This window comes from Rhineura floridana, chromosome 1, assembly GCF_030035675.1.
Source record: "Rhineura floridana isolate rRhiFlo1 chromosome 1, rRhiFlo1.hap2, whole genome shotgun sequence".
NCBI lineage: Eukaryota > Metazoa > Chordata > Lepidosauria > Squamata > Rhineuridae > Rhineura > Rhineura floridana.
Genome location: NC_084480.1, coordinates 73666641 through 73810819, shown reverse-complemented (window position 1 = coordinate 73810819; position 144179 = coordinate 73666641). Strand labels below are relative to the sequence as shown.

Sequence of the window (144179 nt, the reverse complement as noted above, 5' to 3'; positions counted from 1 at the left end):
CACACAAGGAGGTACTACAGTGGCTGGGTAAACTCCCCTTAGCTTTTCCTGCTTCTTGACCTGAGGCAAAGTGCATGTGTAACAAAGCCCTGGTAACATAGTTGCTACTGCAGCGCCGGGTGCTTGGTAACCGGGTGCTACCCCTTTAAGCCGCCAGAGGGCAGGACGGAGGCGAAGAAATCCCTTCCACCCCACCCTCCTGCAGACTCTGTGCTTCTTTCCGCCACTCAGGCTGGTTGCTGGGTCCTGGAGTGCCTCGCCGAGGGTGAGCGAGCAGCCAGGGGGAGGGCAAGCTAGCGAGGGGTGGCAGGTCACGGTGGACCACCGGCCAGGTGGTCATCAGCCTCAGCACTAGTCACTGGGCTGCCCAGGCAGATGGAAGCCAGGGGCAGTAGCCGCAATAAAAGGCTGGGGGGGGGTGTGCCGGCCGCCTCACAGCTGATCGGTTCACTGCACTGCCCCGGCAGCAAGCGGCAGTTACCACAAGAAAGCCTCCTCATGCCTTGCCCTTTGCTTCATGCTGCCTCTTGGGTGCTCCTCCCTCTGCCTGAAACGTCACTCTCCTCTCCTCTCTGGGCTACTTGCTTAACTTTTGGGAGGAAGGGAGGGAGACAAAACAAGCAGAAGCAAACTGAGGTCCCATTCCCCCTGCCCACAAACAGGAGAGGGAAGTAAGCTCCCTGCACCTGCTCCTTCTCTGGCCAGCGAACGATGCATGCCCCTACTGCTACTCATGTGCGAAATGGAGATGGCTCGTGAGCTCAAGGCTGCCTGGGAACTTTCCCCAAATCCCCAACTTGCAAGAATCTGCTTGGTTCCGCAGTAGTAACTGCAAGGCACATTGCAGCCTCTGGTCTTGGTGGCCTTAAATGTAGGGGTGGTTAGCAGGGAAGGGGAAGGAAGGGCACCCTGCCTGCTTCACACTTGCCCTTGGCTCAGAGCACTCACAAATGTCCAGGGCGAAGGAGATCGGCACAGACCTGGCCCTGGACTCCATGCTCTACCTGGCTTTTAAGAGCAGTTAGGTTTTTTCACCCTTTTCTCTCTCCCCTCCTTCTTCCCTTTTATTTTGCCCCTCTTAAGGATGAAAGAAGGAGTGTTTTTTGCTCGCTGCAGAGCTGCTGCTAATGCCTGCTGCCAGTGCTTGTTAATTTCACACTTAAGTGGAAATTGTTTCAAGGTGAGCAGATACATTGTATCCAAAACAAAATAGTTGCAAAGCATAATAATCGGATCCCTTTATGTCCATTTTTCAGAGCTGCTGCTGCTGCTGGTATCTCCTGCTTGTTAATTTCACATTTAGGGGGAAATTGTTTCGGAGTGAGCTGATACATTGCTCACTCACCCTCAACTTAAATTCAAATTTCCCGCTCTTGCGTCCAAGCGCCTGCGCGGTGCAGGGAGCACATGTCATATTCTGTGGATCAATTGGCTCATAGAGGCGGAGTTAGAGGTTGGACTTTGGGAAAATCCGGAAAGAATGTTTGATGTGCGGCAGAAAAAACAGCTGTTTTCTGGACATTTTAAAAAGTAAAAAAACAGGCAAAAAAGCGGGAAAAAACAGAAGTGGGGACTATCCAAGCACAATGCGAACAGGTAAAATGTGGATTATCCAGGTGAGTTTGGATGAGCCCTTAGTTCTATTACAATCAAAATGTAAAGGAATTACCCACTTGTTCCTCAAAAAGGTAATGAATTACAAGTAATGCATTACTTGTAACGAATTACTTCCAAGTTCTGAATAATATGGAGCTCTATCTCTCCTTTACACTTGCAGCTGAGGTAGTGGATATGCTAGATCGATGTCTAGTCTCAGTAGTGGACTGGATGAGAGCCAACAAATTGAAAATCCAGATGAGACTGAGGCAATGTTATTGGGTGGTTCTCTGGACTGGATGAGTGGGGCATAGCTTGCTCTGGATGGAGTTACACTCCCTCTGAAGGAGCAGATGTGTAGCATGGAGGTACTTCTGGATTCACTACTGTCGCTTGTGGCCCAGGTGGTTTGGTGGCACGAAGTGCCTTCCACCAGCTTTGGCTGGTGGCCCAAACTATATCCCCATCTGGACAGGGATAGCCTAACTTCTGTTGTCTATTCTCTGGTAAAGTCTAGGTTAGATTACTGCAATGCATTATACGTAGGACTGCTTTTGAAGATGGTTTGGAAACTGCAGTTGGTGCAGAATTCAGCAGCCAGATTGTTAACCAGGGCAAGACAGCCAGAAGAACACGTAACATGGCTGCATTGGGTAGTTTCTGGGCCAAATTCAAATTCAAAGTGCTGGTTTTGACCTATAATGCAGCTCAAGACCTCAAGGATTGCCTCTCTCCATATGAACCAACCCTGACTCTGTGTTCATCATCTGAGGCCCTTCTCTATGTGCCCTCTCTGAGGGAGGTGCAGAGGAAGGCGACAAGAGAATGGGCCTTCTTGAGTCTGGTCCTTTTGGCTGTGCCAGTCATTCTTCTGCTGTGTCGCCCTGTGTGTTTTCCTGGAAAAAGGCTGTTTGCAGGTTTGTCAGAATTTTCTGCTACTGGAGGATTCCTGAATCCGCATCTGTAGGAAGCTGAGATAATACCAGGCAGGTTGAGGGGGAGGAAGTGAAAAGAGTGAGAGCAAGTGAGTAGGACACAGTCACCCAGAAAGAGTCTGAAAAGGCATGGCAGGCTAATCCTTCCCCACCCTTCCAGGAAATACTCATGGCAGCTCCAAGTAGGGCACTAAAGTTGGACAGCTCCTTGAAAGTTCAGATTAAAATCTGGAGTGAATTCCACTGTCCCACTGACATGAAGCTACCAGCCACCACTGGTCTGGAATGAAGAAACTCTGGAACCTTGAACCAAGCAGGGTTTAGTTTTCTTTTCTAGACAAGAGGGAGTGTTGTTTTTTTGTTGTCCTGCTTTTGTCATCAGGACCGGCACTAAAGGGTGGCCAGGTCAGGCTCTGGCTGAGGGCCCATGGCCCACAGCCCACAGGGGCCTCTGAAGGGACCCTCATTAGGCTGGGGGAGTAGTGCTCCTCTTCTGCGATCTGCGGCAGGCTTCCTGCTGCAGATCGCAGGGAGGGAGCCTAAAGGCCATCCGCCACTTCACTCACTCCACCTACCTCTTTCTCTTGTCTTCTGAGGCTGGGCGTGCTGCGCCTGCAGGGTTGCCATCAACCAAGATGGTGGTAGAAGTTTTTTTAAGGGGCTGATGCTCCTACCACCATCTTGGTTGATGGCAGGTGTATGTGTGCACGTGTATAGCGTACTGTGCATGTGTGCCATCAACCAAGATGGCAGTGGGGACATCAGCCCCTTAGAGAAGCCTCTGCTGCCATCTTGGTTGATTGCAGCCCTGAGTGTGCAGCAACAGGAAACAAGAGAGAGGTAGGTGGAACAGGCAGAAGCCATGCACCCAGGCCAAGCTGGTGCCCAAGGGCCCAGTCATGCCTGGCACTGGCCCTTTTTGTCATAGCTTCTTTGCTTATTAGGACCATCAAGCAAAGTGTACTGACATGTCTGGTGACAAAGATTGATAGTCCAATATTCCAGCTCCAGCGAGGTTAGGGATAGGGGAGAAATTTGATTCAGGTCACATTTAACCCACTTAATTCACACTTTCTGAAATAATACACAAACTGAAACACAGCCATCCTTCCAAATATGCTTTTCACTGAATTTTGCAATGCAGTTCTCAAGCCAAGTAATGTGTACAAAAATGCATATACTAAAGTGTGCATATAAATGCATATATTAGAGAAAATAGCATACAAAATTCATTCTGTCAGGGAAATTGCTTTATTAAAATGTATTATTTATTTATTTATTTATTATTTGATTTATATCCCGCCCTTCCTCCCAGCAGGAGCAATATTAGGCAAAATTGCATGCAAAAATATGTATATTTGAAGAAATTTGCACTAAAATTGTGGTGAATTTTCATGAGGATTTTTTTAAAATTGCAAACTGGTTTGGAAATGTGGTGAACTAAACTTAAGTTTGGAAAAATAGAAACTGAGAGAAACCAAAAGTGACAGATTTGCCCATCTCTAAGTGAGGCTGCATAGAGTCATACTCATATAGAGAGCCAACAGAGGCCCACGAACACATATTCCATCTAGCCTCAGTAGATCAAGCTACATAGATTCCCCCCTCGTTGCTATTAACAACTTATGATCCCCATGCATTTTTCTTCTTAATTTCTTTTATGGCCTTGTGGGGTGCATCTTGTCCCCAGACCTTGAGATGCCTACATGTTGTTTTTATGCTGCTTTCAAAGTTCCTTCCAGCAACACACTTTGTTACAGGTCACCATGACACACCATTGCCTCTCTTATCCTCTCTTGACCATAGGTTGCAAAGTCCTTAACACGATGGGAGCCACTATCAGTTTAATTGTTATCAAGAGACTATAGAATGTGCCGACTTGCAGAGCAGGGGTTGGCTGGGGACCTTGTTAGCAGGCTCCACTTGACAAGGATTAGGGTGTGTGAGGGAGAAGAGCATCAGAACCACCGCATGACTGTGATGCTAGTAGTCTGGCAAACAGTGTGTTCAGCTGGCAAAGCTCACAATGATATACCTGATCCATGATTCTTAAAAGCAATTCTTCCACCAAGAGTATAGTGGCAAATTCAAAAGTGCATGTTAGTCACAGCCACACCTTCCCTTATTTTGCCCCGGGTTGAGAATGAGATCCTTGTTAATGCCTTCTCCCACAACAACAGATATCCCTAGGAGCCAATCAGTATGAAAGGGGAGAGTGTTAGCTGCTGAGAAGTGTCTTCTCAATGGCTGATTCACCTCCTTTCACTCTGATTGGCTCCAATCAGCAGGAAAGGACAAGGAAGCATGTCAGAAGACTCTTCTCAGTGGCTAACACACTCCCCTTTTATGATGATTGTCTCTTAGGATGCTGGAGACATAGGAACCCTGCTGGGGCTCTGCTCTCCAAAAACCAAAGGGTCTAAGACTCCCCGAGACCCTGGATGACTACACCCATGCTTTCCACCTTCTTTCCCCTCTTCAAAAGGTTCTGATAATTCCAGACAAAAACAGTGAGCTAGGAGGAATTTAAATGCAGAGAGATGCCACTGTAAGAGGGTTTTTTAATGAATCCCCAAGCTAGCCAATGAATGCAGAGCTTGGAAAAGTTACTTTTTTGAACTACAACTCCCATCAGCCCAATCCAGTGGCCATGCTGGCTGGGACTGATGGGAGCTGTAATTTAAAAAAGTAACTTTTCCAAGCTCTGAATGAATGCAATGAGCTAAAAGAATCTCTAGTGTTACTCAGTATTTTATGTAACTGTGACTGTTGTGAAACTCCTCTAAAGACGGTACAGATAGCACAAATGTGAGATATATGTCTCATGGCCAGATTTAAGCTTCAGGTCTCTGGGGAGGTGATTCTATCTGTGGCAGCATGAAACTGGCTGAGCAGTCTTTACTTAGGAAGTTCTGCGAAGCACTCTGAATGGGTCCTATGGTAATTATGATTAAAATCATCTATGTCTCTCAGTGTGATGTCTTCCAGTTGTGCTGTTTCCTTTTTTTTTTCTGAGCTGAAGATTGTCCAGATGACAACCTCAGTATAAAGTAGGGTTGCCAGGTTCTTGGCCTGAGACTGATCCTGTATCTTTAGGAGAAGCGAAGGTCAGCCAAGTGCAGGTGTTCTTGCAACTCTGTAATGAGAAAAACCACAAGGTGAAATTCTCCCTTCCCCCTGCACAACTTTTAAAGATACAGAAGACCTCTTGGTTGCCAGGCCTGGCCTCCAAGAGGTCTTCTGTATCTTCAAAAGTTGTGCAGGGGGAAGGGAGAATTCCACCTTGTGGTTTTTCCCATTACAGTGTTGCAAGAACACCTGCACTTGGCTGACTTCCTCTTCTCCTAAAGATACAGGATCAGTCTCAGACCATGGACCTGGCAACCCTAGTATAAAGTGTTATTTTATCTGTAACTCCTAAAGCTTTTATTGCTGTCAGGTAACTCTGGACAAGAGAAGGGGGTGAAGGTAGAAACTGCTTGCTCTTCTGCCTCATTTTTACTACCTTGGCTTAGAAATGTTCATAGGAGACATCGGGTATTCTCTTTTTTCTTTTGGGACCAAAATCTGCAAGGAAGACAAAACAAATCGTTGTCCCAAATGTGCGAATACAAGCAGTACCTAACTATCTTAAAGCCTTATAAGAGTCACAACCCCACAATAAAATTAAAACAAGAGAGAGAACAAAATGGTAATAGGAATTCATTGCAGGAACCATGCATACCTGTGCATGTATTGGGAGGTGGGTGGATAGGTAGAGAGATTCAGTGCAACCTATGACCCTGGGCTGGTGTAACATCTCTGCAAATGTCACAAGATGTTATATTGTGCAATGTAATAATCCTTGCATTTGACTCTACTAGGGTTGCCAGGTTCCTGGCCTGAGACTGATCCTGTATCTTTAGGAGAAGAGAAAGTCAGCCAACTGCAGGTGTTCTTGCAACTCTGTAATGGGAGAAACCACAAGGTGGAATTCTCCCTTTCCCTTGCACAACTTTTAAAGATACAGAAGACTTCTTGGTTGCCAGGCCCAGCCTCCAAGTGGTCTTCTGTATCTTGAAAAGTTGTGCAGGGGGAAGGGAGAATCCCACCTTGTAGTTTTTCATATTACAATGTTGCAAGAACGCTGCACTTGGCTGACTTCCTCTTCTCCTAAAGATACAGGATCAGTCACAGGCCAGGAACCTGGCAACCCTAGACTCTACCCAGTTAGTTGGGTAGGATCAGTTCTTGATATGAGAGAGTATACCACAGAGTAACTTCAGTAGAAAGACTCCAATCATTACTATAGGAGGGAGTGTAGCTCAGTGGTAGCAGAGTACATGTTTTGCATGCAAAAGGTCACAGGTTCAGTCCCTGCTTAACATCTCTACTTTGCAGGGCTATGAAAGGCCTTTGCTGAGTCCATGGAAAGCCACTGCCAGCCAGAGTAGGCCAATGGTCTGATTTGGTATAATGCAGATTCATGTTTGCTATCAAATTCCTAAAATTTTTGCTCATTTGCTTTAAGCAAGAGCATGACCTAATTTGAGCCAAGATTCAGCTTTGTTTCCATTTCAGTATTCAGCCCTTCCCAATCCCCAAAACCCTGATATAATGAAACAGATGGGAGTGTTTTTGAAGATGTCCACAATCCGGTTACTTCACTGAATAACTCCAATCATTTTCCAGCTATGTGTAGTGGTGGTGGTGGTGGTGGTGAGTAGGAGGAACAGAAGCTTTCAGGCTATAAGGTGAGCCTGACCCCTGGCACCATTCAGTTTAGACATTAGAGCCACTTCAGACATTCAGGGAGAGGAACATGGTACATTTCAAAATGGATATTGTTACACGCATCCAAATCTTTTGAGTGGTGAGAAATTTTAGGGGTGCCAGCACATACCTTGGGTTTGGTTCCCTTAGAATGAAGGTCACCAGAGACTCTTTGTGATATATGGTTTTATGTATACATATGTACACAGACTGACCATAAGATGTAAAGGCTCACTGCATCAACACTCCAACAGATTTTGCTTCCCATTAGGTTTCCAGGGGGACTCTCAAAACCATTGCTTTGGATTCAGCACAGAGAGCAATTCCCAGCCCAGTCCAAAACAAACAGTGGCCCCCTGGCCTATTGTTCTCTTACATTCACTGATAGGATTGCCAGGTCTCTGGTGTTCAGCTGGAATCTCCAGATTTTGGGGGTCCTCTCTGGGTCTCTGGGTGAGTCACCTTAATCTCTGGACTCCCAGCTTTCATTAAAAAAAAACAATTAAGTTTCTAAGTGGTCTGGTCCACGAGATATACACCAAAACAGCACCCCCACCTTCTGTTAAATGAGCTTGTAGCTGGCTGCTCTAACCCTGCCCTTTCAGGTATGTAGCCAATAAGTGAAGTCAGGGTTGTGATTGACAAGGGATTTGTTGGCCTCCAGGCAATAGCTAGACCCCACTGCAAGGCCAGAAAATGGTTGTTTTTTCCTGTATATCTGAAAATCTCATAAACAGAGTAAGTATATATATAGCTTTCAGCAGTACCAAAAGTTTTTTTCTCTCTTGTGTGCAGGAGTTGACTGGCCTGGCCTGAGGGCACTTAAACCTTTTGCCAGAAGCAAGTAGGCTAGATTAAATGTTCCTTATCCAGGCTTTCTTAGCAGATGAGAATGAATTGATCCTGTCACTTCAGGTGGACCTGGAAACACCCTAATTTAGCTAAGATTTCTATCTTCATTTCCAATCACAGATTGTTTTTTGTTTGAGTGATATGCTCCAATCAACTGTGGTTGATGCTTAATGTATCATGTTTAATGAAATCACTAGGGCATGCCCCCATGATGTCACTAGGGCCTGCCCCTGAAATCTCAGGGTTTGGGATGCTTTTGATTTGGAAAATGTAGTGGAGGTGGGGGGGGGTTGCTTTAAAATCTTAAGAACCTAAGAAGAAAAGATCTGCTGGATCAGGTCCATCTGCTGTAGCATTCTGTTCTCAAAGTGGCCAACCAGATGCCTGTGGGAAGCCTGCAAGCAGGACATGAGTACAATTGTATTTTCCCCACTTGTTCCCGCCAGCAACTGCCACTCAGAGGCATACCATCTCCTCTATACTGGTGGTAGTACTACCTCCTTCATGAGTAGTAGCTACTGATAGCCTCATCCTCCTTGAATTTGTCTATACTCATTTTAAACCCATCCTAGTTGGTGGCCATTACTGCACCTTATGGTAGCAGATTCCATAGTTTAACTTTACACTGTGTGGAGAAACTATAGCAACAATTCATTTATACTCTTCCAACTCTTTAGTTATGCAAAGAAGCCCAGTCTTCTGACAAGCCAATGGAATGTGTCCGGCTATCTACTTACCAAAATAAACTGGTTTGCTTGTTTCTTTGCAGTCCCCCTTTTCTACAGACTCAAATCTTCCAGCGATACAATCACAGGGTCGGAAGGGATCCTGAGAGGATAACCAGTCCTACCCCAATCCTATAGCAATATCTCCTATATTGAAGCAGGTAACATTTTTGGCTGAATTGGTATTATATTTTAACACACTGTTCAACACAAACTTAGAAATGTATTGACAAGGTGAAGAAACCAGCTATGATGAATGTCCTGAAAGGGATATAGCAGGTGAACCTCTGTGAAGAGTGTGTCCCTATAAGGAATTGTGCTTGGCACTATATGGTTTTTGGCAAATGCTAAAAACACACCTCTTTACCCTGGCCTTCAGCTCCTGTTGTTTTGACTGAAATGTGTTTTAATTTGTTTTAATATTGTATTTTAGATTTTGTAATCCACCCTGGAACCGATTGGTGAACGACAAGGAAATAGTAATAGTAATGGTACATCTGAGGCCCAAATAGCTAGTTCAATTCTTGTGGGTGGGGACGTCTCCTCTGTAGAATTGCTTGGTTTAAAAGACTGACCTTTCCTTCTGGTTATCTTTTCACACTAATGTATTATGCATACCAGTGTTTTATTGACTAAAATATAATCATGCCAAGTATTTTGTGCTGTCTCCAACTGTCTGCTTTGAATGCCCTTTTAACGTGCAGCTCGTATCCAAACGGTTCCATGTATGCAATGCAGTCCAGTCCAGTCCAGTTTTTATTAACGGGGACATACAATGCTGTAGAATAAACTTACTTAAGGATATAGATGGAAGGATCTGTCAATTTCCATTCTTTCATTTTCTCATTTTTCCAGTCCTAAATTCACTTCACATATTTTCTGCAATCTTCTTTTCTTTTCTTTTTTAAAAAAATCCTCATTAAAGTTCTTCAGCATTTTGGTGCGAATTTCTACTAATAAACACATTTTTGTATGCAGCTTTGACTAATGGACACATTTTCTCATAATATGATGTATTTTTGTATGTTATTTCCATGAATATTTTCATTTTTATGCACATTTTCCCCTGAAATATGCATTTTTGTAAATATTGGTTGGTTGGAGAATTGCACTGCCAAATATGGATAAGTGCAAATTTTGAAGGATTCTCATATTGTTTGGTTCTTGTATTGCTTCAGAAAGTCTGAATGTGATCAATTCAACTTTAAATGCAAACTGAATCAAATTTCTCCTCCATCCCTATTTATGGGTCCTGTATTTATTTATTTTATATACTGCCCTTCACCAAAAGGCCACATTTTACAACCTAAAACAACATAATAACCACACAAAGGTTAAAAACAATCATTAAAAAGGCAATCATTAAAAAGGCAATAGTGTCAAACTATTAATAAATTAATTAAATAAATCACAGTCACCTTCATCCAAAACCCTGCCACATATGCTGCCTTTATATGAGCAAAAGCAGGTTTGAACAGAAAGTGTAACAGGAAGTACCTGCTACAGAGGAGCTTCTTGCTGCAGGTTCTAGAGCTTTTGTTTTTAGTATGGTGTTAGGTCTGTCAACCATTATGACTCTTGTTCGTTATGACCTGGACTGTTTGATCACAATCAAACATTATAGTTAGTAGGTGATTTGTGTTCTGATTCAGGGTGCTGAGATCACCCACAAATATACTTGTGGGAAAGCACCTAAGACAACACAAAATGATCTAGCAAATCAGTCTAGTCATTAGTGCAAGGAAAAAAATCAGTATGTGAGGATCTATATTTGTAGCTATTTGGGGCTAGGGCTAGATCAGCGTTACCCAACCTTTTTCGACCCAATGTCCCTTTGCAAAATCTTTTTGTGCCCAACGCCCCCCTCAGATTAAGTATATGCCAATGCTTCCTATTCTTCCCTTAAAATATGAGTAATGCATAAAAGTTATTTTCAATTATTATTACTGATCATTTGTATCATGCCTTTTTATTGCACTTAGATTATACATTGAATTCTTAGTATGATTTATTAATATACATACATAGTTACACACAAGAAACAAATTGCAGATATAGGAGTTGTTTCTTATTTCACAAATCCTAAAAACATAAGCAAAAACGAATTAAGTCCACACAGTATGAACCAATAGAATACACTGTGTTACTTAACAACAAACTCATTCAGTTTACCGGCATTGTTTTGTTAAACAAGTTCATTTAAACATCACAGAAACAACAGCTAGCGAGTGTGTCCCTTTCCTGAAGAAATAACTGACTGTCTGCATCACCTGTTTGCACACGGCACTCATCCGTTGGACGAATGCGCCCTCCACCAATACACCCAGCTTATCAAACACTCTCTTGTGATTGGTTCCTTTTTTATCATTAATTTTTATTCAAATTTTCAAAAACAAAACAAAACAAACAAAACAAATTAATAACTATTACAATAAAAACTATTGACTTCCGATTTGTCGTAGATTAGCTATAAGTCTATAATATATAACAAACCTGTCTCTTAATAAAATTATACAATCACCTTCCTCCAGTGGTTATCTTAATTGGTATCAAATCTCATTAACATCATTTTATTCTTTCCACAAAAAGTCAAAGAGAAGTTTCTAATCCTTGAGATATATATCCATCAATTTTTCTCCAAATAGACATGTCAATTAATCCATCTCTTCAGGTCTACTAAGTCCAGTAATTTCAATAGCTCTCCTCCCATTCTCCCATTATCAGTATTGATTCCATCTTCCATCTTCCATCTTTACACACCCAATAATCTTGGTCTTGCTGCCATAGTCATATAATAAGAGTCTGATAGGGATTTCTTTCATCACAGATATTTTCTTGCCATCAATTCTGAATGTATTACTGAAATGTTGTTGTAAAGTTGTATCTCTGTTCCTCTTTTTTACAGAATGCACTAACACATCTCTTGAGAGTTTTTCCATTGTCACATATCTGGAATTTATTCTATAAACTTTCTCTATTTCAAGTTCCATCAAATCCTTCCAATCCAGGAATTTTTTCGAGTCGTTGATATCTTTACCTCTAATCTCTTCACCAATTCCTTCAGGGGCAGCGCTGAATTCCAAACAGTAATATTTGTCTTTAGGATCCATCACAACCATAAAATCCAAATCTTTTTCCAGGTCCATATTTGATAAATCTATTCCAATCTCCAGGGCTTGAACCTTCCCTTTGATCTTTCTTTCATCTTCTTTTTCTTGTCCAGTTATAGAATCCTGAATTTCTTTCAGCTCCTGTCTCATTTTGCCAAATCCAATTTTCATCTCTTGTCTGTTCTGTCCCAGCTCTTGTTTCGTTAGCTTAATCTCATTCATTATTTTCTGAAACATATTTAGAGAGAGAACCCCTTCCTGAACATCCAGGGTCTCAGCCACCTTCTTGATTGTCATTCTTAAAACCAAAAGAACAAAACCCCTTCAATTCCAATATAGTCACTATTCTCAAGCAAAGAACAGTTTATTTCTTTTTCCAGTCACAAATGAGTTAATCTTCCAAGCCAGATGACATCACCCTCTAGACAGCACGAACTGCCTTATCTCTTATATGTCCAAAACAAATTTAGTTCACAGCGTCCAAATGATTAGTGGCATAAGGAATAAGCAGATTCGCCAAAAAAAAAAGTATACCAGAAAAAATAGTCCCAGACATATAATACTCAAATATCAGATAAAGCAAATTTTCTCTTCAAATCAGATGCCTCTCATCCGTTTATATCTTTAAAATGCTCAATTCCATGCCAGCTCTTTGCAATAAAAAAACAAAGATAGGCTATTTCGATTTTCTTCCTCCTTAATTCCGTATGTAAAAGAGAAAGTTATAATCACCCAGGGCTTCTTTGTTGCTGACTCTTTGACAAATCTCTTTTGCAGTAACGATAACAAAATGATGATAATAGACAGGAGGATGCTTGCCTGTTAATTTCCTTTTTTCTTTGAAGAAAAAAAAACATCTCGCTTAATCAGTTAGAGCCTGTTTGTAATTCCTGGCTCCGTCCGACGCTGTTGGCTACCTTCCTTCATAGGCGATTCCAATGAATTCCAGTCCAACAAACACCACAGAACTTCTGTGGGTAATCTCTAAGTTTCTCCCTTGCCTCGGAGAAAAATTTCCCAGTCAAAAAAACTCTTCTGACTGGTTTTAAAACTGAAAAGCTTCCTCTGAGACGAGAGCTCGTCTAGAGGCAAGCACAGGCGGAGCGATCCTCCTGGGAAGTCCAATGACCAACTGACTTGTGATTGGTTCCAACATCCCTCAACACAGCATCGGAACATTACCTAGTGCCGGGGCGTGGCTAATATCCCCATTCCTTGATATGACACTGGCCGCTATTCAGAATTTCTTTACTAAAGAGCTCACACTATTTATAGTGTTATTTCCATGAATTGAGACTATTAAATACATTCTAACTGGGGACAAAACAGTTTAAAAATTAATGATTTGTGTATTAAATAAAATTAAACTTAAATGCTTCAACTGTCGCATCAGACCGCCAAATGTCAATGCCCCCCTAATGAACTCAAATGCCCCCCTAAAGTTTGTAGTGATGCCAACGCCCCCCTGAAAGGCTGTAACACCCCCCAGGGGGGCACTACCACCCACACTGGGAATCGCTGGGCTAGATGATCCCTTCTCCCTCTGCCAACACTGTGCTTCTAATACCCAAAACATCTACGTGCAGGCATAATCTTTCAATAGCATGCAATAGGTCCCAGGCTATGGTCTGAAGGCACATGAGGCCAGTAGCCTGCTGAAGCTACGCAGGGTCGAGTTGGGTCGGTGCCTGGATGGGAGACCACCTGGGAACCATATGTAAGCTGCCTTGGGTTTCTATCATGGAAAGAAAGGTGGGGTATAAATAAATAAATAAATAATCTAACATCCACACTGCAGCCACATCCACACAATTTATTTATTTATTTAATTTATATCCCGCCTTTCCTCCTAGAAGCAGCCCAGGGCAGCAAACAAAAACACTAAAAGCACTCTAAAACATCTTAAAAACAAGAGACTTTAAAACACATTAAAACAAAGCATTTTTTAAAACATATTTAAACTGTGCTTGAATCCTGGGAACAATCCTCTTTGGGTAGGTGGTTCCCATGTCTGGGAAATAGGTAGGCTACCTGTTCTGGATGGGGTTGCACTCCCTCTGAAGGACCAGGTCTGTAGCCTAGAGGTACTCCTGGATTCATCTTTATCACTAGAGGCCCAAGTGTCCTCTGTACCTAGGATTGCCTTTTTCCAGCTTTGTCTGGTTCGTCAGCTATGGCCGTTCTTGGACACTGATAGCCTGACCTCTGTAGTCAATGTGTTGGTAACTTCGAGGCTCAATTACTGCAATGCACTCTATGTGAGGCTGGTCTTGGCCCTGGTTTGGAAGCTCCAACTGGTGGAAAATGTGGTAGCCAGATTGCTGATGGGGAGCATATAGCCCATAACATGTGACAACACTTTTAGAACATCTGCACTGACTATCCATCCACTACTGAGCCAGGTTCAAGGTCCTGGTATTAATTTACAAAGCCCTGAACAACTTAGGTCCAGGATATCTTAGGGACCACCTGAACCCTTATATCCCATCTCGATCATCTGCAGGAGCAGCTTTGATTGTTCCCTGAGTTGGTGAGGCTCATTTAACGTCAACACGTAATTCAGCCTCCAGTGTCATTGGCCCAGTTCTCTGGAATGTTCTGCCAACAGAGATTCAGCAAGCGCCTTCTGTTTTAGTTTTTAAGTGCCTGCTGAAAACATTTCTGTTCCACCAGGCTTGTGCAGGCAATTAAGAAAATGCTTTTTTTTTTTTTTGCAACAGTTGACCTTCGTTTTTATTGTATTTTTAATGTTTTTCTTCTATGGTGGTGGGCTTTTTAATGTGTTGTAAACCACCTTCATGTGTTTAACGAAACAGCAGCATACAAATATTTTTTATAAATAAATAAAATAAATAAAAACATATTGTTTAAAAAGCTTTAAAACATCTAAAAAAAGTAATTCTAACAGATGCACACTGGGATAAGGTCTCTGCTTAAAAGGTTTGTTGAAAGAGGAAGGTCTTTCTTTCTTTCTTTCTTTCTTATTTGATTTATATCCCACCCTTCCTCCCAGCAGGAGCCTTAAGTAGGTCTTCAGCAGGCGCTAAAAGATCAGAGATGGTGCATGTCTATATTTAAAAGGAGGGAATTCCAAAGGGTAGAACTAAAGGTCCACTTCCTATGTTGTGCAGAATGGACCACCTGATGAGACAGTATCTGCTGGAGACCCTCACCTGCAGAGCACAGTGATCGACTGGATATATAAAGGGTAAGATGATATTTCAGGTATCCTGGTCCCAAGCTGCATAGGGCTTTGTACACCAAAACCAGAACCTTAAACATGGCCCAGTAGCTAATGGGCAGCCAATGCAATTCTTTCAGCAGCGGGGTGACATGATGGCGATACACTGCCCCAGTGAGCAGTCATGCTGCTGTATTTTGCACCTGATGCAGCTTCTGGACCAACCTCAAGGGCAGCCCCACATAGAGCGCATTACAGTAATCCAACATGGAGTTTACCAGGGCATGGACAACAGTAGTCACACTATCCTGGTCCAGAAACAGCTGTAGCTGTCTTACCAGCCAAAGCTGGTAAAAGGCATTCCTAGCCACTGAGGTCACCTGGATCTAGGAGCACCCCTAGATTATGAACCTGCTCTTTCAGACAGAGTACAACCCCATCCAAGGCAGGCAACCGACCAATTATATGAACTTGGGAACCACTAACCCACAGTGCCTCCATCTTGCTAAGATTCAGAGTCAGTTTATTGGCCCTCATCCAGCCCACCATTGAGTTTAGGCACCAGTCCAGGGCTTGCATGGCCTCTCCCAATTCAGATATTACAGAGAAATAGAGGTGGGTATCATCAGTGTACTGCTGACACCTCACTCCAAATCTCCTGATGACTGTTCCCAAGGCCTTCACATAGATGTTAAACAGCATTGGAGATATGATGGTACCCTGTGGCACAGCTTCCGGGAGGCTGAAAGACAATCACCCAATGATATTCTCTGAAAACGAACCTGGAGGGAGGATCGAAACCATAGTAAAACAGTGCCTCCGAAACCCATCTCACCAAGTTGGCTCAGAAGGATACCATGATCAATGGTATCAAAAGCCACTGAGAGATCAAGTAAAAGTAACAGGGTCACACTTCCCCTGTCCTTCTCCCGATAAAGGTCATTTATCAGGACGACCAAGGCCTATTCAGTTCCATAACTAGGCCTGAACCCAGATTGAAATGAGCAAAATAATCTATTTCATCCAAGAGTGCTTGCAATTGATGCACCACAACCCTCTCAGTCACTTTCCCTAAAAAGGGGATATTTGCGACTGGGCGGTAGTTGTCACAAACCAATGGATCCAGGGTGGGCTTTTTCAGGAACAAAGACGTGTTGACCACACCTAAAGTTGAAACTGTGTGTTGTTTCTTTAAGGGGAATGGTTTGCGTGTAACACAGGGAGAGGCCTAAAGGAAAATCTTTTTATGTAACTCCTATTTATTATGAGAAGTGAAAGCAACTAGATTTTCCTGCTCTTTTTTCTTACCTCTTTTTCCTTACAGTTTGTAGAAGCAGAGTTCAGTTTGTTGTAAGCCAGTTTTGTCAATTAATAAATGTAATCAGTGTTAAGAACATAAGGACATAAGAAGAGCCTGCTGGATCAGGCCAGTGGCCCATCTAGTCCAGCATCCTGTTCTCACAGTGGCCAACCAGGTGCCTGGGGGAAGCCCGCAAGCCTCAAAGAACCATTATTCCTGTCAAAAAGACCTTAGCTGTTGCAATACCCTGGACCCACTCTATCATACCTCCTCAGCAAGCTTTAATAAGTCAAGAAGGGCAAGGGTCAAGAGAATATGTTGCTGGGCACATCATTGCAAGCACCTTGTCTACATTATCAGGCTGCATGAACTCAAACTGATCCCAAGAAGGTGCTGCAGACGTTGCACTAAACCCCTCACATTACGTTTAAAGCAGGATTATTCAACTTTAAACAGTCATGGCTTCCCCCACAGAATCCTTAGAACTGTCATTTGTTAAACATGCTGAGAGGACACACCTATTTGCTTCCGAGAGCTACAATTTTCAGAGTGGTTTAAGAATCAATCCCTTTTCCCAAGGAACTGTGGCAATTGTACCTCTGTGAGGAGAATGGTGGTCTTCTAACAACTCTCAACATGTAAAAAATGACAATTTCCAGGATTTGGGGGGGGGGGAGCCATGCCTGTTAAAGTTGTATAATACTGCTTTAACTATGTTGTGTGGATGTGGCCTGGGTGACTGATTCAGTCTGAGTTATCTACTGCACTGTTTGAGCATAGGTATGTTGGATTTTATGAACATATGCTGTACATGGACGTCTGAGGCATTGGAGGTAGGGCAGATGCACCAGATAAGCTCTTAGTCTACCAGAACACAACTAAAGAGAAAGAGTGTTGTCTGATCAGCTTTTTGACATAATCATATGAGACTTTCTCTACCAACTGCTTGTTATATAAAACCAAACCCAATCTGGAAAGCTTAAATCTAGTATATTCATTCTTGTCTTAATCAAGTTTCCATTACCATGCATTTAGATGCTACTGAGATAATAAATCTTACTGGATGTCTGATTGTTTGTTTATTATTTGATTATATCCTGCCCTTCCTCCCAGCAGGAGCCCAGGGCGGCAAACAGAAGCGCTAAAAACACTTTAAAACATCATAAAAACAGACCTTAAAATACATTAAAACAAAACAACTTTAAAAACATTTTTAAAAATAAAGCTTTAAAAACATCCTTTAAAAAAGGGTTAAAAACATTATTTAAAAAAAATATATTAACAAGCAATTCTAACACAGACGCAAACTGGGATAGCTCTCAACTTAAAAGGCTTGTTGAAAGAGGAAAGTCTTCAAAATGCGCCGAAAAGATAGCAGATATGACACCTGCCTAATATTCAAGGGGAGGGAATTCCACAGGGTAGGTGCTGCCACACTAAAGGTCCGTTTCCTATATTGTGCAGAACAAACCTCCTGATAAGATGGTATCTGCAGGAGGCCCTCACCTGCAGAGCGCAGTGATCGACTGGGTATATAAGGACTAAGACAGTCTTTCAGGTATCCTGGTCCCGAGCTGTATAGGGCTTTGTACACCAAAACTGGAACCTTGAACTTGGCCCGGTAGCAAATGGGCAGCCAGTGCAATTCTTTCAGCAGCGGAGTGACATGTTGGCGATACCCTACCCCAGTGAGCAGTCTCACCACCACATTTTGCACCAGCTGCAGCTTCCACATTAACCTCAAGGGCAGCCCCACATAGAGCACATTACAATAATCCAGCCTGGAGGTTACCAGTGTGTGGACAACAGTGGTCAGGCTATCCCAGTCCAGAAACGGCCGCAGCTGTCTCACCAGCCGAAGCTGATAAAAGGCACTCCTAGCCAAGGAGGTCACCTGGGCCTCTAGCGACAAAGATAGATCCAAGAGTACCCCAGACTATGAACCTGCTCTTTCAGAAGGAATACGACCCCATCCAAAGCAGGCAACTGACCAATTATCTGAACTCAGGAACCACCAACCCACAGCGCCTCCATCTTGCTAGGATTCAGACTCAGTTTATTGGCCCTCATCCAGCCCACCAGAGTCCAGGCACCAGTCCAGGGTTTGCACGGCCTTTCCTGATTCAGATGTTACGGAGAAATAGAGCTGGGTATTGTCAGCATACTTCTGACACCTCGCCCCAAATCTTCTGATGACAGATCCCAAGGGCTTCATATAGATGTTAAACGGCATAGGGGACAAGATGGTACCCTGCAGCACCCCACAGCAAACTGCCAGGGGGCCGAAAGACAGTCACCCAATTCTATTCTCTGAGATGGACCTTGGAGATAGGACCGGAACCACCGTAAAACAGTGCCTCCAATACCCATCTCACCAAGTCAGCCCAGAAGCATACCATGGTCAATGGTATGAAAAGCCGCTGAGAGATCAAGTAAGAATAACAGGGTCACACTCCTTGATGTAGCATTTCCTGTGCTGGCTACACTGAGAATAATTAAATACCATAATTAGATTGAAAAGACAGGAGGCTTTCCCCTCATTAAACAAAGGGAGTTGAGGATAAAAACAAATTGAATGTATGAAACCTTGAACTTCATAGCTTATATATTGTACTGCTGCTGTCACAATATACATCAACAGATTCTTGCTATGACAGTTTTCATTGTTCAGCACATTGTTGAAAATTTCAAAGGAGCTTGGTACAAGGACCAGGAGACACCTGCACAGAAGAATTATGTTTAATGTTACAAAGACCCCAGTTTGTTAAAATATTTTGAAGCATATTTCACTTTATAGAGGTCCTGAACTACATACGGTTGTTGTTTAGGTTGTTTTTACCTGTTTTTAATTATATGTTTAAAATTGTTGTAACTTTCTTAATAATAAGGCTTTATAGATCAAAACAAGCACTTTGAACTGAGTCTGAAAATTAATTGGTAGCCAGTGCAGCCGTGTCAGAATTGGCAACATATGTACCATCTGACTTACACTGGTCAGCAATTTGGCTGCTGAATTATGCACTAGCTGAAGTTTCTGAACTGTCTTCAAAGGCAGCCCCATGTATAATACATTGCAGTAGTTTAACCTAGAGGTTACCAGAGCATAGACAACTAAAGATAGGCTATCCTTGTCCAGATAGGGGCATAGCTGGGCTACAGGTCGAAGCTGATGGAAGGCACTTCATGCATCTGACGCCACTTGAGCCTCAAACAACAGTAATGGATCCAGCAGTACCCCCAAGCTATGTACCTGTTCCTTCAGAGGGAGTGTAATCTCATCCATAGCAGACCACAACCCATACATCCAGTCTCGAGTACCACCCACTAACAGGGCCTCGGTCTTGTCTGGATTAAGCTTTAGTTTACTGGCTCTCATCCTGCCCATTACCAAGACAAGCTACCGATTTAGCAGATCCACCACCACACCTGCAGATGTAAAGGAGAAATAGGTGGGTAAAGAAAGAAAATGTGGCCTCAAACTGATTTTACCTCATCAAAATAAATGGAATGGTTTAAACTTATTGCCTGCAATCTTATGCAGACTTATGAGGGAGTAAATCCCATTGGACTCAGTGGATCAATTTGCACATAACACTAAGCTAGACCATGGCCTAGCACAAATGCACCAGCATGTGGGTTCCCAGAGATGAGATTGCTGCTGCTTAGCTCCTCCTCCAGTCCTGCTGCTACTGCACTGCTGCATTTCTCGGAACAATCACAACACATCTTGGTTAACATACAAGCATAAGAGCCTCCTGGATCAGGCCAATGGCCTATCTAGTCCAGCATTCTGTTCTCACAGTGGCCAACCAGATGCCTATGGAAAGCCCTGAAGCAGGACCTGAGTGCAAGAGTGCTCTCCCCTCCTGTGGTTTCTAGCAGCTGGTATTCAGAAGCATACTGCGTCTGACTGTGGAGGCAGAGCATAGCCATCATGGTGAGAAGCCGCTAATAGGCTTATCCTCCGTGAATCTGTCTAAATGTAAATGTACTGCCTTCAAGTCGATTCCGACTTATGGGTGACCCTATAAATAGGGTTTTCATGAGGCTGAGAGGCAGTGACTGGCCCAAGGTCACCCAGTGAGTTTCATGGCTATGTGGGGATTCAAACCCTGGTCTCCCAGGTCGTAGTTGAGGTGGATTTCGATCAATACTGAACAAGTCTGACTGCCATTTTCCCTAGACAGGGGGTCACGTAGACAATAGAGAATAGTGCTGTTGTAGTGAAAATGTGCCAAGGACACTGATATTGCAGGAATGAAGGGAGGACGGATGGAACAGGGGGCAGAGCATCATTGTGGCATTGTAACATAGAATAAAGCAATGTAACTGTTGCCATGATTGTGACAGAGGTAAAGGTATATAACTGTCTGTAACTAACCACCATTTTGAGGAAGAGAGTTGAGTCCTGTACTCTACTCTGGCTAAGCGCTTAGCTAAATAAACAACCTTAAAACAGGCTTTGGCTTCATTATTAAGTCTCCTCAAAAAGAACTCAGTCGTAAATTCCACGACAATCTTGGTGGTAGAAGTGGGATGTAAGGATCTTCTGTCTGGGTCAACCCGAAGGGGGAAGATCGGAGAGGCGGTTTGTGCACATTCTGAGAGGTAAGAGGACCTCGTTTTGATCAAATCCTCCCGCTTAGCTCCCACCTCCAACCCCGGGACTCCTGGACAGGCGGTAAGAATTTCCCATAGTTTATCGAAGCCCCTGTGTTAAGGTCCCTCCCTGGTTACATCCACACTCACAACAAAGGGTAAACAGTGCCACAGTCTCTGGTTTGAGTGTTAGGATTGGATTTTTCCCCGGTTACACCAACACTCACGACTAAAGGGTAAGCAGTCCCACAGTCTCTGGTTTGGGCGTTAGGATAGGTTTGGAGGACGTCCTAATGAGCCATGAATGAAAATGATACTGTTCCAACTTTTTCTCTCTGTCTGCTGGGGACGCCTGGCCTTTCTAAACTGCCCTTCTCCACCGCTTGATCAGTTTCAGCTCCGGATGAAACATGGGTGGAGGTGTGTCTTGTCCTGATGAAAAAACCCCGTTGGGGTACATGTGCCAAAATTATAGTACCCATTTGGGTCCAAAAACTGCTCAAAAGCTGGTGAAGCTGACTCACTGGTGGAGTGAGTGCACCTCCAACCGGCCTGAGCTTCAGTTCCCAGAAACAGCACGTTTGACATGGACAAGCTCACTTATTTATGGGGAAAACTGGAGAAAACAAAGCCTAGGCATATAGATTTCTGGGTCCTGTGGAAAGAGGAGGCAGAACACAGGAAACAGAAATCTATAGTAACAAGTCTTCAAGGTTCTAACAAAAAGTTAAAAGCACAACTGGAGGAAAAGAAAAAGAAAATCGAGAAAGAAAAGGAACAAGGAAAAAAATGCATGCCAATGCCCCTTGCTGCCTCTGTACCCAAGCTTGCTAGCCACCACCCCTTTGCCGCCCTATAACGAGGTACCAGAAGATACTTTGGATATTTTGGCCCCCAACGGCTGAGAATGCTCAGCCTCAAGTTCAGGCAAATGCTATTTTACAGTCAGAGCAGACACCACCTCTCCCAGCTCGAGCGGGTGCCATTTTAAGCTCTAGAATACCCAAACGCTCTAAAGAGAAGAAACACCCGCCCACCTGAACTAACTAGAGAATAATGGCCATTGTCTCCTGAAGAATTAACTTTTAAAGAGCTGTTTCCCCATCTTGTCTATGTAAGACTTACAAAAAAGGGTTAAAAGCAAAGTTTGAAATTGTAGCTACATCCATTGACAGCCGCACCTGCCCCATTTGCCAAATAAAGTTGAAAAAAGACAGTGATGGAGGATTTACCTCTATCCAGTTTAATCCGGAAAACTTTCCTGGGTGCTTTCCCCAAGTTCAGCCAGCCGGCATGTATCTGCTTCGCCAATACCCCCCCTCCCCCATCGACTGCAGGCAGACAAATTATTTTTGTGCACGTTCCCTGGACAACTGCGGATCTCATGAACTGGTTCAATATCTTCCCGAAACTCAGGGAGGCTCCCAATGAATTTAAAGAAAAGCTGGAAGCAATCATTAGTGTTTACAATCCAACTTGGGCTGACATGAACCAGCTGCTCTCTGGACTCCTGTCCCCAGAACAAAAAATCAGCCCTGATAGCCCAAATGGGAGTAGGAGAGGACAATGAGGGTCTTCCATGGAAGTCTGAGGATCCTGGACATACCACGCAAGCTGAGAGAATGCTCTTAGCCAATTTGCACACCTGCACCCAGCTAGTTAATAAAAGAAACAGCTAGAAGTGAGAAATACTGCAAACCGAAAGGAGAATCGCTCTGCCCTTCCCTGTTAACCCTTCCTTGGCTCCCCACCACATTCTTGCAGCAGTAGTGTTCAAGAGGACGATCTTCAAGATAACTGGGCTCCCTATACTCCATTATCCCCGCAGTTGTTTCCAGAGGAACAGTTTCAAAAAGGAAAATTGTTTAAGCATGCTCAACTTTTAACCTGATGTTGTCTCAATAAACTAATTTCTCCACCTCTGATGCTACCATTCCTCTTATAGTTGCTGGCCAGCCGCAGCATTTCTCATAGACTCTTATGCTTCCAGGTCCACAGTTCATCAAGCTGACCTGTCTTATCCACCATCAGGAGAAATAGTGACTGAGTTTGAAGTAGGAGGTCAACTAGCAACCTTTTCAGCTGCTCCACTCACCTATGACCATATCTTTCTTTCCCTGGTACCAGTTCTATCAATTTCTGTGTAAATTGTACAATACTGTTATTGCAGCTCTGATGGGTACATTTGGATCTTCCCTTTTCTAATCCTCATGATTGTTCCTTCTAAAGCTACAGAGGCCTTCCCTTGGAATGATGTGGGAAAGCTGCTAGCAGTGGAACCAATCGAGATTCAGTGTCCACCTGATAAACCTTACCCATCAGTAAAGCAATACACTCTCTCAGCTGAAGCAATTGAGGACATCCAGCCTGTGATTGCCTCACTGCTACAGCAAGGTATTCTTGTATGTAATGTGCTTCCCTGTAATAGGAAAAAGCCACTTTGTAGGTTTTTGGGAGCGGCTAAGTACTAGGCATTGGATCCCAAACTTTGCAGCCTATTGAATGAAAGGCAGAATGTGAGGCTTCCTTTGTGGATTTAAGAAAGGCTGTGGCCCAGACTCCTGTTATGTTAAACCTTTTTTTCCTCTTTTGCCGTGAGTCTCAGGGTTCTGCTGCAGAAGTACTCTGTCGACCTGGTGGCTAAAGGATACCCTCCTTGGAGTACAGCCTTGCTTGTCCAGAAGTCTGAGGGCTTGGTGCAAGGACGTTCCCTCACTGTGTTGGTTCCCCATTCAGTGCATTCTCTCCTGCTATACAGAAAAACTCAGTTCCTTTCTTCTCAATGTCAAACTTCCTATGGAACTGTTAGTGTTCATGTACCTCACAGCATTTCTTACTTCAGCTAGTTCACCTTGGGAGGTGGATAGCTTTCCTTATTTACAAGGATGTGATGACAATGGAACTATTCTGCTTACCCCACCTAACAACTCTGTCCCCTCTCAACCCTGCTTCCCTTCCACCCCTTCCTTCTGATGGAGAACCTCATTCAATCTCTCCTCATGATTGTTTGCAGGTCGTTGAACATCTCTCCACCCCTCGCCCCGACCTTCATGACGTTCCTCTGGATAACCCTGATCTTATCCTTTTCACAGATGGCTCCTGCTTCAGAAGAACACAAGAGTTCTCAGAATTGGCTATGCAGTGTGCTCTCCACATGAAGTCCTAGAAACCTTTTCTCTGCCAACTCTCCAGTCTGTCCAAGCTGCAGAGCTTGTGGCTCTACAGAGAGCCTGCATTCTGGCATCCAGTTGCTCTGCTAATATCTATACAGACTCTTCTTATGCTTTCAAAACCTGTCATTTCGTGGGTCAAATTTGGTCACAGAGGATTCTTGACTTCAGCTGGCACACAAATTTCTCATTCAGCTCTTATTTCTGCTTTAGTGTCTGCTCTTCAACTTCCTAATCCTACTGCTCTCATGCACTGCTCTGCCCACACCACTGCTACTGATCCTGTTAGCCGTGGCAACCGCATGGCGGATGCTGCTGCTAAGGCTGCTGCTCTTAGTGCACCTCCTTCTCCCCACCTTCCTTCTCAATTGATTCTCCTCCCCTCATCTGTTCGTGAGCTACCAGAACTCGCTTTGCTTCAGGAAGCTGCCCCAGAGCATGAAAAAGATCTTTGGGTCCGCTTTGGCTGTCGCTTACATCCTGACTCTGTCTGGAGGGATGTCTCAGGCCGCTTTGTAGCCGCACAAGCGCTTCTTTTCCCTCTTGCTCAGGCGACTCATCACTCTTCTCTCCTGAGCAAAAGGGGGATGCTATTGCAAATTTCGACTCTCTGGTTTGCTCCTAAGATTACACCTGTTCTGGCCCAAATGGCATCCACTTGTTCAGTATGTTTAAAACACAATGTTGGCAAACCAGAACGTCCTCTTACTGGCACCACTCCTTGGGCCTATGGACCATTTCAGCATGTTCAATTGGACTTCATAGAAATGCCAAAATGCCAGAACTACAGATATGTATTGGTCACCATCTGTCATTTTTCTGGTTGGGTAGAAGCATTTCCATCACGACACGCAGATGCTGCAGCTATCTCCAAGGCACTGCTTAAACACATCATCCCCCGCTTTGGCTTACCTCTCTAATTGGATTCTGATCAAGGTACTCACTTTACAGCTAAAGTGGTACAACAGCTTTGCCAAGCCTTAGACATTAACCCAGCCCAGCCCAATTACAGTCTTTATTGGAGGGTCACGAAGAACTTCTGGTCTACTGCACTAATCTTCCCAAAATGTTGAGAACTCTTTCCTCCCAGGTCCAGGAAGCCGCTCCTGTCCCGCTTGATGTGCCTGCTCATCGGTTCCAACCTGGCGATTGGATCCTGGTTCATGAATTTTGGAGAAAAGATTGCCTTCAGCCTCGATGGTCGGGTCCTTTTCAGATACTCCTGACAACATTTACCGCAGTGCGCATCGCTGAGAGGACAGCTTGGATACATGCATCCCATTGTCGAAAGGCCCAGCCGCCAGGTGAGAGTGAGAGAGGCCAGCTGGATCCTGACGGGATGCCAGGAGGAAAGACCAAGGGAAAGGAGTCCCTTCCTAAGGACCACCATCCCTACCATCTGAGGAGAGGCCCTCGCGCTGCCAGAGGACTTTGTGAGTGACATCCTATCTACCTGGGAGAAGTTAGGACTACGAAACCGAAGAGTGTCTGAGAAGACAGGACAAATAACATCTATCCATTCTAGAGCCAATGAGGTGCAACCCCTTCGGCAGATCAGCTCCCCAGATAGACTTAGAGCTTGTCAAAGTAGCGTGTAGCCCATTGGACTCTTTTGGACCTTCTCACACCGAGGTGGGGAGGCCAGTGACTTGCATTGCTAGAGATAAGTTTGGCTTCATTGCTGTTTGCTTGCTATTTCTTATAATCACAATTATAATATGGCTCCTGCGGGAGTTAGACTTGCTTTCCTAATATTGTATAGCCTCCTTTTTACAGGACATCCTGATTGGAGTAGGAACACATGCCTGAGGCTAATGGTCGATCTCGCTAGAGGGATGAACAAGAGTACTTGCTGGATCTGTATGCATACCCCAACTTATGAAAAGGAAGGTATCCCACTGGTAGGAATACCTCTGAATGCAACTGGTCTTGTCTCAGATGAATGGCTCAAACGCGATGAGTCTCTGAAAAGTCTCGATACTACTCAGTATGTAGCCCTGTCCGGATGGACAAAAGGTGAACTTTGTTTAAAGTTCATGGGAGAAACATTCATTGGTAGCAGCCAATGTGAATGGGTCCTTCATCGAGCCAAACGTAGATGGAGTTTCAGTAACTCCACTGGGCTAATTATAAGGAACAGGCGGAGGGTAATGGAACCATTGTGTATGGCTCTCGGGCACCAGTGGCTCTCATATTACAATGAAACCTGTACTCAAGAAGAAGCCACCATAGCCATACTTATGTATGGCGAGGAAGGGGTGAAACAAGATGGATTTGCTCACATCCTTCCTCCCTTAATGGGAACAACACATAGTTATTGGTGGATCTGTGGATATAAGGATTGGAAGAAATTACCCATTAACGCAAAAGGAACTTGTTATATTGGACTTCTAGCCCCTGGAATCAGGATTATTTTTTTTTATTTTTATTATTTATTAAATTTATATACCGCCCGACTAGCGATAGCTCTCTGGGCGGTGAACATAAAATAGTATAAAAATACAATGAATAACAGAATAATATTAAAATACAATCAACAATACAATAAACATTATTAAAATTAGATCAATGTAACTTAAAATGCTTCAGAGAATAGGAAGGTAATAGGACACCTTTCCTAAGGGTCTGATACGAAATTATCGAAGGGTAGCCCCAAGTCATAAAATCCTGGAAGCTTATAAAGATCTTAAAGCTCCAGGTGAGTCCTGGCTACGAGGTATCTTCCCCTTTTATGGGGCAAGGGCAAACCATTTAGATATCTTAAGAATTTGTACTCTGCTGGAGAACTTCATGAATGAAACTGCTGATGCCCTTTCTATGATTAACACTGAACTTAAACAAGTCCGACAGTTTGTCTTACAAAACCGCATAACGTTGGACTATCTTTTGACATCGCAAGGCAGAGTCTGAGGTCTTATTGGCCCAGAATGCTGCACCTACATTGTTGACAGCTCTGTAAATATCACCGGATCTATTGAGAATATTCACCTATTAGCATCTAAGGTGCATGAGATTAAGACCTCTGGGTGGCAATGGAGTCCGGGGGATTGGTTCAGTGGCCTGAGAGGCTGGATAAAAATCAATCCTCTTAGGACTATTGTTGGGTATGTTGTTCCTCTTTGCCATGTATATCTTGGTTAATTGTGTATTGTTTTGTTTAAAGAGTACCATGCAAAAGACCACCCAAATGTTAACACCGGCTGAAGTGAAACAAATGTACTTGGAATTTGATAGACAACAGATGGAGGAGAAAGAGGAGGTGTTATCTATCATGCAAATTGGGATGGGACTCGAAAGGAGTCCCATAGGCGGGAGTGAGGTGGATTTCGATCAATACTGAACAAGTCTGACTGCCATTTTCCCTAGACAGGGGGTCACGTAGACAATAGAGAATAGTGCTGTTGTAGTGAAAATGTGCCAAGGACACTGATATTGCAGGAATGAAGGGAGGACGGATGGAACAGGGGGCAGAGCATCATTGTGGCATTGTAACATAGAATAAAGCAATGTAACTGTTGCCATGATTGTGATGGAGGTAAAGGTATATAACTGTCTGTAACTAACCACCATTTTGAGGAAGAGAGTTGAGTCCTGTACTCTACTCTGGCTAAGCGCTTAGCTAAATAAACAACCTTAAAACAGGCTTTGGCTTCATTATTAAGTCTCCTCAAAAAGAACTCAGTCGTAAATTCCACGACATAGTCCAACACCTTAACCACTACACCACACTGGCTCTCATGTGAATCTGTCTAATCCTCTTTTAAAGCCACCTGGAGTGAGATAAACCATGAGCCTGGGTTCAGATGACATGCTAAGCCAAACTATGGAGCAAAGAGGCCACAATCTTCTCTAAGGGAACCTACACTGCCGAAGTTTAGCTTAGTGTTACATGCAAATCAGGTCCGTGAGGAAAGGCTGTAATCCTATATACACTTACCTGGGAGTAAGCTTTGAACTCAGTGGGACTTCTGAGTAAATATGCATAGGATGAGACTGCATGTCTAGAAATTTCAATGTAACTCATGCATGGATGATGTGATAAACATATAATTTTGCTAAATTATACCTTGCTAAATGTGTAATTGATGGTTTTTCAAGAAGAAATAACAGTAGGAGTTAACACATTCAAAACTTGAGTTACCCTTCAGTTACTCTTAATACATTTCATATTAGGGATGTAAGAAGGCTGCAATTTCCATTCCACATGTTGTCACAATCAACAATGCTTCTGTTCCATTACAATTTGGTTTCCACCAAATACTACATTATATTTCTCACTGTCCGCTATTTAACATAAGTTACGTAACTATTTACATAACTTGCATTCATTTCAATGTAAAGGAAATGTCAAAACAATGTAAAAAAAGCCTCCTGCTGGGAGGAAGGGCAGGATATAAATTAAATAATAAAATAAATAAATAAAATTAATTATGTAACATCTGTGGGCTTAAAAGCAACAACAGTGTGAATGAGTACCAATCATATTTGCTCAACTGCACAGACGAACATGTGAACTGTAGCAATGTCCCCTTTCTGTTCTGTTTTTGCTGGAATTCTCTAACATCCCTAGGGGCCATGTAATAATCCTCTATGATTTGAGGGGACAGGGGAATGTGTGCTCTAAGGTGGTTGCTTGTGCAGCTGCCTCCTCTCTCTTGAACCTTTCACTTCACACAGGCTAGAGCTGTGCAGGAAAGGCAAACACCAACAGCAACTGCATTTTGAACAGAATTGCAAAGAGGAGGAGAGAAAGGGGGCAGTTTTTTTATTTTTTGTCTTTGGTGTGTTTTGTTAAACTTACAACTGTCAAAGCAGAAAGATGGACCAAGTGGGTTAATTCTGTTTTTGTTTGTGACTGGGAGGAGGGAGGATGACTGCCTTGAGAGTTGCCATGACGTGCCCAGCTTACATGTCCATCCAGGTGGCCAATAGCAAGCAGGCTGGTGATGCCACTGAGTGCTGCGAGAGTTCCAGACAGTTGTCAAGGAGATCCACCCAGTGAATCTGTCCACTTGGACAATAGCAAACTGGCTGGTGATGCTGCTGATGGAATGAAATGGAAAGGGCACGGCACAAGCCTTCAGGTCAGTAGGCTGGAGCCATGGAGAAGGCGCAGTCAAGATTAGCTCCTATAAGCTTGGCTGTGACATAACAAGCCATGGTTAATCTGAACATCTTTAACCAAGGTTTATAAACTATGGACAATGTTAATAATGGTGAACACTAACTATGGCTTAGTGTGACATGGGCACAAGGCCTGGGTATGTGACTCTGGCTCCTTCAAGCTGACTGTTTTGGAAACCTGACTTTGCAGGACCCTCCCTAGCGGAGCATTTGATGTCATTTAAATGATTTATATTCTGCCCTTTATCAAAAGAACTTAGGGCAGCACACAGCATAATGAAAATACAGAAATAAAACATATCACCATTCAATATAAAATCAAAATGCTGTCATCTGAACAAAGATTATGAAGGTGGATGCTTCAAGGTGTGGATAAGGGAAGTTCTCAACTTGCAGGGTGGCCACTTATACATCAACAAAAAAAGGGGGATGCTAATTTGCATAGTATTAGCTTATGTATAGATGCAAATTTCAATATTATTATAATTGAAGCAGAAATAAAATACATATCACCATAGTGGGGAAGGTGTGACAAGGTGACCTGTGTACCTGCTCAATCTGCTGTCCAGGTTCAAACAGCTGATGGGCAACTCCTGCTCTCCCTTCTTATGGTTCTTTATCTTTAAACCGGACTTGGACTGGACAGGCTTTCAAATAGAGGACCCCTTGAAATACAGAACCCTTCTCTGTAAAGTAAGACATGCAGCCACCTTGTTTCCATGTTTGGCATAAAAGTGGCATGCCCACTGTGGCTGGAAGGGGGGGGGAGTGAGCTTCTGCACTTTGAGGAATCCACCTGCCCCCGCTCTTCACCGTGATGGCCTGGACCCTCACTTCATGCCTTAATAGTTCATCAGGTTTAATATCCACAATGTCAGATAGGCATTACAATTGTACAGTTTACATTTATAGCACAAGTTGTGTCAAAATTATAACACAAAGCATTTAAACTTTGAAAGGGGAAGTGACAAAACTGAACCATCTGTTCTTAGCATGGATTAGATGTCCTGCACACAGCATAAGCTGTCAAGCTGAAGCGCTTCAATTTAGACACTCATCTCTTCATGAAGGTCCTTTCCCACAGAGAATTTATTTTAAAATCAAGGTAGTGACCATATTATGGTTGCAATTATTTCCTGAGATGATTGGAAATAAATGAATGTGACATGCTACTCAGAGAAAAAACAGACAAACTTGGTAGCGCCCACATGATCATTCTCATTAGGGCTGACACTAGTTGTGTTGCACTGCCTACGAACATTATTTGAACATGTCAGAATCCAAAACAAGTTCAGTCATTTCCAAAGTGCTGGAAGTAGTTTATTCTGCTGGAGCCAGAATGATACATATCATGCAAAATTATTGCTTTTAAGGTTCAGGATTGTCGACTGGATGATGGTGCCTGATGCAATTTCATCCAATCATAGCAGATTTATTTGTGTTTATGACAAATGGACAACAACTTCATGCTTATTGCCTTCATCTAAATCAGTGCCGGGGTAATCTGAGCAGAATTTGCTACCATATGGGAAAGGAAGTGAGGGATATCACAAATATCAGAAAAAGTGAAAAGCATGATTTTAAAATGCTAATTAAGAATAGCCTGAAGAGATGAATAATTTATTATTTGAAAGTCAGCACACACATACTCCAAGATTCTAAGAATACTTCTGGTTTCTTTTGAAAAACAGTGAAGCTAGAGAAGGTCATTGCTAAGTTTGATTTCAAGATTTGTAACATTTTTTCATCCTTCCCAATTATTCTTCCATTGTAACTTTGACTAAACGTTTTGACAGTGTGGGGAAACAGAGAGATCTGCTACAGTAAAAAGTCTACTGTGAGCTATTCAAAGGGACAGATCAGCAGTGGGTGTAATGAGACATAGCTCTGCCAGAAAGGTCAAGTGAGTCTTTGGCTTCTCATAGGATAGAAAATGCTCTGCATTGTGGGACTTTCTTAATTGCAGATGTTTAGAATGCTTACGCTCCTGACACTGGGCTAATTTCCTAAGAGGAACAAAACACTTGCTGCTATCGCTCCAAGTTGTTGTCTCTCCTTTTCCTGGTAACATGCAGGATAAGCCTAATGCATGCTGTGAACATAGGAACAAACATAGGAAGCTGCCTTATACTGACTCAGACCATTGGTCTATCTAGTTCAGTATTATCTACACTGACTGGCAGCTGCTCTCCAGTGTTACAGGCAAGGTTCTCTCCAGAGCTTGGAAGATTACTTTTAAAAAGTAATAAATTACAGCTACAGTTACTTGGCCCAAAAAAGTAGTAATTACCGTTACAATTACAATTGCTCTGAAAGTAACTGATTTTCTCAAAAGTAATCACTACAATTACATTTCAGTTACTTTTTTAAAAAAACTCCTACAAGGTGCTGGCCTTGGCTGCTGCACATCTAAGAAGCCTAAAACAATATTAAAAATAAACACGCACACAGGGGGTAGTAGAATAAAAAATTTTATCCATAAGATTAACATAATGGCATAACAGAATCTCACATTCCCCCAAGCAATGAAGATACCCCAACTCTTGAAATCAAATTTTACACTTGAAATGCTTTTATAATATGTTTCTGTTATGTCTCAAAAGAACAAGATGCTCAAAGTGCATGTCAGACAAGGAATGTCTTTTTACAGTCATTACGTTGCCACCAGTACTGAACAGGCGTTCTACTGCGGCGCTTGAAGGCATGCCTGTGTTGTGCTGCAAAAAACACCGCAGCACCCGTGGAAAGCCATGGAGTGATGACACTTCCCTGCTGGGAGACCTCAGGTACCTCACCAGTTCCTCCTCAGCAGTGTCCACTGCTGACTTCTTGCCCTGGGGCAGAAAGTTAAAGAAGTCATCTTCTAAGTCATCTCCTTCCTGGTCTTTATCTGAAGACTGATCACTGTCCTCATTAAGTACACCCATCTTTATTTCAGCTTTCAACAAGGCTTCCATTGTGTATCTAAGAAAGAGAGAGGATATGTTAACACATATATGTTAGGAAACCATCATCTGCTCTTCATTTCCTGATGCTTGTCATGTCCCCTGGTTCAGGGTCCAGCCTGAGCCTGTGGATGATGACATGGAAGGTAGGAAGGTGACCAAGTCACCACACTCATGGGGCAGCACAGCAGACCCTTAAGGATTACCTGCAGCAACCCAAGGTTGTGATGAGGAGCCCCAGGAAGAAAAGGACCAGCCCCTGCCTACCACCTTAAGCCCTCTGATGCCTCCCTTGAGACAACATTTCCCTTGGAGTAATCCACCCAAAGGGCTTCCCTAATGTTCTTACTTGTTGGTATGGGTGGTGGCCTGACACGATTCCAGCCGATCTAGTTTGAAGCGAGGGTGTAGGCAGGCTGCCAGAAGAAGCCTCTTGTCCTCCCAGATAGCTGCAAACCGCTTTCTTAGGGCTTCGCGCACACCTCTCAGCAGCTGAAAACAGTATGTGTACCTCTCAGGTTTGTTTTCCAGTCCTTCTAACTTGCGGTCCAGATTGCAGAGCATTGGTAGCAAATACCCCATGAACATGCCGTTCTCCCGTTGCAGGATATCTAGGGACTGGGCTAGTGGCTCCATAATCTCTGTGTATTCCTGTACCACTTCAATCTCAGCAGCTGTGATCCTGGACAAGGAGCAGCGGTCCATTATGGCATGCATTTTTAGTGGCACAGTTGACAGGAGCTCATGTAGTTGCTTCAACGCATCAAAGGTGGAATTCCACCTGGTCTTATTTGGTACCTTCAGATACACACCACATTGCGCACGGATATACTCAGCAATCTGGGCTGACTGGTTCTGCTTGGACCACAACTTGCTGCACTTTCCCATCAAGGAACGAAACTGTTTCTTGAAAGGACCAAGAAGACTACTTTTGGAGGAGTCAGAAAGCATGGCCTCTATGTCTTGTGTTGCCACAAGGTTGAGGGTGTGGCTAGCACATCTCTGGTGTGGTGGTAAAACAAAATCCTCTCCTGAGTCTGCAGCTTCTTCCTCTGCCTCAGGTCCTGTGTCCAGGATCTCACAGATAGGCACAAACTCCACTTCAGCCTCCTCCTCCTCCTGGTTATCACCATCATCGTCACTGGAAGCCACAAATTTGGCTTCCTGTAACTTGAGCCCATTATTTTGTGTCTTGCACTCTAGAATGATCGAGAAGAGAGTCTGGCCCTCTTCTGTGTGACAACCTTTCCAGTACTTGAAGAGTGCTGTCATATCTCCCCTCAGTCTTCTCTTCTCAAGGCTAAATATGCCCAGTTCTTTCCATCTCTCCTCATAGGGCTTTGTTTCTAGTCCCTTGATCATCCTCATTGCCCTCCTCTGAACCCGTTCCAGTTTGTTTGTTTGTTTGTTGATTGATTGATTGATTGATTACAGCTTACAAGATCTGAACAGGGTGGTTCACGACAGATGCTATTGGAGGTCACTGATTCATAGGGACGCCATAAGTCGTGATCGACTTGAAGGCACATAACACAATTATTTGATTTATATCCCGTCCTTCCTCCCACCAGGAGCCCAGGGCAGCAAACAAAAGCACTAAAAACATTTTAAAACATCATAAAAACAGACATTAAAATACATTAAAACAAAACAACTTTAAAAACATTTCTTTTAAAAAACCTTTGAAGACTTTTTTAAAAAAAGGTTAAAAAACATATTGTTTTAAAAAAAGCTTTAAAAGCATATTAAAAAGCAAATCCAACACAGAAGCAGACTGGGATAAGGTCTTCAAGAGGAAGGTCTTCAATAGGCGTAGAAAAGATAACAGAGATGGCACCTGACTAATATTTAAGGGGAGGGAATTCCACACAGGTTAGGTGCCACCACACTAAAGATCAATTTCCTATGTTGTGCAGAACGGATCTGCAGGAGGCCCTCACCTGCAGAGCACAGTGATCGATGTTGCGCTGTGTGTGAGGTTTAGACTCACAATGTTTTCTTCCCTCGGCAAGGGTGGAGGACCAATTAAGATGGTCCGTCCCCAGAGACTAATGAATCCTGAGGGTTTTCAGAAGGCTCTGGGGAGTTTTCTGGCTGATAAAACTGACGCTCCTGTCAAAACCCTGGTCAATCTGTGGAATACGGAAATGACCCGGGCAGCTGACATGATCGCCCCAATGCGCCCTCTCCTTTGCAGAGCTCAACGGGCTCCGTGGTTTACCCTGGAGCTAAGAGTGATGAAGGAAGAAAGGAGACGGCTTGAGTGCAAATGGAGACGAACTCCCGACGGCTGTAACCTTGCACTTGTGAAGGTCTCCACCAAGCTCTATGTGAAGGCGGTGAGGGCAGCAAAGAAGTACTTTGCTGCCTCCATTCAGTCATCTTCCAACCGCCCAGCAGAGCTTTATAAAGTTGTTCGGGGACTCTTACATTCTGGTCCTCAGAACGCAATAATATCATCAACAGCTCGCTGTAATGAGTTTGCGAGACACTTCCAAGATAAGATCACGAACATCCGCCGGGACCTTGACTCCAATATTGTAGCAGTTGATCCTAATGAGGTGTCCAGAGCACAGTCTTGTCCTGTTTTATTGGATGAATTTCAGTTGGTACAGCTCGAGGATGTGGACAAGGTGCTTGGACAGGTGCGGGCGACCACGTCTGCTCTGGATCCTTGCCCCTCGTGGCTAATAAAAGCTAGCAGGAATGGAACAGCCGGATGGGCCAAGGAGGTGATCAATGCCTCTTTATGAGAGGGAGTGGTACCACTCTGTCTGAAACAGGCGGTGGTGAAACCGCTCCTAAAAAAACCCTCCTTGGACCCTGAAAACCTTGACAACTATAGACTGGTAGCAAATGTTCCATTCCTGGGCAAGGTTTTAGAGCGTGTGGTCGCTCGCCAGCTCCAGGCTCTCCTGGATGAAACTGATTATCTGGATCCATTTCAATCGGGCTTTCGGCCGGGGTTTGGTACAGAAACAGCCTTGGTCGCCCTGTATGATGACCTCTGTCGGGAGAAAGACAGAGGGAGTGTAACTCTGTTGGTTCTCCTGGACCTCTCAGCGGCTTTTGATACCATCGACCATGGTATCCTTCTGGGGCGACTTGTGGACTTGGGAGTTGGAGGCACTGCTTGGCAGTGGCTGTGCTCCTACCTTGAGAATTGTCTCCAGAAGTTGGTGCTTGGGGATCATTACTCGAATCCTTGGGTACTCCAATATGGGGTCCCGCAGGGTTCGGTTCTGTCCCCCATGCTTTTTAATATCTATATGAAGCCCCTGGGTGAGGTCATAAGGAGATTTGGAGTGCGTTTCCAGCAATATGCTGATGATACGCATCTCTACTTCTCCTTTTCATCTTCTTCAGGTGAGGCTGTTGATGTACTAAACCACTGCCTGGCCGCGATAATGGACTGGATGAGAGCTAATAAACTGAGACTCAATCCTGACAAGACTGAGATGCTGTTGGTGGGGGAGCTCTCTGCCCAGATGGTTGATGTCCGACCTGCCCTAGATGGGGTTACACTCCCCCTAAAGGAGCAAGTCCGTAGTTTGGGGGTCTTATTAGATCCGCTCCTGTCACTGGAGGCTCAGGTAGCCTCGGTGGCACGGAATGCGTTCTACCAGCTTCGGCTGGTAGCCCAACTATGACCCTATCTGGACAGGGAGAACCTTGCCACAGTTATCCATGCTCTGGTAACCTCTAGATTGGACTACTGTAATGCACTCTACGTAGGGTTACCTCTGAAGACGGTTCGGAAACTTCAGCTAGTGCAGAATGCTGCAGCCAGAGTTCTTACCGGGACTAAAAAATATGATCATATAACTCCTGTCCTGGCCCAGCTGCACTGGCTACCAATATGTTTCCGGGCCAGATTCAAAGTGTTGGTTCTTACCTATAAAGCCCTTAACGGCATTGGACCGCAATACCTGGTGGAACGCCTCTCCCGCTATGTACCAGCCCGTTTACTGCGCCTGACGTCGAAGGCCCTTCTCCGGGTTCCAACGCATATGGAGGCCCGGAGAGTAATAACTAGAGCTAGGGCCTTCTCGGTGGTGGCCCCCGAGTTATGGAACGCCCTCCCTGACGAGATATGCCTGGCGCCTTCTTTGTTATCTTTTCAGCGCCAGGTAAAGACCTACCTCTTTGCCCAGGCATTTTAAATTCTACTTTAATTTGTCTTTGTCTTAATTTTGTTTATATATTTTTATACTGTATTGTTTTCATGTTTATTTGTGTTTTAACCTGTTTTTATCTTTTGTACACCGCCCTGAGAGCTTGTTGCTATAGGGCGGTTTAAAAATGTAATTAAATAAATAAATAAATAATTTGTGTGCTTAATTTCATTTAAAGCAACACCACAGCAGCAGAGAGTAACAGCAGATGTTAAAATGCGAGTGTGCCAGTATGTGCGTGCGTTTGCCTAAGAAAGCAGGCTTTTACCCTGCATCAGCATCACTGAGACGTGAGGCTTAGTAAAATAAGAAAAGCTACTTTATTTATAGAAATACATTGCAGATAGAAAAGCATACCTAATTCTAACTAACTAAGTTGGAGGCGTAACACCCAGGTGCGGGAGTTAGCCTCATGCTTGGAGAGAGCAGAGACAAAGGGATGTCTCCTCTCTCCCGGACAGCCGGAGGACAAAGCAATGGAAAGGGCGGAAGGAGGAGGGGCAGGTAAGCTTCCATAATGATGTCACAGTCTAGCGACAGAAGGAAGTCAGTCAGAGCATCACAGGTAAAGGTAAACAAGCCTATCCATCTGGAGGATCCTAGCTCTATCTTCCCTCTGGAGCACAAACAAAAGAACAAAACAGGAGTTGCTCTTGCCCCACTTCCAACAATTGACTGGATATATAAGGGATAAGATGGTTTTTCAGGTATCCTGGCCCCAAGTTGTATAGGGCTTTGTACACCAAAATTAGAACCTTGAACTTGGTCCGGTAGCAAATGGGCAGCCAGTGCAATTCTTTCAGCAGCGGGGTGACATGTTGGCAATACCCTAGCCAAGTGAGCAGTCTCGCCACCGCATTTTGCACCAGCTGCAGCTTTTGGACTAACCTCAAGGGCAGCCCCACATAGAACGCATTACAGTAATCCAGCCTGGAGGTTGCCAGTGTATGGACAACAGTGATCAGGCTATCCCACTCCAGAAACGGCTGCAGGTGTCTTACCAGTTGAAGCTGGTAAAAGGCACTCCTAGCCACTGAGGTCACCTGGGCCTCTAGCGACAAAGATGGATCTAGGAGCACCCCTAGGCTACGGACCTGCTCTTTCATTTTTTTTTCAATTAATTTTTATTCAAATTTTCAAAACCAAAACAATACAAAAAGAAAATACACAAATCAATAACTAATACAATAAAAAAAGAAAAAAATATTGACTTCCGATTTGTCGTAGTTCAGCTATAAGTCTATAATATATAACAAGCCTGTCTCTTAATAGATTATAAAATCACCTTCCTCCAGCGGTTATCTTAGTTGATATCAAATCTCATTAACATCATATCATTTTATTCTTCCACAAAAAGTCAAAGAGAAGTTTCCAATCCTTGAGATATATGTCCATCAATTTTTTTCTAGATAAACATGTCAATTAATCCAACTCATCAAGTCTACTAAGTCCAGTAATTTCAAATCGCTCTTCTTCCATTATCCGTGTTGATTCCATCTTCCATCTTTACACACCCAATAATCTTGCTGTCATAATCATATAATAAGAGTCTGATAGGAATTTCCTTTATCACAGATATTTTCTTGCCATCAATTCCGAACGTATCTCTGAAGTATTGTTGCAAAGCCGCATCTCTGTTCCTCTTTTTTACAGAATACACTAGCACATCTCTTGAAGGTTTTTCCATTGACACAAAACAGGGATTAATTCTGTTAACTTTCTCCATTTCAAGTTCCATCAAATCCTTCCAGTCCAGGAATTTTTTCGAACCGATAATATCTTTATCTCCAATCTCTTCCTCAATTCCTTCAGGGACAGCGCTGAGTTCCAAACCGTAATATTTGTCTCCAGGATCCATCACAGCCAGGAAATCCAAATCTTTTTCCAAGTCCATATTTAATCCAATCTCCATAGTTTGAACCTTGCCTTTAATTTTTCTTTCATCCTATTTTGGTTTTCCAGATCTATCTTTATTCTCCTTTCTCATAGAATCCTGAATTTCTTTCAGCTCCTGTCTCATTTCGTCAAATTCAATTCTCAACGCTTGTCTATTATTTCTCAGTTCTTGTTTTATTGACTTAATCCCATTCATTATTTTCTGAAACATATCTAAAGATAAAGTCCCTTCTTGTACATCCATGATCTTCTTAATTGTCATTCTTAAAACCAAAGGAACAAAACTCCTTCAATTTTCAATGTCCCAAGCAAAGAGCAGTTTATTTCTTTATCCAGTTACAAAGGAGTTAATCTTTCAAACCAACTGACGTCACACCCTAGACAGCACAGATTTCCTTATCTCTTATATGCCCAGAAGTGCAAAAACAGCTTTAGTTCACAGCATCCAAATAACTAGTAGCAGAAAGAATGAGCAGATTCGTCAAAAAAAAAGTAGACTAGAAAAAATAGTCCCAGACATATATTACACAAAAGTCTCTTCCAATCAGAAACCCCTCATCCGTTGTAATCTTTATAATGCTAATTTCCATGCCAGCTTTTTGCAATAAAAAAAAAGATAGGCTATTTTTATTTTCTTCCCCCTTAGTTCCGTGAGTAAAAGAGAAGGTTTTGACTCACCCAGGTTTTCTTAATTGCTGGTTCTTTGACAAATCTCTTTAGCTGTATAGATAACAAAATAATGAGCGTAGACAGGAGAATGCTTGCCTGTTAGTCCGTTTTTCTTTGAAAAAAAAAATGGCTCACTTATTCAGCTGAGCTAGCTAGAAATCCTAGCTCCGTCCGAGCTGCTGGAAGACCTTCTTTCACAGACAATTCTAATGAATTCCAGTCTCCAACAAACACAACAAAGCTGTGTGGGAAATCTCATGTTTCTTCCTTATCCAGAAGAAATTATCCCCAGTCAAAAAAAACCCTTCTGACTGGATTTAAAACTGAAAATTTTCATCCAAGATGGGAGCCCGTCTCAGAGGCAGCACAGGCGGAGGGATCCTCCTGGGAAGTCCCGGACCTGCTCTTTCAGACGGAGTACAACCCCATCCAAAACAGACAACTGACCAATTATCTGAACTCTGGAACTACCAACCCACAGCACCTTCATCTTGTTAGGATTCAGACTCAGTTTATTGGCCCTCATCCAGCCCACCACCGAGTCCAGGCACCAGTCCAGAGCTTTCATGGCCTCTCCTGATTCACATGTTACAGAGAAATAGAGCTGGGTATCATCAGCGTACTGCTAACACCTTGCCCCAAATCTCCTGATGACTGCTCCCAAGGGCTTCATATAGATGTTAAGCAGCATGGGGGACAAGATGGTACCCTGTGGCACCCCACAGCACAACTGCCAGGGGGCCGAAAGACAATCACCCAATGCTATTCTCTGAAAATGACCCTGGAGATAGGATCAGAACCACTGTAAAACAGTGCCTCTGATACCCATCTCACCAAGTCGGCCCAGAAGGATACCATGATCTATGGTATCAAAAGCCGCTGAGAGATCAAGTAAGAGTAACAGGGTCACACTCTTCCTGTCCTTCTCCCGATAAAGGTCATCCATCAGGGTGACCAAGGCCGATTCAGTCCCATAACCAGGCCTGAACCCAGACTGGAACGGGTCAAGATAATTTGTTTCATCCAAGAGTACTTGCAATTGCTGCTCCACAACCCTCTCAATCACCTTCCATAAAAAGGGAGTATTTGTGATTGGTTGGTAATTGTCACAGACCAATGGGTACAGGGTGGGCTTTTGCAGGAGTGGCTTCTGAAAGTGCGGTGTCCAGAACTGGACACAATACTGAAGATGAGGTCTAACCAGTGCTGAATAGAGGGAAACCAATACTTCATGTGATTGGAAACTATTCGTCTGTTAATGCAGCTTAAAATACCATTTGCCTTTTTTGCAGACCCATCACACTACTGGGTCATATTCAGCTTGTGATCAACAGTAATTCCAAGATCCTTCTTTCATGTAGTATTGCTGAGCCAAGTATCCCCCATCTTATAACTGTGCATCTGGTTTCTTTTTCCTAGGTGTAGAACTTTGCACTTATCCTTGCTAATTTTCAGTCTGTTGTTTCTAGCCCAGTGCTCCAGTCAATCAAGAACACTTTGAATTTTGTTTCTGTCTTCCAAGGTATTAGCTATCCCTCCCAATTTTGTCATCTGCAAATTTGATAAGAATTTCCTACACCTCCTCATCGAAGCCATTAACAGGGGCATCACTACTGGGGTGCGGAGGGTGCAGCCCACACCCGGGTGTCACCATGAGGGGGTGACACCCATAGCCATCCCGCTCCGTGCCGTTGCCTGGCAAGACTGCTCCAACTCCTCGGAGGCGGGTGGGCTGGTGGGTGAGCGTGGGAGCAGCGTTGGCGGGGCGAGGGAGGCTTGATTCTCAAAGAATGGTATCACCAAAGATAGGAAGGTTTACCTTCTACACTAGTGCTGTCCTTGACTTCACTCCCATAAAAATCCCATAAAAATTAATAGCTCCTATTCATTCTTGTAGGCAAGGAATGGGGAACCTGTGGCCCTTCAGATGTCACATCATCCCTGATCATTGGCTATGCTGGCTGGGGGTGATGAGAGCTGCAGTCCAACAACATCTGGAGGGCCACAGGTTCCCCATCCCTGTAACTGGGGAAAGTACAACACTGTACTTGAGAATGGGAATAGAGTTGCAGTGAGGGCGAAACGTGCCCTTCATCCCAGAACTGGGTAGCTTGACTTCATGGATTAGCAGCAAAGTGTGTCACTGCACAGAGCATTGAGAGATGCACTGCACCATCCAGAGCTCCTGCCAATGCACAAAGTGTCTCTCCTCAATGCATTCCTGTCCTCATCTAACAGATGAGAAGCAATTAAACTTGGTTGGGGTGGTGGTGGAAGCATTTCTCTTTGTAAAAGCCCCTTAGCGATGGAATTTCAGATTTTTCTGGTATAAGAGTTTGATAACCATGGGTAAGGAAACAGAAAAATAAATAATTTTGTTTTAAAATTATTATTTGAATGTGTTTTTGATGTTCCTTTAAAAAAAAAATCTACCCAACCTTTTAGAGCAAGCCCAAACAAGTATTCTGACTTTTAAACATACCTTTTCAGTCACTGATTTACTAGTGGCCTTGGGCAAATCATTATTTCTCATCTTTTTATCTTCCCCTGTAAAATGAGGATTGTAATGGGCCTATCCATTGTGAGGAAAATGAAGAGAAAGATGATAACATGCTTTGAATGTTATGCAGGCAATACTGCTGCTTCTACAGCTTCTCAATCATTAAGTTACTGCAATCTTTCTGAGCTGCTGCAAAGTCTAGACTTGACAAGAACCCCAGATTCTACAGCTTTAAAGGCTTTGATAGAGAAATCAAAGGAGCTCAACAGCCCTTTTCTTCTGAAGCCTTGGAAGCTGTTGCTTGTCTCTGACCTTCTGGTGTCCCCTCAGTTAAAGTCATAATGGAAAGAACTGTTTCCGTTTTAGAATCTTCAGTAGACAACCTCAATCTAGCAAAGTTTTTTAGGCAGCTGCTTTCTTTTATGGTTTCCGTAGAAAGTATCTGTGAATCACATGGGGAAGAGACCCCTCCCCAGGAGCTCTTGATAAATGCATATTCTGCTAATTTAAGATATGTTTATATATGTTAATGTGAGTGTGATGTTATGGATTCCAGAGAAGCCTGCAGATCTGGTGATATTAGATATACCACACCCATAAGTCTTATACATAAACAAATGAAAAGGGATGTGTGGCCCAATCTGTCATTGGTGTGAACAGAGATAAGCCAGCATGTGGTGTTGATATATACTGGCCTCCCCAGAAAATCCTCACTAGTTTAGGCTGACTCTACAACCTTCTGTATATCTTGAGAATTTCTAAATAGAAGAAATGCAAAGGGATCTGATTGAAATTCAGATAAAATTGATGGATTAAAACCCAGATAGATCTTAGTAAGTCCACTGACACCTGGGTTCTCTGTTCCATCTAATGGACAGTACCTCTGTAGACAATGCTGAGCTTGCTCACACTTCTTTTACAGGAACTTAGGAAGCCGGCTTATACTGAGTCAGACCATTGGTCCATCTAACTCAATATTGTCTACACTGACTGGCAGTGGCTCTCCAGAGTTTCAGACAGGGGTTTCTCACAGCCCTACCTGGAGTAGGGGACCAAACATGGGGCCTTCTGCATGCAAACCACAGAACTATGGCCTTTCTCTTATATAATATGCATAAGAGTGTATGTTTTCCTTTGTAAATATTCCTGTTTCAGATATAGGGTTTATAGCTTTCTTGAACTATTTTGACTTCAAATTAGGCTTCCTAATGTACTCTTCATTATGTGGTTTCAGAGCAGCTGATTGAAAGGGCGCAGAAGAAAACAAACTGTGCCCTTAGATCTGTCAGAAACAAACTACATATTGCATATATCCTTTGAGCCTGACCACTACATGGAACATTCTGCAGTATCTTCGCTGACTTTATAGCACTTTCATGGCTTTATAGCAGAGCTTGGAAAAGTTACTTTTTTGAACTACAACTCCCATCAGCCCCATCCAGCATGCGCTGGCTGGGGCTGATGGGAGTTGTAGTTCAAAAAAGTAACTTTTCCAAGCTCTGCTTTATAGTACTCCCCTCCCTAAATACGTGTGCACACAAAAGAAACCCAGAAAACAAGGTAAGCCATGAAAGGGTGGGGGAAGAACTGGGTTATTTCTAACTATTTAAAAAGCTTCCCAGTGAGTTTCATATTTGTGAAGGGAACTGAATGAAGAAAGCCCTGCAGGGATGCCCACAAGCACTTCTCATGAGAGTAAATTCATGTTTATTACATGAAACTGGTGTAAAACTGCCTTGTTTTTAGGTTAATTAGAGATGTGTGGGAAATTTGATTTAGTTCACATTTGAAGCCGAATCTATCAAATCTGCACTTTCCGAAACAATATGAGAACTGAAACACAGCCATCCTTTGAAATCTGCACTTATTTGAATTTTGCAATGTAGTGTCTGTCTGAGGGGGTGGGGAAATGTCTTGAGGTGCTGCAGGGTGGGCTGTAGGTAGGGTTGGTGAGTGAAGCGAGCAGGGGTGACAGCTCCAAGTATTGACAAATGTATGGCAACTGTCATTGAATGGCTGACTTGTGAATCCTTCTAGAGAAACATAATGATGTTTTTGAACTGTACAAAAAATGCAGTGCTGCTAGCCATTTTATTTACTCTTTTATAGGCCTGATGTTACTGATCTCATTCATTGTTACATTTACTCGATGCCATATTCCCTAATTACTTAATAAAAACCATATGTGAATCATCCAGAAAGGTAGCCAAAGTAAGCTGACCTACACTGCTATGAATAAATTCTGAATAGATTACTTATCATAGACAGCTGCCACGCAATTTTGTAAAAGATACATTTCATGCCACGTTACATGAAAGCTAGTAAACCTGAACAACATGAGTATTTTCAGAACTTGGAAAAGTTACTTTTTTGAACTACAACTCCCATCAGCCCAATCCAGTGGCCATGCTGGTTGAGGCTTATGGGAATTGTAGTTCAAAAAAGTAACTTTTCCAAGCTCTGGTATTTATTACTATTAAATTAGTTTTATGTTTCCAAAGTCAGCTTTATTCTGTAATGGCTCCCTCTAATTTTTTTATCTGACTTAGAGAGTACTCAATTTAGCCATTCAACAGTGGGATCCTAAATTGGAGGAAGAGGATTTTATATACCACCTGAAGATGGACCTTTATTCTCTGAGGGAACATTCTCTCCAGTTGTTCGGTAGAACTACACAATTTGGCTTCTACTGACATTTTCTTATAAAAACCTAGCATACCATCTAAAATAAATCTCCAGCTCTATTGAAATAAAAACTGCCTAGTTTCTCTCCCGGCTCTGCCCCCCCCCAATTTTCTACTTACCAAGGAACCTGCATATTTCACCTAAGACAGAGACAGATCTGGGTTACAGCTGTATGTTATACTTCTAAAGTTGGAAGTGTCTAACATGTGATATTTGCTCCTCTGATTAAATATTTATCTTAGTAATGAAAAACTCTTCATTTGTCAAACTACTGTATCATTGTGTTTTTTTTTCTTTATGCCCTTTCCCCCTTTCTCTTATCTTTATGTTTATATGTAAGGCTGTAGTCCTAACCCCACTCACCTGGGGGGAGGGTAGCCCTACAGCCAGCCTTCCTTGTTAGGTGGGACAACCACATTTCTAGGTGGGTATGTCAGGGGAGGTGCATAGTGCCAGCCAATACCTCCACCCCACTCATGCTCAGTGGTAAAGAGAATGTGATGGCCAGGCCAGAAGGGAAATGTAATGACAGTAAATAAATACGTTAGGGTGTGTTTGTTAACTCCTCCCTGAGGGTCCTTCCTTCTAGTCTTGTTCATGACTTTTAGATTTTCCTTTCTGTTGGACAATTAAAGGAAAACTTGAACTTTTTAACACTATCTTTGAAAAGGTGTTGGTTCCTTCTTTTCTGAAACAGGTCACAGTTGCCAGCTCCTTGCTGTCTTCTTCATTATTGTGGTGGTTAGCAAGGGTGGGGCCAGGCCTGCTTCTCCAGAGACGGCCCTGCCTTATGTTCACTATAATGTGGTGCTGAATCGGGACAGGAGCTGGTGAATGGTGAAACAGCTACAGACTGTAACATAGGAGGTTATCGTTAATGATGTCCCCTTGAATCTTCCAGTTTTCCAAGCCTGCAACCAGGCATGATGCCACAACATATGCCTTTTTAACATATCCATCTGTGTCACTCCAATAGCATTGCTACAACAGACATTTTGTCTTCAGCTAGGTTGTATCCAGTGGTACATGGTCTGAGTGACAGAGGTGCTAAAGCACACTCATAACATTCTAATTACACATACAGCATTCTCCCTAGGATCAAACTCAGGGGAAACCTGTTTTCCAGCTACTTGTGGCTACTAGCCAAACTATGCATTATGCTGATTGGCTTAAAGGCTTGGAATGTCATAAACCCATCTATCCCTTTCCCTGGAATGAAATTTTCAGTTCCTTAAATTTTCTTTTTACAAAATGCACCAAAACTCAAATCAATCAAAGCAAAAATAATTATGCAGTCACAGAACCATTAAACACCAATTTAAGTTGGAGAAACTTTCAGTCAGTTTTTTAACAATGTGTGTGTGAAGGGATAAGAGCAGCCTTGTAGCTAGCCTTCTTTGTTTGGTAGTGCAGCCACATTTCTAGGTGGGGCGTTGGGGGAAGGTGCATAGGGCCAATCAATTCCCCATCCCCCACCCACTGGTGAAGAGGATATGAGGGCCAGGCCAGGGGAAGGGAAAGGCACTGACCTTCCCCCTCATTCCTCCATGCACAGAGTGTGTTAACTTACATAATGGACTGTGTAAAGGTCACATTAACAGAAAAATCAGTAAGAACACAATAAACTAAATGACTGGCGTATTTTTTGTTTTATAAGAAAAAAGGATGTTGAGGATACAGTGAACAAGGGGATACCAAAAGGTGTTACCTCTTCCTTCCTTCTAGTCTTGTTCCTGATCTTCATATTTTTTTCCTGTTGGACAATGAAGGGAAAATGTTTTAACTTGTTGCAAGATAAAGGACTAAGTAAATGATTGGAAATTAATTGTGGAAAGAATTTGATTTTTATTTTTTTTACTGATTGCTATGTTGATTTTTCTGCCCAGAGACCCTGAAAGGCCTCAAACTGAGCTGTACACATTGGGAAAATCATAATTAGGCCTGTGTTACAGCCTAGGTGGCCAGCCAGCCAGCCAGCTAACTATAGTGTACACAGCAGTGTTTCTATTCCTCTAGGGCTGTTTTCATCCTTTGCCATCAAATACTCAAGAAAAAGAAGGAAATATAACCACTATGATTGGGAGAATAGTGAGTGTTTTAAAAGAGTAAAGAGTACCTTAGGGTAGATAATTTTATCAGATTACTTTTAGTTATCTCTTTATTTCATTCTTTAGCAGTAAGTACCCAATCCTGCCCTACTCATCATAATAACTGCAGAATAACCAAACTCTTCTTACTGCAGACAAACAGTTGTTAATGATTGTAATGTTTGTAATTTGATTTTAGCCTTTGCTGTTTTTAGATTGTGAAATTTGATTTTAGACTGATGTTTTTGTATTATATTGTATTTTATTGTATCTATGTTCACCGCCCAGAGAGCTATTGCTAGTCGGGCAGTATATAAATTTTAAAAATAAATAAATAAATAAACAAACTTGCTTCTTTATTGCTGGTTGGGTAGAGAACACAACTGAAACTAAAAAGCAGAACAAAGGAAAGTCCAAGAGGTGGAGTCAAACTCTAACCCATAATGCAAAGTTCTAATATTTAACCCTTCAAGCGACCGAAGCATCTCTGCCTCCACCTTCCTTCCTGACCTGGAGGGAGGGAAGCAGACGTGTGGGTACTTAATTCCCACTCTGCTTGGGCAGTATGACTTTGGAATGGCTTTATACACATTGTATTCATTGATGTTGTTTTTTAAACGTTACAGAAACAAAATGTTTTGACCAGGACCTCAAATTTATCAAGCGGATGCTTCAGCCTTCTCCTATGGGTCTTGGATACAGAAGATTTTTATGAGAAACTGCCGTTCAAAGCTAGACTGCTCTTCTAGTACATGCTTTAATTTTAAGGTGAAATGGAAAAGGAATACTAACAACATTTGTGCAGCATTATGTGTTTTTATGCTAAATGAACTGCACAGAGTGGGTGAAGCCCAAAACATTTATAAACAAATAAATAGATGGGGTTGTATTCAACTCAGTGCTAAGACACATGTTCTGTCAGCACAAATATTTCTCCTTGTGAAACGGAACATTCTCCCCCTCTCCTCCCCTTGCATGCCCCTAAATCTGTTCTGGGAGTTCCCCAGCCCTCTGGAACAAATATTTGAAGATGCTATGGGGCATGCATGGGGGGAAGAGAGGGGGAAGGTCCCATTGCACAAGTGGTAATCCTTGTGCTAGTGCTATTATTTAGTTGAATACCACTCTTGTTTTTTCCCCTAGCTTGTGTGTCAGTGAATGCTCATCCATATCCATTTCTAAGTTCTCTTTTTCCAAATGCTAAGAATCATACTTAACATGAGAAAATGAATTCCATGCCATATTCTTGATATTTTTAACATTTCTGAGCATTCTTATTGATTGGGCCTGATCAGATGCCAGTATAATTCGGATCTGATGTTTTTTGCAGATCCTTTTAATTTGGACCGTTTGCATTACTTTTTTCCCAACTCGAGTACATTCTGCTGCTTTTGTCTTTAACTCCAGATTAAATCGATGCAACAAAACCCCGAAATTACTTTTAAAATACGCACCTGCTTTGGTGCGCTTCTACCGTGTATTACCTTTTAAGCACCTTCTTCGTCATTAGATCCTCCCTTTTCTCTGCTCCTTTAACTGTCTCTGGGCATCATTTTGTTTCCTGCCGTTGACGAAGCAACTTCCAGTCGCTTTTGCCTTCCTTTCTCTCACCTTCTCCTGCTTCCCCCCAATACATTTCCTCCCCCACTCCTTTAAAAAAGATCACATTCATCCAAATTATTCACCCTAGAATATCTAATTCTGTGAAAGCTCTCTGCATGTGATGTGAGCGGGTTTTTCCCCACCCCTTCATTCTCTCCCTTCTGCAGCAACACCAACAACTCCCCAAGGGTAGCAGGGAAGAGCTGGAGCTCAGGAAATTCCTTCCTGGCTGCCAGAGTGGGAGACTCCCCTTCAGCCTTGGCTAGCTCTCTCTCTTAAGCTGCGGGGGGGGGCACAAGCCGCTACACACCGCTTGCTACACCCAGGCTTGGAGCGCGCGCAACCACGGCGAGAGGAGGCTGGCGAAGGCGCTGCTGGGGTTATTTATAAGTGCCCAAAAGCACAGGGGAAAGGGGAGCTGCCCTGGCATCTCATCCCAGCATCTGCTCCACTCATCCCACTGCAATAATATGAAATGGTCAATGCTTCCTTTAGTAGGGCAGCTGTAGGTGATTCCCTTTCTTTCAAGCGCCTATTCCTCCCTTCGTTTAGGGAAACACCGCCCCTTCCCCACCTCCACAGTAAACATTCTAATGTTTGGGCGCGGCAACAAGGAAATGTTGATAGCAATAAACGCACACGCATGTGAATGCTAAAAAGGAAAACAGCCAATTTATTTGTAGCAAGGGCAGAAGTATGTGAACTGTCAAAATCAATCGCGATGGAAAACACATTTTTAATGTAGATCTTGGCTCATATGTGAACCAGCCCATTGTCTTGATGTTGTAACGAAGTCCTGTTCTGTTGGAGGCACCAATTATTCCTGCAATAAGTGTTCAGAGGTAGTACAGAATGTCCATGGAATCTATTTTAAAGGAAGAAAAGGAACTCAACATTTTTCCAGTAATAACCCTCAGGTTTGATGGTGTTTACCTTCTACTATGCTATGATTAAGATGCAGTTTAAAAACTGTTTACAGGTCTCTGGGCATGCTTTTCATAGATTAGCTTTGCCACCATTCTTTGAAAGGTCCAATGCTCTAGGCATATTAAATAAGTTGACTTCCCTCATTTTCTTGCATCTTCTTAAATCTGTTTTTTTCCCTAGAATGGAGGCACTTCTGTATCTACAAACAATAGGATCCAAAGTGCTCCCTGAAGATTAATGCAATTGTCATGAACTTCCTCCCTAAATGTTTATGCATCTTTGCTGAGTCAAATACAGTAACAACAAATATTCTGGTAAACAAGGCTACTTTCAGGAAATGTGGTATAAAAGTCAGCAATATTTCAATAACGTTGAATTTGTAATGGATTCCTTCCCTTGCACTTGCCAATATCCCAAAGTACCCTGAATCACTGCAAATAAATTCTATAATGGATCAAAAAGACAGGGACACAAGGTAAGAATTAGGCATGGAGGTTTGACCATAGGCATGTGTATGTGACATAAGATTTAACCACTCTATATTTGGGCCTTTCAAAGATCACATCTCAGTGCCAGCTTGTTCCCACTATATACAGGGACACAACACATAATGTATCACTTAAGAATTTCACCACAAGCACTTCTCATAATTCCAAAATCAAATGTTCTGCTTATAACAAGATTCTGTCAGGTTGGAATCTGCAGAAAGTGATAAAAGCATTCATGCTTTATATAATATTGTTGCGCACCTCCGCCCAATCTCCGAGCGGTGAGATTTCAGGGGTCCCTGTGCTCTCCAGGGTTTGGTTTCCTTTGGGGAGAAGGTCAGTGGAGACTGTGGTGTCTTTATGAAATATGGTTTATTTATTTACACACATTCCAAACTCAGCTCAAGGATGGAGGGGCTTCAATGCATCAGCAGTCCGATACCCAGCTCTTCCATCTGGGTTGCAGGAGGCACCCCAAAGGCCATGGCGCAGAGAGCCATTCTCTCTCTGCCTTCCAGTTCCCAGCAAATCTCTAGACACACTCAAACTGCAAGCACAACTTCTGCTAGCTGCCAGGAGTCGGGGGGGGGGGGAGGCTCTCCTGCAGAGTTTAAATGACAAAAGGGGTCTTCCTGGCCCATTCACCGTTGCTAGGCAACTGATTGGCCCATTATCTTACCTGGCCATTCTATTTGGTTAACAAAAGACTCATTTGACCAGCAGAGAGTTCCTCATTCCAAGGCACAGGATTCCAAATCAGAGGCTGGAAAGGTAACCCACAGGAATCATCCATCCCAACCCCCATGTTCACAACAATATACACAAATATATACAGGTATAGAAATCTAATTTCTGCATGACAGTTAATGTCAATGAAGGCAAACATTTCAGCAACTAAAAAAACTTGTATTGGCACATTTGGTGTGATGCTGTTGTGACACACACCCCCTATGGAAGCACAACACCATGTTTTGTTGGCTAAAGTCCACAAAAGCTTATACCATGATAAACAGGAGGCTAATTTATGCAAATATGATTTCTGCACCATTTGTTTACTTCTGTGTATGGAGTGCGGGAACAGAAATAAAAGAGGACACACCACAACAATTCATGAGGAGAAACATAAATTATCTAAGACAATAATTATTTGCATAATATGCAAAGAAAAACTGCATGTTTTTAAAGAAATGACACTAATCATGACACTCTGGGTCTATCTAGATGGCTGTTTTATTGCAGGTGTATGCAGCAACCTTTCACTGATGCATTAGTATTGGATTTGAAGTGAATTTATGCCAGATTGTCCACATATGAGTTGTATTGCACTGCTTTTAAATGTTTATATGTTGCTGTACATTGCCCTGGTGCTTTGCAAGATAAATATCACCTTGTTCTATCAGTTATTATGTGATGCTTCCCAATGTCCTGCGTTATTGCATTCACAACTGCCATGCCCAGTTTCCCCCTTTCCCTCCCTCCCTCCCTCCCTCCCAAGTGCAAGTTTGTTGTGCTGTAATGCCATGCCATCATCCTTGCATTTTCACACTCTTTAAAGATTTTATGTTCAGGCTGTGATTCCTGTGTTAAACCATCACTCACTTCCACAAAAAGAACCACACCGAAATCCCAGTATCTGGCACCCATGTGAGGGTGGCTATCTCACAAAGAAGTGGATAAATTTCAGCACGTTGCCAAGGCACTCTTGCACTATAGCGCATTACAAGCAGCAGTAAAAAAAAGAACCAGAACATTTGTGTATAACAAATTATGGGATTTTATCAGGAAACTACATGCCAATTGCAGCTAAAATAGTATAACAGCCCTGAAACCTTTGCAGGTACAAATTATATTGAAAGCATAACTGCGCATAACCATCCCAACAGCATCACGAGCACAAGTCATGAGGAACACACAATAGAAAGGATGTCTGGAGGGGCACACAATCTAGTGAAGTGAATCAAACTTTTTCATTGACTTCATAAAAGAATAGAACTGAATGAAGTTATTACTCATACAAAGAAGCAAGGAATAGTTCAGAATACTTATGACCCTTGGCACACTCAAAAGCTGCAAAATGATCCATCTAGGAACTTGGGCTAAGATTCTAAGCAAAATATTTCACCCTTTTCTTTAAGCTTAAACCTTTTGTTTATATCGAAACAACCGAGCTAGAGGCCTGACGTCACGAAAATATGCTAACACAGACATGATGCCGAGGAAGGACCATAGCTCAGTGGCAGAGCACATGCTTTGCATGCAGAAGGTTCCGGGTTAAATCCCTGGCATATTCCAAATAAGGCTTAGGAAAGTCCCCTGTCTGAAACCCTGGAGAGCTGCAGCCAGCCAGGGTAATGCTGAGATAGGCAGACCAATGATCTAACTCAGCTTCCTGTGTTCCTAATCACATTGGTGCTTTTTGTTTATTTAATAATAAGGGTGGGAGTCCCACAGCATGTAGGGAGGGGAGGCTTAACCCTTCCCTCCACACCTTTGGTCCTGATAAACTCTCTACTCACCCCATGCTGTAATTAACAACGGGGGGGGGAGTTCACCCCTTTATGTTTTCATTATGGGGTTGGATTACTGAATGCAAATTTTTTAATGGATTGTTAAATAAATAATTTCATCAGAAAAATCCTGTTTTAGAAATGACATTTTGGAATATGATTTCATACACTGGGTCACTAATGTAAATAAAGTTGCTCTAGTCAGGTTTTCTTGATCAAATGACAATAGGAGTTGGGGGGGGGTGCCCTTGTACTATAATTAAACATTTTGCCAGTGAGAGAGTACATAACAGTACTGCCTCCAGGGAGCGTTGGCTTCCCTGCTGTTTCATGTAACAACAACAAAAAATCTTTAAAAGACTATTCCCTTGTTTGGAACATTATATTAACAGACGTGCAGCAACAGAGGAACAGGCACTCACATAGAACAAAACATAAAACATCTGGCCAAACCAAGAGAGAGAGAGAGAGAGTCAGGTAAAAAGAAAGAAAGAAAAAGCACAGCAAATTAGACTGATTATTTATTTCATTTCCCTTCATGTTACAGGATCTCAGCCATGTGTTTATGCTATAAAGCAAGCACATCTTTCCTCCAGTGATAATTCACTGTGAATCAGAGTGCACTGCACACAAACTCTTCTTGCTGAACTGAGCAGATCCTAGTTTCCTGGCACACAGAAAATTCCTGGAATGTTTTTTGGCAACAAAGCTGTACAACTAAAGCACTTATCAACTTTATGGAGAGTGTTTGCTCAAAGCCAAAGTAAATGCTCGCCGCTTAGTAATGTGGCTCTTAGTAACTTGTGTGATTATTGATCTCCTTTTTTGCTTTTAAGAGTTGACTTGTAACGAAAATAATTTAAGGGATTACAATAATGAATTTTTGCTGTTGTATAATACCAGAAAGAACTTTGAAATCCAAAGGCCTATTGTTCAGGCCAAACTAGAAGTTAGGAATGAAACATGAGGGTCCCAACTCCATACTTTCCTCATAATATTTCTGCAGAAGCTGGGTGGGGGGACAAGCCAGGGATAATTAATGGGTGGTAGGAGGTGCGATCCTGTCTCCCCCGTTAAAAAAAGAATCTCTGTGTAGGATCTGAAATCAGCCCACTAAAGGTAAAACCATTTTGGGTGGAGGTAATTTCTGGGAAGAATTGGTGGGGATGGGAGGGCTTATATATTCCTCCCTCCCATGTGCCAACTCTCACTTGCAAGTGCCCCCCAGACTATGCATTCTGGTTATCCAAGCAAATGAGCAGCTTGAAGCTTGTATTTGCCAACACATAACTTCTATTTCTGCTCTTCCTCTCACTAAAGCTTAATAAAGCTTATTAGAACTTAAATCTGAAAGCATGGGAATGCTCAAGAGGAAACTGAGTTCTTGTTTTTTTTCTACCTCATTCACACACAATCTAGACCTATTGCATATTAGGCCCTCAACATGCTTACTGAACTGGGCTTCTGCAGCCATCCCTCTACCTCTCTTACCCTCAACTCCTGATGTGGTCATGCAAAGCCATCCAAAGGAGCATCTGCTGGATTTCAGGACTTCTGTGGTGTCATATATCTTAGGCAATTACAATGAGGATTTTAAAAAAAATGTGTGTGTGTTGCAGGAGGAAACTGCCTTGCTGAAAGTTTTAGTTGAAAAAGAGGGTTAGAGAAATTATCCTGTGAACCAGTGGATATCCCATTGATAGTACAAGTGTGTGGGGTGAGGGGGAAGGGGGCTTGCCTGGGGACCCTCACTGAAGAAGCATCCATGCCTACCTGAGGCTTGCCCCTTTATTTCGGATGGGTGGAAAGTATTCGATCAGGATGCTGCTGCATTTTAACCCAGCCCACAGCCCTGCACAATGAAGCCCTGAACCGGCACTGCAGAGATTTGCCTCTTCTCTTTTCTTCCAAGAGCTGCGAGGCCAGGCTATGCTCAGCAAAACTTTTTATTTTTCCCCTTTGCCAAAACAGCATCCTCTTCCTCCTCCTCCTATGTGATCCTTCCTCTTCCAAAATCAAATAGCAGACTTGTCAATTTCACACAGTAAAGCAAAGACAGGCTGGTCAATCAATTTAAGATTACATCCAATGCAGTTTAAAATCCAGTGATGGGAAAAGCCACAGAAGCTTGTACCTTTCAGTACCATTCTGCAGCAATTGCAAACATGCTAGAATTTTTATTCTAGTGAAATCCTTGCCTATCCCTAATTATGGTATAAAAGCACTTTTTGACAAACTGGTTTCATTCTGAAAATAAACACTCATTGCAGATTGATTCTGCATTACCCTGCAGTGTGTCCATTTGAAACAAATATAGGCAGTCCCAATAATGAGGGATGTATCCACACCTGTCCAATGACTTTGTGTGTAGGCATATGCCAAGATTGCTAGGGAAGGATTTTCAAATGCATAATCTCATCAAGGGGAGGATTTTCAAACACGTATCAAGTAACCACACCCACCTGTCTGGACAGCAGGTTCTATCTGTCTAGATTGAAAGCAGCATGTTGAGGATAAGCATGAATTATTCCATATTGATAAAAACTACATTTTTGTGCTACAAATGGGTAAGTGTATATGCAGCCTTAGAACAGGTAAGAATACGTTTAGGTCAACAGTAACAATTTCTCACACCATGCCACACTTGCCTATTCCAGGAGTACATGGAACCACTCTTGGGGCATACAAATGAGAGCTGTACTTGTGTGGCAGCAGTGCTTGAACCACACCACATGACTGCTGTCCACATGACTAACACAATTTTTGGAAAGGTGCTGGTTTCTTCTTTGCTGGAATAGATTACAGCTGCCACCTCCTTGCTGTCTTCTTCATTATTGAGGCTGTTATCAAGGTTGGGGCCAGGCCTGCTTCTCTAGAGATGGCCCTGCCTTATGTTCGCTATAATGTGGTGCTGAATAGGGATGGGAGCTGGTGAATGGTGAAACAGCTACAGACTGTAACAAAGGAAGTTATTAATGATGTCCCCTTGAATCTTCTTCAAAGCCTGCAACCATGCATGATACCACAACATCTGTCTTTTTAACATATCCATCTGTGTCATTCCAATAGCATTGCTACAACAGACATTTTGTCTTCAGTTAGGTTGTATCCAGTGGTACGTGACTGAAGTGATGGAGCTTCTAAAGCGTACTCATCACATTTTAATCTTACTGTATATTTTCCTAAGCGCAGAAGCATTCACAAATAGCATGACACTGTGAGGTGAGGCTAGGCTGGGCAGTGCAAGGTGGTTGCAGCAGTGTGCGGGTGAGCAATCGAGCAAGTGGGGCAGAGGTAGCTGTACTGGCTGGCCCTGGCCCTCAGTGGGTTGATTAGTGGGAGAAAGGGAGGGCGGCCCATGTGGGTGGGGGGAGGCCTGTGGGGGGAGGGAGAGAGACCCATGGGGGAATGGGTAGCCTGGCATCTGCAAACAAAGCACCTGGTGGTGGCAGTGGTGTGCAGGTGAGCAAGTGGAAGAGGGGAGGAGGCGGATGTGCTGGCTGGTCTTGGTCCATGGTGGGTTAGTTGGTGGGAGAGAGGGTGACATGTATGGGGAGGGGGGAGTGGCTCATGGGACAAGGGAGAGCAACCTATGGGGGGAGTAGGGAGTCCCAGAGGGTAGGGGGGATGAGGGCTGGTGACCTGTGGGGGGAGAGAGGGAGGAGGGAGCACTGGTGACCCAGAAGGGAGGGAGGGGAATGCTGGTGACCCGGAGGAAGGAAGTAGAGCACTGGCAACCTGTTGGGAGGGGATGGAGGGTGAGTGCTGGTGACCCATGTGGGAGGGAGGGGAGCACTGATGACCCATGGTGGGAGGAGTGGGGGAGTGCTGGTGACCCATGGGAGGAAGGGGTGCTGGTGACCCATGTGCAGGAGGAGGGAGAGGGAGCATTGGCAACCTGTGGGAGCAAAGGAGGTGGAGCACTGGTGACCTGTGGGAGGGAGTGCTGCCACCTGTAGGCAGAGTTGGCAAGCGAAGTGAGCAGGGGCAGAGCCCCTAGTTACACATACAATCTTCTCTCTGGCATTAAACTCAGAGGAAACTTGTTTTCCAGCTACTTGTGGCTATTAGCCAAAGTATACATTATGCAAATTGACTAAGGGCTTGTAATGTCATAAACCCATCTATCCCTTTCTCCGGAAGAAGTTTTTCTTAAAAACTCCTTAAAATTTTATGTTTTAAAAATATGCACCAATATTCAAATCAATCAAAGCAAAAAGTAATTATGCAGTCACAGAACAACTAAAGGTCAAACTTTCAGTTGAATAAACTTGTAAGCACTGCTTAAAATGTGTGTGTGTGTGGGGGGGTAAGAGCAGCCTTGTAGCCAGCTTTCTTTGTTAAGTGGTGCAGCCACATTTCTAGGTGGGGCATTGGGGGGAGGTGCATAGGGCCACCTAATACTACCCCCCTCACTGGTGAAGAGGATGTGAGGGCTAGGCCAGGGGAAGGAAAAGGCACTGACCTTCCCCTTCACTCCTCCATGCAGAGAGTGTGTTAACTTACATAAAGGGCTATATAAAGGTCACATTAACAGAAAATTTAGTATGAACACCAGGAATTAAATGACTGGCATAGTTTTTGTTTCATAAAAAAGGATGTTGAGGATACAGTAAACAAGGGGATACCAAAAGGTATTAACTTCTATTTGAGGGTCCCTCCTTCTAGTCTTGTTCCTGACCTTCAGATTTTTCTTCCTGTTGGACAATCAAGGGGAAATGTTTTAACTGGACAACTAAGCAATTGGAAACTAACTGTGGAAAGCAATTGCATTTTTTTAAACTGGTTGCTGGGTTTATTTTTCTGCCCAGAAACCCTAAAAAGGCCTCATGCTGAGCTGCACACATTGGGAAAATCAGAAATTAGGCCTGAGTTACAGCCTAGGTGGCCAGCCAGCCAGCTAACTGCAGTGTGCACAGCAGTGTTTCTATTCCTCTTGGGCTGTTTTCATCTTTTGCCATCAAGTGCTCAAGAAAAAGAAGAAAAATTGCTGCTGTGATTGTGAGTATAGTGAGTGCTTTAAAAGAGTAAAAGGTAACTTAAGGTACATATTTTTCAGATCACTTTATCTTTTTATTTCACCCCTTAGCAATAAGCCCCCAATCCTGCTCTACTTAGCATAATAAGTGCTGAAAAAACAAACTCTCACTTCTTACAGCAGACAAACATTTATTGTTGCATGGCTAGAGAACATAACTGAAACTGAAAAGCAGAGCAAGGGAAAGTCCAAGGAGTTGAGTCTAACCTACAATGCAAAGTTCTACTATTTAACTCTTCAAAGACTATGTTACTATCCAGACTGTTTTTTTCAGGGACACTTAAGAAAGTATAGGATGATTGTGATCAGGGGAAAAAAACCCCCTTAGTCGGGGAAAATCTTGAGTGAGCAGGCCTGTGGCGGCTTTTCCAGATGTGGCTGTTTTGCTTCCACCTTGCCTTTTTCACTTAATTTTTCAGAGGGCCTTAAATTGCTCCTGTTCTTAAATCAAGCTGTCATTATTTAAATGGCGGCTGTCATTGTCATGTCATAAATTTAAAAAATTCCCCTAAAAAATCAGGGGAGGGGAAGCACACCTCTGGGTGGGGGCAGTGAACCCATTTGCCCCACCCTAGCTACAGGGCTGGGTAACAGATGAATGCTGAGAGGTGCAAAATAGATGACTCAATCACTGTTTGATTTGCTGCTGTCTGCCAAAAGCATTGTGAAGGCAAGACAGAGCTGGGCTGAGTCTGCTACAGAAAAGCCATGACAAGTCCTGTGTTTAAGGTATGCCTTTACATCACTAAACCCTTGTTCATGCTGCTATTTATATTTTCCAGTTTCCTATATTACTCACTGACCTTCACAGATGAGCTCAAACTGCTGTGTCTTCCTTGGCCTTTGATGCTGTATTGATGGCCTTCAATTGAATTTCCTTCATTTCCCAACGTTAAGAGGAATTTTATTTTCCTTCCTTTTCAAAAGTGTATTTTTCTGCTCAGAACAGTGCCCTCTTCTCTCACATGAGCAATGAATTTGCCATGTGCATTGATTTCCACAGGTACGATTGAATTAGAGCCACGTTTGTGCACCCATAATGTGATGCTCAGTCTCCCCTTGTCTTATCTATCTACTGGATTCTGAAGAATCAGTATCTTGCCTACAAAATAGGTTCTTGGTATTTTAAGTACATTATTTAAAGGCACACAAAGAGGACTTCTCAAAGCATCCGAGAATGGCCCATGGTTCAGTGGTAGAGCACATTCTGTTGGCATCTCCAGTTAAAAAGGATCATGTACTACCGGGTGATGCGACAGACTTTTGCCCAAGACACCAGAGAGTCACAGCCAGTGCAGGGCAAGGATGGGAAACCTGCAGCCCTCCAGATCTTGTTGGACTTCAACTCCCAGCTGCCCTAGCCAGTATGGCCAATGCTCAGGTATGCTAGTAGTCCAACAGTACGTGGAAGACCACAGGTTCCCCATTCCTGGAGATGACAATACTGGGGTAGATAATGAGTTTGACCTAGTGTAAGGCAACTCCCTCTGTTCCTAAAATGAAACATACAGTATTTGAAAGTTGTGGGCTGAAGGACATAGTTTTCTTGTTATACTAATATAGTTTTGAATTTTCTTTCTTTGATCGTCAGTAGAGGCCCCAGAAAATTGGAGGTAGGGTTGAGGAGGTGTAGAAGGGGCAAAGTGAATTTCTGGGTGAGCAAAGATTTCTGAAACAGAAACAGTATTATATTTCACATTAACTAACACTCAAAACATTTTTTGAAATAATTCCTATTGATTTTGATTAACTTAGGTGATATAGTTTTTTTAAAGCAAGTATTAACCAACCAAGTTCAAATTATAATAGAAGAAAAAGGTGTTCAAACAAACTGGAGTCTCTGTACAAACATTTCCTTGATGTACAAATTAGGCAGACAGAACACAGATGTATTTCTTAAGAAAACACAGTCACTTTTGAACTAGTGCAGATGGCCACAGAACTAGGAACACAGACCCTCAGCGAGAGGAAATGAAGGGCAAAGTGAGACAAAACAATCCCTGGGATGCCCCTCTTAGTCTAACACCCATGAAAAGGTCTCAGAGGGGGGCAGATTAAACCCCTTTCCTAAGCAAGGCCTGCAGAGCATGGCTGGAAGGCTTGGGGAAGGGGCATATTAATCCTAGTGGTAATTGGTGCCCATTGGCACTGGCAGGGCAGAGAGCCCATGCTAATGACCAGCAGAGCCAACTAATTCTAGATTTGTTGCTGTCCTCCTCCCTGTTGAGTTCTGCAAAGACCACAGTGAGACTCAGGAGGAGGAGGAGGAGGAGGAGGAGGAAGATGACAGCCAATGCCCCCATAGACTGCTTGTGAGAAAAAAGGCTGGCAAGCGGAGGCTGGCTGAGGGCAGACTGAAGTTGGTGGGGCAGTGTTCCATCTGCTTTAATGGAATAGCTCCCACTGATTACTCCACCTCCTAGTCTAATGCCTTGTGAAAAGGACAAAGGCCTTGGAGGGGGCAGATTAATTTCTCCCTTTGTAGGTGGGATGTACACAGCATGGGTGAAAGGCCAGGATTGAGATAGACCTTGGACTAACTCCTGCAAGGTAGTCGTTGCTACCCCAAAGTAGGCAACCTCTCCCTTCTTCAGACCTTAGCCTCCTTGCCTTTCTCTCTGCCCAGGCTTCATGGGGTTTTTTGGCTGTGTCTACTCTCTCCCCCCTTCCTGCTGTCTACACCTCTTTAGCAACCAGCAACTCTTATCTTCCTGTCCATACAGTTTAGGCCCAGGGCAGGGGCTAAATGTGGCCCTCCAGGCCCCTCTATATGCCTTGGAACTCTCCCATGACCATACCCCTCACATGCCCTGATTCACATCCAGAGTGTTTCTGCCTGAGTGGTGCATGTCCTTGCACTCTGATATTGCCTCTTGCTTGTCTGGATGGAGGACTGAGAGGGTGGGTGAATGTGTGTAGAAACTAGCCTACTATACAGAGGTAAAATTTACATTCATTGCTCTGCTCACTTTTGCCTCTGGCCCACCCACACTGAGACGTGGTCCTCAAAATGTTGCCCAGAAGGCCCTTAGGCTAAAAAAGGTTCAGGCAGCTGCTTCTGTTTCCTCCCCCTCCATGCTTCTTCAGTACTTTCCTCCCACTTCTTTCTCCTGCATATGGAGGGAAGGCAGACTCAGAGTAGAGTTCCTGAACCTTTCATGAAAAATGTAAATGTACTGCCTTCAAGTCAATTCCGACTTATGGCAACCCTATGATAGAGTTTTCATGAGGCTGAGAGGCAGTGACTGGCCCAAGGTCACCCAGTGAGTTTCATGGCTGTGTGGGGATTCAAACCCGGGTCTCCCAGGTCATAGTCCAACACCTTAACCACTACACCACACTGAACCTTTCATAGTCATGTAGAAAAGTGCTTGTTGTATATGGAGAAATTCCCTCTTCTTTACAACTATTAAAGATGCAGGGACCCTGTCGCATCTTCGATTACTTCTTAGTCTGTCCTGCATGCCAGATGCTTCTTCTTTGCTCCCAGTGGTGCCTGCAGACCAAGAAGCTGCAGAGGACAGTGACTGCCCAGTCTGAGTGTCAGCATCTCAGAGGATGCTGGGAGGGGCAAAATGAATAGGCACCTTTGTTAGCTTAAGAGCCACAACTGAACTGCTAAAAAGTCACATGTGATCTGAACCATATTTTGGTCACCCTGTTTTGGTCACATGTTTAGTAGTTCTCCCAGCTGGAGTTTCAAGTAAAGCCACCCCCCTTGCTGTAACAGAGATGGAAGTGTTGTAAAAGCTGTCTTATGAAGGTGAGTGGTGAGTGGTCAGTGGTGCAAGACCATATGGGGGTCTACCAAGAACTCCGTAAAGTCTTTTATTGCTGTTAAACCATTTACTTCCCAGGGCAGATGTATTCTGCCTTTGTATTAGGGTGCAGTCTCTTAGACTGCCACTGCAGCCCTATGCAGACATATCAGGGAATAAATTCCCTTTATCACAGTGGGGTTTACTTCTGAATAAATAGTCATAGGCTTGAATTGTAATGTAGGCAATTAGACTTGAAATCCTGTTCATGTCTACTTGGGAGTAAGCAACCTCATTAAACTATGGAGGAGAGCTGAATGTCAATGGCTTGAAAGGGAACCTGTCATCTCCTACCTTTCAGCTCCAAAACTCTTCCTCATCCTAGGCTGCAAACACACTAGTAGCCAGATCAAAGTGTTTGCATTGGCCACACCTGGAGGGGGAACAGTTGATCTGCCAACCAGTTCCAAAATCTCTTTGAAGCTGAATTAAACACACACACACTCAAGCAGCTCCCACCAGGTTTTACAGTAAAAAGGGGCAGGGTTTGACCAGAGTCCTCATTTTCAGAAGAGAGAGGTGGAGATGCACTGGAACCAGCAGAACAGAGAGTGTGTTTACCCCCAGTTTTGTCACTGAGAGACAGTGAGCTAATGGGGCACTGCTATTTATATATATACAGATGATAAATAAAAGCACTCTGGATATGTGAAAAGTGACTTTCCAACAAGTAAGCATAAGGATCCAACAATTGGGGGAAGGGTGGGTGGGAGTCAGCTATTTATCTCAGGCGCTGCTTGTCCTCCACCCCTCCTCTGGAGCTGCCTTGCTGGCCATTTTAGGCTAGTTAACTCTAAAAGGTTAGTTAGAAAGAGCTAACTGTGTCTAACAGAAACTGATGTGTATAGGGCTTACCCAGATAATAAATATCAAAGTGTACTGTTATCATAGTGTAATCTTTGGGAGGCAGGCCCGTAAGTCTCAGTAATAGTGCAATATTAATAGCCAGCCCACCCTTAACATATTAAAAAGTAGTGTTGTTGCACAGTGAGGATTAGCTATGTTGCTTCTCCTTTCTACACTTTTAAAAGAAGTGTGGATGACACACTGTGCTGGCTGGGGCAGATGAGAATTGGTCCAAAAACATCAGGAGGGCACCAGGTTGAAAAGCTGTACAAGAGGAAGAGTGTTCAACCCTCAAAGAGAAGGCTAACAATATGGGAGTTGAAAACAACTAGTCTCAAAAGAAAAATATGAAGACGCCTCTTGGCAGTTTCACTTTAATCAGGAACCTGGTTAAGATCGAAGTATGAGGAGTAAACATAATAATAATAATAATAATAATAATAATAATAATAATAATAATAAACTTTAATTTATAGGCCGCCTATCTAGCCAATGGCCACTCTAGGCGGCTTACAATAAAACATAATAAAATACAATAAACAATATAGCCAGTACAGTACAATACAAAAATTACAGTATTTAGTAGATTGTTTTTACAGTTCTAGGACTAGTTCACCTTGGAAGTCTCAAAGGTCATAAAGGCCTGATGGAAAAGCCAAGTTTTCAGGCCCCGGCGAAATATATCTAGGGAAGGGGCATGTCGAAGATCCATTGGGAGGGAGTTCCAAAGCGTGGGGGCTGCCACAGAAAAAGCCCTCTCTCGAGTCCTCACCAACCTAGCCACTTTAGTCGGCGGAACCGAGAGAAGGCCCTGAGTGGCAGATCTTGTAGGGCGGCACACTTTATGACGGTGGAGGCGCTCCTTCAGGTATACTGGGCCGAAACCGTATAGGGATTTAAAGGTTAATACCAACACCTTTAATTGAGCCCGGAAAATAACTGGAAGCCAGTGAAGATTGTATAACACTGGGGTGATATGATCATAACGGCAGCTATTCGTAAGTAAACGAGCCGCCGTGTTTTGTACCAGTTGTAATTTCCGGACTGTTTTCAAGGGTAACCCCACGTAGAGCGCATTGCAGTAGTCTAAACGAGAGGTGACCAGAGCATGTACTACGAGTGGGAGCTGGTGGACAGGAAGATAGGGTTGCAGCCTTCGGATGAGACGCAATTGACCCCAAGCTGCCCTGCACACCGATGAAACCTGGGCCTCCATGGACAGCCCGGAATCAAGGATCACCCCGAGGCTGCGGACCTGGTCCTTCAGGGACAGTTTTACCCCATTAAACACCAGGTCAGTATTTCCCAACCCTCCTTTGTCTCCCACGAGCAGTACCTCCGTTTTATCAGGATTCAGCTTTAGCCTGTTTCTTCCCATCCATCCACTCACGGATTCCAGGCACTTGGACATGGTCTCCACAGCCAACTCTGGTGAGGACTTGAATGAGAGGTAGAGCTGAGTGTCATCCGCATATTGGTGGCACTGCAGCCCAAACCTCCTGATGATAGCTCCCAGCGGTTTTACATAAATGTTAAATAGCATGGGAGAGAGGATAGAGCCCTGTGGCACACCACATTTGAGGGGCCAAGGGTCTGAAACCTCAGCTCCCAATGCCACCTGCTGGTGTCTATAGGAGAGAAAGGAACGGAACCAGTTTAATACTGTACCTCCTATTCCCAATCCCTCCAGACGATCCAGCAAGATACCGTGGTCAACGGTATCAAAAGCCGCTGAGAGATCAAGGAGGACCAGAAAGGTGAATTCTCCCCTATCTAGTGCCCTCCTCATATCATCCACCAGAGCGACCAAGGCTGTTTCAGTTCCATGTCCAGTCCTGAAACCCGACTGGTATGGATCTAAATAATCCGTTTCATCCAATGGCCCATCTAGTCCGGCATCCTTTTGTCACAGTGGCCAACCAGTTGCCCATGGGAAGCCCACCTGAGCGCAAGAGCACTCTCCCCTCTTGCGGTTTCCAGCAACTGGTATTCCAAAGCATATTGCCTCTGACTCGGGTATGGAGAGTCCAGCCATTATGGCTAGTAGCCATTGATTGCTTTATCCTCCATGAATTTCTCTAATCCTCTTTTAAAGCCATCCAAATTGGAAATGAATTCCATAGTTTGCACGAAGTACTTTCTTTTGTCTGTCCTGAATCTTCCAACATTCACCTTCATTGGATGTCCACAAGTTCTAGTGTTATGAGACAGCGAGAAAAATGTCCCCCTATCCACATTCTCCATGCCATGCATAATTTTACACTTGTCATGTCACTTCTTACTTGCCTTTTCTCTAACCTAAAAAGCTCCAAATGCTGCAACTTTTCCTCATAGTTGAGATGCTCCATCTCGTTTTGGTTGCCCTTTTCTGAACCTTTTCCAACTCTGCAATATATTTTTTGAGGTGAGGTGAGCAGAACTATACACAGTATTCCAAATGCAATCAAATGCCACATTGGTAGCAGGGACCAGATGGTCCGAACATATAAAACCGATTCTGGCCCGCTTGCACTGGCTGTCTGTATGTTTCCGAGCTTGATTCAAGGTGCTGGTGTTGACCTATAAAGCCTTACATGGCTTGGGACCACAATACCTGATGGAACGCCTCTCCCGATACAAACCCACCCGTACACTACGTTCAAGATCAAAGGCCCTCCTCCGGGTGCCTACTCCAAGGGAAGCTTGGAGGATGGTAACAAGGGAGAGGGCCTTCTCAGTGGTGGCCCCCAAATTATGGAATGATGTGCCTGACAAGGTGCGCCTGGCGCCAACACTGTTATCTTTTCGGCGCCAGGTCAAGACTTTCCTCTTCTCCCAGGCATTTTAGCATGTGTTTTATATTGTTTAAATTTTTAAATTGTTTTAAATTGTTTTTATAAGATCTGTTTTAAATTGTATTTGTTTTAATGTTTTTAGTTACTGTAAACCATCCAGAGAGCTTCGGCTATGGGGCAGTATACAAGTATAATAAAATAAATAAATAATAAATAAATCAAACCATAGATTTGTATAACAGCATTATGATATCAGCAATTTTATTTTCGCTTCCTTTTCTAATGATCCCTAGAATGGAGTTTGCCTTCTCTACTACTGCCGCACACTGGGTTAACATTTTCATCTAGCTAGCCATGATGACCCTAAGGTATTGTTCCTGCTCAGTCACCTCCAGTTCAGACTCCATGAGTGTATATGTGAAATTAATATTTTTTTGTCCCAGCATGCATCACTTTACATTTGTTTACACTGAATTTCATTTGCCATTTTATGGCCCATTCACTCAGTTTGGAGAGGTCCTTTTGGAGCTGTTTGCAATCCTTTTTTCTTTTCAAGTGTTTATTCGAAGTTCAGCTGAGAAGGAAATTATCTTGTCTTTGCCTTGACTGCTCAGCTTCAACTTCCATGGCAGTCACAAGCTGCTTGTTGGTGTTCTATGGCCATTTCATGGCTTCAGCATGGTAGATGGGTGGGTGGGATTGTTCAGCATCAGTGATGTCACAGGCACTGCTCAGTAGTTGCCAGGGATACTTACACAAGTATATTCTAGAACTTACTTACACAAATATTTTCCAGACAGTACTCCAAATCACAATGGCTCCATTAGATGGTGACATAATATTTTCATTATAATAGCATGTTGTGGCTTGATGGCTAAGAGATATCTGGATCCTTCCCACACAAGAAATGAGCAACACCTAAACTTTTGTTGCACCATAACAATTGATTGTCTGGAAACATCAGAGTATTTACAAAGTATGCATGCTTTTTGTTCAATGCAGGGTGCTCTGCTTATGTCTCCTTTTTTGTGTGCTGTGTTTCTTTGATTACAGTTACATGTTCTCTGGATTTGTACTTGCACTGTGCTTCCTTGTAGTTAAGCCTTCTTTATAGTTGTTGGGTTAGCCAACATTTGTTTAAACATCTTGGTAACTAGTCAGGAGTGTAGTAAGACAATTTTCATTGGGAGCAGAGATAAAAATTGGGGGGGGGGCAGAAGGGTTGGCACATTGGTCACTATAAAAGAGTTTTTTGGGGGAAATGTTTTCATAGGTAATGACAAAAGAACAAAATCTCACTTTAAGCATTTAGTTGGGACTATGACTTGTGAAATTTACAAAACAGCAAATCAATTTAAATATTTTCCACATGCAAAATAGTTGTGTAAACTAAATAACAGTGACTAGGAAGTAACTGTATATCATGCAAGTCATCCTACCAAAATGATCTGAACTGTTAGTAAAGTCTAATGTGCCGTGATTACTCTGCAAACTTGCAGAGGAACTGTTCACTTGAAATTCCTTCAAATATGTTATTTTCAAAAGCCAAGATTGCCAAGTTTGCTTTTGTCTGATGAAGCACTGAAAACCTATATGGTGTCAGCGCATGTGTCAAGGTTGAGAATGAATTTTCACACACAGCTGTAGATGCACCAAAGATGACTCCTGCAGTATACAAAGTGTACCTACAGTGCCTTGCAAAAGTAATCAGACCCCTGACCAATGCTATCATATTACTGAATTACAAATTGTACATTGTAATTTTGTTCTGTATGATATTGAATGACTGACTGACTGAATGAATAGGTTTATTGCAGCCATAGACCAGCATCAATATAAACATCATTAACATCATTAAAAAGAGCAAAATTTTCAATAAAACAGCACGGGATAGTTAAAATCTCATTAAAATCAAATCTACATCATCAAATTATCAATCAATTTAAGAGAGTTCTTCTGCAATGGATTGCGGCAGAGCAGAAGCTAGCTATCTTGGTCGAAATCTGGGGGGATTGATCAGATAAAAGAAAATCAACATAGAAAGCCTCATTTCTGCCAGGAATGTTTTGTAGGATTGGGGTAATTAGGTGGGATCTAAGGTCACGATAGAATAGGCAGTGCAATAGCACATGTTCGACTGATTCTACTGCCCCGTCACCACAGGGACAGACCCTTTCGTCGTAGGGGATTTTTAAAAATCTGTCCTCTAAAAGAGCCGAGGGTAGGATGTTAAACCTGGCTTATGTGAAAGCTTTTCTGAATTTAAGGATAGTCAGTCGCTAGATAATTAGCGGGTACAAATGGCCTTGCATTAATCCTGAATTTTGTAGCCAGGGCAAATGGGCTTGAAAGTCAATATTGAGGATTCGTTGGAGAATATGTTCTTTTGCTTTTACATAACCCAGATGACAGATCATGGGAGTGGAGAACCCTAAGTTTAGCAGTGTGGCATTAACCAACTTTTTCCATTTAGACTGGAAAAGGTCAGATAAGATGTAGGGGGCCAAAGCCACTGGGGCAAACATCATCTTTAGCCATGATTTAATTCTGCACATCCAGATGTGGGATTCTATTGTAGGAAGTCCAACCTCTAAGCGCAGAACATAGTTGGGGACACAACATGGAACGGCAAGTATGGAGCGTAGGAATTTGTTTTGAACTTTTTCAAGTGGGGCGTATTTGTCATAGACACAGGCTTGGGCCCTGTACAATATCTGTGGGATGACTTTTGCCACGAAAACCTGTATAGCTGCCAGAAGATATTGGCCCTCTTTATTATAATAGAAGGAGAGAAGCACCTTTGTACTTCTCTGGGCATTGGCAATGGCAGTCTTTACTTGGAGTCTCCACGCTCCCGTTGAGTGGAAGATCATCCCTAGATAATGAAAGGAGGCGACCTGGTCAATTAGATGGTCATTTATCTGCCAGCGATGCTTTGTCCTCTTATTAGAGAAGACTACGACTTTCGACTTATTATAGTTGATTGTCAGTGATTCAGTTCTGCAGTAGTTGGCAAGAGCACTAAGCAAGCGCCTTAAGCCAATGCACGAGAGCGATAGAAGAGCTATATCATCTGCATACAGAAGGATGGACAGAGGTCTTTTAGATAATCTGGGCGGATGTAAGCAGATGGGCATCAAGGTGTCTACTAAAGAATTAATATAGAAGTTAAACAGTAAGGGGGCTAGTATGCACCCCTGCTTGACTCCCTTAAAAATAGGGATAGGCCTGGATAGATGCCTAGCATTGTTACATCTAATACGTAAGTAGTTGTTATCATGGAGACAACGTATTAGTAATAAGAGGCGCTTACCAATATTAGTAGCTTCTAATTTTTCCCAGAGTCTGTCCCTAGGGATCGAATTAAAGGCTGATTTAAGGTCAATAAAGGCCGCATAGAGAGCTCCACCAGGATTGGCTGTATATTTATCCATCAGATGTTGCAAGACAAAGGCGTGATCTACGGTGGAGCGTTCTGCTCTAAAACCAGCCTGTTCTACTAGAATATTTTCTTGTTCGAACCAATCTTTCAACTTCTCGTGCAGATGACTGGCATATAGCTTGCTAACGGTGTTTAGGAGGCTGATTGGTCTATAGTTGGAGGGATCAAATCTTGAGCCTTTTTTTATAAATTGGAATAATTATTGCGAGGCCTCAGTCTTCTGGGATATAGACAGAATGGTCTATATATGTGAAGAGAGCAGCTAATATCGGGGCCCACCAATCTACATTTGATTTAAATACCTCGGCAGGGATGTTATCCGCCCCAGGAGCTTTATTTGATTTCATTTTAGCAATAAGGCTAGATTTCCTTGATGGACACAGGTGGCCAGTCGGGAAGGTCCTTGAGGTCGAATTTCAACATGTGTTGGTGTAAGCATTCTCTTGCATAACTTTGGTTAAAATGGGACTCCCAGGTATTCGCTGAGATGTGGTAGTCCAAATTAGGAAGCACTTTAGGCCATCCCTTTGTAACCAGCCTCCAGAATGAAGTTGAATCCTTTAATCTGGAGGCTTTTAACAGACGTTGCCAGTTTTCTTTTTGTGCTAACTCCTTTTTCCGGTTAATTAGATGCTTGTATCGTTTCTTCAGTTTGAGGTATTCCATAAATGATGGCTGGGAGTTATCAGTTCTATAGGCTTTATATATTGTAATTAGTTGGGTTTTTTGCATTACATAGTCATGGTCGAACCAAGGTTTGGATTTTGATACAGTTCAGGAGCTTACTAAAACATTGTAGCTATACAAGTAAGCCTTTCCACTAGGCTAGGCTGCTATATAATCAGCTATACAATCTAGGCCCAAAAGTCTAGGCACACTCACATGTTACCAAATTCTTCCAAGCTACACAAGAAGTGGATTGGATTGTGAAAAACCAACCCAAATTGTGTTTGCGTTTTGACACATTTGTAGGGCAGTACAATATCTCAGAGAGGAGGTCAGGTCTCCTGTTCCCCTGGTGCATTCACTATAGCTGCCCAATTTCCCTGCTTTTTAACGTTTGATAGAAATATCTGTTGGCTATATGTATGTCCTTAAACCGCAAGGGTTTTTTTTTTTTGCCTGTTAGTGAATTCCTCTGCTTTTTAATCCAGGAGGTAAGAAATGGGATCCTGTGCAAGTTTGCTGAGAATGTATTGATCATTTGCATGCTTATTGAGTTCAGTGGGATTTATTCCACTGCAATCATGCTTAGCATAGGTGAAACTGACCACATGGGATGGGGAGGGGAGGAGGGCAGGGGTAGGGGAAGAGATAGAAGGGAGCAGGTAGGAGGGGGAGGGGAGGAGGAGGGCGGGTTTGATCATTTGCCTGCTTATTGAGTTCAGTGGGATTTACTCCCATGCAATCATGCTTAGGATAGGTAAAACTGACCATGAGGGGGAAAGAGGAGGAGGAGGGAGGGAGGGCTGGAGTGGCAAGAGGAGGAAGAAGGAAGAGGGGAGGAGGAAGGGAGAGGGGAGGAGAGGGGAGGGGAAAGGCAGGTCTGATAATTTGCATGCTTGTTCAGTCCAATGGGATTTACTCAATGGGAGGAGGGGGAAGGGAGAGGAGAGGGAAGGAGAAAGGGAGGGGAACAGAAGGAGGGGGAGGGGAAGGTTGGGATTGGAAGGAGAGGGGGAGGGGATTGGAAGGGGGAGGGAAGGGGCAAGAAGCAGGGAATAGGAGGGAGGAGGAGGGGAAGGGCAGGTTTGATCATTTGCATGCTTTTTGAGTTCAGTGGGATTTACTCCTGTGCAATCATGCTTAGGATAGGTGAAAGTGACCTGGGGGAGAGGCAGGAAGGGGGAGGGGGAAGGAGATTGGGTTGGTGGGTTTTGGGCAGAGGGAAAGCCCCTTTCCTTTCCAAAAGGAAAACATTGTGAACAGTATCATGGTTTTTCTGTTTCCCCCACTTTTTTATTCTACAGCAGGCACATGTAGTCTCTCACCCAAATATAAACTAAAGCTCTCACTGGCCACATCCACAGCAGACCTTTATTCCAGTTTAGAGAGTCATGGCTTCTCCCAAAGAATCCTGGGAAGTGTAGTTAGTGAAGGGTGCTGAGAGTTGCTAGGAGATGCCCTGTTCCCCTCACAGACCTTCAATCAGAGCAGCTGACTGTTAAACCACTCTGGCCACTGGAGCTCTGTCAGGGGAATAGGAGTCTCCTGTCAGCACCCTTCACACAAATGACACTTCCCAGAATTGTTTGGGGGAAGCCATAACTGTCTAAAGTGAAATTAAGGCCTGGTGTGGGTGTGGCCCCCTGATTAGCCAAGCCAAGCAGCTGTGAGTCTGGCTTTTAGAACACTGACAGTTGGTTCTTACTGAGCACACCTGGACTTATCATTGACTTCAATGCTAAATTTCTTAGATTAATTAAAAATTGGCCAGGCATTTTTTTAACTTTTAAACTGCAGAAGATGAAGCTCAGAGTATGGGGCAAGGTCAGTAATAGGATTAGAGGTACTCTGTGAACATGGCTGAATTTTAATGAATTTCAACCAATTATGAGAACACTGACAGAAAAAAGTCCAACAGGGGTCTGGTTTCTCTCTCTTTTTACACTTTGACCTCTTGATCTCTCTCTGTTTTGTGTATCACCATTAAAATTTAGAGAGTTAAGCAAGCATTTCTGAGTTCTAGACTATAAGTTGTGTAAGGTTTTGTTCTGAAATGAGCTTATGGTAAGCATCAGAATGGCATGGGGAGGCATTTTCAATTTAACATTGCGGAATGCGAAAAATCCATGCTGGCTATAGTATATAGCCACTGTTGTTGCTATATAATTTTTTGTTGTTATGTGCCTTCAAGTCAATTACCACTTATGGTGACCCTATGAATCAGTGACCTCCAAAAGCATCTGTCCAATAGCATCTGTTGTAAACCCCCCTGTTCAGATCTTGTAAGTTCAGGTCTGTGGCTTTCTTTATGGAATCAATCTATCTCTTGCTTGGTCTTCCTCTTTTTCTACTCCCTTCTGCTTTCCCCAGCATTATTGTCTTTTCTAGTGAATCAGGTCTTCTCATTATGTGTCCAAAGTATGATAACCTCAGTTTCATCATTTTAGCTTCCAGTGATTGTTGTTGTTGTTATGTGCCTTCAAGTTGATTACGATTTATGGCGACTCTATGAATCAGCGCCTCCAAGAGCATCTGTCATGAACCACCCTGTTCAGATCTTGTAAGTTCAGGTCTGTGGCTTCCTTTATGGAATCAATCCATGTCTTGTTTGGCCTTCCTCTTTTTCTACTGTTTTTCCCAGCATTATCAACTTTTCTAGTGAATCATGTCTTCTCATGATGTGTCCAAAGTATGATAACCTCAGTTTCATCATTTTAGCTTCTAGTGACAGTTCTGGTTTAATTTGTTCTAACAACCAATTATTTGTCTTTTTCGAAGTCCATGGTATGCGCAACGCTCTCCTCCAACACCACATTTCAAATGAGTTGATTTTTCTCTTATCCACTTTTTTCACTGTCCAACTTTCACATCCATACCTAGAGATTGGGAATACTATGGTCTGAATGATCCTGACTTTGGTGTTCAGTGATACATCTTTGCATTTGAGGACCTTTTCTAGTTCTCTCATAGCTGCCCTCCCCAGTCCTAGCCTTCTTCTGATTTCTTGACTATTGTCTCCATTTTGGTTAATGACTGTGCCGAGGTATTGATAATCCTTGACAAGTTCAATGTCCTCATTGTCAACTTTAAAGTTACATAAATCTTCTGTTGTCATTACTTTAGTCTTTTTGACATTCAGCTGTAGTCCTGCTTTTGTGCTTTCCTCTTTAACTTTCATCAGCATTCATTTCAAATCATTACTGGTTTCTGCTAATAGTATGGTATCGTTGGCATATCTTACATTATTGATATTTCTCCCTCCAATTTTCACACCTCCATCTTGGTCCAATCCTGCTTTCCGTATGATATCTTCTGCGTATAAATTAAACAAATAGGGTGATAAAATACACCTCTGGCTCACACCCTTTCTGATGGGGAACCAATCGGTTTTTCCATATTCTGTCCTTACAGTAGCCTCTTGTCCAGAGTATAGGTTGCGTATCAGGATCAGATGCTGTGGCACTCCATTTCTTTTAAAGCATTCCATAGTTTGTCATGATCTACCCAGTAAAAGGCTTTGCTGTAATCTATAAAGCACAGGGTGATTTTCTTCTGAAATTCCTTGGTCTGTTCCATTATCCAACGTATGTCCCTTTTTGTGGACTTAAGTATGTTTGTTTATTTACATGCATATACCACCTTTATTCCATCATGAACCCAAGGTGGTACACATGGGGTCCCACACAACCACCCATCTAGACACTGATGAGACTACTTAGCTTCAAGCCTCATATTCCTTCGGGTGATATGCTTGTGTATACGCCCCTTCCTTCCTTGCTTCTGGTGCACTACACTGTTTTTTTCTTTATTCCTTGTTGTATTTTGCGTCTTCCTCTTTTGGATATTGAAAGTCTATTTATGGTATGTACGACTTAGGAAATTAACTTAAGAATTACTTAGGAAAGGGATTGGCAAAAAACTTGCCAATATCCTAACACTATTATACAGATCTATGGTGTAGGAATGCTATGTATTGCTCTGGTCACTGCACCTCAAAAAGGACATCATAGAGCTGAAAAACATTCAGAAAAGGGCTACCATAATGATCAAGGGTCTGGAACAACTCCCCTATGAGGAAAGGTTACAACATTTGGGGCTTGTCAGTTTAGAAAAAAAGGCAAGTAAGCAGGGACATGAGAGAGGCATGTAAGATTATGCATAGTATGGACAAAGTGGATAGAGAGGTTTTTAGCCTTCTCTCATAATACTAAAAACCCATGCCATCCAATGAAGCTGAATTTTGGAAGATTCAGGTCAAGGAAACGTCACATGTATAATTCATGGAGGATAAGGCTGTCAATATCTATTAGCCATGATGGCCGGGTTTTACCTCCGCTGTTGGAGGCAGTATACCTCTGTATGCCAGTTGGTGGGAATCTTACATGGGAAGATTGCTGTTGCACTCAGTTCCTGCTTGTGGTCCCATAATCATCTGGTTGTCCATTGTGAGAACAGGATGCTGGAATAGATGGGCCTTTGGTCTGATCTAGGAGGGCTCTTCTTTTGTCTGTTCTGATGTTCTATAAACTACTTTTATGGCACACATTTTTATATATGTTGCAATCATTATGGAATTTTGTACTTACAACACTTTATTTCATTTCTAAATCGCTTTTTATATGTTGATTAAAATTTATGTATAAATACATAAAATCCCACATAGTAAAACCATAAAATCATAATGCAGTGGAGTGCAGCTAGTATCTCAATAAGACTCTGAACTTTCCATTATTGTCACTAATATTTAAATGCCAGTAGTGTAGTGGCAAATTCAGAAGTACAGGATCCTTTCATAACAGTCAAGCCATACTACCTCACAGCCATGCCTCCTTCTAAGATTATACAACCATCTCAGATTATAGAATAAAACGAGCTTTCAGTCTCTTATTTTCTTTGGAGTACTTCTTGGTTGTCACATTAAAACACTTGTGGGCCCTGCTATTTCTACATTTCCTTTATTGTATATATCAGCCAACTGAGAATCTTCACATATGAAGCAGGCTCTAGTCCAGTGTTTCCCAACCTTTATGAGTACACGACCCCCTTTATAAACTCAAAAAATTTTGTGACCCCCCAACGCTAATTTTTATTTTAGCCTCTGTTAATTGAAAAAATGATGCGTGGCAAAATCACATCTCCAAAAATCCCTTTTCATAAAAAGCTCCCTGCAGACAGGGAGGTGTTGCTTTCTTTTCTTAATGAAAAGGTTCATCAAACTGGTATCCCCCTCCCCCACACACACCTGAAGATGTACAGTCTGTCTCCCAACACCTGTGGGTTACAGTGTGGGACTAAGATCCAGGTTCAAATGCTCATCCAGCCATGAAGCCGACTGGGTGACCTTGGGCCAAACACAGTCTCTCAGCCTGTCCTATCTCACAGGGTTGGTGGAAGGATAAAATGGAAAGGGGGGAAACCAAGTGTACCACCTTGAGCAACTTGGAGGAAAGGTGGGATATAAACGCAATAATAATTAAATAAATAAATAAATTTCAGCTGCAGTATGTGGACTCCAGCCTCAGCCAACCTGCTGAGCTTTTAAAAAATAACAACAAAGAAGCAATAATGTGGTGGTGGGGATGCTAGATTATGAAGGCAAAAGGTTGGATAGGTTGAGTAGGGGTGTTAGTGCTTTTAGGCCTTGGGATGATCATCAGAATTGATAACTTGATTAGCGTGCGCTTGAGGAATGAGAGTGGAGCAGAAGACAGATCTCTCAGCGGCGTTTGATACCATCGACCATGGTATCCTTCTGGGGAGACTCGTGGAGTTGGGAGTTGGAGGCACTGCTTGGCAGTGGTTCCGCTCCTACTTGGTGGGCCGTCTCCAGAAGGTAGTACTTGGGGAACATTGCTCGACACCTTGGACTCTCCATTGTGGAGTCCCTCAGGGGTCGATTTTGTCCCCCATGCTTTTTAACATCTACATGCAGCCTCTGGGTGCTGTCATCAGGAGTTTTGGAGTGCGTTGCCACCAGTACGCTGATGACACGCAGCTCTATTTCTCCTTTTCATCTTCTACAGGTGAGTCTGTGGATGTGCTGAATCATTGCCTGACCGCGATAATGGACTGGATGAGAGCTAATAAACTGAGACTCAATCCAGACAAGACTGAGACACTGTTGGTGAGTGCCTTCCCTGCCCACATGGTGGATGTTCACCCTGTTCTAGATGGGGTTACACTCCCCTTGAAGGAACAGGTTCGTAGTCTGGGAGTTCTTTTCGATCCTTCCTTGTCTCTTGAGGCACAAGTGGCCTCGGTGGCAAGGAATGCGTTCTACCACCTTCGGTTGGTAGCCCAGCTACGCCCCTATCTGGACAGGGATGACCTCGCCTCAGTTGTTCATGCTCTGGTAATTTCTAGGCTGGATTACTGTAATGCGCTCTACGTAGGGCTGCCCTTGATGACAGTTCGGAAGCTTCAGCTAGTGCAAAACGCAGCAGCCAGACAGCTGACGAGGACCAGCCGGTCAGAACACCTGTTCTGGCCCATTTACACTGGTTACCTATTTGTTTCCGAGCCAGATTCAAGGTGCTGGGTTTGACCTATAAAGCCTTACACGGCGTGGAACCGCAATATATTGTGGAACGCCTCTCCCGCTATGAACCTACCCGGTCACTTCGCTCAGCATCTAAGGCCCTCCTCCGGGTACCAACCCATTGAGAAGCCCGGAGGACAGTTACTCGATCTAGGGCCTTTTCTATAGTGGCCCCCGAACTGTGGAACAGCCTCCCCGAAGAAGTACGCCTGGCGCCTACACTTCTATCTTTTCGGCACCAGGTTAAGACCTGGCTATGCTCCCAGGCATTTTAAGCGTTTATGTTATAATTTTATATTTTTATTTTTTATTTTGTTGCTGCTTGTGTTTATTGTTTGTTGTCTGATTTTATTGTTGATATTTTGTATTTTAACTTTTTTGTACACCACCCAGAGAGCCACTCGCTATGGGCGGTCTATAAATGAAACAAACAAATAAATAAATAAATCAGTGCACGCAAACACACCTGCCCCTCCTGCAAGCATTTGCAGGCATGCAGGCATTCGGGCATGGGGGGGGGAAGCCCTCAACTGCTACAGCATCTTAGAGAGAGAGGTTGGGGGGACGGAATGTAGGTGGAAGAAAGGGGGGACACTGGCACACACACTTAGCTTCAGAGATGGGGGGCAAGCAAGTCCTGAAGTTCGTCACTGCTTCTTGGGAAAGCGAGATCTGGGTGGCCTTGCAAATCAGAATATTTTTTTAAAGGAGGTGCCTGCGAAGCAGGAGTCAGGAAAGGCAGGCAGGCTGGCTGCCAGGAAGGAAGGGGGAAAGCAGCCTTTCCTTGCAGCCTTGCTTCTTTTTGCTTCACGAAAAGCCCTCTCCTCTCATTTTGAGTAAGGGTGTCGTCAGCAGCGGCAGAGCCAGGATAGTAATCCCCTCTTCTTCCTGGTAGCACCTCTCTCAGCCTCCTTTGGCATCTGCCATGTGTGGTATAGGCAGGTGCCTGCCCTTTGGAGTGCCTGAATGACGCTCTGGCACTTCAGCAAGGTCCTCCCCTCTCGTTTGGAGCAAGGGAGAGGTGTCATCTGCAGCGGCAGTGGGGAGCAGACAGCATCCAGGTAGTGAAGACTGGATACTGGATTACAGGCACTGGATTACTTTGTGCCCCCCCCGGGGGTCATGGCCCCCAGGTTGGGAACCACCGCTCTAGTCCATGAAAGCTTATGCCACAATATGTCTGTAAATCTTTGAAGGTTCCACAAAATGAGCCTTCAATCTAGGACTCCAAGTGAAACTCTGAAGTGCTTTCAGTGATTGAGAAGGTTAAAATAAGAGATGTAGGCAGCAAAGGCCAACCCACCCTAGATAAGGGTGCTCAGAAGTCATATTTGAATGTGGGTAGCACATCTAAAGGGAACTCTGTAGTCCCCCAAATCTCCAGTTCCTTATAACCCTCTTTGCTCTCCCTTAACAGAGTAAACATGGGCCTTTCCCCCTTTTTTGGTCACTCCACCGTGTATCACTGGGTCCTCTCTGTGTGACCTTGTTATCTGCAGACAAGGTGATCATATATTTTTTCAGCTCTAAAGGCAGTTTGAAAGAGGGATTGCTGCCCTTGACATGTACACCCTACTTAAACCTACCCTAAACACGATTTAGTATTGTTTCCAACATCTTTTTTGACCAGTGGGATCAGTGGAACAAAACACTTATGCATGTGCGAAGGTGCGTGAGTCTCCTACACATATTAAGAAAAACTTCTCATACATAACTCCCCAAGCCAGGCATCTGGTTTTGGGTGTCATGAACGGGTGCATATTATTATTATTATTATTAATCATATTTATAATTTTACTTCCAGGGAGAGAAGCTTGTGGGATATTTTGTACCAACCTTGGGTACCATGCACCATAACTGGAGGAGAGGAAGGAAGCACCATTTGCTACTCCACCTCAGGCAGCCAAATGTCTGCTCTGTCTCCAGCCTAGGCTGGGGTTTCTCTGACCAGTGCGGGATCTTCTGTCAGCGCCTACTTCCATTTGGTTTTTTTTTTCTGGCTGCAGCGCCTCTTCGACCGCTGCGCCCACTCTTCGCAAAACCCTTTTTCTGCACGCGTATTTAGTTGGGCGTGAGCCAGCCCGAGCGAGTCCGTTTCAACCTTCAGGGGAGCCTTCTTTGTCTGGCTCTCCAGGCTGTAAGCTGTTCCTTTCTTCGGCCTGTGTGTGTTTCCGTGTCGATGCGCGGTATCTCTCCCCCGCCCCCCGCCGTGTGCACCATTTTCTCTCCTCTCCATGGCAGGCAAAGCGGCTACTGCCGCCACCTCGCGTCTCCCGCCCCGTCTCCTCAGATGCCCTTTACCGCCGCCGGTTTATTATTACAGTGTGTGACTGCTCTCTCCCGCCTCCTTCCTCCTCCCTTTTCTCTCCTCCTCTCAGCTCGGGGTTGGCGCCGCGCCGCGGCTGTGCAGATTCTTTGGCTGCACTTCATGCCTGGCATTCCTCCCGCCCGCTCTGCTCTTTATTATTTGTCTGGAAAGCAGCAGCAGCAGCATCTACGGGTAAGGGGGGGGGGTAGGCGACTTGACCGACGGCTGAGTTCACCAATGAGTGCTCTCTAACTTGCCCAATCTTGGGCTCGGACAGAGTGACAGTTTCGGGCCTCCGGCACAGCAATGGGGAGGGAAGACTAAACTAGTTCGAACCCTCTCTTCCCCCTCCCCCCATTCCTGCTGCTGGGTTTCCAGCGTTCCCCGGTTTGTGCCCAGTGATTGGTCGGGCGGTTCTCCGGCTGCTAGACAGGAGCGGGGAGGGAGACTTTGAGCTGCAGCTTATTGCAGACTAAGCAGTCTGGCTCTGCAGCGGAAAAGGGGTGTGTGTGTGTCCGCGAGGGAGAGAGGGGAGGGGAGGGGGGAGAGTTTGGCACCCAGCCACCTACCATCAGAATTAGCTCATTGTTCAATATAAGCAGCAGAGGCAACCGAAGCCTGAGAAAAAGGAGGAGAGATCCCCCCACCTCTTGCTGCTACCCCACCCCCTTTTCTTTTCTCCCACCCCCCTTTTCCAACCAAGGCTGCACTCTGAAAGAGGTGCAGTCATTCCTCCCCACACCCCCTTACCCAGCCCACTCTCTCTCCCCCTCCCCCTTCTATAAATTCTTCGCTGTAGCATGCTGCCTTTTCTGAATCCACATTTGTGTTTCAGATCATGTAGAAAGGACAGAAAGTGAGGAGGGAGCAGGGGCTTTTGTCTGTAAGTATCTAAATTTCCCCCCAATGCACAGGGTTTTAAAAGATCTCTGCTTTTTCTTTGTTTGATTTCTTTTCAGGGTTATTCCTCTACACCCATTTCCTTCCCTTCTTTCTTTGACTCTGCTGGGATTTTACTTCCCTTTCATTTTGCTTGCTTGCTTCTGTGTTTCCAAAGAAGGCAGTGTGAAGAAGGAGAAACGGGCAGCATATGCAGACTTAACTCTTTGTCTTTCTGCACAAAGGGAGGATTTTGAAGCTTGGGATATTAATGGTTGCCTTGCCTTGGGTATATTTTTAGAATTAGGCATTCTCTCTGTAGCACTCTTCTACACACTTACTTGTGCAGCAATTAAGCCTGGAATGAATTTTATTTTTAAAATTCTGCATTTTTGATGTGCATGTGCTGATTCAGTGATCTCTGTTAGTTGAAATGCGGTTTGCATTGTAGAAGCCTAACATATTTTAATATAGAATGCTTTCTTTTAATAAACAAACAAACCAAGAACGTATAACCATGCATTAATTTGTTCAGATTAATTTTATCCCTATAGTCTTTCACTTAATGGAACTATACATATAATAAAAAAGATGTTTCAGACTAGACACTATATATTAGGAGAATTTATTTGATGACAATGAAGGTGTATTCTGAAAACTGTTAATCAGTTTATTCTTTTATAGCCAGCTGAATGAAATTCTCAGGCAAAATTGTATTGAAGTTAATATTCTCTCAGAGAAGAGGCGTGAACTTGCATTCACTGCTTGAGAGAACTAGAGGTTATGTAATGCAGTGCCATTTCCAAAAATATCCCCTCTCTGGGCGATTACGTTGTGAAAGTGTGACTGTAATACTGCTGTCTTTAAGGGGGGAGGGGATGGATCCAGCTGCTAGTATGTCTGAAACAATGGACAAGCTATGCAGTTGGCACAGAATGTGCTATTTTTGTCTTGTCTGGTTTTTAAAGTGGGTTAAGCATTAGGTATAGTGCACTTCAAAGAGGTGCAGTGTGCTAAGAATAGCATGGTTTTTTTTTACAGATCTAGGTATCAGGGATTCCTTTATCTTGTATTTAAGCCGATACACCACTGAAGTGCAGACAAACGTGATGGATGAAGTACATGTGGGTAGATTGATTTGCAAGCCGTTGATCTTAACCATAGACATTTATTTAACTTGCTATTTGGCAAATGACCTTTTTGTATTTTGTGACTGATTTGAGTTCTTTTCTTTTTTAATTTTAATATTTTGCAGAATTTTCTCCTTGTGCTGCCAGAAAGATAGTGCAGCCCTAAGTCTTAAAAGAATATGAAAATGGTAAGAATGATTTCTTCTAGAAATGTATTTTTTTTAAACCAGTTTCTTTTTAAAAAAATGAATTTGACATGCTTATTCCAACACATGTTCATAAACATGACCTTTAAAATGCATCCATTAGAATTTTGAGGATCTGCCATCCAATGAGTAATACGCTTGAAAAGTCCTTGTGAGTTGGATTTTCCATTTCCAGGCATTCTGAATGGAAACCTGAAGTCTCTGTTCCTGAAATGAGACTTACTCAGAACAAGAGGAATTCTTTAATGGACCACATGCAATAGAACATACAATTTTTAAAAAAATGCAAAATAGCATGTTAACACATCCATTTCTATACTTTTAAAAAGTCATTATAGCTGGCTGCAGAAATGCTTCATATTGTATTCTATCATATGTTCTTGCTGCACATGAGCTTAATTACTCAGCCTTTTGTACAATTTTATTTGGACATCCTTGGAGAAAGCAGTTTTAACCCAAATGTACCCTGCATGGTGTTAAGCATGGTGGTAAGCGGCGGTAACGCAGCCGAAGCTCTCCTCACGGCTGGAGTTCGATTCCAACGGAAGGAGGATGTCGAATCTCCGGTAAAAGGGGTCGAGGTCCACTCAGCCTTCCATCCATCCGTGGTTGGTAAAATGAGTATCCGGCACACGCTGGGGGGTAAAGAAAGGCCGGGGAAGGAACTGGCAAAACCCACCCCTTATATATGGTCTGCCTAGTAAACGTCACAAGACATCACCCTAAGAGTTGGAAACGACTCGCAATATAAGTGCGGGGACACCTTTACCTTTTTAGAAGTATACCAATTACAAAGTAATGCTATGTGTGTCTCTTTTCAGTATTGCTTATGGCGTTAGTATTTAGAATGCTTTCTTCCTTATATTTCTTTCTTGCATTAAAGAAATTGCCATAATAATCTCTAATTGCAGTCTCTGGTGCCAGGATTGTAAACTGAGGAAATGGGTAGGAAGAGGATGGCCCAGCAGTTAGTTAGTACCACATATACTAACCAATGGAGTGAAGGGGTTGGTGGGTATTAAGTAATCAAAGGGACCAGATGTTTAAAGTCTGAGCATAGTTTGATGGGCCATTGTTGAAAAGCTTGGAAAGTCATGCAAGGTGACTCTTTTGCTGTCTTCTAATCATGTTTCTCCCCCAAAGTTCCCTGTTACAAAAGGAATGCAATCCCATGACCTTAACTGTAGCTAAATTGCAATTACATTGTTACAAAATTGGATCCAAAATAAAAAAACAAGCAGGATAGAATTTCAGAAGAGATTTGTATGTGGAAAAAAATGATACCACAATCCTATGCAGACTTAACTCTTTTTTCTTTGTTTGTTATATATATATATTGTATTTGAATTGTTTGTTTTTAATGTTATCAATTGTTTTTAATTGTATTTTAGGAATGTATCTATGTTTATTTTGTTGCTGAATACTGCTACAGAAGATCAGGATATAAAGAATAAATTACTTACTAACTACTTAGAAGGCGTAAGCCCCATCAAATGCATGTATAGTCTTGCTTAATTGTGAGACAATTAAGCTAAAAAATATGGAACTTGTTACAGATCCAACTTTTGCAAAAACATAAGGATTATAGAAATTCTTATAAATACATTTTCTTTTTTGAGCCTATTAACTATGAAGTGTTTCCCCCCCTAATCTTTATCAAATAAAACATTGTGCTAGAGAACTGAAAGTAGAAATAAGCAAGATTGTGACTATGGATCATTCTATAGTTGGGAATTATTCAGTTTCTTTCACCAAACATTATTCTTAGTTTACTAAAACCAAAGAGGACTGTTCATGTTTCTGTTCAAAGGAAGATGAATTTTCCAGTAAAAAACAGATGGTTATAAATGCCAGTTGAATCACATATGTAATAAAACTAATCCCTGATATGCATCTGTCATCACAACTGGGGACATAGAGGAGTCATCTTGTATGTTGGCTGATGCTACACAACTTCCTTGAAGCTGTAATCTGTACAGCAATTTTCCCTTAAAAAAAAAATCTTACTTCCATGTCCTAAGCATACTCAGTTGGAAGATGGGCCCGCTGATTACAATGGAATTTGCTTCCAAACAAGGTGCAATGCAATCCTATATAACCTTACTCAGAAGTAAGCTCCACTGACTTCAGTGGGTCTTAGAGCTAAGTATGTATACAATTGCTGCCTGAGTGTTTTTTCAAGATTGAAGTTTTAAGCTACCATGGATTAACCACACCATCACGTGGTACAGTTGCCAAATATCTTAAACTTGAGAGCTTGTTCACAAAGTTTGTTATTCTATGTCTACCACATACATTCTCAGTTCCTCACCAAACAGTGAGTGGGATCCAAAGGGCTGAGCAAGCCTTGGAACTCCCAGATGTAGCTCTTCAAAGTACCTGATAAACTATTCCTGAAGTCTGTGGAACTTTGGGAAGACCCTCTAAAACTGTGAGGAGCCTTGTATTAGGAGGAGGAGGAGGAGGAGGAGGTGAGAGAGGGAGGGAGAGAGAGAGAGAGAGTAAATGGGGAAAGCCCTGGTGTGCAGGTGGAAGTGACTCTGTATGCCTAAGGAATTCATTGCATCCTTGCCTATTTTAAAAGTCAAGTTTATAAAATGACCTAATTCTACTTGGCAGGAGCACTGGTGACTTCAAGTAACCAGCATCTGGCTTTATTGATGGACCATAAATATTTGGCTATTCTTTCTGCCCACTGATCTCATTCAGAGCAGCAGGTGTAGAGGCACCTGTATGCTACTTAGTGTCCTAAGCCTCACCTATGATCTGTATTTTGCCCTCAGACTTCATTCTGGCTGTGCTTCAGCTCTTGGCTCCTGGCTGTGACCCTCTTCTCCAGTTATTCATTTCTGCTGTGCTTAGTGCTTTGGCTCTGGTCCCTGGCTTCTTAATCTCTGGCACTGATATTTGTCTGCCTAGCAGTCTGTTTTGTACCCATACTCTGATCTCAGTAAGCCTGAGTCCTCATCCTGCCAAGGAACTTGCCTATTTTTTGTACAGCTTGGTCATTCCTGTAGTTCTTAGTTCTCCATAGAAGTCTACAGGGCTGGTCTTGAAGGAATTCAGGGTGCATCATTCCCAGTCATACTCCATTAATCTAATGTTGGGGGGTGTCATACTGTACCCCTCTCATTATTCTACATTCCATTGGCCTGCTCTCTAGCTTCTGTGCAGCAAAATCCAAATTAATGTTCAGTGTTAATGCTGAGGTGTACTCTTGTTCATTTAGCTGGGTTTAGTGTATTTTCCCACCTCGTGGGCTGGGGGGCAGAGTCATATATGCGCTAATGCATCACATCCATTCCCTGATGATCTGTTGTGCTTTGCAAGGCAAAATCACAGTGTCAAAGCAGATGAGGACACTTGCCTGGGGTTGGGGGTGGAAGACTGCAAAACATGGTATCCTCCTTTGAAAGGTGCTGCTTCTCATACTGCTGCATTGATGAGCTGGTAATATGAGAAATTCTGTAGCAGCACTGTCCTGGTGAAGCTGGGCCATGCACTTTCAGGTTGTGCAGCAGTTGTCTTGTGGGTTGCTCTGACAATGGCAAAAATTCCCAGAGCTTTGCTCAAAATGAAGTTTAAAGTGGTTGGCTGGAAACTGAAGGAGTTATTTGCCCTGCTTCAGGAGTCCAGGATTTTGCAAGTGGATCCCCTTGCTGAATTGCCCCAAGATATTTTGCTGCCTGAGGCAGAGAAGGATACACCTCCTTCCTTTACAAGTCAAGATGCATTGTATTCATGGTCTGTAAAATTATTTTTGCATCTGAAGCAGAAAATTTCACAACCATCTCTCCTCTTTCTTTCCCGCTTCCTGGCAGTAAAAATACAACAATGAATTGAATGACTGACAATTTGCTACCCTTTTATAACATCCAAAATCAACCTTCTGTGATGGCTGTCTCATTCTGCCTAATGGTAGCTCCAGCCTTGCTGAATTGGATCATGCATCCAGCACCCCAGAGTTCCATGCACAGTGATTCATCTGTTTGGATGGTGGAGGGAACTGAACTAAACCAGGTGCCCTTTGGAGCCATTGTCTGAAAATATCTATTTCATTATATATATATTTTTTCTTTTCTTTTAAATTACAGAACACTATGTGATATGCTGGACTGCACTTATAGAATAGAATTTGGTGAAGTTTGACATTTAAGACGGATGTATTCAGTAATCTATATGAACATATGAAGCAGCCTTATGCTCTGTTAGAGCATGGGTCCATCTAGCCCAGTATTGTCTACTCTGAGTGGCAGTGCTTCTCCAAGGACTCAGCAGGATTAGGAAAGCACTCTAGCTATCTGGGCTCCTATCGGTTGGAGATTCAAGGGACTGAACTTGGTAACTTCCACATGCAAAGCATGCATTATATCAGTGAGGCATAGCCCCTCCCATCAGGTTGCGTGTCTATAGATATATATAACAAAGCACATTTTCATTCACCAATTTAATGGACATCTGCAAGAAAGTTTCTCAAAAGAGACCAGCTTGTTGCAAGTGTTGGAGGACTGATGCACTACAGAAGCATAGCATTTAAACTCTCTGTGAAGGGGAACACAATGCAACATTATTTACTGATTTTGTTGTTGTCATCATTTATTTACAAAGACATTTCTGTCCCAATCTTCTGTTGCCTATGCACTAAAGGGGAGTCACAACAGTATAAAATCTCAAAAATATAAATTAAAAATACATTAAATGACAGTAATAAAAATACAATAATACAATAACATCTCTTTTTGGAAGAAAATAGCAACCAAATGTGCCTAATCTGAGTGAAGCTCTTATTCTTAAAATGTAAAATAAAATTAAGGCTGCAATCATATATACATTTACTGAGGAGTAAGTCCCATTGAGTTCTTCTAATGTAAACAGTACAGGTTATGGTAAGGAAAGATTTTTCTCTAGCCTGTGTGTTCTCTGCAAAAGAGCTTTCTTTTGTAGGTTGCAGTGTTTCAGCTTAAGAGTTGCTGCATTTTTGTATATATTGACCATGTCTTTCCTATCGTGAAAAACAGAACTGCATGGTCCCAGGCTATGGTCTGAAGGCACATGAGACCACCAACTTCCTGAAGCTAAGCAGGTCTGGGTCTGGTCCGTGCCTGCATGGGAGACCGCCTGGGAACCACATGTATTCCACCTTGAATTTCTACGATGAAAGAAAGGTGGGGTATAAATATAACAAATAAATAAATAATAAATAATTTCCAAGGTTCACACCCTAACTTTTCTATAATATTTGGAGTTTAGTTAGTTTAGGTTAGTTAGCTAGTGACTTTATTTAAGAATAAGGTTAAGAACTAGAAACAAAGATAGTTAAAGAGGACTTAATGTAACCATAGCATGAAGGTGAAGTGGGAAGAATGAATGGTACTAAATGGTACTAAAGAAAATAATAGTACCACTCTCATATTATTGAAATAGGAAGTTTAGCTTGTGTATTAGCTGTAATCAGAACATGAACTCATAATCTTTTGATTGCAAGGCGAGAATGTTGCCATGTTATAGTCACTTTAGCTCAACTGAGAGGGAACAGACTTGTGTGCAGTAACTTAACCAGCAGGATATGCCTTGTGAAGAAAGTGACCGATGGAAATAACTATGGGATGCAGACCTACACACAGCTACTCTAGGATAAAACCTGCTGAAACTAATGGGAATTTTCGGATCACAGCCTAAAATGTTTTTTGACTCAATGATAAAAGTAACAGATGACATAATGTGCTCTAAAACTGACCAGGGCAGGAGTCAAGGTATGGAATAATACCACCAAAAGAAGAAGTGGTAGGCAGCCTTGTTGAACGAATCTTCTAATTAGCTTCCACAGCTAGAGGAAGAGAGGGATAAACACAAGGATGGTGTTTAAATGAATTGCGGAGGGGTGGGATTTACTTGTCCCTGTTTAGGTGTTTCTACCCTGTTAATGTTTAGCAACCTGAGTTACCAGATGGGAAGGAACAAAGGAACACTGTAGAAGAATACAGGTGAAAATGCAAAACCAGGGAAGCTGGCTATGAAAACGAGAGGAGTTTTTCATGGAGGGTTTAGCAATGGCATTCACCTTTACTGGTGCTCCTTTACTTCAAAAATCACCAGCTGCATACTGCTGGGCATTGATTACTACTAGAAAGTTGAGCCAAAAAGAATGCTGGCCTAGTTCCAGTGAGGAAAACTACTACAGAAAAGCATACTTGTCTACAACAGCTAGATGACAACTATAAACCTCAACAACTGTACAGAAGTTGCTGAGACTTACCAGACTTTTGCTTGCCTTGTTCTCCCATGATCCTGACCCTCCCCAGTTGCATATAATCAAATCTTTCTGTTAACAAGGAATGATCCACAGTAGATTTGGGTAAGTGGATACTTAAACAAATTGATTCTGACACCTTACTGCATGCTGACAGGCTTGCTGAGAATGATCAAGCAAACCAGTTCACGGAAAGGTTTATTCAGATCACATCTGGGTGTGCATTGTGGGTCATGTGAACTGGCCTTCAGGAAACAATACAGGTGTCACAACAGTTGCTGCTAGGCACTTCTGGCTACAGGGTTTGCTTCTTGCTACCAGCTGACTATTGTACACCGTTTCATATTGCTCTAAGTTAGAACATGTCTTTGTTGTTCCCTGTCTCCCTAAGCATCTAGTTCTAAAGCTCTGTGAGAAGCTATAGGGGCCTCTGCAGACTGACTGCTAGTTCTATTTATATATTTAGTATGCCAGAGCAATACACTGGGGCACTAGAGCAACAAAATACTTTCTGTCATGTGGAGGAGACATTATATAGATCTGATTATGTCTGGAGAATTCTATAACTCTCCTATACTTCTGCTAACCAGAAAAAGTTGGCCTCATTACCTAGCTAGTTATCAGTGTAGAAGTCAAGGAAATTGTCATTTCTGGCGACCTTTTAATGAGGTAGAGACAGAATGGGTCTGAATTCAAATTGTTGTCTTACCAAACTACTTCATCATCTGGTCTATTATAGCTGAAAGCAATGACAAAGGGCCAAACTAGATGGCATGTGAAATACATTTACACATTTCATGTAGCTGCTTCTTAAAATTTAAAGAGCAACTGCAGGATCAGGACTACACCATGCAGAGAGAAGAGTCAGTCTTTTCCCTCATTGCAACTGTCCTGATAAAAAATACCCTCTCTCACACACAAAGCCCTACTCCTTTTAGCCTCAAGAGGGAAGCTACCACTAGCTCTAGAAGTTTGCCTTCTTGGATGAATGGCTGCTCCAGGATGGGAAATTTTCATCGCCATGGTGCTGTGTAAGATGATTAACTCCCATCCCACTTCTGATCTGCCCATCTGGTTGTACCTTAAACAAACAAACAAAAAACATTCATGGAACGTATGCACACATTTCACACATTGTCCAGTTTGGCTTTAAGATGAATGGAAAGTTGGGAGAGGAAAGCAGAGATTTGTAAAATAGTTTGGCCGTGTCTACACTGTCTGCTTTCTGTGGCATTAGTAATGGATGGTGCCCTCAAAATTTGACAGGATGTTTGTCCTACCCCTAAGATTCCTCTATGGTTCTGGCCTTGGTTTCTGACTACCCCTACCATAGCCCATTTCTTCTTCACCTTTCTTTGCTGTTGCACCACTCCGTCTCTGAGCCTGGTGGCTTTAAAATAATCTTTAACTATGAATAAGCCATATACAATGTCTTCACAGAAGCATGGCCAATGAAAGATGTGAGGAGCTGCCTTCTAGTGAATAATATCATTATTTTAGCTTCTCTGATCTTAAATTTCTATGCCTCCACGTTTATTTAAAACACCTGTCAAGGTAAGAGTGGACAGATCAGTCTATTTCTAGTCCCTGCTGTTTTTGTGTGTTCATTTCTAATTTGGCATTAATGTGCATTTTTTTAAAAAACAAAAACCCATGCACTTTTAAAATTAAATTCATACTTAAGAGTGTTATAAGATGGTCCAAGGAATGCCTTTTTTAAACAAATGTTCCTCTCTTATTTTATTGGTTATAGCCTCTTCAACAAGAAAGCCTGGCTGATGCTGTGACTGCTACACACGTTCAAAATAGTGCCACAAGTACCCCTGAGAAGGAAGGAATGTGATGATGAGCTGTCCTTCCCAGGGCTGTGGTATAGAAATAAAGATTGTGGCCTTCCCCTCCCTTTTTTTTAAACACAGCTCTGACCACCTCAAAACATTGCATATTTTCAGACAGCACTGCAAAATTTTGGAAAATTGAAAAAAATTCAAAAGATAGCTAGCTACATTCCAATGGGCACATGAATTTTGGGAGTGCAGATCAGGGCACTTCAGAATAGGGACCAGTTGAATTCCTCAAGCATCCCTATGTCAAGGTCAAATCTACTTGGAAGTATTTCTTGAGGGTCTCCCACAAAGATCTGTCCCAGTCCAAGTATGTCAGATCCTTCCTATGTGGCAAAAATGGTACCTGAAGCTGGGCTTCATATATGCAAGACATCCCTAACTATAGCTGTAGTCATAGTCATATTACACTTTCTCTTTTCCCTAATGGGTGGTCATAGACTTACAGTGAACTAAGGCTCTTTGGGGAATCATCACATGCCTCCTACTGTTAAAAGAAAAGTTGGCATCCCCCTGCTCCCATTTCTTCCGTTTGCACTTTCCATCTGATTTGTTGCCACACTTTTCTCCTTATGAAATTTTGGCTTAGATGCAGGAAAAGCATAAGACCCTTTCATTATTCTGCACTGAAATCCTGTTCATGTTTATTGGGAAGCAAGCCCCACTAAGTTCAGTGGGGATTACCCTTAGGTAAGCATGCACAGGATTAATCTCACAATTTATGATACCTGTACAGAAACTAAACAAAAGGAGATAGGGATCATCAGAATTTCTGCTTTCTTTTATGTGCCAAAAGCAAGGGTTTGTACACCCTTCATTATCCTACCTACAGTAGTAGAAATTCAGCTACAGTAGTCCTAGTGACAAGCAATAACATAAAATAGAAGACAGAATTATATAGATTAATGATATAAAAATAGCAGGCATGACTGCTACAAATAAATGCCCAATGGAGCTGGAATGATGGTGGTGAAGGACTTAATGGATAAAGGATGGAGAAAGAGTCATGTCAACACCTCTCTAGGGGATAGCTTAGTTTGCTTGAGAATAATCCTATATTTGTGGAGGCAGGTTTCATTTCTGATTTGGAGCAGTCAAAATGTAAATAGTCAAATACAAGCATGCAGTATGTAGCACATTAAATAAGATTATTTGCTGCCTAAATCCTAGTGATGCCAAATTCTGCGAGTACACAGCAAAATAAGTTATGCAAGTTGCATAAATTATGCAGTGTTCATTCTAATAAAGCAGTCAAAACTTACTTAAAACAAACTTATTTCAACATCAGCTTAGTTCAGAACTAGAAGTGATCAAAATTGTGCAAAGATAAGATATAGAATGGAACTCTAGGTTAAGGGATACCTGAGGAACATATGAAGGTGCCATGTACCAAGTTAAACCAGTAGGTGGCGATGAGGTAATCTCATCAGGGAAAGCCAAGAGGAGGGTGCGGAGGTGCCCTGGGAACCAGCATTGGTTGCCAGTCATCTCTTCGTCCACCACATCATCCACATTACAAAACGTGCAGTTCAGTCCTGGCATAACTTGGAAGCAGCGATTGGAAGAAGCAGACAGTTAGTGGATGGATGGTTGACATTTCAGAAATCCTGAATCATATTGCTTCTCCATTGGTCTTCAGTTAAAAGGTAGAGAAGAGGATCTTACACAAACTTCATAAAAAACGGTTTTTAAAAGGTATATGAATATTTGTCCCCCTCCACCCATAGGTTCATCAAGGCAGTTCACAAAGTAATTGTAAAAAAAAAAATCATATTGAACTATTTTTCACCTAGTGACAGTTATTATATCAGTTTACAGAGGAAATGGAGAGAAGAAAAGCAAGGCTACTCCATCACTTCTGCTGAGAGACTAGCAGCCTCCAGCTCTCACTCAAGGGTCATTTTGATGGCACTTATTCCATTGGGCTAACTGATCTGTTTCCATCCAGGCTGGAAACTTTAAGAGCTGGTACCTGAGCTTGCTTTTTTCTTTGTCCCTTCCATCCCTTTTTTCCTTGTGTGCTGTGTCCTTTAGATCAGCCTTTCCCAACCAGTGTGCCTCCAGATGTTGTTGGACCACAACTCCCATCAGCCTCAGCCAGCATTGCCAATGGCTGAGGCTGATGAGAGTTGTGGTCCAACAACATCTGGAGGCACACCTGTTGGGAAAGGCTGCTTTTGATTGTAAGCCAGAAAGCAGGGACTGTGTTGCTACTTAGTTTTGTAAGCTGCTATGGGAACCTTTTTGGATAAAGAGTAAGGTAAAGATTCTTTAAATAAATAAGCTGGTGGTGTCTTTCCAGGATTTAAGATAGGTCCCCCGTCCCAACCCTACATGGAGATGCCAGGGATTGTACCTGGGGTCTTTAACATACAATGTATGTTTTCTACTTGTCCCTTCCCTCTGATGGAATGTTGGTGCAGGAGTAAAGAATGGAGAATAAGGTACTGCTGAGTAGTAGGTTACTGCAGGGGCAGATAGACTTGTCTGCATGGGGAGCACCAGGGAGTGCCAAAAGAAATACCTCCAATGTAGGAAATTCTTCTCAGAACCTCTATCTGGTGGCTCCCTTATACACATTCTAGTATCAGAGTCTCTGCAGATGTTTCCTTCCATCTAAAGATTTACTGTAGTCAAAAGATATAAATTTGCTTTTAAAAACCTTGGAAAATTCAAGACTCTGGTGGATCCACTGGATGCCAGTGTAGACCCTGCTTGCACTCTGTTTCAAATTGTACATTTAAGTTCCTGCAAATGATTGCAACCTCATCGTGAATTTTTGTTTTTATTGTATTAATATTTCTGTAGGTTTATCATCCAAGATTCACAGCCAGCCAGAAACACATTCCAATCAGCCATGGGTATGGAGGATTTCTTCAGGTACTTAAAAAAAAAACTTGGTATTATAAACCTTAAATTGTGTGTGTATGACACTACACAGAGTCTTAGGGATTAATTTTACACACACACACAAACATTTGTAAGCCCTGAATCTGTCATGTTGCAGTTTGCAGTGCCACAGGTGGCACCACAGTCTGTGGTGCTTCGAACTACAGCATGATGACCTAGGTGGTGGAGAGCAGGACAGCAGCAAATGGTGGCCTGGGGAAGCTGTGGAGTGATAGGCCAGGGCAGCACCAGGAGGCCCCAGTGTTGCTACCGTGAGGCCTCCAAAGCAGGAAGGTTGGCAACATGTCGAGGGGGGAGCTTCGCATCCTGGGTGGGGTGTGCAGGAAGCTTGCCGACCCATGGGGGGGAGCGCCAAAGTGAGTGGGGAGAGGCCTACACAAGCTGTGGAGTGACAAACCAGGGCAGCTCTGCCAGACCTTGACATCACTACTGCGCTACCTACATGGGAGGGAGAAGAGGAAGAAGGTTCGCAACCCCGTTTGTGGGGGGAGAAGAGGAAGCTTCAGTGTGCCTGGAGGCACTTGATATTGCAAGGGGGTTGGCAAGGGGAATTGTGTGTGTGTTTGGGGGTCCGTGGGGTGGTATTGGTTTGTGTTTGGAGTGCCAGTGTATGTGTTTGGGACTGCCTCTGTGTGTGTGTCTGGTGTGTGTGTGTGTGTGTGTGAGAGAGAGAGAGAGAAAGAGAGTCCCTCTGTGGGGGGGGGGCTAGCATGCAAAGTATGCAGGAGTGAAGCCCCTAGTCAGTAAATAAAAATTATTACAAACACATGTAACAGAATTCCAACACCATTTCTTAACAGTTGTAAGACTGAAAAAATAGAATGGTGGTTTAGTTGCACACATTTTCCTGCAACACATAGCCCCAAAGGTGCTATATTTTCCCTGCCTTTGAAACTTTAAGTGGAATTAAACACAATTTTAAAGTTATATTGTAGGTAAAGACTGATAATAGTATTAAAATGGCTATAGATGGTCTTCCTGGCAAATTTCAGTAGCCTTATTTTTGTTTTATTATGTCTAAAATTGGATATGAAATTTGCATAGGGTAAAATGGTTTTCCCAGAACCACAAAACATACTGGTTTCATTCCCTTATCTCTCTTTACTAATGACTCAAATATTTGGCAGCAAAATTGGCAAGCAAGCAAAATAGTGAACAGATGAAAAGTAGTTTCAGTTATATTCCTAGAGCTCACTTAAGAAGACTCCCACAAATAAATCTGTTGTTCAGACAATAGCATGTTTTCTATGTTGTTTATTGAAGGGGATTTCTAGGCTGCATGTCAGTTTGTTTTACAATGTGGAGAAGCTCTTGGTTTTACTATAACATGGCATACTTTAGGATACTCATTGACTGACCTGAGGCTGTATCAGGCCTTACACAGGATGGTATGAATAGTTCAAATCATCTACATTAGCTCAAGATGAAGGTAATTACAGTACTTAATTATAGTCAGCACTGTAAGTACTATAATATTATAATGTACTATAATAATATGGTCATTTTTAATTATATGATTTTGACCATTTAATCAAAATTTGTAATAAAAAAGCTATACAGTGCAAAGCCATTGTAATGTACAAATACATTGGGTGGCATTCATTTCTAGTCATAGAATCATAGAATCCTAGAGTTGGAAGGGTCCTCTAACGGCTAACGCCATCAAGTCCAACCCTTGCTCAATGCAGGAATCCAAATTAAAGCATACCCAACAGATGATTGTCCAGCTGCCTCTTGAATACCTCCAGTGTTGGAGAGCCCACCACATCCCTAGGTAATTGGTTCCATTGTCGTACCATACAGTTAAGAAGTTTTTCCTGATGTTCAGTTGAAATCTGGCTTCCTGCAACTTGAGCCCATTATTGTGTGTCCTGCACTCTGGGACGATTGAGAAGAGATCCTGGCCCTTCTCTGTGTGGCAACCTTTCAAGTACTTTAAGAGTGCTATCATATCTCCCCTCAGTCTTCTCTTCTCCAGGCTAAACATGCCCAGTTCTTTCAGTCTCTCCTCATAGGGCTTTGTTTCTACTCCCCTGATAATCCTCGTTGCTCTCCTCGTTCCATTTTGTCTGCATCATTCTTAAAGTGCAGAACTGGATACAGTATTCAAGATGAGGCCTAACCACTATCGAATAGAGGGAAATCAATACTTCACATGATTTGGAAACTATACTTCTGTAATGCAGCTTAAAATAGCATTTGCTTTTTTTGCAGCCATATCACACTGTTTGCTCATATTCAGCTTATGATCAACAACAATCCCAAGATCCTTCCCACATATAGTATTGCTGAGCCAAGTATCCCCCATCTTGTAACTGTGTACTTGGTTTCTTTTCCCTAGGTGTAGAACTTTGCATTTATCCCTGTTAAATTTATTCTCTTGTTTTCAGCCCAATGGTCTAACCTAAAGATCCCTTTGAATTTTGTTTCTGTTTTTCAAGGTATTAGCTATCCTTCCCAATTTTTTTCCATCTGCAAATCTGATAAGCATTCCTTGCACCTTCTCATCCAAATATTAATAAAAATGTTGAAGAGCACTGAGCCCAGGACTGAGCCCTGGGTACCCCACTAGTTACCTCCCCCCAGTTTGAGAAGAAACCATTGATAAGTACTCTTTGAGTACAATTCTGTAGCCAACTGTGGATTCACCTGATAGTTGTTCCATCCAGCCTACATTTAGCTAGCTTGCTAATCAGAATATCATGGGGCACTTTGTCAAAAGGTTTGCTGAAGTTAAGATATATTATGTCTACAGCATTCCCACAGTCTACAAGGGAGGCTACCCGATCAATAAATGAGATAAGATTAGTCTGGCAGGATTTGTTCTAGATAAAGCCATGGCTTCTGGTAATCACTGTATTGTTTTCAAGGTGCTTACAGATTGATCATTTTATAATCTGCTCCTGAATTTTAGAGTAGACCCATTGAAGTTAATATACATGGCTAACGGGTGTCCTCTGAGTAGGATTTAGTTGAGTACAATCCATTCACATGAAATGCAAGGTACATAAACTCTCAATGAGAGTACAGTTGCTGCAAAAAAATATTCAGACCAACTGCTTGCTCACATGCAAGTTTCCCCTCTGCTTACCAAATAGCACCTGTATTTGTTAAGGAATAGTTCCTTTAATGTGTCACATGGAATTGGCAGACTTTGATATGATAAAGATGATGATGATGATGATTAATAATAATAATTAAAAAAACATTTACATCCCACCCTTCCTCCCAGTAGGAGCCCAGGGTGGCAAACAAAAACACTAAAAACACGATAAAATATCATAAAAACAGACATTAAAATATATTAAAACATCTTTAAAAACATCTTTTTTAACAAAAGCTTTAAAAATATATTATGAAGCTATTCCAACACAGATTCAGACTGGGGTAAGGTCTCTACTTAAAAGGCTTGGTGAAAGAGGAAAGTCTTCAGTAGGTGCCAGAAAGATAACAGAGATGGCTCTTGTCTAATATTTAAGGGGAGGGAATTCCAATGTGTCAGTGCCACTGCACTAAAGATCTGCTTCCTGTGTTGTGTGGAATGGACCTCCTGATAAGATGATATCTGTAGGAGGCCCTCACCTGCAGAGCGTAATGAATGCTGGGTATATAAGGGGTAAGATGATCTTTCAGGTATCCTGGTCTCAAGCTGTATAGGGCTTTCTACACCAAAACCAGAACCTTGAATTTGACCTGGTAGCTAATGGGCAGCCAGTGCAATTCTTTCAGCAGCGGGGTGACATGTTGGCAATACCCTACCCCAGTGAGCAGTCGTGCCATTGCATTTTGCATCAGCTGCAGCTTCTGGACCCACTCCAAGGGCAGCCCCACATACAGCACATTACATAATCCAACCTGGAGGTTACCAGTGCATGGACAACAGTGGTCAGGCTATCCCGATCCAGAAATGGCTGCAGCTGTCTTGCACTCCTATCCATTAAGGTCACCTATGCCTCTAGTGACAAAGATGGATCCAGGAGCACCCCCAGACTGCTCTTCCAGAGGGAGTATGAACCCATCCAAAGCAGTCAACTGACTGGTTATCCAAATTCGGGAACCACCAACCCACAGCACCTCTGTCTTGCTAGAAATGTAATTTCACCCTACATTGTTTCTGAAAATGAACTGATGACCTGTGTTAATTGCTAATCACATTTATGCTAGCTAACATTAATTGATTTTGTTCTGACATTGATTTTAGACATCTTCACAATTTTAGTTTATGTGTATTCTATATGTTTGGGAGAATCAACTACTATGCCGTAGGGTCTGATTGAATGGCTCAGTGGACTGCTTCTGAAGGGTGCATGGTTGGATACAAGAAAGCCCCCAGAGCATAGGGCTGGGAAATGATTTCAGGCTGGATGCCACAGTGTCTGTTGGTGCTACTGTGCCATAAGTTGGTTCTTTCCACCCTGGTACAACATGGTGGTATCACAAACACTGTGTTATAAGGGAAGAAGCATAATTTGTGATGTTTTGAACATCGCTTTCTTATCCTTCATTTATAATGCATGTATGTCAGGCAAAGGAGAAGGCTGAATGACACCCCCTTTTGGCTACAGCTGGTGGGACGGGTCACACAGTTCCTTTTCCCTCTGGTCTACTGTTTGACCATGTGGAGTCCCAGAGTTCAGTCCCAGCGTCAGGAGGTTGGGCAGTAACCGAGGCCCTAGGTCTCAGAAGGACCCTTCACTGGCCTGCCCTGCCACCTACACACTCACCACCAGGCCAGGGTGGTTGTGTGCTGGCATTCCTTGGGATCTAAGCTTGGCTTCCATCCGTGATGGCCAGCTAAGTGAGATCCTTCTCAGTCTCCCCCTTCCTCTGCCTTTTTTAATGTGAGATTTTCCAACTATGCCAGTTTCCTGGCTCTCTTACCTCATCATGGGTAGGGCATTATGAGCAGGCCTTTACTTGTGTTGGAGGCTTGCTCCAGGCCAAGAGAATAATTTGGGGCTGCTATAATGGGAGTGTTTTTCTCTCTTTCTCTTCGGCTAGCTGATGGTGACTACCAGCTGCCTCCATTACAATGTTATTTCCCTTGTGAATCCCCTCTCTGCTCAGCCCTCCACCTTCTTCCTTACACTGAACGATGAGCCCTGCTACTGCATCTGGAGGTGTTGGCAAAGTGGAGGAGCCCCTTGAACCCCTACAGTGTAATGAGAGTTTCCACTGTATGAAGAAAAGCTGAACAGAACATTGCCAGAGTGCCACAGAAGCAACAGCTCAATAGGATCCACAGTGAAAGATCTGGTTAACTGGTTGGGCTGGCACAAAGTGTGTTGTAGATTTGCCTAGCAGTCTCAAAATTAGTACCTTAAATTTAAGGAGTGAAGGACAACCTCCATGCATGCAGTGGAGTTTCTACCCCCTCCTCAATGTAAAAAGCCACATCTGAAACTTGGGGAAAACTTCAGGAACATCATCATCCAATACAGGTCTTTGGTTGGTGGCTAGAATTTTAGAAATCCATGAACAAACTGACAGTGCAATACTATGTGTGTTTACTCAGAAGTAAGTCCCACTGAGCTCACATGTAAGGCATTCAAGGCAGTTTCCCACTCCTCCAAAGAGTCCAATGAGACTTACTCCTTAGTAGGTATGTTTAGGGTTGCAACCTTGCCCACATTATTAAAGACTTGAATCGGTTCAATCTATCTTTCTGGATGTAATTGTTACAAGATTATATAGAAACAGAGAACCTTTATAATCACATTCTTACATTGGGTTTATATAATCAGAGCAAATAGAACATCACAGACAACTACTGAAAAGGGCTCAGTCTTTCGTTTTATAAACACCTCTTGCTAATCTGAAACAGCCTTATATAATGAAGCAATAAAAATGAATAGATTTATGAATTCAGAATCCCAGACAAAAAGACCCTTTCTCTTGCTCATGGACTAGACAAGTGTAAATAGCTGCATGGGATAGAGAGAATGTATTTGCAGATCCTAGTATGGTCACATGGGATTTTTTTATCTTATGACTATATGGCAGAATTTCAGGGTTGAGATTGTTTTTACAGCTGAAAAGGAACCGCACAGCACAATGCTTTTGGCATCCTGTCTAGATCTTTGGTCAGTCTGTCTGTTTGTGTTGCTTGCATGTTTAAATGTTTTGGTTTTCAAGAGCGGATCCACACTGTACATTTAAAGCACATGACTTCCCCCAAAGAATTCTGGAAACTGTGATTTTTCCCCCTCACAAAGCTACAAATTCCCAGCTTCCTTAACAAACAGCAGTTCCCATGATTCTTTGGGGGAAGTCATGTGCTTTAAATGTCCATTGGATGTGCTTTAAATGTATGATGTGGACCTGCCTGAACATATATCCTCTAAGAATAAAGAAACCATGAACAAAAAAAGCAAAACAAAAAAACACATTAAGGAAATTATTGACTTACTAAAGGGAATATTCCTGTGTTCTCTAAAACATAACAAATGTAGATTTTAATTGCCAAGCTCTCAGGCCACATTCTCATGAATTGTAAACCAAAGCCTTAATATAAACACATACATTCTCAGCTCAAGAGCTGAATACTGAATCACACTGGAAAACTTAACTCTCCCTCTGTGATGTTATCCAATTGTATTGTGATACAAATTCCATGCAATGTCTACTTCAGGCAACAGTTTCTCAAGTCTTAGTTTTTAGGGTTGTAGACTGATTGTCAGGCAGGCTGTCTGGTCATGTTCACTTTCTGATATGGGGTCTTCTTAGATTGGTACTTCTGAAGGTAGGGGACTGTGAAAAAAAATAATGTCAGTTGATTATGAGCGTTTAAAGGCAGCAGGATACCAGGAATTAATCTACTTCATCTCCCTCTATTTTCTGTACAAGGAACAGGATAGGCAACATGGGGCCCATATGCCATATCTGGCCTGCCAAGATTCTCCCTCTGATTCTTCCTAGAACAAATGGCCTGTTGGAGAGTTGCCACACGATGCCAGTGCACAAGTGCACTCCATTGCAATGAGGTGAAAGCCTTAGTGCCAGGATGGAGAACCTGTGGCCCTCCAGATGTTGCTTAATTAAATCATCGCTGGCTGTTAGCCATGCTGGCTGGGGCTGATGGGAGTTTGACAACATTTGGAGGGCCACAAGTTCCTCACTCTGGTCTTACTGCATCAGAAATTGCTCAAGGGTTTATATGCCTACTTGTGCCCCAGAACACTGCCGTGTTTACCAAATGACAATCTGCCTTCTGCCAACCCCTGACGTAGAGATCCCTGGTGGGTTTTGCTCCAGCTAATGACCTCCCTCTGCCAGTGTTGCAATGAAATGGGATTGGGGTGCACCATATTCTCTGAAGTGTGTATTACTGCAATGAGACTTAGAACTGATTATGACAGTTGGATTCTAGCTTCAAGCTAGCTTTGCCTCAGCAAGCTTAGTGGTAGGGCCACAGAGAAATGGAATTTTTAACATAGCTGAAAATGCTGAATATGGAAAGTCCTGAATATATGAAATATGGTTGTATGCTTTTTTTTGCTTGGCATAGAGGCTAGGAAAATATTCTGCAGCCAATGTATTTTTTTATAATTGGGAGGCTGCAGTTATTTAAGAGATTGCCATTTTCCATTTAAATAAAATGAGGGCAAACAAATTGAAACTTAATCCAGAAAAGGTGGAGGTGCTATTGGTTGTGAGTTCTGGTGATCTGAATGGAGGCCTGCAACATGTTTTGGATGGGACGGCATCCTCCTAAACAATCAAGAACATAGTATAGGGATTCTACTGAACCCAGCATTTTCCCTGGATGACTATTTGATGTCAGTGACCAGGAGTGTTTTTTTCTAGTTGATTCACCAACTATGCCCCTATCTAAAGAATGCTGAACTAGTTTTCTTACTCATGCATTGACTGCACCCAAAGTGGACTGCTACAATGCTCTCTACATGGGTCTTCCTTTAAAGACCATTCAGAAACTTCAGTTGTTTAAAATGCAGCTGCCAGGGTGCTGATGGGGGCAAGGTGGTCAGCGCACGTAACACCGATCCTTCTCCTGAGTAAACACACATAGAATTGCACTGTGAGTTTCTGGCTACCAGTTTTTTCCCCTGGGCTTAATTTGAAGTTGTGGTATTAACCTTCAAAATGCTCTACAACCAGGTTTCTGAAGAACATACCTGAGCATTGAGAATAGAACAGAAGCCCTGCTGCCTAGACAGGGCCTTCTCAGTGGTGGCATCACAATTTTGGAATTCCTTTCCCATTAAAAATCTCCCAAGTCCCCATTTTTGAATGGATCTTTGACAATCTTTGTAGTCTGTCAGGCTTTAAATAGGTGGTTTTCTTGGCTTTGCTGGCTCTTATATATGGAACATAGGAAACTGTCTTATAATGAGTCAGATGAATGATCCATCTAGTTCAGTACTGTCTACACCTACTGGCAGCAGCTCTCCGGGTTTTCAGACAGGGGTCTCCCCCAGCCCTACCTGGAGATGCTGGGGATTGGATCTGGGACCTCCTGCATGTAAAGCAGATGCTCTACAACTGAGCTACGGCCCTTTCCCATATTTGTCTGCTTATGTGATTTAAATATTTGATATTGTTGGGAAAAATACTTCTAATGGAGGGGTAGAATTGTTTATTTGTATTTTTGGTTATACTGGTGTATATAGATTTTTCTTTCTTTCTCTTTAATGATTTTATTGTGTTTTATGTAAACCGCTTAGGTATTTTGAATATTAATTGGTATATAAATATTATAAATAAATAAAAAGACTGAAACTAAATAAGGTTAAAATAGTGGTATGGAAACTGATTTCTGAGTCAGAATTTCAAGAAGGAAATGTAATTTAATAGTCACTGGGATTATTATCTAACCTTCAAGACTAATGAATCTAACCCATTCACAAGTAGCCACTGAGAAGCAAAAACATCTGTTTAACTATCTTGGTTGCAATCGTGCACACTTCAAATGGAATTAAGCTCCACCTAACTGTGTGCTGGATTTCACCTATCATGATAAGGCTTTGTAGAATTTATTGTTAGGCCCCTATTTTTGCTATATCTCTTTGTTCAAGAAAATGTATAATCATGGGCTTAACTTTCAAGCTCAGTGACATTAAACAGTAAACAGGCTAAGCATAAGTTTAAAGTTAGAGCACTTGCTATAATATATTATAGGAACTAAAATTAGACATTAATAGTGACAGTGTGGGAAAGAAAATTTTAGTAAGATGACCTAGATAGGAAAGCCTAGTGTCTGGCAGCATGGTCCGCTACCATTCCTTACCACTTTGGGAAAAGAAATATCCCTTTCAGTAAATTATTACAGGAAAAGACTTCATTACTGGGTGTCAGAAGCCTAAGAAATAAGTCATTTAAGAAGGCAGGAGAAGCAGGCAGCAAAAATGTAACTTCAATAACTAGGCAATTTTTGCAGTGCAAATGGATTTTCTGTGCATTAAATTAGAAGTGCCAATAAAAATCCCTCTGATTAAAACTGAAATGAATTCATTGGCAAGCAGTCTCGTTAACATTAATGCTCTGTGCCTTTAAGTGACAGTTTAAAGCACTCTTCTTCATGCTGTTATCAGTAGGTGATCTCCCATAGATGTATATTCATTTCACATAATATGAGTTAGATTTTTTAAAATAATCCTCACCTGGTCTGCAAATTTATCCAAACAGATTTTATACTCTTTTTTTTGCACACTTGCTTATGTTTCAGAGTTTGTGTGCAAAGCACATAATTTGATGGCTAACTATTTTAGGCATCAGTCTTGCATGATCACATCTGAGCCCAAGCATATCCAAAACATGAAGAATAAGGAATTTAATACATTGTCCTGGTATCTTACTAGGTACCTTCTGTGTAGGTTTGCAGGTACATTATGAAAAGAAAGTCTTCCTCTTTCTTTATGCTGCCTTGCACAAAGGACGTTTCTTATTTTCTTGGTCAGACAAGCCTAACAACTGCTTCTATGTGCATTTATTAGGGTTAGATATTAAGGATTGCTCTTTGATCTGAGGGAGTCTGCTATGATCTTGAAAGTTGAATAGCAAGGAATAGAAACAATTTGGCCTTACTCTTCCATGCTGCAGAAAGGGGAATAGCTGTGCCTACTTCTTCCTGATAAGCAACTATGAAAGTTGTAGGAGTAAAAATGCAATAAATAAATAATACTGCTGTTCTGCTTTCGAAAAAGTAGGAAAGAAAGAGCAATGTTTCTGCATTCCTGCAGGATGTTATGTGATATGCACTGATTAGAAATGAAGCAGTGTGACTGTCCCAAAACACAAAACAGTATTGAAAGTGGGGTCATATATGACCATCTCAATAGTGTCATAAATGTGCCATAAAAAGGAAGTCTGGAGGGGACCCTAATATTTTAACTTGACATAGTTATACTTAATGTTTAAACCAAGTAGAACAGGTCAAGTGTATGTAAGGGGGAAGGGTTTAATAAAAATGCAAGAGTTTTTGGCAGGTTTTATAGAAATGCATGTAACTCCTTTCCCTGGCCCTTTTTTTAATGTGTAGGACAATCTACCCATCCCAAAGGAAGTCAATCGCAAAAAGAAGGAGAAATCTGAAGCTCCGTTCCTGACACCAGCAAATGGCTATGAACACCATTTCACCAAAATCAATTACCTCTCCTCTTTTTAATCATAACTCCTCATTTGTATTAAATATGATGTATGGGTGTTGATAAGGTCATCATGGTGTCATATATTGGAAATTGTTTCTGTGTAAATCATAAGAAGAAAATTATGGGACTCTGAGCCTTGCTTTAGAGAATTACAGTGGGGAAAAATATGTACCATAAAACCAGTTTTTAACCATTCTGACTCAAGTAAAAGCTCTCAGAATTTCACACTGTGAAACCAAGTTTACAAACCGTACAGGTGGGCCTTCAGGCCTGGTTCTACCACAGCAATGTCTTCCACTACTCAAACTCAACTGACCACATGCAACTGGTAACTTGCTGCCTCTCCATTTCCATGATTCCGAACTGCTTCTTGCAGAGGCTGAGAGTCCCCCTTTTATTTCATTTTAGATGTAACAAGCCTAGTAGTTTATTTTCATTGATTGTCTGTATATCTCTATATTTTACCCATGTACTCTTTTGATGTATAGAAGTAGTATGAAACTCATGGTTTCCTTGTGGTAAGTGACTGAGATGCTGCCACGGGATTTGAGACACTGATGAATGGTGCTATTTTGGACTTTAAACGTGCTCCTTGGCAAGGTAGCTCTGATGGAGTTATTTTTAATTTCCATGTTCTAAGAAGGTGTTGGTACTTTGTTCTCGTTCTTTAGACTGGACTGACTTGTTTCCTTGTGTCTTCAGTGTGGCTTTCTTATTCAATGTTGTAGGGTGAGTAATTACTAATACAGCATGTGAGGAATTGATTCCCACCTGGGTGTGCTCACAAACTTGAAATGGTAAGTGGGAGCAATCACAAAACTGTAATTTACTACGAATTTCCTTTCTGCATTTATCATTTGGATAAAGAGTAGCAATAATTTTCTTACAGTCTTTAGGGATTTTCTGAATGTTCTTGTCTTTTCTTTTTTTTTATTATTCATTAGGAAAGCATATTTTTAATTAAAAGGGGGGTTAGCATGTTTTAAATGTCCTCTTAAACTCAATAAAATTGGCCATATTTTGTTAAAAGAACATTATTAATAGGTTCTTTAAATGTGTTAAATTACAGACTCTTAAAAAGCAATGAATATAATTCCACAGCATTTCCAACATGTGGATTTTACATTTTTGTTCTTGCTCCCAGGAAATTATGAATCAAAATACAATACAAAACAGTACCACCTACTCATGGAATGTTGTTGTGTTAGACACAGTCTGGAAGCCCACCTTAATTTTTTTATATAACTCTGTCTTTCAGCTCTTCCTTTGACTGGGCAGGCTTTGACCTGAACTGTTTAGCTTCTGACTGTTAAATACCAATGCATGTACTGCACTTAGTGTGTTTTTTGTTGTTGTTCCCTGTCTCCTTCTCCTCCTTCTCCTTTTCTCTTATTCTTGTGCAATTTCTTTCTTGTAGATTAGATAAATCAGTTGCGCTGTATATACATATAGCAAGAAACAGTATCCAGCAGTTGTGGCATTTATGTATAGTTGCAGTTGTGTACTGCTGAAAATGCAGGCTTTTGTAACAGTGTGATCTTTAATAATGCACTACAAGTACCCAATGTATTTTAGCTCTTTTAGTAGGATTTGTTCAATAAATATGCAATCTCTAAGAGTAAGTATAACATCTGTGGTCTTTCTTTTCTTGTCCTATGTGGGCTATTTTTTAAAACATTTTAGACTGCTTTTCCTATAAGCTCAAAGTGGGTTATGCAAATGAATGTTAAAAACCAAATAAAAACAAAGCAAAACAGTATCCACAAAATTCATAGACATTTACTTGGCAGGATCCCCAATATCCAGACAGCCAAACCAAATGCCTTCTGCAAAATACAACACTTACAGCACTTTCTTTTTTTTTATCATTAATTTTTATTCAAAGTTTCAAAAAACAAAACAGAACAAAACAAAACAAAACAAAAAAACAAATTAATAACTAATACAATAAAATAAAATGTTGACTTCCGATTTGTCGCAGATCAGTTATAGATCTATAATATATAACAAACCTGTCTCTTAATATATTACAAAATCACTTTCCTCCAGTAGTTATCTTAATTAATCATCAAATCTCATTGACATTACTTTATTCTTTCCACAAAAAGTCAAAGAGAGGCTTCCACTTCTTGAGAAATATATCCATCAATTTTTCTCCAAATAAACATGTCAATTAATCCATCTCATCAAGTCTGCTAGGTCCAGTAGTTTCAATAGCCATTCTCAGTGTTAATTCCATCTTCCATCTCCATCCTTGCACCCATAATAATCTTGCTGTCAGAGTCATAGTCATATAATAAAAGTCTGATAGGAATTTCTTTCATCACAAATATTTCCTTGCCATCAATTCCGAATGTACCACTAAAATGTTGTTGTAAAGCTGCATCTCTGCTCCTCCTTTCCACAGAATGCACCATCACATCTCCCAAGAGTTTTTCCATTGTCACACATCTGGAATTAATTCTGTAAACTTTCTCCATTTCAAGTTCCATCAAATCCTTCCAATCCAGGAATTTTTTTGAACTGTTGATATCATTATCTCTAATCTCTTCACCAATTCCTTCAAAGACAGCACTGAATTCCAAACAGTGATATTTGTCTCCAGGATCCATCACAGCCATAAAATCCAAATCTTTTTCCAAGTCCATATTTGATATATCTATTCCAATCTCCAGGGCTTGAACCTTTCCTTTAATTTTTCTTTCATCTTCTTTTATTTGTCCAGCCATATCTTTGGTCTCATCCACCTCCCCTCTCACAGAATCCTGAATTTCCTTCAGCTCCTGTCTCATTTTGCCAAATTCACTTTTCATCTCTTGTCTGCTCTGTCTCAGCTCCTGTCTCACCAGCTTAATCTCATTCATTATTTTCTGAAACATATCTAGATAGAGAACCCCTTCCTGTACATCCAGGGTCTCAGCCACCTTCTTGATTGTCATTTTTAACTATTCCCAAGCAAAGAACAGTTTATTTCTTTTTCCAGTCACGAAGGAGTTAATCCTCCAAGCCTGCTGACATCACCCTCTAGACAGCACAAACCGCCTTATCTCTTATGTGTCCAAAAGTGCAAAACAAATTTAGTTCACAGCATCCAAAAAATTAGTGGCATAAAAAGTAAGCAGATTCGTAAAAAAAAAAAATAGTCTCAAATGTCATAAAATCAGATTTCCTCTTTAGATTAGTTGCCCCTCATCCGTTTATATCTTTAAAATGCTCAATTCCATGCCAGCTTTTTGCAATAAAAAACAAAGATAGGCTATTTCGCTTTTCTTCCTCCTTAATTCCGTGTATATGAGAGAAAGTTATAACTCACCCAGGGATTCTTTGTTGCCAATCCTTTAACAAATCTCTTTTACTATAACAAAATGATAAGAGTAGATAGTAGAATGCTTGCCTGTTAGAATACGTTTTTCTTTAAAGAAAAAAAATGTCTTGCTTAATCAGTTTGAGCTTGCTTGAAATTCCCTGGCTCCGTCCGACGTTGTTGGCAGGTCCTTCGTTCCTAATGAATTCAAGTCCCCCAACAAACACAACGAAGCTTGTGGATAATCTCTTTGTTTCTCCCTTGCCTGGGAGAAAGTTTTTACCAGTCAAAAAAAACCTTTTGGCTGGTTTTAAAACTGAAAAAGCTTCCTCTGAGACGAGAGCTCGCCTCAGAGGCAGGCACAAGCTAAGCAATCCTTCCCAGAAGTCCCACTTACAGCACTTTCTGAAGGTAAGCAAGGATGATATTGTCAGTGTGAAAGCCCCCCTTCTGGCACCTGCGATTCAAATGTCCTCATTGGATAAGAATGAGAAGTAGGGTCTTGTTAGAAGAATGCAATGGGGATGAGGGGCTATAGAAGATAAGGTAGTCTCTACAATATGGGAGTTCAGTGAATGTATTACAAGATCCCCAACTTATCCCTTGATCTCAGCATAAAATATGAATGCACATTTTAATTCTTTTTTAATTGTTTCCAACATTTCTAATTTTTAAACTAGATCTTTTATGTAAAATATCATCCAATTGTCCCCAATCCAGGCATGGAAACGTTCTTGCACTCTTGACACCCACTGGACTGTGTTTCCAATGCACAGAACATGTCTCATGGATTGGATCACTTTATTATATCTCACACTACATTTCCCATTCCCCATGCTGGATTTGCACACATACTAAACAGCTGGCAGGCACTGCTTGCAGTGATAGTACTGTACACCTATTTAGGGATGGGGAGACTGAATCTAGACTTGCTGCCTCCTTTCAGATGATTGGTGCCAACAGTACACACTGTCCAGTGGCAGATAGGGAAGGGGAAATCTTGTGCATCAGCATGGAACACATGAAGTCTTGATATTTTCACCTAGTTATCTTTACCTAACAAAAAACAAAAATCTAATCATGCAAACCACTTCACGTTAGCTATTTACATAAATTTTTGTAGCCTTAGGGACAGTTCCACATTGTCAAAATGCAGGAACATTTTACTTCAGATCCCACTTGACAAAACAGATTAATCAACTATCAGAAAGATAGTAAAAGTTAAGACAACAGTAAAAATAAAAATTCTGGTTTTGTAGCATTATCACAATAATTTGTCCACGGTCATTGTTCAAACAATTGATAAAGTTTATTATTATTATTATCATTCAACATGCTTCTGCAGTCTGTACCAATATGAACTTGCAGTTCTCCTTGCATCCACCTCTTAGGTTCCTAGTACATTCTCAATATTTTACCAAAGGTTATCTATTTTAGAGCTGGAACATCCAAGCATCTTGTTCTCAGGACATCATTTAGTGATTGCTTTGTAGGGCCAAACCACACAATAGGTGAGGTCCATGAACGGACCTTCCAATTTTTAAATTTGTCTTTAAACGCAACCACAGGGAGCTCTGAACTGTGTTGGAGTGGCAGTACTGTAGGGGAATAACACCCCTCTCCATTGCACTGATTTCACAATCTAGATTCTCCCCTGCCCTCCCCAGGCAATTAGATCTGCAGTGGAAAAGAGATACATACTTGTGAGTAGACCTCCCTATTGTCCATGGAGAAAAAGTAAAATTGTATGGAACCCACAAAAGCTGTCATGTTCATCCATTGCCTTTTAAAGTAGAGAGAACTGGAATCAAGAGTGTTCATTTGGTACCCAAGTCTCAAGTGCAAGTGTATTAATTGTTCAGTGCTAACCTTCCACTGGCAGAAATACTGTAACTCTTTTATTGCACTTAACATGACGATGAGAGGACAGCCGTACTATTGCACCAACCCAGTTTTGTTTGAGCCACACAGCATAGATGTGCAAGCCTTGCAAAACAGATAAAATATGGATGGGGAATTATTTGGATGATTTTGTGGAAAAATTGTGTGCAAAAATTAATTTTAATGCTGCCCCCACTGACCACTATGGACTCAGTTGTTACAGTGAAGTTTGTTAGCAAGTTCTCACGCCGGTGTTTTATATAGTCCAGTTTCATTTCCCTATGAGTCATTTTGGCTCCTTTGCAGTTATCCCCTTCCTGTTTGCTTCAAGACAATGTTTCTGCCTATGACTCACTACCTCCATTTGTAAAGTCTGCTTGTTCTGTTGAAGTCTACGGGTAGACTTAGTAGCTGCACACATTTCATACACTATCCCAGTGTCCCTGTTCAAAATCACTTGGATCCTATAGACATTTTTTAAATTCTGCATAAGTTCTCAAGCAGAGAACACACATCTGTCAGAAGAGGAGGCTTTATGAAAGCTTCAGAGTGTAGTAGGGCTCTCAGACTCAATTCCACTCTTCTATGTAAATAGCAGTTATCTGGAACTGCAGGTTACTGTAAGAGCAGTAAAAAAATTCCATTGGGTTCTGGAATGTTAATTTAGCCACAGCAGGAAATTATTACACGCCCTGCAACCCTGTTAGTATGTAAGATTTCAGCCAGCAAAGGAAGGAGTCATTTTAGGTGAATTCATGTTGACCTGTACATTGAAATATTGTGACTCTAGCAGTGTGGAAAAGACCTTTTCATTAGGACGTCAAGGTGGCTCATGAATCAATGTAGTTCAAATGTCTCCAACTTTCTCTAACGCCCCCCCCCGCAGAATGGTGATTTGCCCAGGAAAACAGATATAATTAAGTTGAGCAAATTCTTGGAGACCTATTCACTTCTGAATGCTGCCCTACTGCTTTCACTAATTCTAGCTTGCAGTTGTGCTCACAATTACAATGAGCTGGACACACACAACACTGGTATTAGAGCCACTGCTGCTCTTTGTGTACACACACATAACTGCAGATCTCACTGTGGAACATTTCATAGAGTGCTAACCCGTAGTTTGGTATGATATGCAAACACACCTCCTTCACATTGTGGAGTGCCACAGCCATGCACAATACTTTGGGGGTCAGGGCTGGCCCAAGACATTTTACTGCCTGGGGCAAAAGACAAAAAGAGTACAAAAGCCTACAAGATTGGCAGCTGAATTTACATCAATATTGGTGACAGGACAACCTCCTTCACTGTACCAGCAGAGAGCAGGCTCATTTTGTAGGTACAGGGCAGGCCACTTGGCACATACAACTCTGTTCTCCAGCAAGTTGCTGTTCCTCCCTATTCCCAGGATCTGTTGTCCAAGGTAGCTGCCTCACTCTGCCTAACAGTCAGGCTGGCCCTGGTGGGGGCCTAGTGGTGTACAAAACAAATAATCAACGTACAGTGGCTAAGCCGAACCATGGCAAGGTACACTAAGCCAAGTGTGTGAGTTCCTGAAGAGACAATCACACCCACTTTGCTCCTCCTCTCATCCTGCTGCCACCGCACTACCGTGAGCAAAGCCATAGTTTGGCTTAGCAGTATGTCTGAATCCAGGCTCATGGTTTATCTTCCTCAGACGAACCACAAGTGGTTAAGCTACAGCTCTGATTAAAGAATAGTCAAAAGGTGGACCTTGTTAATGGTTGGTGACTAATCTGTGTTAGTGACTCTGAGTATGAAAGACTGAGAAACAGCCAATTATTCCTGATTAATTACTTGGGAATAATACTGAAGTATGGTGTTCGTGTGCACCCACAACTCAGCCTCTAGGCAGAGATGTATGAACCCTATACATTTACTCCACCTGACAGCTGTACAAAATAAAGGAGCAAGCTACAGTGCAGCTATAAAAGCTATTGGCTGTCAGTTTGCACAAATGGTAGGCTGCTTAAAACTAGTTCCGTGTGCATGCTGCATCTGGGGCTGTATGACCATAGCCCTGGCCCTGTCAGATACTTGCAATCCAGCTGTTCAGGCAGGAGAGAACAGAGGACTGTACAAACCCAGCTTGTGGATCAGACTGTATGTCATGCATCAGATAGTTAGGGCCCCTTTGTGGGGGCAAATATGATTTAGGCATGTTTTCCTGTTGGACACAGTGGGACTTACTTCCAAGTAAACATTAATCAGATTGCTTTGTTCAGCAATCTAACAGTGTAGTTAGGGATGGGTGAATCTGTCAATATTGCGTTCTCTCAGTTTCTAATTTTTCTCATCCTAAATTTAGTTCTCCACACTGATACATCAGTGAATTTCCTTTTTAAGTCCACATAAAAATTCATTCAGCATTTTAGTGTGAATTTCTCCTAATAAACATGTGCAATTTTGCAGAGCAATTTTCCATAATATAATGCATTTTTGTATGTTATTTTTTACTAGTATATGCACTTTTATGCAGCCTGGGAAACTGCGCTGCAAAATTTGGAGAACTTCACATTTGAAAGGATGGGTGTGTTTCAGTTTACATATTGTTTCAGAATGTGCGAATTAGGTACATTTGTCTTTAAGTATGAACTAAATCAACCCCCCCATCCCTGTGCACAGTATTGGAACGTTTGGCTCTTGTGCTACATCGGATGGGTCACCAACATAGTGCCCATGTGCACAAAAGCATCCACAGACACATGTCCTGGTGCTCATAGGGTTCCCGGCTCCTGCTGAAATTAAGAAACATTCTTTTGTAGTCAATAGGATAGGTTGCAGTGTGTGCTTGCTTGCAGTATGTGTGAGGTGCCCACAACAGTTTCTCCAGTTTGCAAATATGTTCATGGCTCCAAAAGGTTGGCAACCCCTGCTATACAGTATATAGCTCAGGTTGTCAGGACTTCTAACTTTCACTTGGAAAGCCTTATGTTTCATTCCTGGCATGATTCCTTGAGTTAACAGTTGCTTTCTACAAATCATATGCATTTATTGTTATTATTGCATTTATTACACAAGAAGCTTTTTTCACAAGGTGACCCAAAATGACTTACAAAATGATACAAAAACAAAGACCAAGAATATATATAAAAAACAGCACAAAATGAAAACCTAAAAACATCCATAGTATGTATATGAAAAGGCAGGTCTAACACAACTCACCCCACTAAAAGATAAGCAAATTACCTCCAAATTAAGGGCCAAAAGCTTGGATGACAACCAACTGTGAAAATAAATTTATTGATTGATTTGGTTGCTTGTTAAATGTTGTGCTCTGCCCTTCCACCAAATGGTGTTCAAATCAGCTGCCTCAGTCACATTCAGAGTAAAATACTGTTGTGAGTTTGGGGGTTGGAATGGATAATTCCTATGAGTCCCCTTCTAGACTCTGATTTGGAATCCTGTGCCTTGGGGTGAGAAACTCGCTCTGCTGGCCAGATGAGTTTCTTTGGTTAAGCTAATAGAGTGGCCAGGTTTGTTAATGGGTCTTTCAGGTGTCCAGCAACTGGTGAATGGCCCAGGAAGACCCTTTTGTCATTGAAACTCTTTAGGAGAGCCCCTCCTCCTGGGGCCTAGGAGAGGCTTGTGTTTAGAGTTGTGTCCGAGAATGGATGGGACCTGGAGGCAGGCAGAGACTGGTTCTCTGCACCATGGCTTTAGGATGCCTCCTGTAACCCTGATGAAAAAGCTGGATATTGGACTGCTGATGCCTTGAACCCCTCCATCCTAAGCTCAGGTTGGAATGTGTGTAAACAAACAAACCATATTTCATAAAGACACCATAGTCTCCGCTGACCTTCTTCCCAAAGAAACCAAACCCAGGACGAGCGCAGGGACCCCAGGAAATCTCACCACTCGGAGTTGGCGAGGTGCACAACAATACAACAATCAAAATATTTTAAAAAGCAGCATGGCCTTCTTTCTGCTAGTGGGACTAGAAAATGTGTCCTCTTTCTCTGTTAATAGAGGAAGGAAGGAAGGAATTAAGACTTTAAATTCTTTAAGGTTGTCAAAGTCTGAAACTCATTATAGGTTGGATGCAAACAAAGAATGAGTTGCATGAGAAGCAGCATTAACTGACATTGCAAGAATTGCCAAGTTTTTCCTCCCCCCCCTTCTTTTGGCACCAGGCTTCTGAAAGCTGCTGTTTACTTGAATGTGATTAACCTTGTGTTCCTAGATCTCACAAAACTAAATGAATAATCATTTCGCTAGATTGGGATGTCAGTGTCCTATTATGGTGTGCCATGCAAAGTGGCTGTTACTTGCTCCAGAGAATGGAGAAGAAACCCTTGTTTGGAAATCCTGATGTCAACTCAATAGATGCAACCCTTCTCCAGTTACAATCTTTGGGAGCTAAACCACTGCTTTCTTTGGAGGCAATAGGCCATCCTTTCTCTGGTGACAAATGGTAGGCAAAGAGCAGGGAATGAGCTGGGATCGCCCTACCATTAGGCGGAGTGAGGTGGTCACCTCAAGGGGCAGATGCTGGGGTGGGCAGCCCCCTGCCATTCCTCTTGAGCTCCCTAGCCATTCATCTCTATTGGAGGGGACAGAACTAAGTGTGCAACCTGCTTTGTGTGCCTTACATTTGCCTCCTCCTGTCCCCCTCTCCCACTGGTGTGCTACAAGACACTGTCCCATCATCACCAGCACTCAGGTAAGAGTCATATTCCAGTTCAGTCAGCTTCTCTATGGGGAACAGAAGAGACTACCATCTTATCCTACACCTCAGACAACCTAAGGACTAGCCCCTCAAATCTGCAGGGTTTTGGATCCAAAGCAACAACCTGCCCCCAAATAACCCGTTTTGGGGCTTTGTGCTGCCTATCACCAATGGAGGAGAGGTTACTGTCCTGGCCACAGCTGCAGCCTCTTCAGCAATGGAGCTCCTGCATCACTAGTGTTCCTTTCTGCCCACAGAGGTTAGCAGAGAGGTGAATATGCAGGATCCTTACCACCCAACAACAACATGGGGGGAGGGGTTAGGATAGTAGCCTCATTTGACTTACCTTTCAAAGAATCCTCTTGCTTCATCTATGTTCAAGTAATAGGTGACCAAACAAAACCGATGGACGTATGATGGGCAGAACCTAATTAGAAAAAAAAATTCCACTCTTGCAAAATACTAGATCTCAGGGTCATCAAGAGAAATTGATCGGCAGTAGATTTAGAATAGATAAAAGGGAGAAACTTCTTTCACAAAGCAAACTTGATTTATGATTATCATAGACACAACATGTGGCTATAGCCGCTCATGACGTAGATTTACAAATGAAAATAGCTTAGACAAACATATGGAAGATCAATGGCCCCTTAGACATGATAGTGAAACTGTTTGCTTGTTTGTTTAATAAACAGATCTCTCTAAATGGAACCTCCATATTTAGAGGTAGTATACATCTGACCATTGGATGCTAGGAACAAACACAAAATAGCTACTGTGATACCTTATCTTTGAATTTCCTAGACTCATTTGACTGCCCAGAATGACAGAATGATGAATTAAATGCATGTTAAGTCTGGTGCTGCCAAGAGATTCCTACATTTGTCTAATGTCCTTATGGCAGGCTGCGCACATAATGACCAATGTGGGTGAAAGTGGGGTAAAACTAATAAATAAAGTCAAAACGAGTCTATAATCAATAATACATATGTTGTCTAGAGAGGATTCCTTCTTTGTCTAATGTATCAATATTGTTTGGCTGTGTCTCATTTAAGGAACAGGCTGTTACCTATTTCATTATTTGCTTCTTATGCAACAATAAATACTGTAAAAGATAGAATAAACATTGTCTGCCCTCTGACCATTTTTCCAAGAAACAGTTCAAGTGCTTTCCAAAAAAGCAACAGCCATGTAGGAAGTTGTCCAAGTTGGCATTGTTAACATGCTAGACATGCCAGAGGTTTTGTCCTACTTGCTAGGGTCAGAAACACACATGGGCACATTGTCATTTTCTGTTATATAAGTATTATTGTCACCAATATAATACTGTAGCCATAGAGCTCACAACACTTCAGATACATTACAATCTTCCTGTTGCCAAAAACAATGTATTTCCACTTATTAGAAATGTAGCATTTAGAAATCCTTGAGCATTATCATCTCTCATTTATATAACACCTTTAAATATGCAACAGAATTTTACAGTCTTTTTACTGCTTGTTTTCACTACCACCCAGTAAGGTAGGAATAAATTATCTGGGGTGGAGAACTAAATGCAGTCCCCTTTTCACCTTTTAAAGTAGATAACAGGTGCTATCACCAATTACCCATCTGGGGCTATGCCTGCAATCCCCAAGCCAGGGCCCATTTGAACAGCATCAGCTTACATGCACAATTCTGTGTTCAACTTGAGTCATATGCAAGCAGAAGCATGTTTTCATATGCATATGCCCTAGCTGGATTGGGACTAATAGTAAGGGTAATATCTAATCACCATGGCAAGCAGGATATTCAGTTCAAAATATTATTCACTTATAGGCCAAAAAAAGCCTTGCGGTTTAAGAATGTACCTATAGCCAACAGATATTTCTATCAAACTTTAAAAAGCAGGGAAATTGGGCAGCTATAGTGAACGCACCAGGGGAGCAGGAGACCTGAACTCCTCTCTGAGATATTGTACTGCCCTACAAATTTGCATTATTATTATTAATTATTTATTTAATTTGTATCCCACCCTTCCTCCCAGCAGGAGCCCAGGGCAGCAAACAAGGCACTAAAAACACTTTAAAACATCATAAAAACAAATCTTAAAATACATTAAGACAAAAGTGTTAAAAACATTTTACAAACTTTTAAAAAAAGGGTTAAAACATTATTAAAAACATATTAAGCAATTCTGACACAGACACAGACTGGGATAGCTCTCAGCTTAAAAGGCTTGTTGAAAAAGAAAAGTCTTCAAAAGATGCCAAAAAGATAGCAGAGATGGCGCCTGCCTAATATCCAAAGGGAGGGAATTCCACAGGGTAGGTGCCATCACACTAAAGGTCCGTTTCCTATATTGTACACAATGAACCTCCTGATAAGATGGTATCTGCAGGAGACCCTCACCTGCAGAGCACAGTGATCGACTGGGATGAGATGGTCTTTCAGGTATCCTGGTCCTGAGCTGTATAGGGCTTTGTACATCAAAACTAGAACCTTGAACTTGGCCCGATAGCAAATAGGCAGCCAGTGCAATTCTTTCAGTAGCGGGGTGACATGTTGATGATACCCTGCTCCAGTGAGCAGTCTCGCCACCGCATTTTGCACCAGCTGCAGCTTCCGGACCAACCTCAAGGGCAGCCCCACATTAAAGTAATCCAGCCTGGAGGTTACCAATGTGTGGACAACAGTGGTCAGGCTATCCTGGTCCAGAAACGGCCACAGCTGTCTCACCAGCCGAAGCTGGTAAAAGGCACTCGTAGCCACTGAGGTCATCTGGGCCTCTAGCGACAAAGATGGATCCAGGAGCACCCCCAGGCTACGGACCTGCTCTTTCAGAGGGAGTACGACCCCGTCCAGAGCAGGAAAAATATATGTAAAAATATAAAAGCAGTTTAGGTTGGTCTTTCACAGTCCAATCCACTTCTTGTGTAGCTTGGAAGAATTTGGTAACATGTGCCTCTTGGAAGAAAAATATACTGTCTGGAAGAAGGAGTTACTAGCCATCCAAGACATGTCTGAGACCTGGTGATACCTCTTGGAAGGAGGCCAACAAGAGGTGGAGCTCCGCACCAAGCATCAGAACCTTGAGAGCCTACAAACGGCCCATAAGCTGAACCAACAGCAAGTGTGCTGGGCCCAGTCCTTTGACAGGTTTTATTTCCACATCAACTACTTTCCCTAGGCTCAAAACCACAGGGCCAATGCACTGTCCAGCAAGCCTGAGAGCTTGGAAAAGTTACTTTTTTGAACTACAACTCCCATCAGCCCAATCCAGTGGCCATGCTGGCTGGGGCTGATGGGAGTTGTAGTTCAAAAATTAACTTTTCCAAGCTCTGTATGAACCCCGGCATGAGCCCCCATTACGCCATATCATACCCCCTAGACAAATTGGTGGCAGTGGCCTGTCCCGATCCATGGATTGAGGAGCAGCGTGCTGCTCAGGAACAAGACCATTTCGCTCAGGAGCAGATGCAAGAACTAAAGCAGCCCCGTTAGGACTGCACTCCGGACTTCTCCCAGAGTGGGGGTTGCTCTACCATTATAAGGCCCTGCATATGCCCCCCGGGGAGATCTGAGCCAAAGTCCTATGGCAATGCCATGATGCCCTGACTGTGGGGCATTTTGGGGTGTTCAAAATGCTGCAGGCCGTCACATGTGTTTTCTGGTGGCCAAGAATAAGCATGATGTTGAGAGATATGTTCAATCCTGCCCCACGTACATGAGAACCAAGCACGCCCCTGGGAGACAGGCCAGGCTACTGGAGCCACTCCCCACACCTGAGGGACCCTGGCAGATGGTAGCCCTGGACTTTATCACAGACCTACCCGCCTCTTAGGGAAAAACTACTGTTCTGTTGCTCGTGGACGCCTTAACCAAGATGGCCCATTTCATGCTGTGTGCTGGTGTACTGCCAGCCCGAGAGACTGCACAGTTGTTTATTCAGCACATTTTCTGGTTGCACTGGCTCCCAACCAGCCTGGTCTTGGATCGGGGCCCCCAGTTCTTGGCCTGGTTCTGGCGTGCCATATTGCAGCTGCTACAATTTGAACTACTACTGTCTTCGTCACACCACTCCCAGACGGATGGGCAAACAGAGAAAGTGAATGTGTCTTTATTGTCCCTGGCTGAGGTTACCTACAATAACTGTGCATGCCTCTACCCAGCAGATTCCCTTTTTCGCCAATTCTAGCTACCACCCTCATACTTTCCCCACTCCTAACTCCACCCCGGCAGTACCTGTGGTGGCAGAGTTTGTTCAAAAGTTGCAGGCAATGAAGCAGCTGTTACAAGAGCAATTAGCAAGGGCTAAGGCTGCCTATAAGACAGTTGCTGACCAGCACCATCAGCCCGGCCCCGAGATACAGGTGGGAGATAGAGTACGGCTATCTATGCATTATTTACCAATTAATGCACCTTGTCACAAACTACAGGCTAAGAGGGTGGGGCCCTTTGAAGTAGAGGCCCAGATTAACCTGTTAGGGTTGTCTATGCTCGCTGCTTCCCTGAAGATTCATCCAGTGTTCTACCGTTTGTTGCTAACTGCAAAATCCCTACCAAGCACCCAACGCCCCAAAGCCTCCAGTAATTGTCAACAGGCAAGAGGAATATGAGGTGGAGGAGATCCTCGACTCCTGCTGGCACCGAGGAAAATTGCAGTATTTGATCCGCTGGAGGGGTTTTGGACCAGAGGAAAGATCCCGGGAGGCAGTGTCGTACATCCATGTGCCAGAGTTGGTGAGAAAGTTCCATGAAGGATACCCTGGCAAACCCAAGCCTCCAGGTGGGGGGGAGGGTTGGCATGGGGGGTGATGTTGTGCGCCCTGCTGGAGGGGGGTGGACGGATGAGAACAAACTGAAGGAGGAGGAGGACTTAGAGTGGGATGTTTGAGCCAGAGCTTGGAAGATTACTTTTTTTAAAAGTAATAAATTACAGTTATAGTTACATGGCCCAAAAAGTAGTAGTTACCGTTACAATTACAATTGCTCTGGAAGTAACTGATTACTTTACTTTTACTCAAAAGTAATCACTACAATTACATTTTAGTTACTTTTAAAAAAATTGCCTACAAGGTGCTGGCCTTGGCTGCTGCACATCTAAGTAGCCTAAAACAACATTAAAAACAAGAACACACACACAGAGGGTAGTAGAATAATATTTTTTATCTGTAAGATTAACAGAATCTCACATCCTCCCACCCCACCTCCAGCAATGGTGATACCCCAGCACACACATAATTCACTTGAAATCAAATTTTACACTTGAAATGCTGCTTTTACAATACATTTTTGTTATGTTTCAAAAGAACAGGATGCTCAAAGAGCACATCAGACAAAATCTGCTCTGGGCTGGGACAAATCATACACCCCAGGAAAGAGGAGGGTGTCCTCTACGAGATGCCAGTATGTCCCGCCTGGCCCACAGCGTTTGCTGGGTGCAGGGCAGGGATAAGGGCATCTATGCACAACCAAAATTGACAAAAAGATGTGGAAAAAAATAAAACTGAGGGTGCCCACCCCACAATCTGCTCTGGGCCAGGACAAATCATACACCCAAGGAAAGTGGAGGATCTCTTCTACAAGATGCCAATGCTTCCCACCTAGCCCAGAGTTTCTATTCAATTCAGGGTGTGTATAAGAGCATCTATGCACAACCAAAAGAGACAAAAAGCAAAGCAAAGAATAAATATCAGGGGGTGTTCACAACAAAATCTTCTCTGGGCCAAGATAAATCAGACACCCCAGAAAATGATAGGGTGTCTTCTATGCTATACCAGTGCTTACGGCCAGTGCTTATGATCTATGTGGATTTAAACAAAATTGTATTGGTCTTCCCTGTTACTTACTTTGTTATAGCTCAATTATTATTATTTTTAAAAGCCATTGATGTTGGTGACAGAAGGACTTGCGGCAGGGTCAACAAACAATGATTTCTTGAAGAAGATGTAATTTCATAGATGACACTCAAAAGTATGCATGGATGGCATCTCATAGGACACACTCTCCCAGATGCATGGAAGTATGATATGTGGTGTCCCAAATCATATTTTAGGATGGGCACTCCCGTTTCTTATTTTCTTTCCTCTACATATTCACTACTTTTCTAATACATAAGAACATAAGGAGCCTGCTGGATCAGGCCAGTGGCCCATCTAGTCCAGCATCCTGTTCTCACAGTGGCCAACCAGGTGCCTGGGGGAAGCCCGCAAGCAGGACCCGAGTGCAAGAACATATATGCCCTTGTCTGTAGCATACATACAAAAGAAGCTCTGAACTGGGTAGGAACCCTCTCCTGCATGCATGGATGTATGACTTGTAGTGCCCAAAGCATGTTTCAGGGTGGGAGCCCGCAGTTCCTTGTATACGTTCTACATTGCTTGTTGTGCATAGATACACATATCTGTTTCGTGTGTCCACAAGAAAATCCATTCCAGGCAGGAGGCAGTGGCATCTCGTTGAGGACACTCTCTCCTTTGCTCAGGTGAATGATGTTTCATGGCCCACAGCAGATTTTGGAGTGGTCACCCCAAATTACATATTTTTCTCTACTTACTCTTCATTATTTTAGTTCTGCACAGATGACCTTATGGGTGCCCTGCACCCAGCAGAAACTATAGGCCAGGTGGGAAGTACTGGCATCTTGTAGAGGCCATCCTCCCACTTCCTGGGATGTATGATTTGTCCTGGCAGCAGGGGTGTAGTTGTCCAGTAAGTTGCCCCTTACTTTTTTGGGAGCAGGGTCCCTATGTCTCCAGCATCATATGAGCTGATTGGCATGAAAGGGGAGTGTGTTAGCCACTGAGAAGAGTCTTCTAATATGCTTCCTTGTCCTTTCCTTGGAGCCAATCAGAGTGAAAGAAGGAGAGTCACCCACTGAGAATACTCTTTTCAGTAGCTAATACTTTCCCCTTTCATACTGATCGTCTCCTAGGGACATCAATTGTTATGGGAGTAGGCATTAACAAGGACCTCATTCTCAACCCAGGAGCAAAATAAGGGAGAGGGGGTCTGGCTGTGGCTGATACTATCATGAAGGGACCTTGCACTTCTGAATTTGCCACTATACTACTCCCTGGCACAGTGCAGATTTTTGGGTGGGCACCCCCAGTTTCTTATTGTTTTCTGCATATTTTTGTCGCTTTGGGTTGTACATATATGCCCTTATCCCTGCCCTGTACCCAGCAAAAGCTCTGGGCCAGGCGGGACGCACTGGCATCTTGTAGAGGACACCCTCCCCTTCCCTGGGGTGTATGAGTTGTCCTGGCCCAGAACAGACTATGGGGTGGGCACACCCAGTTCCTTTTTTTGTATGATTTTATGACATCATTATGCATTTATGAGCATTTCAGAAGCCTGATATTTTTTATTGATTAAATTTGTTGTTATTCTTGACAGGGAGACTCCCCAGATCACTGCAATATATGATATGGGGTACTCCAACATATATTTTGGGGTTTAGAGACATGTTAACTTTGGCTTGGAGTTACTGTAGCTGTGAACTTGGAACTGGGAACTATGAACCAACTTCAGCATCATTATGTTATCCCAGACTGATGGGAGTTGTAGTCCAACATCATATGGAGGCACTATGTTGAAGACCTAACTCTCTTCCCACCTACCCATCTGTTTCAAACACATCCGGAAAAGTATGTCTGACAGTGCATTCCTTTCAGAGGTAAAAATTAATCTGCAATCCTATATACTTATCCATTTAACCTAATGAGGCTTAATTTGGAGCAGACATATATAGGACTGGTCTCCTACAATGCCACCCCTAAACCATGCAAAGAACTCAAGTTAAAAAATAAACACCACTGAATTTGGGCAATTATTTTAAAAAAAGAACATCTGTAACAGTAAGAAATACGACATTCTCAGGCAAAAAGAAGTTATGAGACAGTAGACATAAAAACCCACACACAAAACATTGACAAAGAGCAACAAAAATACTCTGAGCATGAGCGTTTTCACATTTTAATTTTTTACTCATCATTGTTTTTGCTTATTTATTGCCTTGGGCCAGTCCCTAACTCTCAGCCTAACCTACCTCACAGGGCTGTTGTGAAGATACAGAAGGCAGAATTAAAATGGCCGCAAAAGGAAATCAAGGCTGTAATACAATATATGTCTACTCAGAAGTAAGCTTTATTGGGTTCAATGGGACTTATTCCCAGGTGTGTACTCAATACACACTTGCCTGAGAGTAAGTCCCATTAAACTCAATGGGACTTACTTCTGAGTAGACAGGTACTGGATTGCAGGTTAGTCCTTGTACTACATGCATCAAACTTGCCTTAACCAGATTGATGCATCTTTGTGCTATAAAGGGTCATATTTTTCTCTCCCCCCCTGCAAATTAGTACAGCTTCATCCAGTCCTCATGCAGCCTAATTAGTGCAATCCTATACCCAATTTGATTTACCTGGGAGTAAGCTGCATTAAACATAAAGAGACTTGCTTCTGAGTAGACTGGTATATATTGTACTGTAAGTCAGCTATAAGGTTATTTTTAACAAGTACCTGTTTGGAACTCTTTGCATTTGCCATGGGGAGAAGGATTTACACAAAAGAGCTTCCAGGGAATATCTTTCTTATAAGACGAAGATGCATTCTGCTTGTTAGGAAAAGGAAAGGCAAGAAACAAAGCAAACACACACAAGACAACACACATTGTTGTCTCTCACCTCTGCAGCCAGTTCTTTGTGCCCATATTACTGATGCCTCCTTGCTGACTCCTTGTTCTCCAGCTCTTTTCTCCCCCCACTCCTGTCCATTTTTAAACAATTGTTTTCTCCATCCCGTCTCACTCTCCACCTCCTCCCTCGTCGCCTCCTATGCACAGAAGCCCAATTGGAAGCACATGGTTTTTATCTACTGCGTAAAAGGGGATGACTGTTTAGGGCCCCAGAGCAGGGAGTGTCTGCTTGTCTCTTGGGATCCCAGGCAAGTTACGGGGCTCCGAGCTTCCCCTTGGCTCAGGGTGATTAACCAGATAATGGGGGTGGGGGGTGGCAGCTACCTACACTGCAGGGCTGTTGTGAGTGCACAGCCTTGACAGGGAAGGATATTTGCCAGGATCAATTGCCCAGGGTGGGGAATTGGCTCCTGGGAAGGTGAAGGGCGGGGGGAGGACCCACATCAGTCATCACAACGCCTGTCTAATATTTAAGGGGAGGGAATTCCACAGGGTAGGTGCCACCACACTAAAGGTCCACTTCCTATGTTGTGCAGAATGGACCTCCTGATAAGATGGTGTTATTATTATTATTAATATTAATAATAAAAGGTTACAACACTTTAAAAATCAATTTGAAAATAACAAAACAAATTAGTTATGTCTGTTATCTTTAATATCTCTTTTAATCTCTGTTTTTAAATCAATATTTTGATTATATTTCTTTCTTTCTTTATTAAATATATATCCCACCTCAAAAGAGCCAGGCTGTTGCTGGGTCAGGCCAAAGGGGACCCACCCTGTTTTCACAGCGGCCAAGCAGATGACCCAGCCGGAAGCTCACAAGCGGGGCAGCCCTTCCTCCCACAAGAGCCAGGGCAGAAGCGATAAAACAAACCATCGGAAAACATGATCATTTGGAGATATAAAGAGTGAGACAATCTTTTAGGTATCTTTTCAGATATATTAAATAGTTTTAAGTAAACCATTTATTCTTTTATTAACTGGTATATAAGCCTTGTTAGATAAAATAAATCCTGCTGTGTAGTCTAGTGATCTTAGTTCCACATTGCACATGGGGGGGGGGTTCTATGTTTAGCGTTTAGGTCTGCGTTTGGTGAGAGTGGGGCGTACACAATGACTCTCATTAAGACCTTCAGCTCAACTTCAAGACTCCAGCTCAACCCTTCATTGGTTGCAACTCAACTAATAAACAAACCAACCCTTTCTGGTTTTACATGCTGTGTTAAGGGCTCCATCTTCAGTCAAGTACCAAAAAGCAGCCGGGGAATTGCAGCCACTAAGTCTGATTAAAAATAGCTAAACCCATTGCAGTGGAAGGTGGAACCTCGCTCATTTTCTGTACTCTTTGGGGTTTCCAGCAAAAGATCCCGGAGACCTCCACACTCCTCCTGTCCTTGGTGGCCAGGTTTCTGCCCCCCTCTTCAACTGCTGAGAAAGAGGGGGGTTACAACAACCCTGCAATGTAGCCCAGTGTTCTTGTAGCCCTTCATTGCTGTTGGAAGTGATGGTGTGAGGCTAAGGGGGTGGGCTATAAGGTAGAGAATGGCCAGTATCCTTACAGCCACATGTTGCTCAGAGGAGAAGTATGGATCTTGCTGAGAATGACTTACAATACCCCTGCAATGTGGTCTAGTGCCCTTATTAGTCCCACATTGCTCCTGGGACAGTGGTGTGAGGCTGAAAGGGAGTGGGGTTTACAACAACCCTACAATGTAGTCAAGTGTTTGTAAAGCCTCACATTGTTGATGGGAGGGGCTGATGCTGAGAGAGAATAGCTTACGATGACCCTGCAATGTAGTCCAGTGCCCTTATAGCCCCCTGTTGCAGATGGGTAGGGAGAGATGATATAATGGCTTACAACGACCCTGCAATGCAGTCCAGTGTTCTTATTGCCACACATTACTGATGGGAGCAGTGCAGCTGATGCTGAAAGAGAATGACCTGTGGCTAGCAACCCTGCAGTGTAGCCCAGGATGCTTTTTAGATCCACTTTCCTATGGGAGGATGTTTTTTGGGGTTGGGGGGCAGGTTGGACACCAGCAAGAGATCCCTGGGATTGGAGTTGCTTGTGATTGACAGGGTCTACCTCTTGGAGGAGGGCCTTTCAAGTCAGCCAGTAGCCCCCTAAAATGGCAGTTGGAAAATGGCAGTTTCGAGAGGGACGAGAGCAAGCAAGTGAAGGAGGGCAGAGGAACAGGGGTGTAGTTGTCCAGGGTCTTGGGGGTGTGTGTCTTAGACCCTTTACTTTTTTGGGAACAGGGTTCCAACAGGGTCCTTATGTCTCCAGCATCCTGTGAGCCAATCAGCATGAAAGGGGAACATTTTAGCCACTGAGAAGTATCTTCTAACATGCTTCCTTGACCTTTCCTGCTGGTTGGAGCCAAGCAGAGTGAAAGGAGGGGAGTCAGCTAATGAGAAGACTCTTCTCAGTAAGCGAACACCCTCCTCTTTCATGCTTACAGACTCCAGGGGATGACTGTTGTTGTGGGAGAAGGCATGAACAAGGGTCTCATTCTCAACCCCGCAGCAGAACAGGGGGAGGGGCCTGGCTGTGGCTACCATGGAGGGCTGACCACTGCGCTGTTGCAGAGGAATGCAAGGCGCCTTGGCCATTTCCAGCCCCAGGAATTGCTCAAAAGTTGGTATCAACAACAAGTGGGGGGATTATTGGTTAGCATCTCCAGCAAGCACCGAGAGGTCCTTTGACCACCATTCCCAGAGGAATCAGTGGGTCAGGCTTTGGGGTGTGACGAGACCCTTTGATGTTCTGACTTCTTCCATGTCACCTCAAGCAGCCCCTCCTCGCCGGGGAAGGCATGATGGGGGCACCCGGGAAGCCCAGCGAAAGGGCTGGCAAATCCTCCCTCAGCCTGACCTCCCCTGCGAGGGCTTGCAGGGTCCCTGCAGCTTTTGCATTTCTGCTTTTCGTTTGCACCTTTTTTCTCCGTTCCACGCTCTGGGCCGAGAGGCACATTAAGGGGGGATGTAGAAAGCCCCCCCCAAATTTGAAGGTGAGGGAACAAAGGCTTTGCCTGCCTTCCCTAAGTAGCCATTTTCTCTCTTCAGCTCCGTGAGAGCGAAATTTTAGGTTTAGGCGGCTCTTCTCAACCTAGGATAATATTCTGAAAGGACATTTTAAAAAATCCTCCCTTGAAAAGAAGCCGTCTTCTCCCCCACTTGCCCCCTAGTTCGTGCACAGATCTGCTTAAAGCACAAATGGGCATTGCAAGGTGGGGGTGGGGGTTTGTAGCCGACTAAGTCCTACTCAGAATAGACCCACTGAAATGAATGTTGGTTGTGGCCATTAATTTCAGTGGGTCTACTCTGAGTAGCATACAACCCATTGAGCAACCCCCTCCCCCCAAAAAAAACCCCCACAGAATTGTATGGCTTGTATTCTGAGCTATTACTCTTCCCCCCCCCCTGATTTTATATTCTGCTTTATGGTCTTAACATTTTATAAGTCTCGGGCAGAGCAACCCTACAGTGAGGAAGCCGGCGGAAGTTCAGCCGGTGTAAAGAACGCCAGACCCTAACCCCGTTTAGGAGCTCCTGGGCTGGGAGAGCGCTGCTGCTGCTGCTGCCGGCTGAGCAGGACGCAGTTGAGCACAGGGGAGAGTTGTGAAGCCCCCTTGACTTGTCGGCTGTGTGAGGCGAGAGGCTGCCAAGAGATCACCAGGAGAGGGGTGGAGAGAGAGCCCCCAAGGGACCGCAGCAAGGGCCGCCCGGACGGCCAATCAGCATGCTCCTCCACCACACACTCCAATCGCACAGCCACGTGCAAACAAAGCATGTAAACAAACCCACGTGGCCACGAGCAACCCACCCCATGCCCTGCAGCACCCGGATCACACACACAGGCCGCCAGCCCCTGAAGAAGACGTGGCACACAGGGGGATATGCAAAAGGACAGTTTATCTCTGGGGCCACCCGCTTGTTGCTGTTATGTGCCTCCAAATCGACTACGACTTATGGTGACTCTAAGAATCAATGACCTCCAAGAGAATCTGTCGTGAACCACCCTGTTCAGATCTTGTAAGTTCAGGTCTATGGCTTCCTTTATGGAATCAATCCATCTCTTGTTTGGCCTTCCTCTTCTTCTACCCCCTTCTGTTTTTCCCAGCATTATTGTCTTTTCTAGTGAATCATGTCTTCGCATGATGTGTCCAAAGTATGATAACCTCAGTTTCATCATTTTAGCTTCTAGTGATATTTCTGGTTTAATTTGTTCTAACACCCAATTATTTGTCTTTTCCATGGTATGCGCAAAGCTCTCCTCCAACACCACATTTCAAATGAGTTCATCTTGTCTGCTTTTTTCACTGTCCAACTTTCCCATCCATAGAGATCAGAAATATTATGGTCTGAATGATCCTGACTTTAGTGTTCAGTATACATCTTTGCATTTGAGGACCTTTTCTAGTTCTCTCACAGCTGCCCTCCCAACAAAGGTTGGGATTAGACTACAGCCTTTCATGCCTCTGACTCCAGACTACCTCCTCCAGGCTCTACCACCTAATGAGACCTTCTAAGTCTTCAAGGGCCTATCTTGTGGCCTGAATATGGACACACCTGCCCCATTCCATAGCCTCCCTCCTGGTGTGCTCCCTGAGATGTCATACTGGTGATGAGCTGTTGGAGGCATCTAGTTCTTCAGGCTCAGGGGAGGTGCCCATGAGGGTCTGGGCTCTAGCCCTATAGGTCATGGTAGTTGGTCTGGGGAGTTCCTCTGGGGGCTCCTGCCCAACAGACTTAGGTGTACTGATTTTCCTATGTTCAGCAGTCAGCTCTGAGCCCTAAGTATGACCAAGCTCCCCATCTGGCACCCCTGCAGCCTCTGACTCCATGTCCAGCTCACTGCTACATTCAGGGGTCATGACACATTCATAGTAAGCACAATCCTCCATTAGTATTATCTTAAAGCCAGGCAGGTTCCCTCAGACTTTAGCTAGTTACTAACCAATCTTGCAACAAAATCCTTGCAGTAACTTTTATCAGGGGGCTAACCACCTGTGCTTGGCGTTCCACCTTCTGGTGCCCATGGAACAAAAGCCCTGTCCACTCCACTGGATGCGGAGAAAGCAACTAACAGAGTTCAGTGGGAGGTTTTCACCCCAGCAGTGATAAAAAGATGTATTTTCCCAACAGCAATCTAGACCAGGTCAATGCCATATATAAATAACCAGTTTGACATGTCAGTATGGTACATTTGGCTTCGTTCCCTGTCTGCAGAGATACCCAATAGGGAGCCTTCTCTTTCACCTTTATTATGCAACTTCACCTTTCAGCTTCTGACCTACCCCATCAGGCAGTCACAGGAGATATGTGGGATTAAAATGGGTAAATAAGAGGAAATATTTCATAGTTGCTCACCCTATGGAAGGAAGATATGAACACAGTTAAAATTAAAATATTAAAATTAATATCACAAGATAGGTATATCTCCTGAGAGGCTCACACTAGTGCTGTAGCACTGTAACAAAATAGACAGACTACTAAGAACGTTTTCCTGGGGTAGGGGGTATGGATGTGCAGTTTGTGCAGTAAGCTGCAACTCTGGAAGACATGGATGGGGCCTCTTTGGAGTAATCTTTCAAAAAGGTCTCTTCCTGCTCCACTGTCCTACCCAAACTTCTCAAAGGGGACACTTCTCTTGGCTTACTGATGGCCTCAAACCTCTCATTAGGTTCTCTTTCGTAGGCCCCTGACCTCTTTGGACAAACCTCTCAAAACATTATCTTCTTCTGACACATTTGAGGAGGGGACTTCTCACACGGGAGGGAGGGGGAATTCAGATAAATGTGGAGATGCAAAATAGCTCCCACAAATTATACTCCAAATGGAGGCTTTCTGGAATTTGTATTGATCCAGTTTTTGTTTTTGGAAGACTTTTAAGAGGTGGGTGTGTTTCAACCTTATATCCCTATAGATCTGTAATTCCATCATCACCACTACCACCCCCATCATTATGATTTTCTGTAATTTATTCATCTTTATTGTCTTTGGAAATACAATATTCTCTGTAATAGGGACTGGGCTCCCACTGGGAGGTAGGGCAGGGTATAAATGAATGAATGAATGGTAAACATGAGAGAGGGGCAATAGACGTAGCTACAGACTATCCATCTGACCAGATGAGGCAATGCCCAGTCACCCGGGGACCTAAACATCTGGTGCTATCTGGGCTTGCTTGCTAGGTAGCACACTTCCAGGGGAGAAATGTACAGTTACCACAATAAAAACACGGAACCTTCAGAGAGCAGAACTATGAGTTCTCCTGTGCAGTTGCCACAGAAACTTTGAAAAGCAACAGTTGGAAGAGCCACAGGAGTATCAGCTACACATAGAAGGGCTGGGCTTCGGAGTGGTCATTTCATGTCAGTGGCAATTATTACATCACCAGTGATGTTTCTTCTGTGAGGTGCTATCCTTCCCTGGCCCATTAGTCAGGACCATTGGGCATGGAGGAGGAAAGCAGGCAGGCTTGAAAGGATAATCTGCTCAGGAAAAAGAGATTGTTGCAGAAAGAGTATGGATCTCTCTTTTCAGGGAATGGATGGATTTTCTTCTCCTGATCCAGTAACCTTCCGACCATCGACCAGGGGGAGGTCATTTGCTTCCATGCCTGCTGGCTCTCTTAAACCACACACTGGGATGGGGATCTCTTCTTTTATTTCCTGGCCCACTGTCTCCCTTCACCTTAACTCTGTTGTATGTGTGAGTGTGGTTGTTGTTGTTTTTATGCCCTGGCCTGGTGCCTCCTTCACTGCAACTCTGGGAGTGGTGTTATATTTGGTATCTCCTCTTCCTTCGAGGCCTGCTGGCCATGTTCAGCCCAACCCTAAGAGTCATCCCTTCTCTTACTTCCTGGCCAACGGGCCTCCTTTACCCTCACCCTCGGGGAGGTCTCTTCTCTTAATTCTTGGGCTCCTTCTATCTGATCCCCTGGTGGTTCTCTTCTCATACTTCCTTGCCCGCTGGCCTCCTTTACCCCCACCCTTGGGGAAGGCTCATCTCTTGCTTCCTGGCCCGCTGGCCTCCTTTACCCCCACCCTCGGGGAAGGCTCTTCTCTTGCTTCCTGGCCCGCTGGCCTCCTTCACCCCCACCCTTGGGAAGGCTGTTCTCTTGCTTCCTGGCCCATTGGCCTCCTTTACCCGAACCTCGGGGCTGTCTCTTCTCTTACCTTCTGACCCACTGGCCTTCTTTACCCCAACCTCGGGGCTGTCTCTTCTCTTACCTGACCCACTGGCCTTCTTTACCCTAACCTTGGGGAGGTCTCTTCTCTTACTTCCTGGCCCGCTGGCCTCCTTTACCCCAATCCTCCTTAGAGGTCTATTCTTTTAATGCATGCTGGCTGCTCTCCTCTTCCCCTTGTCTCTTAATTTCAACTCCACTGGCCTCCTTTCCTGACTCCCTGAGGTCTCTTCTCTTAGGGGATGGCATGACTCTTACAGTTGGGCCAGCAGGCCTCGAAGGAAGAGGAGATACCATCCCCAGAGTTACAGTTAACGAGGCACCCGGCCAGCGCATCAAACCACACGCACACATACAACAGAGTTTAGGTGAAAGAAGGCAGTGGGCCAGGAAATAAAAGAAGAGATCCCCATCCCAGTGTGCAGTTAAAGGAATGGCATGGAAGCAAATGACCTCCCCAAGTGTGGGGTCAAAGTGGAGAAAGAAATGAGGTGCCAGGAGTCATATCTTGAGAAAAATGCCATGCGTGCCAGCATAAAAGGTTTCCTTGGGCAGCAACAAAAGAGGTGACGGTACTCTGCACTGGTAAGTACCATGTCAAAAAAAAGCACTGTAGGAATGACAATATATTAATCCCACATATCTCCTTCCTGGCCTACTGGCCTACTTCATCCCCACCTTTGGGTAAGTCTCTTCTCTTGCTTCCAGGCCCACTTGCCTCCTTTCACCCATACCTTTGTGTCTCTTCTCTTACCTTGAGGCCCAATGGCCTCCTTTACCCCTACTGTGGGCTCTCTTCTCTTCTTCTGGTCTCCTTCTCCCTATCCTGGGGTTGCTTATCGTGCTTCCAGGCACTCCGGCCTCCTTCATTCTGCCCTGTGGTCTCTTCCTCTACTTGCTATCTCTGTTCCATAGAATAAGGTCTCACACCAATGTCCTCTACAATAGATTCCAAAGAACAGCCATGGATTCTGCAGCAGTGAAGACATCTCTGTCAGAGTCTGGGAATTCCATTGATATTGTGAGAGAGTCCATTTGAAGCTTGTTTGCTGAATTACCTTTGGAATCTCACCTTCCCTGAAACAAATCAAAGGTGATCCTGCATTGCGTGGCATCGGAAACCTGTGATATCATTATCGCACATGCCAATGAACAACATGTATTCACCAGTCATCTTTCAAGTTCATCACTGATACAGGGGACTTTGATTCCAACACACAGCCAAAGATTTCCACAGCAGGCACTTAATGCTGGAGAAAGATTGGTTGAAGACAGAGCTCTTCATCCTACACCAGACAACAGAATTGTACAAATGTAGGGATGTTTCCATGCTCCTATACCTTCTTTTGGAGAACAATCTGGAGCCAGCATTGGAGCAAACGTTACTCAGAATCCTCATGACTATACCTATGACAGCAGCAGAAGCAGAGTGAATGTCCTCAGCTCTGAAGAGGATGAAGACATTCCCGAGGAACGCTATTTCAGATGACAGCCTTGGCAATGCTGTCAGTTGAGAAATGACTGAGCAAACTTTGTATACAATATGACATTATGAGAAATCTTCTGAAGAATTGGAGGATAGGGGTGGCTGTAAGGGGTGGTGGAGGCCACAAACCAATAAATAAATAGCCAAGTGCGACAGCATGGAAACGTTCTGAACCAATGCTCCAAATAATGGAAAACTTGGAGGAAAGGGTTGGCTGTAAGGGGAGGTGGAGGCCACACACAGTTTCTCCCAGCAGAGAAGCAGCTGTGACAGCAGGGACCCCTTCTGAACCAAGGCAAGACTCTTTAAGTAACCTTGAAAAGAAATGCTAAACAACTGTACTATTGCACTACTTAAGTGTTTACTGTTTCTTGAGAAGGGAGGAGGATAGAGAGAGAACCAGAAGAGGTAGAAACCACACACACTTTCTCCTCAAATATCTCCTCAAAAAATGTTAATAAAAATAACCCAGATTCAATTAACATTAAAAGGAAAAAAATGTATTGATAAATACTTTTTGACTCCTTTGCCTTTTTCATTATATGATCTGTACAAAGTCTGGGTTTATTTATTTATTTATTGCATTTATATACTGCCTCATAGCTGAAGCTCTCTGGGTGGTTTACAGTTAAAAACATTAAAAATAAGTATACAAATTTAAAACCATACCAAATTAAAACCCATAAAAACCGATAGGCAAGTTAAAAACGTGCTATTTAAATGCTGTTAAAATGCCTGGGAGAAGAGAGCAGTCTTAACCTGGAGCCAACACTGGTATCTTTTTGGTGCCAGGAGCACCTCGTCAAAAAGATCATTCCATAATTTGGGGGCCACCACTGAGAAGGCCCTCTGCCTTGTTGCCAGACTCCCAGCTTCCCTCAGAGTAGGCACCCGGAGGAGGACATTTGATGTTGAGCGTAGTGTATGGGTGGGTTTGTGTCGGGAGAGGCGTTCCATCAGGTATTGTGGTCCCAAGCCGAATAAGGCTTTATAGGTTTAAAACCAGCACCTTGAATTGGGCTCGGAAACATACAGGCAGCCAATGCAAGTGGGCCAGAATCGGTTTTATATGTTCCAACTGTCTGGTCCCTGTTGCCAATCTGGCCACTGCATTTTGCACAAGCTGCAGTTTCCGAACTGTCTTCAAAGGCAGCCCCACATAAAGCGCATTGCAGTAATCTAACTTGGAGGTTACCAGAGCATGGACAACTGAAGGCAGGTTATCCCTGTCCAGATAGGGGCGTAGCTGGGTCACCAACCGGAGTTGGTAGAAGGCACCATTCTCCCAATGAAGGAATATAGAAAGCACCTCCCCCAAGAATTAGCATTTGCACCTGTACTTTTAAACTTGTTCATAAACCACCTGGAGTTTGGAGGCAAGCAGTGAAGTTTCTTTCTTTGCTGGTGACAGCAAATTGGTCAAGGCGTTTAAAACAAAATTGGAATGCGAAAAGTCACAAAAGGATTCTTCACCAAACTGGGTGAATGGGAAGTAAAATAGAAAAGGCAATTCAGTGTAAGCAAGTGTAAAATGATGTATGCATTTTGAGCCAGTGAAGGGCCGAGTGGGGAGTGGAACTCAGAAAGTGCCCCAAGTTCAACCCCAGCAGCTCCAGCTACCTCTGTGAAGAGTCAACCTGACCAGCCAGTTGTTTCCCAGCCTGACGCTTTCCTTCTCTCTGCAGCTACATTGCCAGCAGGCAGTCCTCCTCCCTCGGAGGGGGGAGACAGGACAGTGATGGAGGCTACGCCTTCGCCTCAAGCCAGGAGATTAATGCGGTGGGAGGTGGAGTCTTTGCCTGCTCTCCCAACAGTGACAGTTGGCAAACGCAAGCAAGGTGCCCGCCCAGTCTTACTTAAGCCAAGGGGGGGGAGTAGTGGCTGAGTCAACATTTTAGTGCTGCAAAGTTGTGCCTAGATAGACCTAGAGAGATGCTGAGGTCATGGAGTGCACTGAATTAAAACTGTCTCTTACTTAAATTAATTAAAAATCCGCTATTCCTTTTTTTAACTTTTAAACTGCAGATGAAGGTCAGAGTATGAGGCAAGGTCAGTAATAGGATTACAGGTACTCTGTGAATAGGGCTGATTTTTAATGAATTTCAACAAAATATGAGACCGCTGAGAGAAAAAAGTCCAATAGGGTCTGGATTTCCCCCCCTCGTTTTACACTTTGAACTCTTGGTTCTCTCTGAGTGTTTTGTGTATTGCCATGAAAACGTAGAGGGTTGTTAACCAAGCGTTTCTGCGTTCAGGACTATACTTTTTTTAAGGTTTTGTTTTGAAATGAGCTTATGGGAAGCAGCAGAATGGCATGGGGGATATTTTCAATTTAACACTGCGGAATGTGAAAAATGCATGCTGGCTATAGTATACAGCCATTCTCATGGCAGTATAATATCACTATGCTTTACAAAATATCCTTTTATTAATAGAAAATCAAATTAATGCATGATAAAGATCTATAATGTGCACAATGTTAAAATGTTAGAGTAACAGAAAGGAATCGAGTCAAGATGGCCACGAGATGAGACGCACATTAACGAAGCTCCGTGATTATATTTATTTACTTACCTTCGAAGATCTATAGCTCTCAGATTTCTATTACTCAAAACTCCCTTTAAACTTCAGATTACATGTTAGTTTTAAACTTTGATTTATGAGGCTTTGGACACAGACGGAAGCAATTAAAAGCTGGCTGTAATTCACGGCGACTCCTTTTAGTTTTATCAAAGGAGGATTGCTATATGCACAATTTATAGCTTCCCAACTTCTGATATATTGGCTTTTTAACCAGGACGTTGAGATTGTTAATAGTGGAAGAAAGAGTGAAGAGCGAAGACTCTGAGAATCAAAATAAGACGTCATACCCAATTAAAACAAAATTAAAACAAAATGGTATTAACAAGGCAATCATACAAAGAACAAGGTATTACTCCGACAACTACTATAGATTTGCCGAGAAAGACAAAAAATTCTAAGAAAGAAAAGCAACAGAAAATAACACAATTTTACAAACAAGCAGACTATGATAAAATAACTCACCTATCTATGAACGAACTAATTGACAGAGATTTAAAGGAGAATAGAACAGTGGAGAGAGCACTCCCTCCATTAACGAGGGGAGATAGTCTACCGAGAGATAGTATAGCCTTCGAGCTCCTAAAGGAGGGCGAACTTAAAAACTTTTTATTCTGCCCAGAAGAAGATTCTGACCGGGAGTCGAATGCTATTTTGAACTTGAATCAGAACATTAGCACATGCAGCTCTATGTCATTACTAGAATCATCACAAGAAAAAGATCTAACCCCTTTAAAGGACATGACTCAACAATCCTGGAATATAATTCAAGGACCGGAGTACAGCAAGAACTCGACACCAATCACTGTATCTACTATAGAGCAGGAGATTATGGAATATATGACTACACAGCAGAACATGGAGAGCCAACTAACGCCACCACTGAATGGAATGAAATCCATGGAGCTTCCATCCACTCAGGATGGACTGACAATTGAAGGAACATGGGCATCAGTAGTTACAGCCTCTCTAGCACAAATCTCTAAATATATAGAGGAATCTGTCCCTCTACTTACATTACTAACTGAAGTTATAACAAAGTCAATGAATACTAAAACGGAAATGAAACTTAATAGCAAAACAGTAGCCACTCAAACAATACTGACAGATCCATCCTTAATGGAAAAAGGGGAAAAAAAGAGGATTTGGAAGTTAAGGAATAAAAAAAGAAATAGAAATACCAAGGCCTCCAAAGATATTTACTATTCTTCATTAAATTTCAACAGATTATTTGCTCTCCTAGACACCCCTCAACAACAACACATTAAAAAGAAGAAAAGGAAAAGGAAACATAAAAAAGTAAAAATAGAACTTGTAAAGAACAAATCCTACCTACATTGAACACTTCTCCCCCTCTGCTAAAAGAAGATGGGGAGACCGGTGAAGTTGGTGACGACTGGAACAATGTGAAGAGAGTACCGGAGCTCATCAAAAAGGATGTCCATCCTGATCTTGATGGTTTACAAGATGAAGATGCAATCTTAGGGCTCATCCAGACGACTGCAAAATGTGTGACATGACCGCTTTGTGTTCTCATTATTTTTTGGTCGTCCTGATGACGCCGAGTGCAAAAGCGTGTTTTCGCGCGGTTAAATCCGCTTTCGCACAACCGCGGAAAATGCGATACACTTTTTAAAAGCGTGAATCATCCGCAGTTCCTTCGGCAGCTTGGACGCAATACCACGGATTTAAGAGATGACGCTGTTGCATGGGCGGTCCTGGGGCGGTTCCCCAGTCCCCCTCCTCTTTTCCAGCCAATCCCGTCCTTTGCACGTTTGTGCTTGTGTGGAAACGTTGCCCGGGAAAACGTGGCCAATCAGTGCTGTTGGATATACTGCGCAGGTGCAGAAATGCAGGTTTGCGCAGAAGCAGGAAGTCATGGTGGAAAAGCTGTTTAACCGTTTTGGATTAACGTGATTGCAGAAATGCAAGAAAGCATATTTGTGAAAGCAGCAGAAGGAAGGGGAAACACAAATCACTTTTGCGCCCAAATTATTATGTACTTGCAGGGGCTTATAAATGGCTGCAATAGGGAGTGTTTGGCAAGCCGAAAAGGGAAATATCCAAGAAGCCGCTTGCTAAATGGAGTAACTTTTCTGCTTTACCACGAATGCGCAGTTCTGCAAGACTTGCCAAGCAGACATGGTGTAAAGTGGGGGACACCATAACCATAGGTGTTGTTTGTGTGCGATGAGAAGCTGGGTGGGCTGTGGCGTGTTTTTCTCCTTTGTAGCCGTGCAGCCTCGTAAGCCGCTTCCCGCTCTTGGGGCACCCCCCATCCCCAGATGAGTGGCTGGACAGCTTCCCCCCTCTCTGCTCATCAGCTGTGAATCGGGTTTGTGTGAGGTACTTTGGCGGGAGGTTTGAATCCCCTGAGTGAATTCCTTGTGCTGCCCGATCCCGGCTCATCAGCTGTGAAGCAGGCGTGCTCACGGCTTTTAGGGGGGAGGTGCGAATCCCCTGCCTGAGTGGGTTCTTTGTGCTGCCCGCCGCCCTTTCATCAGCCACCTATGATTTTGCCCAGGGCCCCACAGGCTACGGGAGGACTCGTGGCCCCCTCCTCCAAATTCGGTTTGGGCCATGACCTCCATTGCGCCCACAGGAAATTCAAACTTTCGCGCTTCCGCGTTCAAGCACGCATGTGCAGAACTGATAGCAGTGGAAGGGGAGAGGGGAGCAGACGTCATATTTTCCCAACGAATCGGAACATAGTGGGATGTGTCGGGGGCATGGACAGGAAAAAAGCGAGAAGATGCCGCATGTTCGGGCTGCGTGTGCGGCCAGTAAAAAAGCGTGTTTTTAATATCAGCAAAAAGCGGGAAAGGAGCGGGAAAAGGGGCAAGTGAGGACTCTCAGCTGACAGAGCGGGTATGGAAAACCTGGATTATCCCGCTCCGTCTGGATGAGCCCTTAGTAGATCACAGATGGAAACTAACTTTAAACAACTATAAACTGGTGTTCATAAATTATCCAAAACAGAGAGGTATGCTGTCCACCTATCAACGGAGATGCCACTGTTGGAACATAATACAAGCTAGTGAACCGGGTTTAATAAACATAGATCGAATATTATCGATTCAATATTTACATTTCAACTATAAAAAGGCAAGAGCGATAGTAACCTTCAAAGATCGTGATGATGTGCAGCTGATATATAATAAAAGATCAATTTTCAACTACCAAAATATCCAAGTATCGAGACTATTCGAAAACATTGCACCTCCAATGAATCTTTATATTCCTCAATTTACCAAACAAATGGATAGACCATCAACAAACAAGGAAGAGCTAACCGCTCCTAAAGTAACAACGCGAAATGATTCGCTGGAAAAAACTTTTACTGATCTGCAAGAAGTTTCTGAAAAGACTATAGCAATAGATAACTCCATATTTTCACCAATTTTACCAGAGGAATGGATGCTTATAACTATCTGTAACAGACAAAGTGCATCGGAGCGTCTAAAAATTGTCAATAGATTGAAAATGTTATTAATTTCTGTTGAAGAAGAAGAGGTAGGGACATCAACTAATACTAGAGATGAAAATTCAATAGTAATAAGACCAAACCAGAGTATATCTGTTGATTTTCCAGCTAATAATCCAATATTAGAACCACTTGCACAGTTAACGACGAATCCTATTGGAACAATATCTATAAATAACATACCTAATGGGGGCCAAAATGATAAGAATAGCGAGGTCCAGTGCTTACCTCTGTGACAGAGGAAACGCACCCCCTTGGATAAGCTTAAAATAATATCATGGAATATTGCCGGATGGCAAAACAAGGCGAACAACGTAGATTTAAAACAGTTTTTGCTAGCCCATGATATTATTTTGCTGCAAGAAACCTGGTTAAAAGAAAAATTATATTTGGCTGGATTTACATCATTTGAGATACAAGCTACTTCTAGTACCAAGGGAGGGCGCTCTAAAGGTGGCATAGCTATATTAATTTCAACATCGTTAGCAGTTAAAGTAAAACAATTAAAATTTCTTAAAGATTTGGCAGTTGCTATAATAATCAATTTTTTAAATTTTTCAATAATTTTGATTAATGTTTACTTGCCTCCTGGTCGCTCCAAGGAGAGTATTATTAATCATTTTAACTTTTTAGAAAAATATCTAGAAGAGTTGACAGAATGCTACCCAACACTACTGATTTTCTTAATGGGAGATTTTAATGCAAGGCTAGGTGCTTCCGATGCGGCACTATATTCTAAATATCTCCAACAACATTTAATTCCAGATGAAATATTGAATATCCCAACGAGAACTACAAAAGATACTGGAATTAATTATGCGGGCCTACTTTTAATGAAACTAACAACTAAGATTAATTTGATTCTGTTGAATGGTCGCTCTCCTGGTGATACTGAGGGCGAATTTACTTATGTTTCATATACAGGAACGTCACTTATAGATTTAAGTTTCATTTCATGTGAATTATTTGGTTCTGTACTAAAATTCATGGTTGTCAGACGATTGGAAAGTGACCATTTCCCAGTTGTCTTAGAAGTAAATTCCGGACAGAAATCTATCCATTTAATTAAAAGCTCCTTCCCAGATGAAAATATAGATATATACTCGAATAGAGTGAGATGGATCCCTAGAATTGCAGACCAGATCACCAAAATACTTAATTCAGCGGAGATAATAAAGATCAGACAAGATTTAATAACCAGCTCAGAGTCATTTGATCCCTTGAATCAACTTAATAAAATAATGACGACGTTAACGAAGAATTTGACCAAACATTTAAGAAGCAATTCGAATTGTAAATCCAACAGAGCAAAATCTTGGTTCCATTAAGATTGTGTCCAATTTAAAAAGCAACTTCGAGTAACTTATAATGCATATACCTTGTCAGGCCGTTCTGATGATTTACAAAGATACGCGATAGTTAAGAGAAAATATAAACAACTAATTAAGCGGAAAAAACTAACAGAAAGGTCTGAAAGGTGGCTTCATTTGCAAAATGCCGCTAAATTAAAAAATACAAACATTTTTTGGAAATTGATTACATCTTATTGGCCGAAATCACACTCCCACTTTAATTGTAACATTCCATCAAAAGTATGGGAGAAGCATTTTACAAAATTATACCATAGCCCAGAAGAAGAGGGGATATATGAATACTCACTACTGAATGTACTTCCAAAATGGACACCAGTATCTCAGGAGGCAATATTTGAACTGATCAAGAATCTAAAACCTAATAAAGCACCTGGCCCAGATAATGTTCCCTCCAAAGTTTATAAAAATAATGCTGAATGGTGGGCCCCTGTATTAGCATCATTATTTTCCTATATTGATTCAACGATGATAGTACCAGATGATTGGGGAATGGCGACAGTAGTGCCCATCTTTAAGAAAGGTTCGCCAGGAGACCCAGAAAATTATAGACCAATTAGCCTGTTAAATGTTATTAGTAAGCTATATGCTGCCCACCTATTTAACAAATTGATTACTTGGGTAGAACAAATGGATATACTGAGTCAAGAACAAGCAGGATTTAGACCAAAAAGATCTGTTTTGGATCACATATTAGTGTTACAGCATATCATTGATAAATACGTGCATAGAAAAGGGGGTCTTTTCTGTGTGGCATACATTGACTTGAAAGCAGCATTCGATTCAATACCAAGATCAAGATTGTGGCCGAAATTATACCATCTAGGAGTAGTTAGACGTCTATTAACGTTGATGCAGGGACTATATAAAAATACTAAACTGAAAGTTAGATGTAACATGCAGGGTCATTTAACTAATTCGATCACAACGTTAAAAGGCGTAAGACAAGGATGTATTCTATCACCCCTTCTCTTTAATTTGTATATTAACGATGTTATTAAAAAATTAGACGCATACGCAATCCATTCCCCAATGCTAGCTAATGCCCCAAGAAATGCCCTTTTATATGCCGATGATTTGACCTTATTATTAAAGACTCCAATAGGGCTAAAGAAATTATTAAGAGGTATAGCCCAGTATTGCCAGTCAGAACGTCTGGACATAAACTACCAAAAAACTAAGGTAATGCTGTTTAGCAATAAAAGAACAAAATACCAATGGATACTAAATGGGAGATCAATTGACCAAGTGAATTCATTCAAATATTTGGGATTCACTTTCCAATCAGCAGGTAGCCATAGCTATCACATAAAATCAGTTACAATAAGTGCAAAGAAAACATCTAAAGCATTGTTAAAGTTTTATTATACTAATGGAGGCCAATTGATTATTCCTGCCATTAAAGTATTCCAAGCTAAAATAATCCCTCAGTTTATTTACGGCATGCAAGCAACAACAAGAGATAAATTCCCAGAGTTAGAAGTAGTGCAGACTTCCTTCATACGATCTATTCTGGCAATACCTTCATGTGTCCCGAACAGTGTAATAAGATTAGAAATGGGGGTTCAGTCCATAGAATCAATGATTTGGTCATTGAAGATCAATTATTGGATAAAATTAACCCTGGAACCTCAAGGACTAGCTCCTCATATACTAACAGATAATTTCAACTCTACTTGGAACTCTGCTATCGTTAACAAAATCCAATATCTCGGCTTCTCAAAGCAAACTTTAACACAAATGGGTAGTGAGACTGCTAGGATAAATATTAAACAACGGATTAGATATGTTGATTACCAAATCCATTTAGAACAGGCAAGGAAATACAGACACAATGCTAAGTATTTTATCCCCATGCCCTATTTAAATAATTTAAACATACCAAAATATAGAAAAGCATTTATTTGGCTAAGAATGAATGTTCTTCCATCAAAGGTATTAGAGGGACATTACAATAAGATTCCGTATGGAGAACGCCTATGCCCATGTGGAAAAGGGGAAGTCGAAACTAATATCCATGTTCTGCTACACTGCCCTATTTATGAACATCTGCGATCAGTTTTAATAGTACCTCTTTTAGATTATCGAAAATCAAACTCAGAACACCTACAGGTAAATTACCTATTATCAGATTATAAGGAAGAAATTACTGTGGAAGTAGCAAAATTTGCAGTAGCAGCAATCTCAGTAAGAAGTACATTTGTTCAGAGCTTGTAACTTCTTTTTTTTTTAACATTGGAGTGACCTTTTAAACAAATATTCTTGGATCTGTAAATTAATATGGTTAATGTATGATATTGTGTATGGATCAATGGATCGTTAATAAGTTTTACTTTACTTTTTACTTACTAGAGTAACAGAAAACAGCATGATTTTGGTTTCTTATGCCTAATAATATTTATTCAAAATAAAATTTGATTCGGGTACCTGGCTGGTATGCTTCTTTAAGATGTTTCTGCTCAAAACCAGTCACCTTAATTCAGGGCTGGTGCCAAAGGGAGGCCAGGTAGGGCCCTGGCCAAGGGCCCCTGCAGCCCAGAGGGGCCCCTGAAGGGGCTCTCCTTAGGGTGTGGGGATAGCGCTCCCCTTCTGCAATCCTCGGCAGGGTCAACTCCTGATCCTGCCGCAGATCAGAGATGGAGCTCCCAACCTCCCCTACAGACAGTGTGAAACCATGGTGCCCGCCCACTCCATCTACCTCTCCTCCCTTTCTGTGAATACCCTGCACGCTGCACATGCACCTGCCATCAACCACGATGGCAGCAGAGGCTTCTCTAAGGGGCTGATGCCCCTACCGCCATCTTGATTGATGGCAGGCATGTGCGCGCATGTGGGCTATCAACGAAGATGGCGGTGTGGGTTGCCATCTTCGTTGATGGCAGTGATCTGCAAACCCAGTGCGCAGGGTATTCACAGCAAGAGAGAAGAAGTAGGTCCCTCATGGTCTGTGGGGTGGGTGGGCCTGGGGGGCCTGGGGCAGGTGGGCACCCAAGGGCCCAGTCACACCTGGCACTAGCCTTGTTAATGATTACCTGTATTTTTATTTTCTAAATTGTGTTTTAAGTTTTAAAGTTGTAAACCACCCTGATTTTTTATGATACGATAGTACAGAAATACATTTATAAATAAATAAAATAAAACAATAAAATAAAATGTAGGATGATCCCAAGACATGTCACAGGAGATCATCAGGAATAGGAAAGTCAGGAAGGGTTCAAATCAAGTTAATTACTTATTAAACACTTCAGGAAATTTATTCACATTTAGGAATGTCACTGTAAACATTAGTTTAAATCTTGGCAGGACTGACTTGTGTAAGAGCAAACTTTTAATAGAAGATAAAATTATTCTGTAAATATGATGTAAAGTTGTGGCACTCGTGTCCTTGTGGGCTTCGCACAGGCATCTAGTTGGGCACTATGAGAAGAAGTACACAGTCCTGGACTAGACAGGCCTTGGGTGTGATCCCGCAGGACTCTTCTTATGTTCTTAAAGCTATACAAATAGGATGGATTTACTCCACCTCAACACTCACTTCAGTTTTGGAAACTATCCTGAATTAAATGTTTGCCATATAGCCAGCAATTCATCTCTTCCCATGCTTCAAACGTCATGTAAATGGACCCAGTGTTCTACTTCAATTAGTCTGTACACTTGTATCAAAAGATTTTGGAGAGTTGCAGAAAAGACAGAATGAACACTGGTGAACTGTCTACTCTGTGGAGGTGTTGGAATATGGAATTGTTTGCTAAAATATCTATGAGCATATATTGGGCATTTTGTTGCTGTTCATAAACACCTTATATCATTGCGTGCTCAGTTACTGTTGTCAGTTACATCTTTGACAGCAGCTTGCTGTGTTTTCAAAATAATTCAGAAATGCATAGAACAGTGTCTGCCGTCTTTGACTTAACCAACATCCTGCTACAAATAATTACAAACATATGCCTATTTTTTTTGAAGAAGAGCAGATTCAAGAACAGTAATGGCTTCACCAAACAGTTTGCAGCTATACTGAGTGCATACTAAATGACAAAACGTATAACCAATGTGATGGAAGAAAAAAAAACATAATCAATATAATTACATCATCAGAGCATATTTTCATTGGCTGACACTGTTTCCTGAAGGCAGGTTGTTGTTACCTAGCAACATCTGAGAGGCTATGATGAAACCTGTTTTAACACTTTCTGTTGTTTTGTAACAGTGACCCAGTTTTGTAAGCCATTAAAGAAATAACAATTGCAATTTAAATGGGATTTTTCATCTTTACATATGCACATCACATTACAGCTGAGTTCAAAAGAGTTATCTGTAGGTTTATGCACTTGCACAGAATGACAGAATGGCATCAATAACTTGAGAAAAATACTTGCTCTTGTGGGAGAAATAAAATAGAAGCTGAATTTTGTTCTCATCCTATGGCCCCTCCAGATGTCCTTTTCACCTTTATAGGTCAAAACCAGCATTTTGAATTGGGCTCAGAAGCGTACAGGTATTCACTGTCACTGGAAAAGAATTGGTGTTATATGTTCTGTTCATCTTGAATCCAACAACAACTAGGCAGCTGCATTCTCCACTAACTGAAGCTTCCAGACTGTTTTCAAAGGCGACCCAATGTAAAGCGCATTGCAATAGTCAAACCTTGAGTCCAGATAGGATCATAGTTGGGCTGCCAGCCTAAACTTATGGAAGGCACTCTGTGCCACTGAGGCCACCTATGCCTAAAGCGATAGCAATAGATCTAGGAGCATGCCCAAAGTAAGAACATGCTCCTTCAGAGGGAGTATGACCCCATCTAGAGAAGGCCGTACATCACTCAGCTGGTCAGAGGAACTACCCACCCACAGCATCTCAGTCTTGTCTGGATTAAGCTTCAGTTTATTGGCCTTCATGCAGGCCATTATTACAACCAAGCACTGATTCAGCACATCCACTGTTTCAGCTGCAGAAGGAGAAATACAGCTGTGTGTAATCAGCATACAGATGCTGATGACCCCACTACACAGTTTCATGTAGAAGTTAAACAACATGGGGGGACAGAACCGACCCCTGTGGGATCCCATACTGCAGAACCCACAGAGCTGAGCAATGGTATCCAAGAATCACCTTTTGGAGCCAGCCAGCCAAGTAAAAACAGAACCACCACAATGTAGTGCCCCCAACACCTAATTCAGACAGTTGTCCCAAAAGGACACCATGGTTGATGGTATTGAAAGCCGCTGAAAGATCAAGGAGGATCAAAAGAGTCACACTTCCCTGTCTCTCTCCTGACAAAGAGAGACAAAGAGAGACAAAGAGGGCAACTAAGGCAGCTTCTATACCAAATCCAGGCCTGAATCCCAATTGAAATGGATCTAGAAAGTCTGTCTCCTCCAAGAATACCTGGATCCAGTTGGCAACCACGTTCTCAAGAACCTTGCCCAGAAAAGGAAGATTTGCCACTGGTCTAAAATTATTAGGATCTTCTGGGTCCAGGAAGGTTTCTTCAGTAGTAGTCTTACTGCCGTCTCCTTTATGTTGCTCAACACAGCTTTCTCATGCTAGGGCTTACTAGCATTATGGATGTGCATAGATCAATGGGCTCTTCATCTCTGGCAATTGTGAAAGCCTGCTTTTGACAAGACTAGGCAAATGATACTTCTTGTATTTGTAGCACACTAAAATTATGGAAATTAAAATTGCATTAATTGCCATCAAGACTCAGCCACCAGAGCTGTGAATAATTTGGTAAAGGCAGCTGTGCCCTTGAGTCCCTTTGCTCTCTAGCCTCCTGGTATTGAAGATTTTATGAGTGGTTAGTGTACATTTTCCCAAATGATCTCTCCCCCCCCCGTGTATGTAGTTCACAGCATAATCACACTCTTGTGCATTTTTTTGCACTAGCACAACTCTCACAGAAGACAGAATAGATTCAGACATGCTGATTTATCATTTGATATAAAATACACAAAATACACAATCCTGATCATGAGAATCCATGACCTCATGATACACAGCTGAGGAACATCTGCCCTTTCTAAACAAGATGTTTAACAAAGTGGTTGATTTTATGTATCCTCTGAACCTCAAACAATTGCTCTAACTCAGTTTTGAATAGTGGTTCCTCAACTTCCCATCCACTCGAAACTACTCAAGAATTGCTGAGGGTCTTGGCGGACTACTTAATGATTTCTCTGCCTGTTGTAGCAATTGTAACACACTGTGCTAGATGCTATAAGAATTTTACTTGTATTTTTTCAGACACACTACAGGTCACATGAATGAAGCACATGGACCACCAGACTGAGGACCACAGTTGGAGAAGCCCTACCTCAGAAGTTTGACACTATCAATTCAAAAGCTTAGATATAACCTAGACTTCGTAGCAGGGTTATATATATTTCTGTGGGCTATGAAGAAATCACTGATTTTCCATTCATTTTTTAAAAAGCCCCACTTGATACTGCAGCCCCACTTAAGGTATAGCCTTGCATCAGAAGTTTTGATTTGAAGAGTTGGCAACCTATCTGTTAAAAATCCCTAGCCCCCTCACAGAACTGCAGTTTCCAGGGAAGAGGATATGACTGTTCAGCCAGTAAAATTTGTGGTGTAGATATGAAGTGAATTAATATACAGCTTGTCTTGTAGGAAATAAAATATGATTGCACATATTGGGTACATGAAAGGACCATAGGCTGACATAAACAATTTCTTAATCAGTTCCTAATATCTGTAAACTTTTTGTCTGTTTTCTGTCAACTGTTCTGCATGAAGCCCAGGACTGCTCCAGTGAAGAGGGAAACAGACAGGAAATGTATGCCCTGAGGAATATATGCTTTGAATATTTGGCGTAAAATAGCTGCTATTGATTCTGTGCACAGATCAGTGTGAGACACTGAAAAAGGTGCAGTGTGAGACACTGAAAGTTTGAGGAAGGTATTTTCTAAAGCCAAGACCTTGCTGTAGCTCATTAGATGGCCACAGTTTGTTTCTTTCATAACTCTTGAACATGTGCAACATGAGCCTAAGCATTTTACTCAGAAGCTACCACTGGCTACTAGCTATGATGGCTAGGTTCTACCTCCACTGTTAGGGGAATACCAGTTGCCAGATATCACTCACAAATGGAGAGAGTGCTGACTTCCCAGGAGGATCCCTCCGCCTGTGCTGCCTCTGAGACGGGCTCCCGTCTTGGATGAAACTTTTTCAGTTTAAAATCCAGTCAAAAGGGTTTTTTTGACTGGGGATAATTTCTTCCGGATAAGGAAGAAACGTGAGATCTCCCACACAGCTTTGTTGTGTTTGTTGGAGACTGGAATTCATTAGAATTGTCTGTGAAAGAAGGTCTTCCAACAGCTCGGACGGAGCTAGGATTTCTAACTAGCTCAGCTGAATAAGTGAGCCTTTTTTTCCCAAAGAAAAACGGATTAACAGGCAAGCATCCTCCTGTCTATGCTCATTATTTTGTTATCTATACAGTTAAAGAGATTTGTCAAGGAACCAGCAATTAAGAAAACCTGGGTGAGTCAAAACCTTCTCTCTTACTCACGGAACTAAGGGGGAAGAAAATAAAAATAGCCTATCTTTTTTTATTGCAAAAAGCTGGCATATAAATCAGCATTATAAAGATTACAACGGATGAGGGGTTTCTGATTGGGTAATTTTTTGATTTATAAGACTTCTGTGTTATATATGTCTGGGACTATTTTTTCCGGTCTTTTTTTTTTTTTTGACGAATCTGCTCATTCCTTCTGCAACTAGTTATTTGGATGCTGTGAACTAAAGTTGTTTTTGCACTTCTGGGCATATAAGAGATAAGGAAATCCGTACTGTCTAGAGTGTGACGTCAGTTGGTTTGAAAGATTAACTCCTTTGTAACTGGATAAAGAAATAAACTGCTCTTTGCTTGGGACATTGAAAATTGAAGGAGTTTTGTTCCTTTGGTTTTAAGAATGACAATTAAGAAGATCATGGATGTACAAGAAGGGACTTTATCTTTAGACATGTTTCAGAAAATAATGAATGGGATTAAGTCAATAAAACAAGAACTGAGAAATAATAGACAAGCGTTGAGAATTGAATTTGACAAAATGAGACAGGAGCTGAAAGAAATTCAGGATTCTATGAGAAAGGAGAATAAAGATAGATCTGGAAAACCAAAAAAGGATGAAAGAAAAATTAAAGGCAAGGTTCAAACTTTGGAGATTGGATTAAATATGGACTTGGAAAAAGATTTGGATTTCCTGGCTGTGATGGATCCTGGAGACAAATATTATGGTTTGGAACTCAGCGCTGTCCCTGAAGGAATTGATGAAGAGATTGGAGATAAAGATATTATCGGTTTGAAAAAATTCCTGGACTGGAAGGATTTGATGGAACTTGAAATGGAGAAAGTTAACAGAATTAATTCCTGTTTTGTGTCAATGGAAAAACCTTCAAGAGATGT

At 42.7% G+C, this 144179-nt stretch overlaps 1 protein-coding gene and 3 long non-coding RNA genes across 4 annotated transcripts; 2 read left to right on the top strand and 2 right to left on the bottom strand.

Moving 5' to 3' along the window:
* The first annotated feature begins 77981 nt into the window (after nt 1–77981).
* Nucleotides 77982–84475, top strand: LOC133383357 (uncharacterized). Its single transcript, XR_009762270.1, has 3 exons — nt 77982–78138; nt 79390–79452; nt 83565–84475. It is a non-coding gene; the product is annotated as an uncharacterized LOC133383357 (long non-coding RNA).
* A 13-nt stretch (nt 84476–84488) lies between these two features.
* On the top strand, nt 84489–102703 carry NREP (neuronal regeneration related protein). The gene is made up of 3 exons (XM_061623897.1): nt 84489–84635; nt 90373–90444; nt 100973–102703. The coding sequence occupies exons 1-3, from the start codon at nt 84495–84497 to the stop codon at nt 101096–101098; spliced, it is 339 nt and encodes a 112-aa protein (XP_061479881.1). The 5' UTR covers nt 84489–84494; the 3' UTR covers nt 101099–102703.
* LOC133383361 (uncharacterized) lies at nt 96062–119831 on the bottom strand. The gene is made up of 3 exons (XR_009762271.1): nt 119623–119831; nt 111300–111380; nt 96062–97224 (listed from the first exon to the last, which is right to left on the bottom strand). It is a non-coding gene; the product is annotated as an uncharacterized LOC133383361 (long non-coding RNA).
* Nucleotides 119832–124755: 4924 nt separating this feature from the next.
* LOC133365431 (uncharacterized) lies at nt 124756–130056 on the bottom strand. The gene is made up of 3 exons (XR_009758247.1): nt 129938–130056; nt 127586–127908; nt 124756–125010 (listed from the first exon to the last, which is right to left on the bottom strand). It is a non-coding gene; the product is annotated as an uncharacterized LOC133365431 (long non-coding RNA).
* Between the last annotated feature and the right edge of the window lie 14123 nt (nt 130057–144179).

Excerpts from the sequence above, each read along its gene's own strand:
- NREP (XM_061623897.1), top strand. The coding sequence starts at position 84,495 with ATGGTCCCAGGCTATGGTCTGAAGGCACATGAGACCACCAACTTCCTG. Across the intron at positions 84,636-90,372 it reads ATTTCTACGATGAAAGAAAG|GTTTATCATCCAAGATTCAC; the intron begins GTGGGGTATAAA and ends ATATTTCTGTAG. Across the intron at positions 90,445-100,972 it reads GGTATGGAGGATTTCTTCAG|GACAATCTACCCATCCCAAA; the intron begins GTACTTAAAAAA and ends TTTAATGTGTAG.